The sequence below is a fragment of the Trachurus japonicus genome, chromosome 5 (assembly GCF_045865225.1).
Source record: "Trachurus japonicus isolate A0001 chromosome 5, Traja_1.0".
NCBI lineage: Eukaryota > Metazoa > Chordata > Actinopteri > Carangiformes > Carangidae > Trachurus > Trachurus japonicus.
Genome location: NC_140911.1, coordinates 8,976,118 through 9,086,976, shown reverse-complemented (window position 1 = coordinate 9,086,976; position 110,859 = coordinate 8,976,118). Strand labels below are relative to the sequence as shown.

The 110,859-nt window shown below is 41.8% G+C and overlaps 5 protein-coding genes and 1 long non-coding RNA gene across 10 annotated transcripts; 3 read left to right on the top strand and 3 right to left on the bottom strand.

Moving 5' to 3' along the window:
* Positions 1–1,366: 1,366 nt before the first annotated feature.
* Positions 1,367–27,616, bottom strand: tacc1 (transforming, acidic coiled-coil containing protein 1). 3 transcript variants are annotated; one of them, XM_085776003.1, is made up of 14 exons: positions 13,999–14,456; positions 12,298–12,407; positions 8,782–10,189; positions 8,256–8,291; positions 7,500–7,563; positions 6,634–6,823; positions 5,935–5,999; positions 5,380–5,511; positions 5,193–5,269; positions 5,011–5,054; positions 4,200–4,363; positions 3,997–4,103; positions 3,770–3,890; positions 1,367–3,116 (listed from the first exon to the last, which is right to left on the bottom strand). In XM_085776003.1, the coding sequence occupies exons 1-14, from the start codon at positions 14,175–14,177 to the stop codon at positions 3,051–3,053; spliced, it is 2,763 nt and encodes a 920-aa protein (XP_085632129.1). In that variant the 5' UTR covers positions 14,178–14,456; the 3' UTR covers positions 1,367–3,050. The 3 variants fall into 3 exon arrangements, with proteins under 3 accessions (XP_085632129.1, XP_085632131.1, XP_085632130.1); XM_085776005.1 differs by lacking the exons at positions 8,256–8,291; positions 13,999–14,456 and adding an exon at positions 27,282–27,616; XM_085776004.1 differs by lacking the exon at positions 8,256–8,291 and having other exon boundaries at positions 13,999–14,546.
* On the top strand, positions 19,593–26,538 carry aggf1 (angiogenic factor with G patch and FHA domains 1). 3 transcript variants are annotated; one of them, XM_085776007.1, is made up of 16 exons: positions 19,609–19,694; positions 19,789–19,853; positions 20,039–20,241; positions 20,846–20,945; positions 21,033–21,268; positions 21,531–21,662; positions 21,767–21,967; positions 22,782–23,226; positions 23,631–23,739; positions 23,943–23,994; positions 24,572–24,673; positions 24,767–24,932; positions 25,019–25,098; positions 25,190–25,317; positions 25,407–25,506; positions 25,632–26,538. In XM_085776007.1, the coding sequence occupies exons 3-16, from the start codon at positions 20,050–20,052 to the stop codon at positions 25,863–25,865; spliced, it is 2,277 nt and encodes a 758-aa protein (XP_085632133.1). In that variant the 5' UTR covers positions 19,609–19,694; positions 19,789–19,853; positions 20,039–20,049; the 3' UTR covers positions 25,866–26,538. The 3 variants fall into 3 exon arrangements, with proteins under 3 accessions (XP_085632132.1, XP_085632133.1, XP_085632134.1); XM_085776008.1 differs by lacking the exon at positions 22,782–23,226 and adding an exon at positions 22,147–22,222 and having other exon boundaries at positions 19,611–19,694; XM_085776006.1 differs by having other exon boundaries at positions 19,593–19,853.
* Positions 27,617–36,127: 8,511 nt separating the features above from the next.
* LOC146987040 (neuronal vesicle trafficking-associated protein 1-like) lies at positions 36,128–41,368 on the top strand. Its single transcript, XM_085776002.1, has 5 exons — positions 36,128–36,400; positions 36,733–36,890; positions 37,162–37,278; positions 38,850–38,960; positions 39,975–41,368. Exons 2-5 carry the CDS (start codon positions 36,762–36,764, stop codon positions 40,173–40,175), a joined length of 558 nt encoding a protein of 185 aa, XP_085632128.1. The 5' UTR covers positions 36,128–36,400; positions 36,733–36,761; the 3' UTR covers positions 40,176–41,368.
* stx18 (syntaxin 18) lies at positions 40,704–58,405 on the bottom strand. The gene is made up of 11 exons (XM_085775999.1): positions 58,227–58,405; positions 48,349–48,416; positions 46,714–46,829; positions 46,151–46,228; positions 45,935–46,001; positions 45,511–45,602; positions 44,399–44,493; positions 43,328–43,386; positions 42,766–42,835; positions 42,564–42,644; positions 40,704–42,457 (listed from the first exon to the last, which is right to left on the bottom strand). Exons 1-11 carry the CDS (start codon positions 58,377–58,379, stop codon positions 42,362–42,364), a joined length of 975 nt encoding a protein of 324 aa, XP_085632125.1. The 5' UTR covers positions 58,380–58,405; the 3' UTR covers positions 40,704–42,361.
* A 70-nt stretch (positions 58,406–58,475) lies between these two features.
* Positions 58,476–60,329, top strand: LOC146987038 (uncharacterized). The gene is made up of 4 exons (XM_085776000.1): positions 58,476–58,609; positions 58,835–59,138; positions 59,332–59,464; positions 59,670–60,329. The coding sequence occupies exons 2-4, from the start codon at positions 58,841–58,843 to the stop codon at positions 60,043–60,045; spliced, it is 807 nt and encodes a 268-aa protein (XP_085632126.1). The 5' UTR covers positions 58,476–58,609; positions 58,835–58,840; the 3' UTR covers positions 60,046–60,329.
* Positions 60,330–83,822: 23,493 nt separating this feature from the next.
* Positions 83,823–98,667, bottom strand: LOC146987037 (uncharacterized). The gene is made up of 4 exons (XR_015035913.1): positions 98,494–98,667; positions 87,858–88,035; positions 85,441–85,713; positions 83,823–83,847 (listed from the first exon to the last, which is right to left on the bottom strand). It is a non-coding gene; the product is annotated as an uncharacterized LOC146987037 (long non-coding RNA).
* Between the last annotated feature and the right edge of the window lie 12,192 nt (positions 98,668–110,859).

The following is a 110,859-nucleotide window of genomic DNA, read 5'->3' as shown; positions in this document are numbered from 1 at the left end:
TGTGGCACAATAAATGATCAAATGGACATAGGCAGCATCAGACACATAATGCAAACCAGAACTTAAACATTTGCATGTGTATAAAATAAAATAAAAAATAGATTAAATATAAAGAAAATTACTTTACTTTTCTTCTGACTGTAGTTTTCTTTCTCGTCTCTTTCTTCCCAATCATCATCTGAACCTCACATTCACCTTTCTCTGCTTCCTGATGTTTCTGTGCTGATAAAAATCTTGAATGTCCGCAGATTTCCAACTTGTTGCGGCGTGTCAGACAAAGAATCATCAACCGATAAAGAGTCACAATATTACACTGGAGTTTCTTCTTTCTTTATTTGTTAACATTTTACAATTGTCGAGTGTTGACTGAGCTCGGCCGTTTGACTGGTAAGTGTCTTTCACTGCTTTTCAGAAACGGCTGCCTACCTGGTTTAACTGAAGCCAGTGTGACTCACTTCATTATAGCCAAACAATCAGTAATTTACACATTGTTTAACACTGAGGTGTTTGTAGTGCCACAGTGTGGCTACAACAATCAAGCTTAATGACCACATTTGCTACAGGAAGAGTGTTTTAGGGAGGCTGTTGTGATTTAATGAGGAAGACCACTTGTTCCGTCTAAGTAAACATCATTAAGTCGCATCAGGAAAATAATGAGACAGGAAGAAGGAGCAGCACTCTAACAACTCTGCTCTCATGCTGAACTCATAGCCTATAGAGAAAAAAACCCCCAAAACAGCCATGGTCAGACAGTCAGCTAACAACTTTGAATAAGAAAGAGTCACTTATCTTTTCTTTTGTCACATTTAGCTTCAAAATATGACCAATAGTTGTGCTTTAGCCCCTGGGGGACAACAGGAGGGAGGTGGTGTTTGCAGTCAAGTTGCAACACAACAGGGGAATGCTTAAGAAGAGAGAGCAACTTGGAAACACACAGGAGTCAGGGCAAATGTAATAATTTTGAGTATTTTCCTTTAAATTTCAATGCGATGACATCTAAATGTGTTTGAAGGTGGTTGATGAATGAGCAGCTCCTGACAAATTACTAGGTCACGCTGTCTGGGCTAAGATAGACACTTCTGTTGATATTATATATTATATATTTACAGCTCTATTGTTGAAATTTCTATATCTGACTGATGGAAATTACAGGCTCATGATTCAAAAAGAAAAAAAGTACTAATGACATGTTTGTTTATAGTAACAATACACTGATTGTAAATGTGGCCTCTGGCTCCTCTGTGGGAATAAGACAGTGACAGTAGCTGTTTGCTACTGCAGTGATCGCAGCGGACTCTACACATATGTTTCTGTTTTGTTGTGCAGAGCTGAAGTGATTCCAGCAAAAGAGGACACTGACGTAATATTAAATCTTAACCATTTATTCAGGAATGCACAAAATATAGCAGTTAACATACAATCTGAGTATACTCAATTCTTCAATTTTACAAATATTAGGAACAAAATTCTCAATACTCTTTTCATAAAGTATAAAATTTACACATATTGAACTGTAATGATGGATTTGCATTGAAAAGCACCTTCAGACTACTGTAACATCACTACAACAGGACACACTCACACACCAGAAACCGTCTCATTTTTACACCGACATTTGGCAATTGATTGTGCTGACGTAAAAGAAGGCTTCCGTACAAAAATCTGTCCTTTAAATGTGATGCATGTCTTGACTGAAAATGCACTTTCATGCTCCTTCAAGTTCAGTCAGACCATAAAATGATGATTGGACTCATTACTGCATAATGCATAATAAGACTCAATGTCGTTCATCAGGTGCACACGTTGCTCACTGATGTGTTACTGCAGGTAAAGCAATAAAACTGCAAACCTATTATAACTCAAGATATTTGTTGTTCAAGATATTTTCATCATACAAGAAATATACTGTTTACAGTACACTTTGGCAACAGAGTTTGCAAACAACTGCATGAAGGAACTAAAAGCCAAAACCTTTTCTGTTTTTCTATTCTTTCTTCTTTTTTTCTTTTTTTACATAGTAGACAAAGTAAAGGCACACCAGCAACACATGGGCTCACAGATAAAATATGGATACAATCCAATAATATCTACATGGCAGCGACAGAATGTGCTTTTTTCCATACTCAAATGCAGAGAGAGAGAGAGAAAATGTAACATGGCACATGGTTTAATATTGCAGTATAATAAGAGCAACGTTTTTACTACACTAAACTTTCACCTCCACCCGTCACTGTCAAACTCCCATCAAACAAAGATAGTAAATAGCTGTGTATAACTCGTGATTCTCATAAGTGCTCTTTATATTTAACAATCCCAGAGATGTGTGGCGGCATAATGTAGTACAAGATGTTAAAACTCTGTGCTTTAATTTCAAAATGTGCATAACTGAGTTACTGTATCACGCACTGCATATGTCACCCTGTGAAACAAGAAAAACAAACAAAGCTAAACGCAGCGCCAGGAATGCTGGATGATATTAATTATAGCTCATTTTTCTGATTATTGACGATAATCAGCAGAACTAAACTCTGTGTCACAAAAGAAATGCAGGCAAGGAATATTAAAACGCCTGAAAAGGAATATATTATGCTGAGTTTAGGCACTCTATGAAGTGATTTGTCCTTTCTGAAAGCTGTATCTGTGTGTGTCTGTTACACTGTGGACTTGCTGTGGTAAAATATATGTCCACATTTAATTTCCCTTAAGTCTCCGTGTTATTTCCTGCAGCTTTGTGTGAAACGTGTTGTATAAAATGGTGATGGAAATACTCTTAAATCCTTTACTAGAGATCAATAAATCATGGCTGGAATATTGTCACAATGCTTTTCCGTCAAAATAATTAAAATATACCTCATGATCACTTTTGTGCTTCTTGATTTACACAATGAGATTATTGTTCTGGTTTTGTATTTCAGTCTGTAAATAATATGAGCAAGTGCAACCAATCTGTATTTCAATATTATATATTTATGAAAAAAAAAAAAAAAGTTGAGATGTGCTGAATTGTGTTCATGTACAGAATTTACATTGCATGCTTCATTACTGGCCCCTTAGTCTGTTCCTAGTTTGGCAATCAGTTCATCGCAGATCTTGGTGAGCTCCTCGATCTCTTGGTTCTGTGAGAGACAGAGATGGGAAGAATTTAAAAAAAATTGATGGAGCTGAAACATGTGTCTGTAAAGGGACAATAAGTCTGTAAATAGAACAACCTCTCTAGTAAGTTAAACACTGCCCCCTAGTGTTCAGCTATATGTTGGTAAAACGTGCAGTTTAAGTAATTACAACCTCTATGACCGTTATGTTTAAGTTTCCACCCATGTCTGTTGATTTGTTGAAATGATTTACATTGGTGGGAGGATGTTGCATCGGCCAGGGAAAAAAAACATTAAAATTTGGATGAGATCTAGAGTGTTGACTATAAATTTTAATTTATTTATCTCTGAAGTCTGGTGTATGTTGTTGATTGGCCTTGGCAGAAGTCAGTGCTCAGTGCCTGCACATGATGAAGGACTCCCAAGGCAGGAGGGTTGCCGGTGTCAAACTGAGAGCACTGACAGATTATTAACATCATTGTCATTTGTAATATATTTACTCTGTTCAGCACCTTTTACAAGGCTTTACTTGTAAGTATAAGTACGGCCAAGGTTGAAAAGTTAATGCAAATCTCTCCCAGTGAGGGGGTTCTGGTTTCTCAGACAGTGTACCCTTCCCGTCACCCACACAGTTAAACACAGTGACTACACTGTAATCATGATTTCAGTCGTCCTACCTTCTGAACGACAGCTCTTTCGAGCGACTCCACCCTCATCTGCTCCTTCCTCAGGCTGGCGTTCAGTGCGACTCCCTCAGCGTTGGCTTTGGCACGTACCTGGGCAATCTCTTCATTAGCCCTGTGGGAGCGGAGGAGACAGAAGGAAGAGGACAAGACGGTCAGATGGCCAGCTTTGACCTCCTGTTGTTTTTCTAAAACATAATACAGAATCTTATGACACCCACTTGTCCAGTTTCTCCTCAGCGTGCACTTTGAGCGTTTGGTATCGTTGCTCCTCCTGCTTGATCCGCATCAGATAGTCCTGTGCACACTTCTTCAGCACCTCCTCGTTCTGCAGAGATACATGCAGAGACTCGATCTAGTGGTCTGCCAATAACTTGAAGGTGAACCACACTGACTGCATGATGGGATTTGTCGCTCTACTCACCTTCTTGAAGCCCTCCAGAACTCCCTTCATGTTTTCATACCTCCTGAAGAGGTCGGCGAAGGAGCGCTCCACGGAGTTGAGGTCGGCCATGGCCTGATCCCTCTCCAGGGTCAACTGTCTGACCGACTTACTGCAGGACAGGGTCTTCTGCTGCTGCTCGTCCTCTGCAACCAACAAAGGAGTCAAAAATAAGAAAGGGGCTCCATGCATACTACTTCAACTTCCTTACACTTTAACTGTGTAACAGTTACCTCCACAGTGCAGCCACAAAGATTTAGGGCAGTGTGTTTTTATTGTGTTGGCTCCACACACTGCTCTGGAACACTGGCTTTAAAATAAACCAGTAACAGTATGACCAGTCCAACTCTCAGCTTTATGAGTATTTACATCCAAACTCAGTGTGGGACTCCTTTTTTACTGGCCAATACTGGAATATAAACAACTGGCCAAATCATTAAACTGACCGCAGCATCACTGATCACATGTTTCCTATCCTGAAGATTAGATTTACGGTAAAAACCCCCAAAGTTACTGAAAAAAGGAATGAAGACAGGCGGGAACCGGCCTGGCAAGCTTTACTACTTGACTTGTCTGCTGATGTCTTTAGGGCATTAACACACTGACTACTGAAGATCTGCCACTAAATATTAAAAACTGTGACTTATTTTACGTTCAAGGGAACTGTCACTCACTTTCTGTCCCCTGAGAAATGAAGCACACATGTTACTTACAGTATAAACCAAGAGGCGCTGTGTCTGTTAATCAAAGTAAACCATGTAGAAACTCCCCCCACCAGGTGGCAGCAACTCACCAATCATCTGTGCAACTGTCTTCTCATATTCTGCAACAATTTTCCTGTTGAGAGAAGGGCAGACAGCAGTCCTTTGTCAACTTAACTTGTCTCAATCATTCCCATTTCTCTGCATTTCTGCCTAGAAATGCTCTTTAAACAGGAGGCAAAGAGTCGTAGAACCAGTGAAGCTTCATTCATACCTCATCTCAAAAACCTCCGCTCTGCACTCCTCATACTTTCTCTTCCACTCATTGACCTCGATCTCTTTAGTGATGATCTGATTAGAAGATGAGGCATAAAGAGAAAATGATATAAGCGCATTAGGATCTAATAAGGCTATCTACATCATAATTAATAGAGTGGGTTTGCGGATGTGATATACTGCACCTCCTCTCTGATCAGGGTGAGCACTGCAGCCTTGTCCATCTCACTCAGGGGCACGTTGTCCTGGGTCAGGGCTGCTGTGCCTGTGGCGTCACCGTTGTCTACCTTCGTTATTTGGTTCATGGATAACTCACACTGTGGAGCACGCAGAAAAACACACACCATGTGCTCAGTCTGACAAGATCTGGCATAAACATTCATGACCCTCATATGATGTGAGCAGATCCCCCGGTCCAGAATCAGTCTCAGACATTAGCACTCAGCGTCACATGATGTCTTTGCAGAGAGTGGACTAGAAAAACACTTGACACGTGTGTTGACTCTTAGTCATTCAACATTTGCATTTGCAGTTTTCTTGGATAAATATTATGAAAGTGAAAACGATTTGATTTCCGTGCCAATGTTTGTCTCAGCATGACAAAATAAAGATGTAGGGCTTCAGTAATAGCTGAATTATCCAATTCCCAATTGAAATGAAGACCACATGGTGCAAAACAAGCTGGTCATGTTTAAATATTAATCACTGCTAACCCTGCCTCTGGTTCCTATTGTACTCACTATATCATCTTTCAGACTGCAGGTGTTCTTCTCCTCCTGGTGATCTGTAATCTTGACCTCAGGACCTTTAAGGAGGAAAAGAAAACACTTGATTCAGTGACAAATGACAAATACAAATTGTATTGTAATTGTAATTTACCTCAATCTAAATTACAAAAGTAAGCAAACCAAAACAGAGCACAGAAACATGTACTTGGAGTTGGAGACTAAGCATTTGGGAGCTGTTTGTTCAGGTTTCATTAGATTGTGTTGAGAGTGATACTTCCACCACTGACAGAGACTGATTTTACAACTGTAGGAAGCAGTTGTTCCCCAGTGTAATATTTATAACTTTCTTCTATCCAGGACAGGGGTTAGCGCTGAGCACGCACGTCCCATTTTTCTTCTGCTTGTTCTTAATGTCTGACACATTCTTGGGGCGTTGCGGTCTTGCAGACTCCAACGGTAGTTGTTGAGAAAAAAATGATGTAACTTTATCTCTCTCCTGGTTCACATTGGCCAATTTATCCTACACCTCTCTGGGGATGCCGACTTCTCCGATACCCTGCAGCATGCATACTCTGATCTGAAATCACCTTAGATGCATCTGCTACAAAACATCATAAACTGAATAGGACACAAGGGAATGTATAAAGGTTGACGGTGGATAAAATAATTCAGTCTAACAGTACACAACGGAGACAATCTAGATCTACGTACCGTCCATCAGTGATATATCATCAACTGTGTGTTTTTGCACAGCTGCTTTGATGCACTCAGGCTCTCCTCTCTCCTCCTGGTTGTCTGTGGTCTGGCCCATGATGCCGGTGGAGGCCAACTTCTCCTCATCGGTGGCGTGATGAACCCGCTGAGTGATCTCTGGGGTCTGAACCACTACTTCATCTTCCTCCTGAAGACAAGGGAACAAGATAAAACCCACATTCACAGAGGGTTTTATTTCATACTTAGACATAATTCCATAAAATAATAACTCATTACATAATATAAAGACATTTCATTTGCAGCTTAAAGATAAAAACACATCCATTGTGTGCCAAGGAAGTTGCACTGAAGGCTTTGACAAATTGTGTTGGTATCTCGGGTGCTGTAAGAGCCATATACAATATCTTGATAATGCGGTATCTCCTCCGAATGAAGGAGGCGATAATGCGAGGGCATGTGGGAGCAGCAGACTGCGGAGCGATAAGTCACAGATCTGCCACTGTGCCAAGCCAACACTGCAGAGCTGGAGACGCTGCTGATGCTCCTGTCAGCAGTGGGTGCCTGTGTGTGTGACAGTGTGTGACGGTGCGTTTGTGTGTGTGTGTGTGTTTAAAGGTGAGGCCAAGGGGTTGGACAGCTTTTGAGTAATGGCCAATGCAGTGTCACTGCAGTAAAGTGAAACATTTCAGCTGACACAAACAAACAGACAGACAGACAGACAGACAGACAGACAGACAGACAGACAGACAGACAGACAGACAGACAGACAGACAGACAGACAGACAGACAGACAGACACACACACACAGACACACAGACACACACACAGACACACAGACAGATACGGTCAAATACACACATTACCTGATTACACACGTCAAGCACCAAGGACTGGCTTTCGTCATATTTCTGTAGTTTACAGGAATTCCTACAAAGCAAGCACATGATGATGACACAACAGTTACAATGCATGTAGTTGATGCTTAAAAATCATATTCGGTAACACTTTACAATAAGGGTCCCTTAATTAATGTTAGTTAGTGCATTATTAAGCATTAATGAACTGTTTACAGATATATTGACAATCATTATCATGTATTACTTAGGATTAGGAAACACATTAATTAATGTAGCCTATTAGTAAGCAGTTAATTAATGTTTACTACTCAAAGTTAGTTAATAAATGATTAAGTAATAATAAAAGTTGAATAATGTAATTAGTTTATATATTAATGCTTAGTAATGTACTAACTAACGTTAATTAAGGGACCCTTATTGTGAAAGTGTTACCTCATATTCTAGTTTCATTGTTTCTATAATGACTAAGCTGCAAATATTTCTGTGCCATGTTGCATTGTCCTACATCAGATGAGGTGCAGCAACATATAGGCTACCCATGCCAGTAACAGCATCACAAGACAGGACAAAATTAAAGTGCTAACGTGTGAGGGGGGGGTGACCTTATGAGTTGAGGTGTAAACTGAGGAAGACATTCATTTCTCTCACATGCTCCTTTAAAAGTCAGTTCAGACATAGCACATGCCGTGATGGGAATAAAATGGGAAACAAGCGTGCATGAGAGAGAAAGCGAGAGCGCGCGTCGATAGTGAGAGTACTTACAACAGAAAACAGAGAAGCTTGACTTGTTCAGATGTCCTGAGGCCAAGCGAAGTAGACGAAAGCAGAGATTGGGGGTGGTTGCGCAACAGACACGAAAGAGGAGGGATGAAGGATGGAGGGGAAAAGAGCGATGGGGATGGGGAGGGTTTTACAATAAGGGAGCGAAGAACAGGGGGAAGGAGACAAAGGAGAGCGAGTGAGTGACTGGAGGCGGTCAGCTCAGCATGTTAGACACTCAGCAGGTCAGTTCAAAGTTTGAGCATTGACACAAGATGCCGACAGCCGTCGAAAAAGCTGAAACTGGTGTGAGTGCTGCAGCTGTAAGCACTTTTCACAGCCTATATATAACCTGTTGAGGAATGGCTTCTGTAGAGAGTGTGCAGTGTTAAATGTTTGGTTTCCTCAAAGACACAATCAGCTCAAAACTTCACTCTGAATTGTGTTGCGTGTGTAGAGTTGCTAACATCTGTGATGACAAAGGAAGATTGCAAACACATGGACAGATATGTGAACTCTGTAGACTTACGTGGCTGTCCTTTCTTTGCCTTTCTTGGGAATCTGCCTCACTTTCTTCTCACCAGGCGGGTGCCCTGCTTTCTGTTTGGCTCCATCTTTTACTTTTTTAGGCTCCGGCTGAGCGGTGCTACTGGACGAGTCCTCTGTGCTCAGGCCTTTGGAGGGTTTAAAAGGGTCCACAGAGTCGTCAAAATTGTCTGGGTCGAATTTGTAGCCGCCCCTAGGGAGCTCTGGGGAGCTGCTCGTCTTGTTATTGCTACCGAACGGGTTGAAGTCGGGGTCATCCCACTGACTGGGATCAAAGTTATATGCTCCTGTCTTAGGAATAGGAATAGGAAGGTCGTCAAGGTTCACGGGTGCAGAAGAGTCTGAAACTGGCAAAGAAGTTTCTGGGAGAGGATCAGAAACTGGTTCTGATATTGATTCAGAAACTGGTTCTGGTACTGGTTCAGAAACTGGTTCTGGTGCTGGTTCAGAAACTGGTTCTGACACAGTGGGTTCTGGTGCAGGTTTGCAGGGAGCCCCTGATGCTTTGGGCCTCTGCTTCTTAGCTGCAAGTTTGCTGATTGTCTTTTTTCCACCTAGTTTCCTCGGAGGTGGTTTACTGACTGTCCCCTCGTCCAGACTGAACTCCAGCAGCACAGGTTTCACGTCTGACGAGGACTCTGTCAACTCTGTGTCTGCTGGAGCTGCTGGAGCTGCTGAGCTGGTCTCAGAGACGGGAAATGAGCAACCAATGGGCTCCAGTCTGGGTGCAGAGTTTGAGCCGAAAGGCGGGGGAGAGTTTTGGATTTTTGATCCACCGCTGGTAAAGGGGTTAAAACTGGCGTCCAGCTGGTCCGGGTCAAAGTTGTACGCGGCCTGGGGAACAGGAAGTTCCTCTTCCTCGTTTGTCTGTGCAGGCTCGTCCACTGCGACCTTCATTTTCAGAGACGGCGGTTTAGATTTGCTGGTTTTGGTCTTGCGGGTGGGTTGTGCCTGGTCGGGGAGTTCATTTTGCTCTGGTTCTGAGACTGCAATAAGTTTTTCCTCAGGAGGCTCCAGAGCCTCATGGGCTGGTGCAGGTTCACTGCTCTGTGCTATTGGTTCTGGCTCTGGGGTTGGAGCAGCAGCCGGGGCTTCCTCCTGGACTGGGTCCGCGACTGGGATGGGGGCTGGTGGTGGTGGTGACGGCTCAGGGGATGGTGGTGTGCATTTGGACACTTCAGGGGTTTCATTCACTGAGGATAAATCAGGGACAGGGACAGGAACCGAGCCCAAAGCTTCGGGAAGATTCTCCTCTTGCTCTGTGTGCATGTTTATCTCCAGCGGGCCTCCCATGTGGACAGCGGGTTCATCCTGACCCATGTCGTGGCTGAGCAAAATATCCTGATCCCTGACCGGAGCAGTCACTATCAGGTGCTCCTCCTGATCCACGTCTGCAGAGGAAATAAACAGAAAAACAACAGAATTAACCTTTAAAAAAAAAAATCACATTACAAAGTGCAACAGTTGAAATTGAACACTCAATTCTGCTTCAATCTTGAGTATCTCTCCAATCAAATCTAATCTGATCTCTGATTGGCTCTCTCTCTGAGAGCAGGTTACTGGGGCAGCCAACTGTTCTCTTTGCTGCTGTTGCCATGGTGATACCTTACTATAAGAGCCATTGCATTTAAATGAAGACATTAGATAAATAAGCATAGAAATGCACTTTACGGGGCTTTAGTTGTGTTTTGTGAAAAACAGTGATGGCGGCTGCTGTGCTGTGTGGAGTTATTATTGCCTCCGGCTCCCCGATTGACACATCAACATATTTCAGTAAGCCTGTCATACCCGCCATATTCATGTAATATTATGTTGCTAGGAGACTAGCACAGCCTGCTGTGTTGCTACCTGCTCCCATTCACATTAGTATGTCGCCTGAGAGTGTCATTTTCAAAGTGCTGCTGCTGCTGCCACCCAACATGCCCATGCACACATCCCCATCCACGCAGACATGCATATTCAGTACCATGTTTTGCTATGAGGCTCTTTTTGTTTGCTCTCACTCCTGTTTTCATAAAGGCACAACATGTCAAAGCAGAGATAAAAGTCATCCAGCTGCAGTGTCTGGTTCCAATACGAACCCTGTTTGTAATTTGATTAATAAGATGAACTCTTTTGCATCTGTTTACAATTTTGTGTGATTTATTTATGAGCAAAGAGACTCCCCAGATACAGTATCTGTGCATGGTTGTTGTTATTGTTGGATTTCCTGTTTCTTTGAAAACCCAAGAAAAAGTGAGTGTCTAGCTTTTAATGCAATCAACAATTTATTATATGTATTAAATAAAGCATCATATTGTATGAGGCCTAATGGAGACGCTGGGTGGGCACAGACGCACACAGCCAACATGTTTACATTTAGAGACGTTTCTAGGGGCTCCTGTCTGCCAGGATTCAAACTTCCTCCTCCAACAGCTGCGGGAAGGGAAGGGGCTGTTTGTGGTTCAAACAAAAAAGTGAACTCCCTCCTCGCTTCGTTCTAAAATGTCATCTGCAACGTACACTTGGCACATAAAACACTGGTGGAGGTGTTTTTTTCCTGAAGCTTTTAATCCTACCAAAGTAACAGCAACTTCATGTCAATACATGGTCCTCCCCTACAAGACAGAGCTGCATGATGATTAGTCACTCCCCTCACTGCGACCTCCACCAGTGAGTGACCAACACAAAACAAGGCGAACCGGCGCTTTTGTTGAACCTGTTGAATTCCAGGGCAAAGGCCATTCCCACACTCTGCCATAGACTCCTCCTCTTAGTTTTCAAATGACAATGACACTTCCTCCGCCATCGTTGAAACCAAAATCCCTGCACTCAGTGTGCAAACCAGCTTTACATACCAAGCATGCAAAGAGTGCTTAAGTGTCAGGTAAAAGGACCGGTAATGAATCACGGCTTTGTGCAATTAATCTGAAGTGTGCCATGATACGCCCAGTTAAAAAATAGGCATGCAGGTAAATTCTTATTGAAAGCTGAGAGGCAAGAAGGTGGGCACATTCCTGAGACAAAGGACTGCATATGTATCCAATTACTCTGGCGTGGTGAACCTGATACACCACGCACACATGCGGTTCAGACGCAGTAGTGGAATTTCTATGTGCCCAAAAGTGCCATTAAGAATAATTATCTTAACAACGAGACTTTTTAGCTGAAATATTTTAGACGTGTGTTTTATTTTCATTGACCATGAAGACAAACAGACCCGCAGACACGTGATGTCTGTGCATGTGTGCAACATCAAAAGACTTGTTTCCATGGTAACTTCAAGGAAGGACACTATCTGTTTGGCTTTACAGTGTAGGAAAGGCTTTTTCTTCTGTTCTTTATTTGTAATGTTATCCCAGGGTGTTACTGTAGCATCATGTTTACGTCTGGGAGAACTTATCCTTCCACCTCCAGGACCTCGTCTCTCTCTCTCTCTCTCTCTCTCTCTCTCTCTCTCTCTCTCTCTCTCTCTCTCTCTCTCTCCGTCTGTTTGCTATTTGTTCAGCAGTGGTCTCACCTGTTTTGTCTGCATCAATGTTGTTGTTCTCCAGCTCTCCTGGGAAGGGCGGAGGGGTGCGGACAGGAGTTGCTTCTTCAGGAGTGCCAAAATGACCCTCTGAGTCAGAACTGTGGTAGCCAGATAGAGAGACACAGAAAGAGAGAGATGGAGAGGGAGAGAGGGATGGAGAGGGAGAGATAAGCACCATGAACTTTCCAAACATTCAAAAGCTGAGAGAAGAGAACAGAAAAATCCTTACGTAACTGAGGAGAGGTCATATTACAAACACTCAGAGCTCAGGGATATGAAAACTAATGAAGCAAAAAAAGCAAAAGGATGAATTTTGTGATTTGAACAGAAAACAGGACGAGCTAAAATGCAATACAACGTGAAATATGTATCCATATATGGACACATCATGTAGTTCTTTATTTCTAGTCTATCACAAATATCTTGAATCTATTAAATCATACAATGATCTGACCCTGTAAGATTCATTACAGTGACGCCTGTCAAATATAAATGCATGTGTGTCCTTTCTTACACTGTTTCAGTATTACATCAGTATTACATCAATAAAAACCCAGAATCACATCAATGAATTTATGTCCACAGAATTTTCTCACCAACCTCCCAGACTGGTTAACATTGATCAAAGATTTGGTGCAATATAGTCAATATAGACATGTTTTTGCACGTAAATCTGAATTGTATTGAATGTAATCATGCACACAATTTAATATGTTAAGTTTTATGTGTCATGTGCAATTTATATTGCACCAATACTGTGTGATTTTTTTGCCCGTGGCAGGGAGAGAGAGTAAACGACAGATAACGTAAAAGACATATGGAGGAAGAGGAAGTAGGGCAACTCACTATTTCCTGTCACACAGCACAGTCTGAGTTATAAGACAGTAACTGACAAAAGTATTTTGTGTATTTGTGTTAAATAAAGATGCGAAAACTGGACTTGAATACAGTTTACAATATAAAAGATATGTTTTTCTTCTCCCTTTCAATACCAGTGTGTGATTCCACTCCAGCTTTGTAATGTGACGGCATTCGATTTGATCAGCTCACTTCAGGAAGCTACATCACATGTTAGCACATATTGACATTACTCTTGGGAAATAATTACTGATCTGCCGCGAGAGTGAACAACTAATCAAATAAAGCGCGGATTCTGGCATTTAATGACTCAACACCTCCAGGGTTTAGTGATAAAAGCACCTCGGTCAATAAAATGTTTAAGAAGCTGTGAATCTTTGTGTCCGCTGAGAACAATGACCGAGATGACAATCTTATCAGAGCAGACGTGAGGGGCAGAGGCACAAATTCCTGGAGTGTGTGTGGCGTCTTTGTGAGTTTGTGGTAATTACATCATTAAACTAAAGTGTACCTGACTGCAGAGCAGGAATGTGTTTTTTCTTTCTGTAAAGCCACAGAAACAAAGACATAAAGTGGAGTTGAGGAAAAAAAAAAACACTGTCACAGTCTAAACCACAGGCACACCAGGAACTGTGTCACACCAAAATAATCTATGCAAACTGTATGTAAACAACTAAATGAGCATACAGATGAGAGATATATATGTTTTTCTCATCTCTTCCTCTGCATTTCATCAAATACAAACATCAGTATGAATGCCCTCTCCTCCAGTACAGACAGTGTGAATCACAGTGTCTGTAGTCTCCAGGCTCCATGCAGCACAACACTTGCCTGCAGCCTTGAGATCTCTCCTCCTCCTCCTCCTCTTCCTCCCCTCTCTCTCCACGTTGCTCCCTCTCCTCGTTGGCCCGCCGCCCCTCTTCTTCTTCATCCTCCTCCTCTTCTCCCTCAGCCCCTCGCACCGCCGTCCACGTCCATTTGGCCCATGACACAGGTGACAGCCAAGACATCCCTCCTCCTCTGTCCACGGGTTTTCTAATAAAAAACCCTCTGTTGAATCGTTGAGGCTGATCCTTTCTCTGTGCTGTTTCTTCCTCAGATTTCCACCCTGCCAACAGCTCTCACATCTCTCCACTGAGCTTCTCTCTTCACATGAGTTCCCAGCCTCTCATGGAAGGAGGGAGGCATTTCTTTCCAGCTCTTCTATTTGTATTTTCTCCACCTTAAAAATCACCAACACTTCTTCTTCGTCTTCCTCTTCTCTTCTCTTTTTTCCAGTCACGCACGCTCGCTCGCTCTCCCCTCTGCCTCTCTATGGCAGAATACCACAGCTCTGATCAGCTGGTTTCCAAAATGCTGTTCTCACTCTCTCCTCCTCTGAACCCCCTCCAACCTCTCCCCCTCTCCACATCAGGCCCTGCCCACTGACGGAAAACGCAGAGGGGTGGAAGGCAGGAAGCTCGAATGCAGCTTTTCTGTGCTCAGCTAAATGAGTTCCCCTGTGGTCGCAGAATGGTACGTCCCTGTCAGGCTGCTCTTCCACTCTGAGGCAGAAGGAGGGAGTCAGAAAACAAACACACAGAGGGAGGAGGAGGAGGAGGAGGAGGAGGTGGAGGAGGAGCTGAACTGTTGGGGCTCCACATTTTATAGCCCAGAGAGAGGTTTAGGAATGTGGGGCTGGATCTCAGAGCCTCCGTTGCTCCCCCAGGCTGCTCAATAGTTAACCGTCCCCCTTATCCAGTGACTGGCATGCATGACCAGGGGAACCGGTTCTGTAGCCTCAGGTTTTCCACCTGGCTGGATTCAGTGTGTCTGAGGTCCATGGTCCTTCAATTCACTCATTAAAGACTGGTAAAACCCCCATTGTAGCGTCTGACAACAGGTACATTGTTTGTGTCATCAAGTCCATTGTAGGGGAATTTAGGCATGGTATAAGTCATGATGTGCGTCTGACACACCTCAGCAGCATGAGAGACTCATCTTGCTAAAAAAAAACAAAAGCCGCCCAGCAGTGTCAACAGAAGACTCTACGTAAACAAAGAGACACTTGACACATAAAAGGAAAAAAAAACACCTGAAGCAGCACAAATACAACCACCTTTAAAACACTGCTGCAAAACACAAAGGTGGTTTGCAGCAGCAGCAGCATCTACCAACATCCTATTTATTATGTGAGTTTTTTCAAAGTCAAAATGAATGTAAGAATGACCACTAATACGGCAATGACATGATACACAGGCAGGTTTGAGGTATGTCACAGTAGATGAGGCCTTTTATTCACCCATCTTCATAAGAGGCATACAATCATCAGACCAGCAACACCCATGTTGTTAAAATTGTGCTTTTTATACCGTGTTCCAGCTAATGACCCAGGGATCCACTGCCTACCAACATCTTTAACACACAATTTTTATTTCTATATCAGTGACCTATGTACACATCCCATTTACTTCAACTTCCAATCCAGTCCTTTACATTTACTATGATAAAATACACACATATACCATCTCACACTAATTTACACTTGGTTGTTTAACAGTCAAAAGTGCATGGTGCCAAATTTACAAAGCCAGACAAAGCACTCGCCGTCACAATGAAGCACATGAAAGCTCCAAAGTGGACACAGCTTTGGTGCCAAATGAAAAGATTCACCACCTTTATCCTATCTTAAAGTATAGCCTACCCATGCATACACTGAGAGAGATATTGATCACAATAATCCCTCCTCCTGTCCATACCGGCTCTAAAGATATCCCTGATAATGCTGATCCACTGTAAAAGATCAATAGTCCGACAATCATATACTCTACTGGGCTAAACTGCAATCCCAAGATTAACCAAAGCAAACACAACACCTCAGCGGCTTCAGTCCGTCAATGAGCATCTTAAAAGGTTACACTCTTATTAGAGCTAAATTACCTTTTTTCGTTTACTGTGGCCTCTGCAGCTTAGGAAGGACGCACTATGCAGAGACACAAAAGGAGGGTATTTCACTGATATTAGGTCAGTGCAGATATAGATGTGTCCGACAAGTTATAAGAAACTGCATCACAAAAGCACCAAACTAGGTCACAGGTCAGTTAGAAAAAGTTTCTGCACTACCAGAGAGCAAAAAGATGATTTTTATACTTTGAAATGTCCCACTGTGTAGGTACAGTACCATTTTACTATTTACTATTTTTATAAACTAAAATATATTGATATGAGTATCAGTATCAGTATCACTATCCATTATTGACAGGTTGTCTTCATAGTCAGTATTTAAAGAATTTCATATTACATTACACTGAATAATTGATGACCGTGAATGTGACATTGAAGATTTCATATATATAGAAAAAATGTTGAATTTATTCTATAATTTGCAGGCAAGACCAGTGATAAAGAATTATTTATCATGAATCTCTCATAATTAATGAGACTCATTAATTATGACATGGAACAAAACCCCACTGAAAACAATTTATGAGTTGAAATTTACCAAGATTTAAGAGTTTAACGTTAAGATGTAACGTACATCATCTGTGCAGCTCCACTGCCAACTCCACTACTCAGAGTTTAGCTTGGCCACACAGCAGCAGCTACAGTATAAACTCCTCCCAAATTCCCATCCAGGAGTAGAGACACACACGTGCCTCAGTCGGTCTCAGAGTTTCCACATTTGACCAGAAAGGGTGGAGTTTGTTCTCTGCCCACTTATTTACCGTCTGGGTCTGCTGGAGCTTGTGGAGCTGGGTTGTGGGGGCGCTTAGTACGATCCTAGTACTACGCATTGATTATGTGAAGGTCGTAGTAAAGGGGTGAACAAAGAGATTATCACTGGAGCGTGATCATTAATCTGTGCCTTTATTCTGAGCAGTTAGATTTTTCTTTCTTGTCTATAAAATGTTTGCTCACTCAAGTAGCAGGCGTTTTTGTTTTTGAAGTTATTGAACCAGACGGTACAACTTTTATAGGGATAAAAGAGTACTGCCTTCCCAACAATTCTTGATTAACAGCTGTGTGATTAACACATAAAACAAATAGCAGTGGGGAAAACTTTGAGGGGAAAATTATGTGTTTTCTACATCCGTTAAGTTCTGAGAATGGAAAAAGCATTAAAGTCTTTGTTACCATGGTCTCACTGTTTACTTCAAACGACTCTCTATACCACTGATGGGGCACCAGTCCAAACGCTAAGGATTGGTAGGTTACATAAGAAATAAGCATTCCTATTACTATCACTAACATGAAATCATAGACCCAAAATTAAGCTCAAAATAACTAAATGTCATTGTTTATACTTGTCCTAAACTGCCAGCCGTACTCACTGGGGGTTGGAGCTTTTCTAGTCTAAATATGGCATCAATAAACATCAGTAGGTAGCGTGAGGCAGCTGCGTGTGTCTCCAGATAAAAGACCAACCCCATTCTTAAAGGCTGCTCCACCACCACCACCACCACAGTTAAACCAGGACTGCTGCCAAGAAGTCTCACACTCCACCAAAATCCAAACACAACTCAAAAGGACTCGGATTTCAAATGCAGTGGGAGGAACCTGGACGGCATCTTTTGAGAAAGTCCCTAAAACTAGAAGATAAAACAAATTGCCTTCCTCAACTTATTATGGGAGTTTTTTTTTCCACAGTTCACAGAGCAATTCAAATTCTGTTGGCCTCAGTACAAATGTAACTAATGAGACATTTATGTTAACTCTTAATGTGGTTGTGTGTCTCAACTTCCAGCGACAATATTTTTCCCAAAAGGCTGCTCTAACTTCACCGCAAGGATAAAATGTGATCATACTCAAATAGTATGTTTATATTGGGACTGCGGTACGATGCTGTATAATACGCTCTTTCCATAAATAGACCATGTGTTTTAATTTTAGAGGACAATAGTGGAGCCACAGTGTTACATAACAGCCCTTCCTATTGGGCCTGAAATAAGAGCAGACACACACACACACAGAGATGGACCGCTCTTGGCAAGTGTCAGCAAGCTATCTGAATGCATCAGTCGTTCCCGGAAATTAATGAATGTAAAAAGAATTAGGGAGAGGTTGATGACACAAGAGGATGAGGAGGAGGAAGAGGAAGTGAGTCCAAATGTGACCAGAAGAACAGTTTTGTGTTTGAGGAACAGTGAAAAACAAGAGGAGCGAAGGTCATCGACAGAAACTATGTGAGGAAAAACTGGCCTAATAGCTGTACGGTATTAGTCCTCACTAATGCCTTATTAAGACAATGAGGGAATCCAACATGTCAGACCCCAAACAGCACATTTTGGGCAGCTGTAAATAACTAACCACACTAACCTTGAATAACAATGATCTGAGACACACATTCATCAACCAGTAGCAAAAACTACAGCTAGCATAAACTGTTATGTTATGAGTTTTGACTGCATCATCACAGAAATGAATGTAACCAACATCTCCTCTCAAAATTACTGTAAAGGCAAAAGTGCTCCTGGAGTTTGAACTGAAGCTGTGTCAGATGACACAATCCATGGGCTGCTATGACATCTAGTGGTCACAGACGATAATAACACCTGGACACTGTACCTTAATAAGAAATAACCAACATAAGATGCAATTTACCTGTTCTGATATCATTTAACACTATTAAATGTGTAAACCTAGATAAAGATATAAAGATACAGCATCTATTAGGCTATGTATCACACCTGTGTGTGAGCCACATTCATATTCAACATTTTCACTATTGCACACCATAATGCATCAATACATATTCGTATTTATATAAGTCAGACCTTATTCATAACCCACACACTACTGCTCACTGATATGCTGCACATATAAGTCAATTGTAAATACAGGGCCTATGTAATGTGACTCACTTCCAGTGTATTTAGAGAATAACCCAGTTAATAATGTGTTGTCTATTGTCTAATTGTGTCTTTTTATGCCTCACCTTCGTACAGTAGCTTGTGGTCTGTGCAATTCTGTGTATTTTATAATTTTTATGTTATGTGTAGAGACTACAGATGGAAATTAGCTGTGAGCTAAATCTGGTGCAACCATGTTTCATTTTTTCCTGCAAACGATGAATGTAATTGCACACTGTCCCTTATTAAAATAATAAACTAAACTAATACATAATTTAATTAATTTTTTTTTGAATAATCAGTAGTTGTTCTATGTATAGATATTTACGTACAAAAATAAAGCAGTGGGAAGCTGTAAAAAATAACAGCAGACAGCATAAGGTTTAAGTTGTTTTTATAGCACTTCCCAGGCTCTGCTGAAAATGATTTACCGGTAACCTAAAGAAAGATAATAGTGGATGGAATCTATCTGGTTTGTTGTTATTATTTTAAAGAAAGAAAGAAAGAAAGAAAGAAAGAAAGAAAGAAAGAAAGAAAGAAAAAACGTTATTCGCCAGTAGGTGGCAGTGAAGTTCTTTAGTCCGCCAAGCCCGAAGAAGAAGAACTACTTCCGCTGTGTCGTGCTAATGCTAATGCTAACGCGTAGCTTTTTTAGTAAATGGCGGTCGTGAAACAGGGTGGACTGTAAACGTTTCCACGGTTATAACTCTAACTGTCCAAATATCTCAAAAACATGTTCTCGACTGTGTCGGAAATGCAGGCTGGTTACAAGATGTCTATTTTCAACTTTCAGGTTGATTCATGTGGCGAGCGGACAGGAAAGATTTTACAGCCGAAGAGGAGAAAGCGAAACAAACGGTGAGAAGAACCGCAGAGCAATGAGATGTGATGATGGCTCAGTGTTGGTAAACATGTGTAGCTGTGGATATCTAATCACTGTTTCATATTTCTAAAGCAGCGAAACAGGTGTGCACGCTGTCAGACAGACGTGGTTGTGTTGTATGTGTTTTTGTAACGTTAATCATTAATCTTAACGTGTTCAGTTGAACCGATCATGGAGCAGGAAGATGGAGACGTGGATGTGGATGCGGAGTCTGAAGTAGCCGAGCTGCGTCTGAAAGTGGACACACTGAAGCAGGAGCTGAAAACCTGCAGAGCCGAGCTGGTCAAGTTACAGAAGCAGCTGAGCCAGTCGGAGAGACTGCAGAAGAGCACGGAGAGCTACAACGAAGACCTGAGGAAGCAGGTGAGTCATTCCCATGCACACAGACACACACAGGATGTCTGTCTTATGTCTGTCAACACATCAGGTTGTGTATTTATACCAAAAAGTCTTATTTTGGTCTAATATGAGCAGCTTAACATTACTTTGAATGGGTCTGTCAAAATTCTTCTTTCAAAATATAAAGTTTTAATCTGTTTATAACGTTTGAAAATAAAAATACTGATACTGAGAATATTTGTATGTATTGTTTATCATGAATAGCAATCTAATGAGTTATATAATTCATTGAACAGTAAAGTGAGACTGTCACATTATCCTGAAAATCAAGGGAAACACATCCTTGAAATATTTAATTTACAGCAGCAAATCCTCACATTAAAGAAGGTATAACCAGATAATTTTTGCTTCATAAAATAACATAAACATATATAAGATTAGTTGAGATTTTCTGTCAGAGTGGACTAACTGATTAATTAAATGATTATTACAAATCGAATCCTCATTTTTTTGGGTGGCTCACACCAAGAAAATGCAGAAATTACCCTGACATCAAAGCATGCTATTGTGGTCGGTGGTCCAAAAGTCTTGTCTGTCAGTTGTATTTATCCTAATTGTATTGTTTCAGGTCGATCAACTGAGTGCAGAGATTCATGAACGGAAGAAGAAAGATAAAGAGAAAGTCGACGGTGAAACTCAGACTGAAGAGCAAGTATGGACAGAAACTGGTGCGTACATTTATTACTACTTACTGATGACCATCTCTATCAGAAAGTTTGAAAACATTCTTTTGCTAATTAAATATTCCCTTCCAGATTACTACAACTACTACTATGGAAGCTACTATCAGAACCCAGAGGCAGCCGACGCTCAGGACGACCCGAACGCCGCCGCCGCAGCCGCAGCAGCAGCAGCAGCAGCAGCCGCAGCACCAGCGGCAGTGGACGGAGCTGATGGCAACGAGGCAGCAGAGATTTCAACACCAAATGAACCAGCAGCTGCTGCTGATGAGTCCGGTCAACCTGACAGCAGTGTTACAGTCACAACAGAGGTCAGCTTGATTAAAACGTTAATCATCAGTTAGCTATTTAGACATTACAAGAAACTGATGAGCAATTTGGTATTTTCACATATGAATGACTCAAATTAATGAGAATTGGATTTGATAGTTCAATACAATAGTCAATGGGTTAATTATATATTTGTCATGAGCAAATACTGAAATAAGGCCATGCTGCTTCGGTTGTGTAAACATTGAGTTGTTACATTTCAGTTTGCAATATGAGTTAATAATAATACATTGTTTCTTCCAGGAGGGTGATGCAGGATCCATAGCTGATATGTTGAGGGCCACAGCTGAGGAGGCGATGACACAGACTGGGTTTGTCTTCGATGAGACGACAGGGATGTACTACGATCACAGCACGGGCTTCTACTACGACTCGGTTCGTCTGCCGTAGTGCATTTAATTTCAGCGGCAATTCAAGTTTTTCTTTTTAACACACACATTATCACTTGATCTTATATATGTTTTTTTTCTATTCTACAGGCCAGTCAATTGTACTATGACAACAACACAGGCATTTACTACTACTACGACGCAGAGAGTGGACGATACCAGTTTCACTCCAGGATTGAGGTGCCTGCTGCACAGACCGGTGCAGAGTCCCACACGGACAAAAACACTACTGAAAAGAAAGATAGGAAGCTCAAGAAAGGGATCAAGAAAACATCACACAAGGATGACAAGGTATGTGACCATGAGATCTTTAATTGATGTGTGTCATCGAATCATTTTGTTCTTTGTGGCTGACAGCTGGCTTTGCACTTCGTGGCTCCCCTTAAATCTTGGTCTCAGTCTTCAAACACTTGCTTTTTTTTGGTATTGATTTAAGACTAGTTCCCTAAAAGACTATTCCTCTGCTCTAGGTGCAAGAGGTGACTAGCTCATTGGCTAAAATGAAGATTTCCTCACGGAAATACTGGAACACTGCTTCCTACAGAGGTACACTTTTCATACCAACATGCAAAACACATGAAACATATTTGTAGTTATTTTTAACCTCAGACTTCTAAATAATGTCTGCCATCACAAAGGGCCCTTTTATAACTTCCTTTAACAAAACATATCACTTGCACGGTAGCACCTGTCATTCATTCATTCATTCATTCATTCATTCATTCATTCAAACTACTCTTTTCATAGTATTAATAGTGATATGATCATTTACACTCCATTACCAGCGCCTATTCTGTCAGAAAGCAGAAGCCTCAGGTCTGCAGACAGGTTAGACACGTTTTTTTTTTAGTAAACATACTGTGGAGTTACAATGTTGTCTGTATAAATCTTGGAGGCAAACTACTGTTTGGATCACTGAGGATGTTCCTGTCAAACATGCAGTAACTTGTTGGAGCTCTGTGGTGAAATAGTCTTTGATGACTGAGACCATAAGAACAATTTGTCAAAATACACGGGATGAGCAGCACAAAAACAACAAAGCCAGCCAGCCTGCTGTCAGTAATCACTGGAAGTGGTAATGACACCGTTGTCTGTCTGATGCCAGGAACTAATATCTGATGAAATAAAGTTGGAAGAGGAAGAAATTGAATGGGTTGAAGTACAAACGTCTAAGAGGAGCACAGAATCGCAAAAACTGAAACGGAGGTCTCGCAGTCCACGTCGGGAGGAGAGGGACAAATCTTCATCAAAGAGGAAGAAGCAGAGAAACGGTTCGCACCACGACGATAAGGGAAGATCGAAGAAGAAGAAGAAGAAGAAAAAATCCAAATCCGCAAAGCCGAAGAAGACGACGAAGAAGAAGAGCCCGACGCGGAAGGACGACTCGGAGGGGAACAGTGAACCGGAAGAGGGTGAAATCACAGAGTCGGATAAAGAGGAGTGGGAGTCTACTCCCTCGTTCTCATCGTCGTCTTCTAGCTCCCCGTCCAGAGAAAACCCAGAGTCGGAGATGGAGTCAGAATCTGAGATGGAGACTCAGAGTCAGGAAGGTGAGAGGAAAAACAGGCCAAACTCAGCACCGGGCCTCGGCACACATCACCCGGTGTTTACACTTTGGGAGTTTTGTTTCAGCTGGTAGCTTGTTTATTATTTCACTAGTGTTGTTTCAAAAGTGTTGGAGCTTCTTAAAAACTGACGATCACTGCCGTTTCTCATTCAAGCCGATCAATCCGTTACTTAGCAACAGTATCATTCTTTTGTAGCAACTAATGTCTAAACGCTACACTGGCGGAAGACAACACAACACATTCTTATTTCAAAATAAAAGCATTTGTTATTGTAACCTATTATCCTATTTGTCAGAGAAAAATATTTACAACAACTAGTTCCTAACTCTCTCTCTGAGGTCTTCATGTCCTGATGATTTTATTTTGTGGTGTTTTCTTTTCTGCAGCCAAAGACATCTGGCCACCCTGTGTGAGAGTGACGGTGGTCAGGTCTCCGGTGCTGCAGGTCGGCACTTTGTTCATCATCACGGCCGACTCTCCAGCCACCATTGGCAGGTTAGTGTGTCCATCGAGTCGAGTTAGTAAGCTGAACTGTTAACGATGAAGCTACAACACAGCAATTAAATTACAAAAGACCTTTTCTTTCGGAGCATGACATGTGGTAGTTTCACTGTGAAAATATCAGTAATCGATCTCCCTGTGTTATGAAAACTGCTCAGAATGATCCTTGATGCCAAAACGTTATATTTCTGTTGCAGAGAAAAAGATATGGATCATGCAATCCGAATACCAGAGATGGGAGTCAGCAAGGTAACTCTTCACACTTAAAGGACAATTCCGGGCAAATTCAACTCGGGGGTGTATTTTCCTAACATTTTAGGTCTAAAAGAAGGAATCTGAAGATTTTCAGTTTAATTGCTCCTGTTTTGCGGTTGTTGTGTCTGTCCCCGCATCGCCACGGCAGCAATGAATGGGAGCTGATGCAGGTTCCGCGGCTTAGGCTGTTTACATCCCTCAAAGCTGCAATTTTTTTCCACAGACAGCGTCAGATGGCTACTCAAACATGCACCGAGAAGTTTATTTACTTCAAGCAAGCCGACATGTTTGTAAAATTGCGGCTTTGAGGGATGTAAACCGTCTAAGCAGCGGAACTTGCATCCACTCCCATTCATCGCTGCCGTGGCGATGTAGGGACAGACACAACTACCGCAAAACAGGAGCAATTAAACTGAAAATCTTCAGATTCCTTCTTTTAGACTGAAATGTTAGGAAAATACACCCTCGAGTTGAATTTGCCCGGAATTGTCCTTTAAATATTTCTCCACAAATCCCTATTGTGTAATCTAGGGTTATGTGACATGTCTAACTATAAACTGTGTGGTTGTAGTTCCATGCAGAGGTGTACTTTGACCAGGAGCAGCAGAGCTACATGTTGGTGGACCAGGGAAGCCAGAACGGGACAGTTATCAACGGAAACCGAATCTTACAGGTGAAGGTTTTGTCTCAGTTTGCCGCTTCTAAACAAAACTGCAAAACTTCATTCGTTAGCAGTGACTTTAATCCGTGAATATCTCCTCTGCAGCCCAAAGCCAAATGTGACCCACATGCACTGATGCACGGCGATGAGGTGAAGATGGGAGAGACCGTGCTCTCCTTCCACATCCACTCAGGTACCGATACCTGTGATGGGTGTGAACCTGGTCAGGTGATGGCTCATCTGAGCAAGTACAAGAGAGAGGAGAACACAGGTGAGCAGCCACAGAAAAACATGGTATAGATTCATAAAAAAAAGCTGTGGTATACTTGGCTTTACTCTCACTGTTTTCCCTCAAAGGTCCTACTCTCTCCAAAGAGGATAAAGAAGCCCTAAGACAGAAGGAGCTGAAGCAGATGAAGGCCAAATATGGTCTCCAGGTAAGTGTTGTCACTAGCAGCAGACCGTTTAAGTCTCAACTCACTTCTTCTCTTGACACAGACGCTCACCTCTGTGCTTTTCTGTAAACAGAGCACCGAATACGAGGAGGGCAAAACACTGAGGAACCCCAAATACAAAGACCGAGCCGAGTCTCGACGGCAGAATGTGGGCAGCGAGGGGGTTTTCCAACGAGACGACGCTCCTGCTTCTGTTCATGTGTAAGTCTTTGTTTTTGACTGTTGTTTAAGAGTGGAAAATGGTAGGTGCAAGTCGAGTGATAATCACATATTGTGTTTTCCTCACAAAGGGAGATCAGCGAAGTCAATAAAGGACGGAAGATGTTGGAAAAGATGGGCTGGAAGAAAGGAGAGGGACTGGGCAAAGAGGGAACCGGCATGAAGAACCCGGTAAGACGGCTTCACAGGCTGGAGATAATCTTATTGGCACTTTGGTTTATATACTGTACATAGTTGTACTATAAAGCAACAGAAAAATAAGATTTCCTTTATTTCTCTCGTTCCTTTCCTCACAGATTGAACTGAAAATCAGAAAGTCCCAGTCGGGTTTGGGGGCCGGCGCTGCCCTGTCTGTAGACAGCGCCTCTATCACTAGAACCAAGTCTCAGAAGAACTGGGAGAAAGCCCGAGAGAGATTTGCAGACTCGTGCCAGCCTGACGCGCTGGCACAGAAGACACAGACCAAGTCACCCAAATCCTGGGTCAAAGCCGAAGAGACTGAAACCACAAATGCACAAACGGACAGTTAGTGTCAGTCAGGGATAAGTGCTGCTGGATATATTTATTATGGTTATTAGGAGCTGACTCTTGTTGTTACTCAGTTCGCTCTTTGATGTGTTGGCTGAAGCTCCCAGCGACAAATTACATCTAATCTAATCTTCTCTTATTACCACTTTGTCCTCAGAGGGAACGGACGCTGACCATAGTGTTAATCTTGGCACCTGAGTTTGATTTAGTCTTTTTAATTAAATTTTTTTTTAAATTCCAAAACATTTGACTTGTTTGAACTAAAGACGTTTTAGTCTGGTTATCATCATGGCCTCGGTCTCATTTGTCATGCATGTTTCATTTTTATGTCATCTAAGAACGGACTACAGCTGTTTGCATCTTTGTGTACAGTTACCATGGTTTCAGGTGAAAATCATCTTGTAAACAAGGTGTGTCTTGCACAGTAGAGGAAATTTTTGCTATTCAGGTGCTACAGTGTGTAAATCCAGTTCTTGTTTTCAACATTAACTTATTTAGTTTTAAGTCTGAATTTGTATTTTTTTTTAAATTTAATTTTAATTTTTGTCTTGATTAATTTACAGCGATGATCACAAGTGTTGACCATGTCCACCATGATTTTAACATGCAACAAGTGAATAAAGTCAGACGTTTACTGTCGGAAAGATGAAACATTAAACTGAGTGTTTCATAGTCTATGTCTCTGTAGTTTAACCCACAGAGGGCACATCTCATCTGCCACCGTGCCTCCCACAGCAGAGAGGACATGGATCGCCTCAAGCAAATATTGACACAGTGAAGCTATATTTCTCACAATGAGCAGCTCATACAGTGATGAGGCAACAGCAGATCAGTGCAGACAACCCCATAAACTGATCATGTTAAACCAGTCACAGCTATTCACTCACTGTAACTGTCCTGGGCCACACCCCCACTTTTGTAAGAAAAAAAAAAAAGTTGTATCAAGTTCAACTTTAAATACATTCAACATTTTCAGATCCACTGCTCCTCATGTTAGATCAGATCCTGTTTTATTTTCAGTGCTGTGTTTGCTCTATAGTCCACAGACATACGCACATACACTTGTGTAAAGCCAGTGAGCCAAGATATGTCACAGTCCATCTGTTTGCAGTGTTATCTGTGAGCTCATTTTTAGGGTGTGTGAATATTTGCATGTGTGTGCAAGTGTACCGTTGAACAGAGGCCAGTCTCACACTAAAACGGAAAAGGAATGCGTAGCGTAGTAGGCACAGGTCCATTATTGTAGTTTTTGTCATGCACAACTAACACTAATACTGACCTGAAATGTAGTAAAGTTAAATTTACTTGTTTTGTTATTAGTAAAGCTGCAGGCAACAAATGACATAGTGACAGCAGATTTTCTCTAATGCACTGCAGCAGCGCCTGAATCAAACAGGTGAGTGGACTGACTGACTCACATGACACTGTTGCTGTGACTCCTTGCGCTGGCTCGCCTGCTCCCGCTCTTCTTCTGACTCTGATTGCCACCCATTTTGGTCTTCCTCCAGTACCTCTGCCAGTACAAAGTCCGTTTTTCCCTCAGCGAGTTGGCATACTCCTCCTTCTGAGACTGTTGAGTGGGAAGCAGAGGTTCTCTCCCCCGCTGTCAAGATTTCTTCCGTCTCGACAGGTATGTCCTCTTGTCCCCTCCCTTCTCCAAGTCTCCTCCCTCAACCAACTGTCAAACACCCAGCAGCTGATACAGGAGCGTTATAAAAACTGGGAGCAATCAGCTTGTTTCCTCTCTCTCTCTCTATCTAACTGTTGCGTTGGGTAGAAAGTCTCAGCCATAAACAGTATGATGCTGTGAGTCATGAGATAAAGTGTGAATTCATTCTTGTATGAGGATGTGGCTCAGGGCAGATCTGGCTTGACAAGTTCCTGACGCTGCAGGAAGATTCAGAAAACACTGGCCTACTGTACTGTTCTTCCAAGTGCATTCATAATGTTATTTTTTTTTTAAGAAGTTGTGCAAAATCTGTTTCTTAGTGCTGTAGGACAAAATCAGCTGATTTGACTTCTAGGAATTTCCTGTTGCGTGACAAAAATAATACGCCAGTAAGTGAATCTCTTATGTTCTGCAGGTTTGCGTGTTGAGGTGCATTTTTTTTTTTTTTTTACAAATATTACGATGAACAGCAGGGCGTACTGAAATTGTGTAAAATGTACAATATAAGCAGTGTAAGTGTGTGTTGGTGTTACATTTTCACTTCTCTCAAGGTCTTTCCTTGGAGTCGTGTCTCACAGGCAAGTGGTAACAAGTTCTCTTCAAGTCTTAGTCAGAAGCTGAAACAGTGTTAAGTGACAGATGTGAAAGAGTTTTCATGTTCATTTTAGGAATTCAGAAAGAGGTGACTTTGTTATTATACCACATCTACTATATTTCCATGTATACTGGAAAATGGAGGTGTGAGGCCAGAGAGGCAGCTGATGGTTTAACTAAAGAGAATTAAGGTAACGACAGAGAAAGATGCACCCAACTGAAACATTTATACAGTTGTTAATAGGCTACTTGCTAATGCAGTGTTTGACTCTCTTAAAGACACCTGGTTTTCCACCCTGTTTGGCTCTGAACTAAATGCAAGGTCAAAGGTCAAGCAGCAAGAAGAGGTCATCCTCCCTCTCATACCAGACATACGTAACCCTTACCACACAGACATGTGACAAAAACAATGACGTGTGCTGCATTTTCTGATAAGATCAGACGAAAAAAAAAGACAGTAGCTATCTCACATCTGCTGATATTAGAGGTGTGTCAGATAGTCAAGATGTGTCAGAGGTAAATGATAAAAGAAAGAAATGACAGGACCAACAACTGGACATCTTGTCACAACAGTAAGATAGTAGATGTCAATTAACATATAAAGTATATTTCTATTTAGATTTAGGTATTTTCTTATGAAATGTTGAACACTGAAAGCCAACGAGGTCAACAGTTGGTACATTCAACCTCAGCTGGGTGCAACTGTGGGACATTAATTTACTCACTCATTAAAATAATACTATTACATTAGATGAAAAAAAGTAATGTACATTAATTTTGAACACCCCCCCCCCCCAATTCAGAAAACAAATTATTCACAAAATGTATATGAATTAAATTAAAGTGCACAAACTTTAATTATATTGAATAAAAGGTTAATTAAATAATATATTAAACAGATGTATGCAAATTATATGTACGATAAAATTAAACATTTTATTTAATAAATTTCATACAGTTCGACATCACCAGTCAGATCCTGAACTCTACCAGAGTCTGTGTTGTGTTTCGCCGCTGTGTGTCAGAGCAACCACGTAGTATAATAGTAAGATCTACTCCATCATAATGATCATGCATAGTTTCCCTAAATGGGACAGGACGTCATTCATTACTATGGCTTTCCATTATGGTCAAGGGCTGGGCTGCAGGCATCGGTCAACGGAGTCTGTAATTTTGGAAAATATACCTCAGGAGAACGGTTCGGTCAAAAATACGTCACGACGGTTTCACTATTTAAAAGAGTATTGCGTTTCTCAGAGCTCACTGCAACTTGTTGTACTTTTAAAGGTCAGCAACAGTGTGTTTACCGGCACAAGTCCTTGCTCAATGTATGGTGCACACATGAACGTCCATGGAGTCACGCGTGTCATCACAGCCGCAAGAAATGAAAGAAAATAGGAGAAGCCTCTTTGCTCTGCAGCCAAGTCGACTTCCACAGTGTGGTGCAGAGATGACGGGATGTATAGAGAAACACACAGCACACAGTATGAAAACAATCAGGATAGATGACGTTCCAAATGCCGCTCACCACAAAAGCATGTTTTTGATTGTAAGGACGCAGTGTGTTTTGGGCCAAACTTTGATCTTTGTGCTCTTTAACATGTTACATCTAACTTGATGTTATATACTGTACGTTCTATGTTCCTCTGTGGTCACTCTCTCTAAAGGGCCTTTAACGTTTGTGACGTCTTGCTCGGGTTACATTTGATTCCTCTTCTCTTTGATCCAAGAAGCACAGGCAGAAAAAACCAACCCTTCCTCCCTCTCTGCCGGCTCAACTCATTCTCACTTCCAGTTTAGCCAGACCTCATCCGTCTGCCGTCATCTCCAACTCTGTGTTTTCGCAATCTCAGCCTGTGCCTGTCATTTCATTGAGAGGCAAGAGACCAGAAGCAACACAAGGCAGAGAAACAGTCCTGTGTTGACTCAACAACCCCCCACTGTACACACACACACATACACACACACACACACACACACACACACACACACACACACACACACACACACACACACACACACACACACACACACACACACACACACACACACACACACACACTTCACTTCCGGCTCAGTTAACCCTCCCAGCCACGTCCGTCTAGACTCAATCTGAGCCTCCGCAAACCAAAGCAGTGCTCTCTGGCTGAAAAACACAAGATTGGACTATTTAAAAAACTTGACTGTGATCCTTGGAAAACAGTCAGAAGAGATTCCAGCTCAGAAAAAAAATACACTTGTTGGATGTGAATGTGGAGAGGAGAGGAGGGATCAGGAAGTGGGGGGGTTCAAACGCTTCAAAAATGTTCCCAGGTCATCCAACTTGATCCTTTTGGCTGAGGGGAAATGATCCTCATTCTTTCTCATTTTTACGTAATAAAGCTGGCTCTTTAAAAAATACTCTTTTTATTGTTGACAAAAAGGAATTTTTATGTTGGAAAACGAAATCCCTTGCAAGGCTGATTAAGTGAAAATGAAGCAGATCATATAAAAGCTATAAATTCATCACAAGTTGTTTTTTTTCTTTGAAGTGCATATGAAAACATTCTCCAGATTGTATGTTTAAGAACATTTTAAATGTGTTTTTCCTTTGCTGTTTTATTTGTGTACATGAAAAGATGCTTGGCAACACTGTGTGCCTCATAATAAAAATATTTGAAACATCTTTGTATCAGTCCCACTTCCAGACCGAAATTCCTCTCCTCCAAACTCAATGGAAATTCCAACAACAAGAGCTTCCTCCCTGGCAGCTGACTCATTCAGAGCCACTGTTGAATGTCTTCCACCCCTTGGCCTTTCCTGCTCGGGGCCTCAAACCTCTGGGTGTGTCTCCCTGTGACCTCATCTTCCCAGAAAATCCTCCAGAAAACCTCAGCAGCAGCACAATCGCTCACATGATGCAGCCTCCATGCAAGCTGTCCACAACAACAACAACAAAACCCGGTCAGTTTTGTAGAGAAACATCGCTTTGCTTATCACATCAACAGCACTGATGGCGGTGGTGCCTCTGCCCCCAGTCTGTTCATTCAGCCTGAGCGAGTGTGTGCAGACTAAGGCATCCTGTTTATGCAGCCTGGTCACTGCTGCCGTGAGAACTTTAATATCTAGCTCAGTCTGCCCCAACAAACCCTCAGATTTTCAAGCTCAACCTCGCTGCTCTTGCCAAAATGTTATAATTATTCAAATCTTGGCTAATTCGTCCTTCAAGGCAAATAAATCTCATCTGGGCAAACTTTCAGCAAACCAGCCTTACCTACTGTAAGTCTTCACGAGAGCAGCTTTAATGAACAGAGGTGCTTTTACACATCCACACACATCACACCCACCACAAACTGCTGGGTCAACGAGTGAGGGGAGTTATATAGATTCATGAAAAGAGGCTTTGTGTTCATGCAAAAGACAATAGCTCCTGCATGGCAGGCAGGCAGCAGGACGTTTACACCAGACACAGCACATTCAATGAGTCATCTGACACAGTGTCCAAAAGTCGGTCTGAACAACGTGTCAGGAGAAGTTGATACAAGACAACTAACAGTTCACTACAGCTGTAAATGTCAGTCTACTCAAAGCAGTATTGACATAATGATTATACTAATAACAGTGCACCTGAGTGACAGACAGCTGTCACATTTTGAGATTCAGAGTGTAAATCATACCTGGACTCCTCTGATGATTGACAAGCTGCGGCCAGTTCTGCTCTGATGTTCTCCACAAGTCCTTTGGAAAAGTCTTCGGTCAGCGCCTGAGGTCCTGCCGGGTGTCGGTGTCCAGACTGCTGTTGGAGTTGCCGCTCTCTGAGTGAAAATAGTTGTTCTCTCTGCGTGACGGAGCTTAGCCCATGTGGCTGGATGGGAAATGGGAAATGAACTTTCTGGGCAAAGAGCCAAGAGCAGTGGGTTTTAAAGACACAGCAGTTTCAGTGCTATATAAGGTTCGTTTGGCCACACTTTATATGATGTAAGTTACAAGTAAAGACGTTTAAACTGCTCCATTTATCAAATAAAAACAATTCTATTGTGTCCACTGTTACCTAATAGCCTACTATGAACAGTTTTACTTCACACAGCCATGATACTTTTAGTGGCTGAGATCTATATTACTTGACTTTAATGCATCACAAACACCAACAAAATGTCTCTCTTTCAGTGGGGCAGCGTAAAAGTATACATTTCTTACACACTGTAATTGATTTTCATTTTCTGCCACTTACTTTACTACACTATTGTACTTCATGACCCAAAAGGAGTTATTTGACAACTTTACTGGTTACTTCACACATCTGAAGCAATGATAGAAAACAGAACCAACAAATAAAACACGTGTTATTAATATACATTGAGATAAAACTATATTGATCTTACTGGGGACATTCACAAATGTACCAAGTTATAGTTTTTAATGTTACTTACTACCTTTGTAATTTTTGTAAAATTTGCTAAGCAAGGCTTGTAATGGGGCTGGACTTCTGCTCTGCCTATAGGTGATAGTGATGTAATGTTCACACTCATCAAAGAATCATTACACTATACAAAACCTTCACATGCACAACACATGCACTCGTGAGCTGTAAATTTGATCCGGTGTCTCCCTCTAGTGGTTTTTCCGGAGAAGTCAACTGCAGCAGAAAAATCCCTGCTACCAATCTCCTTGCTGCTGCTGCTGCTGATGCTGCTGCCAACAGAAACTCAATGCATCAAACACTGCACAGCTACAAACATAAAATAGAAATAAGCCATGGGGTTCCTCTATCATAAAAGATTATCACATCTTTATAAGACTTTGTTTTCAGTCTGTGGGTTTCTGGCAGGAGATTTAAAAAAAACAAGAACACACAGCAGCCTGCTGAGATCGTAGCTATACAGTCTCATGCAGGTATCGTGGCCAAGACAAGTTTGTTAATCTCTGCAGAGAACTGTCCTGCAGAGGCTGAACCCACTGCAGGAGCATTGAGAGCATTATAGTACATGTGAACTGCAACATGCACTGGAAAATGATAAAAGAAACAAGTAAAGCCGCTTGAAGAGTTCAACTGCATAATTAAAATCAATGGAAATCAATGACTTTTGGCATTCAGGCAGTATACTCACATTGCTTATTTAAATGAACAGTGTTTGGATATATTCAGCATTAATAAAATACTTACTTTAACGCAGCTCTGGTCCTGTTTCACATCTAAAAGAACAACAATGGCTAAGATATCAGGCTGTGTCACTGCACCGTCACTTCCTCACAACACTGTATTTGCTTTCAAGAAATACATGACTTCACCTCTTGGACCCCCGGGAGGTGAAATCTGATCACTAATGTCTTTGTACTTAAGATTCATCATTACATCCTCTGTAGCAGCCAGTCCAGTGATGAGCATCATCACCTGGAGTCACTGCAGCTGTCAAACAGCCACCAGACTAAAGTCACTGAAGTGTCTTTCTGTCTGTCTGTCTGTCTGTCTGTCTGTCTGTCTGTCTGTCTGTCTGTCTGTCTGTCTGTCTGTCTGTCTGTCTGTCTGTCTGTCTGTCTGTCTGTCTGTCTCTGTGTGTGTGTGTGTGTGTGTGTGTGTGTGTGTGTGTGTGTGGTGAGATCACTGTCATTTTCTCCTCTGCTGCTTCCTTGTCACTGTGGATTAAGAGAGTGGAGTTGATCATGTTATGCATCCTCTCCTAACCTCCTTCATTCACACGGTAGCCTGGCAACAGCTAGGCCACTGCATAATGTGCACAGCATCACGTCAACCTTTCTAGATGTATGGAGAGAAGGTGTTACATGGCTCAGACCATTTATAGTATTCTAGGAGGTGAGTGTGTTAATAGTTAAAGGTGATGATAATATAGGTATATAAATAGGGGAGTATACGAAGCTCTCAACAGAATATACTGTAAGCAGATTATAGTCACTGAAGCCCAATGGAAGAATAAAGGTCACTGAGCCATAATGGAGTCGTTCACTGTTAATTAAAGGTGCTGATAACTTGTTCTCACTATGAGCTGCTTAAATCAGTGATCAATGATCCTGTGAGGAATCCTACATGCACACAGGTTATAAAAGGTTTGCTTATTTCACATGAGAGATTTTCAATTGTCTGCTTTTCCATTCGCTCTTGTCAGTGGTTTGAAAAAGGGGCGGGACTCTTGCAGGAAAAGATGATGTCACCAAAATGTTTTTTTTTCACTCACATCTCAAGTGTCATTTTCAAACATGAAAAAAAGAGAACAATTAATTGCATGTGTGCCCATACTTAATGATGATTAATTGCACATTTAAAAAAAGAAAAAAAGGTCTTTGATAATGGAGAAATTTGCTCACTTTATATAAATGACTTTGGCTTAAAACAGCATGCTCAAAAATAGCCTTTATTTCCTGTAAACAGATCAATGATGTGCTTTTCCAAACAGCTCCAAATGACCTTTTCTCAAATCACGTTGCTTCAGTGCTCATTATAATGCAGGTAAATCATTTACCCAATCGGATCTCTGAATGAAGGGGACTGCACACAGAGGATTGGGCTGCAGCCATCCTGTTTTTTGGCATCCATTTCTTAAACTAACAACGGCGACGACTGTGCCATCATCTAATGTGTGGACAGTTTATAAACTCAGGTAGTTCTTCCCTGCACAACCCGTTTCTGAAATGTATTTTCCTTTTGCTGTTGCGTTACTCATATCTCTCTGGCAAAGCCTCAGCTGAGTCCGGGCCAAGAGATCTGACTGGTGGCCTGATCCAAGCCTGAAGTATCGCCTACACCACACGTGCCAGACTGGCTTTTGTTAATTCCCTGTTATGAGTTCTCCATGCTAATTCTTGAAGCCTGTTGTAGGATACAATGACAAATCGAGAGCTGTATGTTAGAGTCTGTACGTTCTAATTTATTTTGGGGGGCTTTTATTGTGGAGAGACAGTGAGAGATAGAGTAAATGGGAGAGAGTTGCAGTAGTTAGGATTAAGCCTTAATGGCATGCGTGCTGTACGAGGCGAGCCAACGAGGTGCTGCTGTTACAGTTGCTTTCTAAACTGATAAATTTCCACATGGAGGTACTCAACCGTGCAGAGAGTCCTCTGTTAATGGGTCTGTTAAAACCCAGATAAGAGTTAGCAAGAGGCATTACAGCTGTTTCCCTTAGTGTAAATTCATGTGATTTTGTTTGGATGAGATATGTTGTGTTTTCAATACCTGATTTTTTGCACAAGTAAGCAGAGACAAATGTGTTTCCTTTGCATACAAATGGGAGACAACATGGTATTTCCTATATTATTCAATGGCACTGACTGGTATCTACTTTTGTTGTGTATTAATTAAACAACAACAACAACAATAAAGTTATCTTTTATCCTATTTTCAGTTTTAACCATGAATCAGGACATCTGTCCACGATGAGTATTGATGATGAATCACCTAAATCTGTCTCAAATCCAAGATTATAAATCAAACATTGAGTTTAAATTCAAGAAAGATTCAATATTCACATTGTCTGCTACTGTGACTTAAAATAATAAGTTGGTAACAACAGAAAATTATGACAGTCTTATTTAAGATAGCAAAATGTTTGTGTTCAGCATGCATAATTTAAGTAATTTTGTGCAGTGTGAAGTGAACACATTTTTTTCAATTTCACAGCACAAGAAAGTGATTTCTTGTCAAATAAACACAAGACAACTGAGTAGATATCTTTACACTAATTTGTTAATGCTATTCTTACATTAAACAGGCAGCAACCATTGTTTGAGATGCATTAATTCATGTTTTACATTTAAATCCTTAAACCTTTTTCCTTGTTTGTTCTACCAAACATAATGAATCACAACACAGACACTGTAACTGGCTATTTGAGATTAACACACAGCTGCATTTACACATTTGCATGTTAAATCCCTTTTTTTATCTGTGCATGAAATCCCCTCATCAATGAACTGAATGGACATGTTGTAACCTACATTGTGGTTGTTTTGCTTAAATCTGAGACTGTGCTCTAAGATGCACTGCCACTGATGAGAGAGAGAGAGAGTGTGTGTGTGGATGGATGGATGTGATGAGGATGTTACATCACTTGCAGTGCAACCAGACGCCAGCAGCAGCATCCAGCTCGGAGGAAACGCGGCGCACAAACCCCAGCTGGCCATATTGTGCACCAGCTCTCCGCAAATCGGCTGCGTCACACCTAAAAACACACACACGCGCACAGACACACAGACACACACACACACACCGGCGCTGGAACAATAAAAGTCACCACATCAGGAAGAAATAACACCGCTTCAAAAACACGCGACTCTGCTGAGCTGGTAAGTGCTGGGATGCGGTAAATCGGTTTTTTTTTCTCCTTCTTCCTCCGCCACGGTGATGCATCAGTCTCATTATGTCGAAGCCTTGCGTGTCCTCTCCTCTCCTGCGTTTTTTTTTGTGGTTAACAGGCTTTTCTCGTGGCCCACAAAGCGTCTCACATCATGCACATCGTTTTTCTTAACGCGTACTGCTGTTTGCATGTGTAAAAAAACACGCACACAGAGAGACACACACGTGCTTATTTGAACGATCTATGCAATCACACAGGGGCAGAGGACAAAAGGTAATAGATTTCATTCAGGCGTAATAAGCGACTGTTTCCTCCCCTCAGGTTGGTGGTTCTTTTTTCGTGCTGGGAAAATGGTTAAACTGGGGAATAATTTCAGCGAGAAAAACAACGGGAAGGTGGTTTCTGAAGACGGATTTGACACCATCCCTCTTATAACACCATTAGATGCCAGTCAGCTGCAGTTTCCTCCACCAGATAAGGTAAGCATTTCTGATTTGATGTTTTTTTTTTTTTTTTTTCCTCCATTGATTTCAAGAGTCACTCTGAGGGGGGCCTGTGCTGTAGGCTATTTCCCACTGGCCTAATTAATCCAATTAGGGGAACAAAACCAATTTTTGGATCATCAGATGTGTGATTTTTATTCAAAGAAAAGCCAAAGACATCATTTTACCCACCCACCCCCGTTTCTGTGAACTCCCATGGATCTTCTCTCATGTGTGTGTATGTGTGTATGTGTTATGTTTCTTCCAGGTGGTGGTGAAGACAAAGGCAGACTATGATGGTGAAGGCAAGAAGGGGAAACTACGATCTCCTAAAATTGCTGAGTTCTCAATAAGCATCATCGAAGGCGTCTCTGAGCGGCTCAAAGTAAGAGTAATGTGGCTGCCATTGTCTGTCTCATGCATCATCTCCATCTCCATCTCCAGTATCTCTCACACCTCCGCACATGCATATGCCAGAGAGCAGACGGCTGTCTTCCCTGCAGCTCGGGGGGCATTTGTCACTGCCGTCATAATATTGCCTCTCCGATCCAGATCCAAGTAATACTCTACACCTCCGTGTCTTGTGTCCTAAGCTGCCTGTCATCTTGCCGGGGATGCACGCGGGTGGGGGGGAGATATAATGCACAATGATTCACTTAACCCCGCCCTGAAACTCTCATTAATTCAGCTGCTGCCATGGCGATGGCCTCCAAACGGCAGCATCTCTCCCACCTCCTTTAACGCCCCTCTGGCTGGCAGATGTATTTAGCTCTTCACACCATATAGAATGATTATTTAAACATATAGTTTTATAAAAAATAAAAAAAGGAGGCAAAAAAAGAAGAGGGAGAGAAAAAGAGACAACCCTGGCTCCAGCTCTGACAGGATGACAGAAAATATATTCCCTCGCATATTTTAAAATCCCACCAAACTACAGGTTTTGCATGCAGACTGCGCGCCTCGCTCCCTCCACGCTCAAAAAATCAACAGATGAAACTGTCAAGCTTCCCTTTAGTGATAGAGCTTTAATGCTCAAACATCTGAGAGGCGAAGAGGCACGGCACTTTCTGGGAGAACACAGCTCGTATCCTCACATTGGTAGCTTTGAAATGCTGCAGGCAGCTCTTTCATCGCGGAGAGTCTCTTTCATAAGCTCCTGTTGCTCTTGCTTTTATACATGCTGTACTGTCTGTTCGGCTTGCGAAACTGCAGGATTCACAGCAGACAGATAAAGAGAATATCCCTTTTACTCATATTGATACACGCTGTTAACAATCTTATCGAATCAGTGCCAAACATTCTGGGGGAACGGTACAAAGAGTCCTACTTGACTCGCTCCCTGTCTAAGAAATCCTCCGTCATCGCAGCGCTCAACGAAAATCAACATTGCTGCTGTTTAAACACAGTTTCTCTGACGTTGCCTGAAATTATCTCAGTTTCATATTGTAGCTTTAAATATAGATTAAAAAAAAGAGCATTCTCACACTGAGGGGGATCAACATGTTTGACAATAATGAGGCAAATTTCTCCCACACCTTGTCTCTCATCCCCCCTCCCACTTCCCAGAATCACCAGTAGCTTGTTACGTAACTCCCCTGAGAGGTGAGAGCTGGGCTGTACAGATGGTCACAAAAGCCTTTTCCCTCTAGAGTTACTATATGCAGAGTATCTGTAGTCCTAACTGCCGCTTAGTCACTGTTATATATACTGTACATTCACACATATATAGATATATACTGTGTACCTTAACGCCCATGGGTGTATTTTTATTCCTGTACACCAGGATTGAACTGCTGTTTGATAATCAGAACTGCAATCTGCTCACTCAGTCCCTCTCATTAGGACCGTTGGAGTGGATGTGTTGTGAGCACTGTCACACAGGTTTTGTGCTAATCATGGGAGCTGCTGTGTGTGTGTGTGTGTGTGTGTGTGTGTGTGTGTGTGTGTCTCCTTTAGGTGACCTTGTTGGTGATCTGTGCCCTGGCTTTCCTGGTGTGTGTGGTGTTCCTGGTCGTCTACAAGGTCTACCAGTACGAGCAGCCATGTCCTGACAGCTTTGTCTACACGGTAAAACACTTTGGAGCATCAGTGTTTGTGACCCTGTTGTGCTGTCGATCTGTTGATGTTCATTTCACCGTCGCTACCTTATTTGTTCTTTACCTTATAAAGCCTTTTAGTATCATATAGAAATAGGGTTTATTATATCATTAGTATGTTAGTGAACCGCATATAGACTCCTATGGTTAAAATGGTGTTCCTATCACATTGTGTTGCAGCCATTTTTCCAGAATTCACAGTAAAAAAGGAATCAAAGAGAGATTTACTTATTTACCTCAGACGTACCCTCTGAATATCTGACATTCCTGAGATTGTTCCCTGCTTTGAGGTATGAGCTTTAAAGGAATAATTCTCTCTTTGAAGGTGGCATTTTAATCTCCGCTGCCACATGTTTATCTGCTGTTGGTGCAAATCAATATTTTTTTTTTTCTAAAACCGACTCAAAGAGGGACCGTGTAAATTTGAGGGAAGCAATAACACAATATTCTGCACCATTGCACATTAAGCTCAGGGGATTTGCTGCTCTGGGGTGACCCCGAGCCAATGTTAGCTGACTTTGAATGAATCTTACTATAGATGTCATTGAGTTTGCTTGTTCTTACACTCTTTTCCTCTGTTTTTGTTCATGTTCAGGCTTAATACTCATATGATGCACTGTTCAGCCTAAGTCACAGTGTTTCTCTTTTATGTCTGTGGCGGTGGTTGAAGGTTACAGAGTATTGGCTCATTTTCTGAGAAAGCCTCGTCGATTTTGACATGCACCTGTGTAGGTTAGGTAATGACGCTTAGCTTGAATAGATTTTTTTTTATGGTCTGTTTCTCATTTGTGATCTTTTTTCTCAGCTGTTTGACATTACAGCTCCATTTTTTATCGCCGCTCTCTTCTTATGTTACTGTGAATCACAGTTTGTCTCACGGTGTCACTTTCCATAATCATATTTTATCACCTTGTAGCTTTTTTGGTGTTTTTTATTTTTTACTTTTTCTTGCTATTTTTAATCATGTTTCGTCTCTTTTGAGAAGCAAGGACGCTGCATGCCGGCCGGGATGTATGGCAACTACCCCCCTCAGGGCCCTGGGGGCCGCGGGCGCCTCTTTACCCTCATCAACCACTACAACATAGCCAAGCAGACCATCACTCGGTCAGTATCACCATGGATGACCATCATGTCTGAGGAGAAGGTCACCCAGCAGGAAACGGAGACCGCTCAGAAGCTGGCTTAACCGACTCGGGGTCAGGAGGTGGCGTCACCTGCTGCAGACAAAATAAATAATATGGTTGTGCCATTCAAGCAAACCTCAGAGTCCAGTGGCTTACTGTGGCTGAAATATCAACTTCTCTTTCCTAAGGTGCTATGCTGCCTTGTTGATGCAGTTTGTCCAGCTGATGTGCACTGTAGCAGGAAATGTGATGAAATTTATGAGCGTGTTTTCAGCAAAGCGAGGTTTACAGTTGGGTGGGTTCGTGGTTTGTTTGAATGGCATATGCCGTTATTTATTTACACTTCAAAAACAGAGTGGCCAACGTGTAGAAAAAACGCCACAGAAACACAAACACTGACACACAGACACACACACACACACACTCACTGTCTTTGTACATACACATATGTAAGAGAACTCACTTTAGTACTCAGATTGTGAAATGACTGTGAACCATCCTGTGTCTGCGTCGCTTGTTTAAACGCACATGCACGCACGACTCCAATAATAATAATAATAATAATACCAGTTTGCTTTGAACCTCTTTCCTTTCTGATACAGTATTGATAGCGCATGTCAGACCTCTTGAGTTCCAGCAAGTTTGCAGCATATTTACCGCTGAGGTCATATGTGTCAACATATTTTAAGGTCATAATGTTGTGAATAAATGAGGGTTGATCTGGAAGAAACCTTTTAACCAGCGAAAATAACTATTTTAACCGTGTTATTTTGATTTATTCCATATTGCTCTCTGCAAATAGTGTTGTTAAGGAGTTTTTAGTATTTGATGCATCAAGTCTTTTTAACCAGCATTAATGATTGTCTCCATTCATTTGATCTTTGTGACCACCATGTGCTTTTCCTTTGCTGGCTACACGAGACTTACTCATTGGTTTCTTTAGATGGCATACCTTTTATGCTACTCTCTTGAATGTTTTTGCATTGCTAGTGAAGACACTGTATTGTGCAATGCTTTGCATTGATTAATGTCACCATAGATGGCTGTCGGTGGCCATCGCAGACGCTAGACTTAGGTTGATGTAGTGGAACAATCTGACAGTAGTTGCTTGTCCTGTTGCTTTTTTCTGTAATTGTCATTTACACAAATTATGTACTTTTTTCAAAACGATGTAATGATTACCATTGAAGTGCATTTGCTACATGAAAAATGTTAAATGAAAAACTGAAAATAAAGTGCCCACATTTCACACCAACGTTCAAGTCTGTGTCTGTGTAAACTATGTAACTAGTTCAAGAGGAAATCTTGTCAGTAATGGTGAAACTCCCACAAGGCAGAAAATAAATACAGTTAACAGTTCATGTTCCCCAGAGTTGAGATCAAAGGAACGTTTTTTAAGTGCTGTACTGCTTTCACTAGAATATAGGTTAATCCTAATAAACAGATTAGCAGAAATATCATGGGGCCGTCGGAGTTCAAATCTCATGTCGACAGTCTCTTTTCTTTGGCTGAGACGGATCAAGACAGGCCATGACTTTGCCGTTCTGCTGCTCTTGATGTTATCTGAAGGTCTGACATAAATTTGAAATGTATTAACTCGTTTAAAATGATAGCCTGAGGTAAAGAAAGAACCAGAGTTTCATTAAGAATTTTGTTTAGTTTTACTAGACTGTGAGTGGTGTGTCAGTGACAGTTATGCTCCCATAGATATCAAATAAACGCCTGGAAAGCAAAACATTCTTGATGGTTTGACAGTGAAGTATAACATGTCACGTAGGATCATATGTTTAGAATATACTTAAATACATGAGACTGCAGAAAAAGTATGTCTACACAGTATCCTCTAGTGCATTAGTTTCCATGTTAGATCAACAAAGGTCAAAATAAGCTGCAGCCAATCAAACAATGATTCCTGTTAGTGGAAGAGAAAGACAGTGTCCAACCATTCACACACTTAAAGTGAGTACAGTGCTCCCGACAAAGCTCTCCCCGATAGAAGAGCTTTTAAATTCTGATGCTGCACTGGACAAAGATGAACTGATAGCTAAGACTGGGGAAGAACAAACTGTCAACTCCACTATATCCAGAATCTCCATGAAGAACAACTTGTCCGCTGCGGGGTCAGCATAGGAAGTGGTACATTCAGTGTCTGTGCTGCTGTTGTCACTTCTTTATCAGATAACCAATACGTGCCAGAGCCAGGAGGTTTCCTGTGTGTTGTGTACAGAGTCTGTGCAGGCCAGCTGTGTTAGCTGTCGTACCAGTCCAGAAACAGGAGAGAGAAAGAGCACATGACGAGGAAGAAGAGGATCCAGACCCGGAAGCCGGCGTTGTTTTTGATTGCCTTGTGACAGAAGGTAGAAGATAGAGTGTGTTTTTTTTTGTGATAAGACCCATTAAAACAAACCAAAGGAAAAGAGTGTTATTATTGTGTTGTTGTTTTGTGTTACCTCTCGTATATCCTCGTTTCCTTCTTTCACGTTCTCTGTTGCACCCACAACCAGCTGATGAATACTATCTATCTCCGTTTCCTGTCAGAGGAAGTTAGATGGACAATTAGATTAGTTCATGTTTGATCATGTTTTTTGATCAGTCAAAAAATACTGTGCACTTAAGCGACGGCGTGAAGGAAGGAAAATGATCTCAGCTCACTTGTTGTAGGACTTTCTCAGCAAAGATCTCCTGAAGTCGAGAGATCTCCACCACCTTCCCCTCGATTTGCCTGATGGGCACAAAAGCGAAGCGTGAAACATCCCGTGAAAACAGTGTGCCCGGCATGTTTAAGCCCTTCCAGATGGCATTAGTATTACCGGGGAAGGTCTGGTAATTTTCACCTCAGGACCTTTGGTATTTCGTTCCATCTGGAACAAACATGTCAGTGATTTTCTCTGACTACCACAGTAATAATTTCATCTGCAGACACCTATGTCCTTGGGTCATTTTAATCTTGTCTGGATCGACATCTGATATTTCATGTAAGTGTTGTCTTGCTCACCTGGCATTTCAATCACTCGGGGCATGTAATTTAGTGGGAGGGGAAGTGACACACAGTCACACAAGAGTCTCTCTGAATTACAGCAATTTCCTCCCAGTAAATAATTTTACCATTCACAACACTGATGTCTGAGCAGAATGAAATTATTGACCTCCCCTCCCTGTGAGTAATGCTGCTCAGAACATTGTTATTGACATGGAGGCAGGAACAGAGACTCACCTCACTTCATCTACCAGGTTGTTCATCTCGCTCACCAACCTCTGGTTCTCCTGCTCAAACTACACAGACACACACACACACACACTTCATCATCAGTGGAGCTCATTAACATGATGTTGATATAATGTGGAAAGAACTTTGAATAGACTGTGTTATCTGCACTTAAAGGGATAGTTCAACATTTTGGAAAATTGGCCCATTGTCATAATCCCTATAGTCATAGCAGTAGGTTCGTTACCTTTAATTGTCGTGCAAGCTATTTGTAGAACGGCGGAGCAGAGCCGCGAGCTGCTCAGAGCTACGCTACGGAGGCTAATGGGATTTCTTGGTTTCCCTCATCAAACTCATCAAATACACAATCCAACAACAGCAAAACGCTCTGGTGGACAAGTTGTGACCTGCACATTCACCACGCTATTAGATAATAACGGAACGTTACGACACAGATTTGTTAGGTAAATTCATGCAAACCGTTGATGTATGTTCCGGTCGGGGGCAGTTTTTCGGCAAGCAGTCTCTGCATTTGCCTCGAAAACAACTCTGTAATCTGTGTCTGTAGTCTTGTAATGTTCTGTTATTATCTCATAGCGTGATGAATGTGCAGGTCACAACTTGTCCACCAGAGCGTTTTGGAGTTCTTGGATTGTGTATTTGATGAGTTTGATGAGGGAAACCAAGAAATCCCATTAGCCTCCGTAGCGTAGCTCTGAGCAGCAATTAAAGGTAACAAACCTACTCCTAAAACTATAGGGATTATGGCAATGGGCCAATTTGCCAAAATGTTGAATTATCCCTTTAAAGCAACAAGGCTAAATCAATTTAAGTGTTTGTGTGTGTGAGAATACACTTGACTGTGTATTCTGTCTGTGTCTATTTTTGTAATGACAAATAACCATTGAGTTCAAATTAGTCTGTTATTTGGACCTTTACAAATTTAATTCTCCCTAAAAAACCTCCTAAGTATCAGTGTGTGTCCTATCGGGTCCATGTGCATTTAGATGCCATGACTCATACAAATCCACATCTACTGTACAACATGAATAATGGAGAACGTCGTCTGCGCTGCCGTACCATCTGGATCTCCTCAGGAGAGAGCTCGTCCTCCACTCGGCCCTCCTCCCACAGGTGCTCCACGGTGTTGTCCAGCACCTCTGACACACTTTTCTCTACAGGGAGGAAAACAGACAGAAATAACTCTTCATCTAACTAAAAAGATTTCCTCAGTCATTTGCCTGATTCATCTGAGTCGCCACCTTTAGTTGATGTTTCTCTCTTTGAACCATCCCTGAGCGGTGATGGCGTTACTTTGTAGTCACTTTGCATTTCACATTTCAGCCTGTTTGGGATGTTGTTGTTGTTTTTGTAGTGTTGTCAGGGAGGTTCAGTGACAAAGTGACAATATACAACAGAGCAATTACGCTGCGTTTGTGAAGACATGTAGAAGTCAATGTTTACTTTGCTTCCCCTCAAGTGTTTGTTAGGTTGACACAGAGATCATAATAGTAAGTTATGTGCAGCCGTGAACGAAAACTATTAGTTTCTGTTTCTTTTTAGTGTTGAAAGAAGACAGTTGCCATAGAAGCAGATTTCATGGTTCACATAATAATACCCTCACTGTGTGTTTCTTTTAAACATTTTTCATCATGTTTCATCATTTATCACAAGTATTAAAAACTATATACTTTGAATTTTAAAAATGTCCAACTGCTAAATTCAGCTTTAGTTTTGAGTGAGCAGTTGTTATCAGCTGAAGTGGATGGTCCCTCCTGAGGATATGACATGATATATCTATCTATCTATCTATCTATCTATCTATCTATCTATCTATCTATCTATCTATCTATCTATCTATCTATCTATCTATCTATCTATCTATCTATCTATCTATCTATCTATCTATCTAGATCCTGATGGTTTGTTTGGCAGGAACCAGTAGAAGTGCAAATTATTGGATGTGTGAATTTAAATGTCAACACACACATCTGTCCTGCTGCCTTCAGATGACTGAGAAGATGTGATTAATGAAGCGTAATACTTGCACACAGTGTTTGATGCTTTTCAGACATAAATACACAAACATCACGTAGAGAATAAAGCTGCAACGTGCAGCAGCAGGTCTGCTTGTGCGTGTCTGTGCTGCTGCAGAGATACAGTCAAGTGTCTCTGGGGATTCTCTGACTCACCAGAACTTTCTTCCTTGACAGTTTTCTCCTCCGTGGGCTCCACCTCTCGTGCTTTCTCCACCTGACTGTGGTGTTCGGGTGCCAGTCTGGACCTGAGACCATGTGGATCAAGAGCAACAAGATTATAATAGTTACTACAGCTCCTAACTGCACTGTAACATGATTCTGTTATTTTATATCCTTTTTTTACTATGTTTTAGTTGTTCTGTCTCCCTTTCTGTTTTACTTTATCTGTTTTAATTCTTTCTCTTGTCTGTTTTTAAATAATGTTTGCTTTTTATGTTCTTATTTTGCTAATATGTAAAGCACCTTGAGTTGTCTTGTTGCAATAATGTGCTATACAAATAAACTTGCTTTGCCTTGCCTAAAAGAAAAAAGAAACAAAAATGTGTGAAAGAAGAATTTGTTCTGTAGATATACTCACAGTCTCTTCTTGTCCACCATCCTCTTGACCCTGATCGCTCTCTGCTCAGAGTAGAGCTTACACACTCCTTAAAGAAAGAACAGAGCAGGGTTCACATCATCTCTTTCCGAGCCATTGAGTGCGCTTCAGATAGACAAATGGATGCATTCAAAAAAGTATTCAGAGGACTTGGTTGAAAAGTTGAAGTGTGAATTTCAATGAGCAGCATAAACTCACCTCTCAGATACATTTCAATGAGGTCCAGCACTGCCCCTCTGTGCTCTTTTATCTGGGCTGATGTCACCTTCTTCTCTGCTACATTGACAACAATAACACATTTATTCATTAAAAGATGAACTCGCTGATTTTGGGGACACTGCCCTAAAGTTAAGACACATCCATTTTTCCTCTCAGCTCACAGCTTTGCAAGTTAACACAGTTGAGAAGCTATCAGAACCAGCGAATCTGTACTGTCATTGCACGACTAAAACAAATCTGAGGTAGAGACTCTCCAATGTGGTGCTATTTAGAAAAGATATTAAAAAGACAACAACACATGAACAACAGTGAAAGACACAGCAGAGTAAAATAAAGATATTCACAATAGGCATATTTTACGCTAATAAAAAAAGTATTGTATTGCACAGAGTATTGGGGCATTTTAAAGTGATATGTTCAGTGCAATTACTGCTCTGGGGTAAAAGCAGAAAGGCAAGCGTGTGTGTGTGTGTGTGTGTGTGTGTGTGTGTGTGTGTGTGTGTTAATGAGTCCATTAGGTGTGCAGGAACACAAACACACACCTTCATTGCGTAGCTGCTTGATGGCTTCAGAACACGTCCTCATGAAGATCTGAGCATCCTGGTCGATCTGGTCTCGCTCACTGTCCGTCATACGGGTCAGATCTGACGAGATGAGGCTGCAACACAAACAGGACCAATCACAGTCAGTTTAAATACTTCATGGATGTGCAGCACAGCACAAGCTGAACATTTGACTGTCTGATATCCTAACATATTTATTGCAAGTGACCTCCTAGACCATGTCAGATGCCTTCCCTCCTACTTTTCCATCATGGGGGGCAGATTTTTCCAATTCACCTGAGCTCGTGTTTTATGACTATGAGAGGAAAACGAAACAATCTGAGAAAACTGAAACACATACAGAGCATGTGAATTCCACACAGGCAGAAGCATGACTGCAATCAGACCCAGGACCTTCCTGCTGTCAGGCCACAGTGTGCAGCTGAGACTTATAATGTCTCAGACCTCTACGACACATCAACACCCTTTAAATAAGATCACACAACAAAAAAGACTGGAGCATTGACAAAGCTCTGACTCTATTCATGCAGAAGCTGTTTGATTTTGCTCATTCCAGTTTCTCAAGTGTGACAATTTGCTCCTCCTCTGTTTCACATCTTTAGGTAATGCACACAAAAGCATCAGACATAACTACTGTTGCTACTGTTTTTGATGAAAATAATCACAAAGTGCACCATCTAAATTAAACAAATAAGAAATAATTAAGATGAACGCAAAACGCCTGTCGTTTGCCATGAAGAATGAAGAATTTTTAGTTTGTTTAAGCCACAGTCGTAGTATCTTACAATACATTTTCTGTCTCTATTCCAGAGTTCAATCAACGCGGCTTTTACTTTAATTATCCATTAATTAGCCACACTTGTCCTGAAATGGTGACCAGCTACACTAATTCACTCATAATCCACAGTCCATAATTATTCTGTCAGGCGAAGTCAAATGCAGAGGAGGAAGAAGGGAAAGATGATAAGAAAACTGGCAGACAGGAACGGGCTGATGACGGGGGCCGAACGCAGACGAGACTTGTGCACACACACATACCGGTGATGATGGCATCTTGATGGATTTTCCCACCGCTAAATACGACTGCGCTCCACCCATTGACATCTCTAATGTTTAGTTAATGTGCTCTGTTGAGACTTTATCAACAAACCTAACAAAACATGGGCTACTCCACACACACACACACACACACACACACACACACACACCCACACCTACAAAACACAGAGGGGGCCTTGAGCGGAGGAAGGTCTGGATTAGTCCCAGGGCATGATTTGTTCTCCACTTGGTTGCAGCTCAATTATTCCAGACAATTAGACTGGAGCCTGCCGCTACAGACCACCCTACTCGCTGCTGACCTTGTGCCAGCAGCAAGCCCCTGCAGCACACACACACACACACACACACACACACACACACACTGAAGACATACTTGAAAGTCCCATCAAATAACCCTGACTTCTGACCCCTCCTGAATCCTGTCAGAATCAAAGTGTTGGTCCCCTCCCCTGCAGCACTGTCTGGTGGGTTTTCCCGCTGCTGCTGCTGCTGCTGCTGCTGCTGTTGTTGATTGTGGTGGCTTACCGCAACCGTTTGGAGAGAGGGGAGGCTTACCTTCCGGCGCTCACATAATCTTTCCTGTGTTGCAGCAGAAAGTCTTTCAGCTTGGTGATGTTCGTGATCTGCCAAGATAAAGTGAGAGGAGAGGATTATTTGACTCCATTACCTTCATGTCAATGAGTCCCTTCAGATGCGACGCCTCAGTTGCTGCTTCAAATATGTCCACCATGTCAACACAGAGTTTTTTAAGACACGAACCAGGAAACTATTTTCTCCAAACTACATTTAGACAGACAGAGCCAGGGTAAATGTAAGACTTAGTATTTATTGGATGTGACAGGGGACCAATGTCTTGTCTATCTCTGTGAATTCTCAATATTTACTTTTGACAATTCATCAAGTCAGGGACATACAAAAATCAAACCTGCAATTTCCTTCTCAAACAACTCTCATAAATAAAACCAGGAGCCGCTGCATACAGAGCACTGACAGAGCGATCTCTAATAAGCTTTAAATTCATGATCTGTTACTATTTATCACCGAGAAAATGTCCAAGTGTGTGTGTGGGTGTGCTTAGGGAAACCAGAGGAAACTTGGTTCAATCCAATATTTGCTCCTGTAATTTCGGTCAAATATTAAAAAAAGGACCAAATTGCTTCCGCATCCACAGAGCTCCGCTGGCAGGGCAGCGCAAGTGGGTGTGAATATGCACACAAGCCGGCTCTGTGAGATCCAGAGGAAGACGGGACGGAGACAAGACCAGGATTGAAAAATGACACAATGAGTTTGACTGTGACAGCGAGCGACCTCAGAGCGTGGGAGATTATTTTGATAGCATAATGACGCTGTCTTCGGCCTTCAGCCTTTTCACTCTAACAACCTCAATTATCAAATTGCCTTGGCTGTAAAGAGTAACCTGGCACCAGCCGTCTAATAACGTCTCTAAACATTCATCCCCAGCGTCACGGTGACCTGAAGCGGCGTTTTATTTGAGCTGACGTTTTTTTTTTTTTAAATGACGAGTTTCTCCGACGCAGAGAGAAGGTGTCAAGGTAAACAGAGCCGAGCAATTTGTTAGAGACCAATGTTCTCCCTCTCTCCAGTTTAGACGGTAACTCAGTGACGCTGTGGGGCAACATGCTAATTCAGGTAAGCTGACCCTTGTAATAATACAATTATTAGAGGTCAAGAGTTAATTGTTGTTCAGAGCAGCAGAGATTACAGGGAGGGGGAGAAGAGAGCCTTTCTTATGGTTCAAAGTATTTCAAAACACTGGTGGTTGTGTCGTGTCTCTCCATGAATACAGACGACTTTGAAGCGAGCTCCTGTGAGTCTGAAACTACCAACAATTACAGGTCGAATTTTCCAGACCTGTAGCCACAAAAACCTCCAGCGAACAACCTCCTTTTTTTTTGAACATGTGTTTAGTGATGTTATAGGGTTGGAAAGAATGGGTTAGCTTGGAGTAAGCACACACACACACACACACACACACACACATTCACTCAAATACACAACTTAAAAGTGGTGACAAATGGCAAATGTACAGCTTTGATCTGATTAAGTTCATGTTAACACAACTAAATTTGTGCTTATTAACTTGTGGTTATTTTTAATAGAGCAAATCAAAGGAAGTGCCGATCTGCAGACTTGGACTTTTTTTAAAAACACAAGTTTGATAGAAGTGGAGCTGAAACTAGATGATTGATCGATTTCGTTTTTTATTGTATTAATTGCTTGATTGATGCTTTATGTTGTAAAAAATAAATATGAATATTTTCATTTTCTCAGTTTTCCAGGATGATAAACTGACAGGACATGCGACCAACCTGAGTTTCTTGGAAGTTGTGATCTTAAGAGACCATTCAACCCCTAATTACAAAGTAAAAATGTCTTTAATGGTAAAATTGGTATTTACAAACCAGGAAAACTGCTTTAAAAGCACCTAAAGGATAGTTTAAAAAGAAAATTATTAGACTTAAACAGCCTAAAAAGGGGAAAATAGAATTTCTCACATGACATGAGTTATTTTTCTTTTTCTATAAATTTATATTTTCTGGGATTCATCCTTTTATTTCTGTATGACCCATATTGAAATGCTCGCATGTTATTGCACCCTTTCCACCAGCAGGCAGGGCTAAAACCTCAGTATTGGGACACGCTGACTTAGAGAGAGGCTGCAAGAGTGTGCGCATGTGTGTGTATGTGTGTATGTGTGTGTGTTGTGGGGGAGCCGGGGAGTGTCAAGACTGCTGCTCTGGGGGTTGAGCTGTCTCCTGTGTGTATACATTGGAGCTCAGATTCCCAGCACAACCTCAAGGGTTTGCAGGGGGTCAGAGGGATCAATTGCTCTTGTAACTTAAGACCCTAAAGAGCAAGTAATTCCTCAACAATGAAGGAAGGGGGTGGCCTTGTGCATTACGGCTCACCGTATATGTGGAGGTATATGTGTAGTGTGTGTATTGCGTATACGTGTGGCCGCCATAGGTGTATGTGTGCGTGTGTGTGCATGCATGCATGTGTGTGTGAGGCAGGGCTCGTAGCGAAAAGGCAGGAGGAGACAGTCTGCCGGGCTACATCTAATCTCGTCATCATCAAAGACCCCCACTTTACCTCCTCACTTTCTCCTTCCCCCTGCTTCCCTCCAGCCCCGACTGAGCCCAAACAAACCATCAGGGGGGATTATTATGAGGAAGAAAAGAGAAAAGGCTTAGCTAGCAGATTTCTAAAGAGCCTGGATGGCTCTTTGTTTTGTTAAATCTAGGTAACTGACAGAATTTGATGATGACTATACCCTGCTTTGGTTTAAGTCCCTGTGTGTCCTGACCGAGGGCTATCCATACTGACGCCATGCTATGTTGTGTTTAGGTATGTGGGGCCTGATACAGAGAGGACGTTTCAGTGGGGAAGACGGTGCCGCATGTTGATTTTATTATCATGTTTATGTCTGAGTCTCTAATGGGTTCACTTTTGTCTTTTTTGTGTATTTGCAGTTTGGACGCTTGAGTCAACTAAATAAACAACAAAAACAAGCATCAAACAAAGCTTTTAAGATTATTTGTGACCGGGGTCCTTGATCTTTTTTTGATGTGCACTTAAGATGTAATAATGTATTTTGATCTCATGTAGGTCAACTCATGCCTGGACACAAAACGTCAACCACAATCACCACGCCGGTCATATTGTAATGATAAGGCAAGAGCGGATGATACATGAGTCAACACTATGTATGATTACTATTAACATTATCAAGCTACAATTACAGAAACGCTAGTGTGTCATAAATGTTCTTCAATACATTTAAAGTAGTTATTGAAGTGAGTCATCTCTGTCTGTTACCATCTATAAGTCCTGCTGTGTTGGTCACATGACCAGTGACTAATTTCTGCTGCATTTTGAAGCCATCACATCACATTTCAACGGTCAATTGCATAAGGAGCAGATGTATTGGCCGTGACCGTCACATTTAACTAACCAAAAAAAAAAAAAAGAATTGGACACCACAGTGGACAAAATAACTGAATAAACACATGGGAAACGTTGGCCGTGTGAAAGGCACCAGGTGACATCCCATGTCAGGATCAAATAGTTGTAGCAGTTATTCATAAAGTCAATAAAAAACATGTGTGTGTGTCCTGCAGTAAACTAACGTGATGATCAACCTCTGTCAATACTATGATATATACGTACTGTGATTCTTTCAGGTATGCGATTATGTAATACTGCAAAAGTGACGTTATATTATCTACCATAATATTAAGTCTGGATTACCATAATACAATAACTGAACTTCCTCAACAGTCCAACACGTATCATGTCTCATTTTGCTCATTAAATTGTAACACCACAAATAACACACACCTTGGATTTAACCTGGGAATGTGTTTCTCTAAACTTTTCTACACACACACACATATACACCTGGATTTTGATTTCTTTCTGGTAATTTGACCTGTGTGTGCCAGGTGCCTGAAGGTTTACACTTTTTTGATTATAATTAATATATATATATATATTTTACAAAAAAAGGAAATCATGATGGGAGTGTAAAAAAAATCTGTAAAATGCTCTTGATATTCCTATACTCCTACCGTGCTGAGTGTTAAATATTCCTATTAATGAAAATAAATGAGCATGCTAAATAAAAGTCACAGGAACATATCTAATAAAAAAAAGGCCAATTATCAAAAACAAACAAAGGTAAAACCAGGAAATGTTGAAGCCCATTATTCTCATATCACACTATGGAATCTAAAATGTGAAATGAAAGGAATTTAAAAAATGCCTTTGATATATAATGAAATTTAAATTCTCAAACTTTTGTTGTAATAAAAAGTTGGGAGACCAAAAGATGTCCGGCATCTGAAAATTTGCATAAAAGCATTTAAAGAATCTGGGGAATGGTAAAAGCAACTTAAGCAAACTAACTGTGTAGTTTCTAGAGAAAAAATAAAACAGACACTTAGACAAATTCTCAAAATGTTGCAACTCTCCAATCTTATTAAAAACAGAGACTGAAAACTGGGGCCAAGTTACACCTCTTAGCAACCAATCTAATTTCCTACTGACCTTAAACACACCCTCCGAATCTACTGTAATGAATGATAACCACAATTGGAGAGGAAAACAACACAGTATGTTTACTTCCTTTATACAACAGCGCCACTCGTCAATATGAGCTGACAATATATGATTAATCCTCCACGCCTTGTTCCACTTACAAGTTATATAAAAGCATGATAAAAGGCACACTGGAGTCTTTTAGAGCTGTCATCTGTTTAAGCAGATGAGGACACATCTGTTGCAGTTTCATGGTTCAGATTCTCTGTGTTTTTGAGTGTCAGGGTCAAGTATGCAGCCTCCTGTCATCTGTATTGGTCGTATTTCAATGACTGTAAATCCCAATAACTAAGATTAGTCCAACAACAGAGTCTTACAACATTCTTTAAAAAGTGTCCACAGCTGCTGCTCCAGTCCTACTCCATATTTCACTGTGTTTAAATTAAGCCTTTTGTCTATTGAGCTCAACATTACTTTTGTTCCACTTAAACAATTTAGCCTGCAGAGTATCTGGTGTCCATCTCCTGATTTACAGTTTGACATACATCTGTAAATCTGTGTTTCACCACCTTTTCCTCTTTTATTTTCATTTTCATGAATCATGAAGAAAAAACAAAGGAAAAAAAAAACAAACACTTTGTTGCACGCAGTGAAACAAAATCAAGATTGTGCTCAGGCCGCCGACAGCAGATGCCTCAAAATTCAATTTGCCCGGCTTTCATGGGAAAACAGAGAAGAGATTAGGCCAACTGGTAAAGAGACCATTTAGCAGCACATTCATCTCAGGGTGATCCCCGCAAATCACTTCCCCATGGCTAAAGTGCCGACTCAGTACAGACTGAGTTTGGACAGCTGTACGTCAGCAGAATTTTTTTTTTTTACCTGTGTGCCAACACAGTTTGTGACATGATGAGCAGAGACAGTGAAGAGGAAACTTAATTTCAGTGGCTCTACACTGGAGAGGTTATTCCACTTTGGTCCTGTTTTTATAAATTATTCAGTTAGACTTCACATTGTCTAATGAGGCACTGTCGTATAATAGTCAGGATTTATCCTCTACATCATTTGTTGGAGCTACGTACGTACCATTATTCTGTGAATAATCATGTGGCTCAATGCTAGCCACAGGCTCTGTGTTTCTGTCATAAATGTTTTTACTTTTTTTTGCTTGACTGGCATTAACTGAAATTTTAAGAAATAGTCTAGTAAGACATTCGGGGGAAAAAAAGGCACATTTCCAAACTTGTACCCTTCAGTCAGTAAATATTTGACATGAATGACAGCTCATAAATGTCTTTGCTGTCTAATATCTGTCCAACATGACCACTTAAATCCAAAAGATCTGCAAATATGCCCCAGTTTCATCTCAATCATCAACAGAATTGCAACAATTACCCGACAAACCATTTCTAAGTTTGGTCTCCTGAAATTTGTCCATCGCTGATTTAACATATCCCAGTGCGGGAAATTCCAAATGTTGGAAACTTGACGATCTCTAACAAAAATATCGAGTAAGCCGGGTTCTTGAAATTCAAATAACTATTTTGAGAATATATGGGCACACTGTTTCACTGTGAGCGCTTTCAGAGGGAAGAGCCCCCTCTCCAACGAACGACACAAAATACTTTCAAGTGCTGGCTGATGGCCAGACACTTTTCATGGCTTCTAAGAAAATACTGTGAGAAGGAGCCAATTTTGGAATACCAATACTAAAGGCACAGTGGGAAGTCGAGCGCTATTTTCTACACACAATTTAACAATTTTAGAGTGACCCCCTCCATTTAAACTCGAGAAGGGCAGCATGCTTTGGAGAGAGACGAGGTGAGCGGTGAAATGGAGATCACAGTGCCCCAAACCGACCCCTATGAGGTAAAAGATTCCCCTGACCAAACCCAACCCTGCAAACACAGGCCCTCTTATTAGTCAATCAAGCCTTTTTTGCATTGCCTTGAAAGACGCTACATTTCCTTTCTCATGGCGCTGCGTTTTGAGTGGAAAAAAGCCTCACAGGACCACTGTGTATTTGTCAACTTTGATGTTTTCTTTCTATTTTTGTGAAGCTTCAGTGGGAACTTGGAGAGTTATTCATGTCTAGAAGGGCACCCACATCTGTTGTGCATTTGGTGCCGGCCGTCAACATTGTTACTGGGGACCTAATTTAATATTTTCTCTGTTTTGATCTTCCACCTTTAATCACTGGCTCTTGGGAAGATCGGCTTTCCCCAAGAAATTGCTCGAGAGCCGAAAGAAAATGTTATTGCAGCATGTTTATGGAATCATACATGTAAAGAGGGGACTCGCATAAAAAAAAAAAAATGCTGCCTGTGTCAGGGCTGTACAGAGAGAAGAATGGATAGCTGAGCTGGGGGAGATGTGGGTGAAAACCGCGACATAACTGTAAGCAGTCAGGACATTCCTAACTCGCAATTTCAATTTCTACAAAAGCTGCTTCACCAAGATGGTTGGAGATGATATCTGCAGTGCAAGGGAGACAGCAGTGGGGAGGGAAGAGAGCAGAGGGCAGTCGCCACAGGATGGGCTTGGGTTTCTTTTGAATCAGCACCAGTGCTTTTATTAAACCACCATTTCTAATATCTATGTAACAGTACATAACAAAAACCTGGTTGTGCAGAGCTGCTGGGACCGGGCTCATGTTTGCCTTTAGACTGATGGCTGGAGACATCAGGTACAACTTAAAAGTCCTGACTCCCTGGGGGAAACGTCAAGTGGTTCTTCAAGGTGCCTTTGAAGAGGTTTGCATCCATGATATTCATGTTAGGCCAAGGACTTCTGGCTGTATGAGGAATATCCATGACATGAAGTGAAACATTTTAGTTGCTAATGACCCATCTCCCACTGCCAGCCATTGATGAAGTCTCTGTACTTCAGTGGGAGGATAAAATTTGAGATGTTTTGTGAAGTTTCCTGAACTAATTAAATGGCAGCGTTGCCTTTCCTGCCAAGATTTAAAAGGTCAGTGTCCCGTGACAAGAGTTTCAAAACAACTTGTTTTCACTAATATATTTAAGTTTATATGAAATTTCCTACAATTAAATCAAGATTATTAACCTTAGTTAAGTCTTTTAAATAAGGAACCGAAATCAAAATTTCCTCACGAAACCTCAACAAATTAAATACAGTACAAACAGGGGTTGAACATCTGACTGTCGGTGAATCACTATCTTTATTAGTTTAGGATATTATACAAAAACTTGGATTCTCGATAATGAAAATGAGGAGAAGACTCTTAACTATTTTTCTAAGTCATCTGGCTTACGAACGTCTTAAATCTAGATCACATGAGGCAATTTTCTGGGTCAGTTCTAAAAGCAGAGCCCAGGCCTGTCAGTGTTGGGGGAGGAGTGGCTGTCAGACTTGACAGTTGGCACAAACGTATTCTGGGCTCAAAAATGTTAAGTCTGGCCAGTTGGCCAATGTGATTTTTCTTTTTTCAAACAACATAGCTTTTGTCTGCCCAGATCTCAAGCAGAGCACTCATTTATACAGAATTGCCCACACTGGGCAGGATTTGAAAATTCCTGTAGTATGACCCGAGTTCAAGTCGACAAAAGTGGCATTTTTATGAGTGCTATTTATTTCAGTGATCTTTATTTCCCTGTGTAAATGACATTTGGAAAATCATATTAGTTGTTGTAATGTTCTTAGCAGCCTTTTGTCCAAATTCACTAATGTCTACTGGAAATTCAATTAAGTGCTTGCCACGATATGCTCGCATTTTGCTGGAATGTAATGGTCAAACAGAGTTGATACAATATTCAAGAATGACTATGTGGCTTTGTCTGAAATAAACTACAGAGTTTTCCCTCAATTAGACACTCAGAAACCTGTTGTTTAGTCTGAAAAATGCCACAGCAATGATGCTCCCGCCATGCTTTGGTAGCTGGGCCAGAGATGGGCTAGAGAGGCAGAGCTATATAACCTGTGACTAATGCATCGCGGGTCTTTTTTAACCAGCCAGCAGCACAACTCTAACAGAAAATGTCCAAATGGGTGTCAAAATGAAAGACCAAATGTCCTCTGTGAGTTTTTATATCTGTAGCAGTGACCCTGTTGCTAACTGATATTTATAACCTGACTCCAGATCAGTCATCACCCTACAAGACAAAGCAGGGTGTACCAAAAGGAGACATAATGTTCAAGCGCCACAACAACTATTGAAGTAACGGCTTCATGGAAAGCTACTTTGTTTAAATAAAAATAATGCAATTCTTTTAGAGGGTTGTAGATAACAAACACATTCAAAGGGAGAAAATAAAGCTTTGATTCACTGAGTAATATGATCATGACTTCTGGTTTTCATGAGTATAAACTAAATATAGTCAAGACCATAAGTTAAGTGTTTTTCTCATTTAAAACTCTTGAACTGTTTGTTGAACACAAATATGATTATATAAATCATATGAAGCTGACGTTCATGTGACGACAACAGGCTGGAATTAGTTTTACTACCTTTTTGACAGCCTCTTTGAATACCCTGGAGCCTTTTAAACCAGATAGTCTACGTGTTTACTGAATCAATTCAACCTCCTTCAAATGTGACCAGGCTGTGACCACCTTAATAGTTATAGTTCAAAATTATTATATCCTTGCAACTGTTGCCATTAGTGTAATAAGTGTATCAAGATACATTTTGCAATTGTATGTTGTCATTATTTTGAGTCTGAGGATTTATATCCTGTGTCAGATATATTTTCATTAAATTTTGCTAGTTTTCATTATCTGTTTTTAAAAGACAAACTTGTTTTGAACAGAAATGCACAAAAAGAAGAGGGGTAAAGTAAAATCTAGGAGAATCACTCTTGTTAGGTTTGGCCAATATCAAGACATGTGTATTTGTTACTGTCAGTGCTATACTGTTTCTGCCAAGTTAACAAGCATTTGATTATAACTGGGTGCTTTAGGAAATGAATAAGCATGACCATATTATGGCAATACTGGATTTGTTTTATATTGTTTTCGTGCGCAATTAGCTGAATTATTTATTCTATTCTTCTATTTATTCTAATTATTTGCACCACATTTCATATGCGTCACCAACTTAAAAAAAAAAACGAAATAGATAGCTTTCATTTAATCATGTGGCATCATGCAGCAGAGGCCCTGTTAGCAATGAACAGCTGGAGCACTTTTATAAACTTTAGCTCTGTCTTGTTTCGTTTGTAAACACCAAACATACCTAAGTGAACAGTTTTTTTTTAAGGCTTACTACTGTCTAAACTACACAGCATGAACAGCGTTTTATTCATACAGTCCATTTAATTAAGCAGCTGTCATCTGTTGTGAAGCACAGTTTGCATCGGTGTTAGCCACGTTAGCCAAAGTTAGCTCGGGGAGGAGAAACAAACACTCACCACTTCCTTCGCCTTCGGAGAGAAGCCGCTCTTGGGTCTGCTCCGCTTGAAAATCTCATCTTTGGTCGAGTCGAAGCCGATTCCTATCGCCTTGTTCCTGGTCTTCACTGTCTTCACGCTGGCTTTGAAGAGCAGAGTGATGTCCACAGCCATGTTCGTGCAGCTGCGGCGCTGTAAACAAACTGACACGTCACCGGGAGACGACGTCATCAGCCCTGCGACGCGGAGAGATTTTCCCTGAGACGGAGAGGAAAGCCTTACGTTTTACCTTAAGGTTTTTATTTGGGATTTCTTTATTATAGCGGCTTTTTGCTGCATATAAGTAACATCTCACAGGAGCCTGGACGAGAATTAAATCACTCGTCGCCTTGACTTCGATCCAGGTAATGACAGTTGTATAATAAAAACAAAATCTCTTAAATATAATAACTTAAGTTTAAAAACACTTAAGTGGAGGGCTTCACCTGATAGCCAGATGTCCATGTTGATGTGCACAGTTTTATTGAGTCATGCTGAAGTTTCTACACTGTATGTGTGAGCTTTTATGATTCAACAAGTACCAACTGTGCAGGAATGAATCAGATAATCTGTTTCTCTGTTTCCTTCAGAAAAAAATGCCCCAACAACTACTTGAGGGGATGTCCAGCAGGAAGCGAAGACCTAACTGGACAGACCAAGAGTGTCTCCTTCTTGCCCACTTGATGCAGGAGAGGAAAGAAATAATCAGAGGGAAATGCATCACTGGAGTGTCCATACAGGACAAAAGACAAGCCTGGGAGGAGATAGCTCAGGCCATCAATAACGCCTTCCCACAGATTCAGCGCACAGTTTCTGACTGCAACAAAAAGTGGGAAAATCTGATAGCAAAGTCGAGGGAGGAGATCAAACGACAGAAAAGGCAAGCGGGTACAGGTGAGGAAAATGGGCACTTTGCAAGCAATAACAAGTCTCATAATAATTAGTATTATTAAAACTGCATCCCTTGAGGAGATACACACACACATAGGCTACTGTACATTTGCATATATTTTGAGTTTTAAAATGTAAAGAAAATAAAAACTGTATTGTGTTTATTATTAAATTAAGCATGCTTTTTCACTCACAGATGAAGGACTTTCCCTTGATGAGTTCAGCACTGTGACCCAACTCGTGATTTCTGTGATGAACCTCTCAGACATGCTGCAACAAGATCGAGAAGACAGTTCAGTGTCAGAGACGGTAGAAACTCAACAAGACAGGTAGTACATGTTATTTATTTTTTGGCTTCTCGTGTGTTTACACTGCACCAAAATGAATTGTATTGTATCTTTAAACTTGGATTCATCAAAAATATCTCCATGGCTGGTCAAGTTTAAAATATTTTTATATTTATGTGTAAAGGTTGAAATGCAACTGCATGTTTGATGAATTCACAGACAAACTTTTATTTTTCTTCAATTTCAGCTGTGATAAAGATGGAAAAGCTGAAGAAAGATTAACAAACAAACGTCCACTAACGGAGCATGAGCTCCTCGCATATCCAGATCCATCCACCTCTCCAGGAGAACAAAAAATGATTTCTAATACCATTCCCAAATCACTCGCTGTACAATTCAGTAGTCCCTGTGCCGCCATCTTTACTGCCTCTGGAGAACACCTGGATACTCCCTGCTCCACTTCTCCAACGTCAATGCAATGCACGACTTTGCAAGAGCGAATGGATTTGGAAATGTCTGTGCTGAGGAGACAAGATGCTGTGCTCAAGCTGCAAGAGGAATATTACACACTTAAAATCAAGCTGATGAAAAAGAAAATGGAAGAGCCACCTCAAGACGACTAAAGTGGCTGTAGTTGCTGAGCTTGTTTGGGGCGTGCAGTGCAGTGCAGTTGCTGTCAAATTTGAGCAGCACAACTACTGTCATAATAATTATTACTTTTTTGCATAGTGTCAAACACTAAAATCATCACATTTATCGCACCTTCTGCCACTTGTCAAGCAGCTGACATTCTGACATTTTGATGGGGATGACTGAGATCTTTTGAATTCCATCAAAGCAACAAGCAGGTAAAACAAAAAGTTCAAGACGTGTTTTATGAAAGGTCAGACACTGTGTCACTCTAACTGTAAAACTCATAGCTTTACCACATGCATTCTGGCAGAGGATCTGTTCATCATTACAAACCAGACCTCACTGAAACTATTATTTTTTTCACGCCAGAAATATTATTGTAAACTGTAAATTTCTATTTAAAGTTCTAATAGAAATGTGAGCTATATTTTCAATTGTTGTCAAACCATTTTTTGTGTTATACTAATGTACATCAATGTGTAGAATAAGATGTAAGATTCATGGTAAGATACATTTCTGCTTTTTTTTTTCCTGACGGCGCATTTTATCTTCTATGACAGTTGAAATCAAAAGTTGTCATCATGTTTGTTGCCTCATCTCAAACTGAAAAATTGCTGCTGCAAAAACTGTGCTGAAGTGTGTTGCATTTGTTTTCAACTTTGTAATATGATATAATTATTAGTTATACATCCTACAGCTGTCCTTTATTGTTTATATGTACAAGATGACATATAAACACGTAATGAATTTGTCACATGCAGTAACTGGAATTTCAAACACCCAGTTTTGAAATTCCTAAAATTGATTTATATTCTGTTGGAAGTATAATTTGTTTTTCTGACAGGAAGGTCCAGTCCATATGTGAAGGTTTTACACTGTGAGAAATTTTGTTTATTTGCTGATTCATGCCATTTTCTTAAGTGCAAATCTGGAAGCTGTAAGTGTTTGACATATACCAATAAACATATTTATGAAAATTGAACTTGATCATGCCAGTGTAAGTAAAAAGTAAAATAATGTCCTGTCTAGACAAATGTAGTAATTTGTGCGTAATATTTCTCATAAATCCGTTTATTTGTAAATGACTGGGGCTGGCACTCACATGTAAGCAGTGAGGCCCAGGGTGTTGAATAAAAGTCTGTTATTTGCTGTGTGGTTTGCTCATTTCCTTTGTTAGTGTTGTGCCAGACTGTGTTACAGCTGAGTGCTGTGACTGTCTCTCCTTTTCTGCCGCCTCAGCATTAACTCCTCGTCATTTTTTTTTTCATTCACTTCTTTTCGCCTCGACTGTGGAGAGAGAGAGAGAGGACGCTTTTCAAGGACCAAGGTTATGGGCACAAACTAAAGCATGATTGCCGTTGTGATGCTTAATGTGTTGATGCGAGCAGTCTAACCGAGCATTAAAGTTTCCCAACTTTTATCTCACCACGGGATAAAACACACTAATTGAGCTTTCTGCCAGGCTGCACTGTACTGGGGCTAGAATGGGAAACTGCATAACGAGTTACTATTTCAACAACAGATTTTCATCTCCCCATGTTTCATACAGACGATGTTTACACACACATTAGTATCTCGGTTTTGACTCTGGTCCTGGTTTTGATTAGATTTAAGACATCGTGGCATTTACATGGAACACGAGAAACCTGGTTAATCATAACTTATTCATGGATAAAAAGTTATGCAAGTTTACAAAACCAAAATAACATATTTACATGTTGCATGTCTATGATACTGCAAAAATAAAATCTGATGGAGGACACCAGTGCCCATGTAAACACGCTCATTGTGTTTTCCATCAAATACTAAAGCCAACTTTTCTGAGATCACAGATCTTCAGTGATCAGTGGGTCTGCTGCACCATGGCTTCTTGTTCATTAACTGGATGTTTGTATCAATAATATTTTTTCCAATAATAACCAACTTTACAGCTATGTATTTGTTATTTTTTGCGAGCTACGTAGTCAGTTTTACCTTTGACTAACTGCTTAATTGCCAACTGTTTAGCTGTTTTCCCACTATTAACCGTTAGATCGGTGTGGGCGCTGTCACGGACGGCTGCCAGCTAGATCGCTCCACTCTGTCTCTGGAGCGGCCTGACCGAATAATTTTCTTCGGGATGAATAAAGTTCTATCTATCTATCTATCTATCTAGATATTTACTCTATTTATTCGCTCTTTAAAAAAGAGGAGAACTTTTTAGTTAGCCAGAAACCATCTGCCTTTCATCACTTTTTATCTGCGGATTAGTCGTTTAATTTAAAATGAAAATTTTGACATTTGTTTCAATATGCTGCTTAAGTTCTGTTGAGTTTTCCATTACACCCCCTGACATCCACAGGGATACCCATAGATATACAGCTTCCCCTTGTTGGAGTCTTGTTCTTATCCTTAATTCTTTTGTGACAGATTTGTTTCATTCCTCTGAATAAGAGTATCAGGTAAACATTTTTATGATTCTGATATGATAACCTAATGATAGTTGTGATAACCTAAAAACTTAACCATATCAGACCAAGCATTATAGGAATTCCTAGATTCTATCTGTCCCCAGTCGAAGCGTCAGTGATGGTATCCATTCCTCCCGTCTTTGACAGATGAGCCATGTTTTGGAGTATCCTCTGGGCAGTCCACTCAACTGCCTGAAAAGGAACCCCTTAATCTCCACTTTCTCTTTGTTTGGACTATTATCAGACCTGTCAGTCCGGGCCGCTTTATCTTCACAGGACTCATCTACTGGCTGTTTGACGTTGGCTTAATTCTATCAAAGGCCCTTATCTCTGCTTTGCCTGAGGATGCATCCTTCCTCTGACTCGCTAGAACGGTCCTGGCTCTGATAAGAGGATCACTTATTAGGATTAATAACACTGTGGTGGTGGTGTACGCCGCTGGCTCATCGGGCTTACGTTTACGTGTTGTATTTTACTTGGTTGAGCCCATCAGTGTGCTTTTTCTTTGTTTGTGTTGTATATTAGCGGGGTGTAGTCTGAAACCTGAGCTAATGACACAACGATATCCCATCAGCCACAACTGATCCAGATTGAAGATAGTCCCCTTTGATGGCAGTTAACTCTCTGTCTTTTGGCAGTAGTCACTTGAAACGGTCTGAAGGAATGTTATGCATCTTGATCTGATGAGGAGCAATTACATGGGAGGGAGCTGTTGCCTTTGAGGTGGAAGCTTACCTGCCACACCCTGCAGGCTTACAAATAAGCCTCTGGACACGTCCCAAATGTGTGAGAATGGTCCCTTTTATTCGTGTCCTTCTTCTTGTGACATGTGGTCTGACAGGATTTGACAGGTGGGGGCAGAGAGGGAAGCATTTGCCAAGGCTCTGAATTAACTCATCTGGTTTGCTTTGGTTGGCGTTATGTCAGCAAGACAAATAGAAGAAGCCTTTTCAGAGCCCAGAAGAAAAGATACTTGGAGTCGGTGCCAGAATAGAAGTTCAGGTTCTAATCAGCTGAAGTCCTTTCCTTGCCTTATGATCTCATGTTAATCAAATTAACAATCAGAATTAAGTCATACTGCCTCCATTAGTCAAACAAGTGCAGACTTAATAGATAACATGTTATGACTTTATTATAGACCAAATTATACTGTATTGGCTCTACGTGTACTTGCATGTGTGTGTGTGCTAGACTGTGGGAAAGAGACAGGGTTTCTGTGTGCTCACATACACACACAGTATCTCTGGGTTCTCCGAGCATGAGTTTGCATGTCTGAGAATATTTAGATGTTAATTCTTTTCTACCACCATAATAACCAGAACCCGGTTTTTGCATATGAATCATTAACATTGCATGCAAGGTCATGTACATGTAAGTTTCCTGGAAAACTAATCATGGAAAAGACATGCAGCTTAGCTGCTGGACCAACAAAGAGCTACCCATAGGTTAAGTAGAGATGGTGCAATCACAAATTGGATTTTCCATAATGCAGTCGCTGTTACAAACGCTTAACTTTATTTAGATTAGAAAGGGCATTGCCCATTACCAACAGGCTACAGGCACAATGTCTCTGCTCCAGGGATTAACCACAATTTATGCTTTTATTTAGCTGGCGTGGTGACAACCAAGAAAAGGAAACTTTCTAAAAAGGCACAGTTACAAGGCAAATTACCATTTACCCACTTATTTTATTTTGTCCTTCTCGTCACCACAAGCACAAACAAACGGTTATTTAAGAAACTAGTCTTTGCACACTGGGAAACTGGACTATGGCCATCAGTGTTATCATTGTGTCTTGTATTGTTTACCCTTGGCAAAACATTTTTCTTGGTTCTACATTTCCATCGTTTTGAAGGTTGTTTTACAGCGCCTGTGGATATGTGAGTTTCAAATATGATATAATCATAGCATGGCCACTCTAAGACAGTCCAGATTTAAGCTTTCTGGATATGCTTGACTTGATAATTTTCCACAATGGTCTTCAGAAATGGACAGCAATTGCCCCACCAATGAAAGGAGATCCTCTTTGTAATTAAAGCCAGTAGAAAATTGGATCATTTTTTGCCTGGACAGCTTTCACATTCCAACCTAATATGGCATTGGAAGCTTTTGAAGTTGCTGTCTTGGCAGTCCCAAATTATACCTTTCATCAGCCAATCATAAGAAAATGGCAACCTGACATTCCCAATCGCAACATGCTTTTGAGCTCGGGTCTATGTAATCAACGCGGAGTGCATGATACCCACTGACAAATCGACTGTGAATACTAGAATTACAAATTTTTTATCATAACTCGGGGAATGTTTTATTTCTAAGATCAAAGTGACATTTTAACTTGATCTGCCAAAGGTTAAATATATGTAATTATTTTTACTTCATTCTGACTCAAATGAATATTCATTCTGAATTTTATAATTGTCTAATGGTAAACTGTCAGATGTATCACTATAATATTATTAATAATTATAATTAGCTCCTGTGCAACTGCAGCCTCACAGGTTTAATTCCAGCAAGAGACTATTGTGACAGATAATAAATACAAAAATGCATATTTCCAAAATGACTTTGTTCGGGTTCACTTGAAATAAAACCAAATGCTTTGTCTTCTTTAACCAATGACAGTAACAGTAACAGTCTATGCTTTCACAATCATTTGCGCAACCAACAATTTGTTTTTTGTTTTTTTTATTTTCCAATGAGCCAAAGAGAAAAAAAAATGCTTAGGCTGGACTAAAAAGTCACATCCTGTAACTAGAGAAATGTGTGAGTCCAATATGAGTAGACACTGAGTAATATTAAGTCAGCGAGTTGTCCAGGTCGGAGTTAATCATCAACGTAATGGACAGTAACACTGCTTCGCCCTCTGAGCTCAAGTTGAACACGTTTGTCAGGGATTCAAAAAAAAATAAAAATGTGGTCATCGTGTTACTGATTCGCTTCGTGATACTACTGCACGGTCACCCAATTACGACTTGACAGAGCTGACACAGACAAGTACATTCACGCTGACACAATGGTCTTTGAGGGGTAAAAAAGCTCCATGGAAGCATTTACAGAGAAGGTCACTGGTCGCCCCATTGCCTCATCCTCACTGGACAGCTGCTGTGATGTTGAAAATGTAATGTTGTGTTTGAAAAAGACTTATGGGCGTTAGCCTGTAAGTCACTGGGTTCACTGAGAAAATCTATTTTACAGTGAGAGCGTTATGCTGCAGTACAATAGGTAACATACAGTGTGCTGCAATTTTCTCCTCCACCAACATAACAGTGTGTATAAATATGTGATAAACTCTTCCAGGACAACAACTGGCCAGTTGAGGTCAATTATACTTCTGCTTCTCTGTTGAGAGAACGTTGGCTGACCAGTGTGACTCCAAAACAATGACTACTATTATGCATCCTCAGGCATGTCTACTGTACAGGCACATACTTCTGCCCCCAAAAGAAACCAACCTCCTCAGAGACACTGAAATGAAACATGAACTAATTTGTGTCTTGATGGTTTCTCCCATTCTTAACCCCGGGCTCTGGCCGAGGCCAGACCGTCGCAAACGACTTCATGTATTTATAAATAGGCAAAGAGAAAAGGGGAAAAGAGAGAAAGGAGCCCAACAGATGACTGAAACCATATGGAAGTGGTAGAGAGAGTAACTCATCTTGTGACAACATAGCACGCAGTCCCCCCGTCGTCCCCCACACCCACCCACCCCAGAGTCCCATTCTGTCTCATGTCACAGCCGTTCACGAAAGACTGCAACTGGAGAAGGTCAGTCGGTGGCTGGGGCCAAGAACAAAGTGATCGTGATTTTCAAAAAGTACATGCGGGATCTCAGGAGGAAATGGTTTTGCCGCCAAACACTCAATTACACGTAATTACAATAATTCAACCTTGGAGGATGGTTTATTCCATTTTATTATGAGGTTCACCCTTTCATGTCCCATAGAAGGAGGAGGAGGCGGAGGAGGGGGGAGCGTCGTGAGGAGCGACAGGGACTATGTGAAACAGATACTAGTTCCTCATATGAATGTCCTGCAGTAGTTGAACACATGGACAATTATTTCTACTGAAGATTTAATAGGTCACTTTTCCCCACGTACCTGTCATGACCTCAATCTGCTGCAATACTGTCAACACTGAGGGATGCAGTGTATCCAGAAAATTAGCTGTATTTATTTAAACTGAATAACCTGGCCTTTGAAGAAATAAACAAGCAATTTGATGATGGCGCTGCTAAATTACACTTTATGCAAAACACTTGACAATTTGCCTCAATTTTGCTCATTCGCATAAACGCAAAGATACCATGCAAAGTGCTGCTCTGGCAATTTTGGAGCCCAGTGTCTGACCCTGTCTTGCCCAAGGACACTTCAATATGTGGACAGGAGGAGGCAAAACCCCAACTGAGATAACCCCCGTGACATCATCAGGGTTATTTTCTCAAACTTCGGAAAACTCCTCCAGGGTCACAGACTAATAACATACAGCTATGTTCACATGCTGAGTAGCGCTCCGCGTGATGAGTTAAGTCCATGTCATGTCGGAGGAGTACCCCTTTAAAATCCTGACCACGAAACAAAAAAAGAAGGAAAGAAAACAAAAGTGTATGCTAACAACAGCAATTTGCATAATGCTTGATACTGGACAGATAAAGGAGAAGAACTCATGTCTCTGTCTGTTGCTTATTGTCTTTATCTGATTCTGGATCACTTTCAGACTTAACTCGAAAAGCATCCTCTTCTGTGCAAAAGGCTCTGACTCACATCATGTTCATTTGATTTGGGGGCTTTTCATTCGACAGTGGGTGATTGTGCATTTCCACTGAAGCATCTTCACAGAGGACAAAGGCCTCCTCACTTCTGAAGCGACCGAGGCTCCGTGGCTTTTTGGCTTTTTTTTGTGTGCGCAAAATTTCCAAGTCTCGTTTTCAAATTCAACCATCGTCTATTACAAAAACACACTCACACACTCAAATATCAGCCCACTCAATGTCGCAGGGATAGACCGGCGTGGAGCGCCCAGGTCCACACAACACCACACCCCAAATGGAAGACTGAGAAACCCTGTGTGATTGATCGTCACTTTTAATTTTGCTTAAGGTTGTGTGTGTGTGTGTGTCTGTGCTGAAATACAGGCCCCGGAGCAGAGACGTGGGCAGAGAGGAGGCTTTGAAATGCGGCAACCCCTGAACCAGAAAATAATCAAGAGGACTTAGGCATGGCACTGCGGCCGGAAATTCACTGTGAATACTGGTTTCAACCATGACCATTTGAGAGCCCAACTTTTTGGCTTTTGCGATGATTTCGAGCCCCCTCAACCTCCCCCCCCACCACCACCACCACCATCCCCCCACCTTCTCCAGTCTCCCTCTTGGCTGGATGTCACACACTCAATTTGGGTTCCCTCTGACCTAAAAGTTGATGAGTAGCGTCTCTGTGTTTGGGGGCAGCTCTTGTCAGCAGAAAATGAACTGGTGCATGCCTTTGGTCCCTTTATGACACACACATACTGTAAATGTGCACATGTATGCCCCCCACCCACACACATACACATACACATACGCACACACATACAAATATACAGTAAGTCCCTTTTAGACCTGTGGCTTGCCTCCGTTCTTCACAGCACATCACAGGGATGGCTACTTTTCTGCTCGTCCAGCAAAAAAGTTCGCTCACCGTTTCCCCTTCTGTTATTCCTCCCCGTCTTCTTCCACTGCAGAGGAAGAAATTGCGGTTGAGAGTTTAGGCCAAGTCTCTCCACAGCTTGTCCTGATTACTAAGTAGACAAGTACCCTTGGTCTCTCCGGTCCTCGTTTCCCCTCCTTCATATTTCAGAGTGACTGTCTCTGAGGTTTCTGTGAAGGACAAGGGACCCCTTTGGATTGTGGATGGTCCTAAAATAAACTTGCGTTTAATCAGTCACCGCCGCAGTGGTCAATACGTGTTATGCAGACATTATAATTGTACGCAAAGTCATTGATAAAATGGGTCACGACCTCATACAGCATATGGGAATCCACACATTGTAATTTAGCTTTGAATAAACACAGTTCGACCGCATGTCACTGTCTGGCGTGTCCTTATGATCTTAATGTTCTCATCAGGCCTCAGAATGCCAACCAACCATGCATTTTTTTAATCTGCAGTTTCCACTCCTCTTTTCCTTTTTCCCCCCGTCTCCTCCTCTGATCACTGTTTTCCCTCTGAATTGTATCAGCAGCTCACTGCCTTCCAGCCAATTAGTAAAGGCAAACACAACAACAATCAGTCTCTTGGCTTAATGCACTCCACCGCTTCAGCAGTAAATACCAACTGATTCCTCAAAGTATTGTCATTCAGAAGGGCCCCGCTGGCTCTGGTCTTTGTCGAGAGGAGAGTGGGGGCCCCCCCTTTGAGATGGCAGGTCGTACCAAAACACAACTTGTTTCGGAGGGAGACAAAGGCGAAAAAGGGAGTATCGCAACGGCTGATGGAGCCTGATAAAGGCAGATTACAGTTAACTGGCTGACTCCTCACTCAGACGAGCAGGTTGTGTTTGGATGTTTTAAGAAGAGCGGGTCGTCGTGTCACAGGCCGCTGCAACAGTCCAGTCACTGATCTGAGTTCAAAGGGAAGGCCCGGCCGTCACCTTTTAAGTGCAAAGACTGAGAAACTGTTACACTTAACTCAAAACAGGTTTATATGAAATGAGCCCAGAGGTAACTTCAGTTCAGAGAAAATGGGAAAATTGGTTTCCTGCTTAACAAGTAGCAACATGAAGTAAAGAAGAATAACAAAGTGAACAGCAGAACTAATGGGAATACACAAAGAACAAAGCAAATGTGGATTTTAAGACATTACGTTTTTTTTTTTTTTACAATGAGCAAAAATTAAAATTGTTGACACTATGAAAATGGTAGTGAGTCTTAATCTTTCCAAATGTCTCCTTGTCTAGAAATGCAGTCACATAAGATCTTGTCTCAAAATTATTAAGACAAAATTGAGCCCTTTAACCATTAACCAAGACTCTTCTAACCCTCTAAAACACTATATGTCCATATTAGTAAGAAACACAAGAAAACTAACTTATAAAATGTAATGTATCTGTCAAGTTGTGATTTTCTGCAAAGGTGGAATTGACCGTCTACCCCTATTGTGTTAAACATAAGCACAATTAACATGTTATTTGTCTATATAGAATAGATATGAACTAATGAAGCTGATTTTGGCAGTTTTTGGTAAAACTGAAACGTTATTTCCAGCGACAATCAGGAAAAAATCGAAGCACAACTTGGGAAACATGTTTGAATCTTGTTTTTCTGATACAGCAACAGATTAAAAAAAAAATACTAATTGAGATGGTCTACAGAGTCAGAAATGTCTTTATCTTAACTTTATGGATTTGTGGGTATATTTGAGACACGGATGCAAAACCTTATGTAAAATCAAATGTCATGGCAACATATGTAAAGCAGAGTACATATGGGCCATACAAGATGAATTTGAAAACTTTCTGTCTTCATATTTTCACTAAAAGGATTTTCTCATGATTTTAAACAAAACCCAGAAGCTTGTGCATTTTTCCTCACTGAGACAATCAGAGAGAAGAAGTGAGCGTGTCTGTTGAAATGACAGAACTCCATCCAAAGCCGAGCAGGGACATAGTAAATGCATTTCTAAGGGGCAAACATAGCATCTGATGTTAATATTTAAGTTGGATATTGAATTATTTAATGTAATGCATTATTATTGTAAACAAACTTTCCTTTGACTGTCATTGCCTGTGCACTTATTTTATGCATCTTGAGCATCTGTGACCTACTCCATTCGTGCATATAAAGGTCTGTGAGCAATGCAGAGCAAATTGAGTTTATAGCCCGTAGACAAAGTCGGAGGTAAAGGATGAGAGCGCTTCATCACAATAACAAAGAAAAGGTAAGGGGAAAGTACAAAGGAGCATGACAAAGGGGGAGCTTGCAGTAAAAAGAAAATGCTTTGTATGTAAATCACTCCGAGTTTCCATGGTGTCATGTGAAAGTATGCAGGACAGTTCAAAGAATCCCTGGCATGTTGCTGGTATGGGAAGGCCCTGACGCCAGACCGAGTGGCAGTGCCATTGTCAGTTTGTCCATCAGAAACACAGAGGGGAAAGGTGGGGTGGGGGTTAGGATGGGTAGACAGACAGACGACAAAAAAAAGAATAAGAGGAAGGAGAGTATAATGTCAGTGGAGGAAAAGATGGAGAGAGAGAGGAGCTTCGTAACAAACAGGTGCCTGGAGGTTAAGCTGGAGACAGAGGGGTGAGGAAGAGGCGAGGACGGAAGATGGATGGAGCAGACTCCCCGCTGGGTGTCCGTCTCAGACTCCCGTCTCTGACTCCTCTTCGCTCCTCTGAGCACAGTGGGAGAGAAGGAAGAGGACAGTAACTCCCCCCGCACCCCCCCCCCCCTCCTCCTCTCCCTCGGGCACACACACACATCCTCTCTGATTCTACATTTCTCTTACATTTTATTCTCCTCCTTTCTTTCTCCCTCATAGAAAACAGGTTGATATCCAAATCTTCACACATACACATACACATTGCTATTGAGTATTGACCATGCATTCTCTCTCTGTGTGTCTTTGCTTTCTCTCTCTCTTTCTCTCTCCCTCTCTCTCGCTCATTAGGGGCCATTTTCACTTCAAAGCCCCTCCATTATCTGCCATCTCTCAGGGCAATTAGGAATGGGGTGACTTTGAGCGGCAGGCACGGCCACGGCATTATAACTACTCATCCCCTGTCATGACGGCCTTTGTGGGGGCTGCCGACATTGATGGAGAGGATACTGGGGGCCCCCGTAAACCCCCCCTCACCTCCACCACCACCACCCTTCCACATATACCCCCAGCCGGCCCCTCCTTTTGACTGGTAAACTGTGGAGTAAAACGGTGTGTAATTAAGTGGCAGTCAAAGCAGGTCCTGTTTGGGTGTGTGACGGCCGGGCCTGGCAGGGGGAGAGGCAGTTTGGATAGGCGGAGGGGAGTCACAAGGCTTGTGGGGGCAAAGGTGGGGGCAAGTTTGGGATGAATGAGAATGGTGGGAACACAATAGTGAGGCTGATGAAGGGGAAAAACCCACTTTGGATGAAATAATGTGTGTTTAGTCGCCTACAGTTTAGAGGGAGAGTTGTAAAAGTGACTCACTGCTTATCAAAACTAATGCAAACAAATATCAGTAACACATTTAACCAAGCCAGTGAAAGAGAAGTACTAACATATCCCAAACCATATCCATCCACCCCACACAGGCACCATTCTCAGAGTTATTGCCTCTAAAATGAAAGTAGCCCACTCTTCACGACTTCCATTTTGTCATTTATGGCATCTCTTTATATGAGTGTGAAACAGAGGCACAGTGAGTGAAGCTGTCACCAAATAAATGTCTCATTATATTCCTTTTCCTCTCCGCAACAACTTTTACCGCTGCACTCTGGTGGAAGTGTACATGCACAGGGCCCCTCAGTGTATGTGCTGAGTGGTATATGAGGGTTTCTTTCTTTTTTTTTTTTTTTTTGAAGGGTGGAGGTTTACTGTGTTACTGCTGCCAAAGTCATGAAAAGAGCCAACAGTAAAGTACAAAGTGAAGACAGCTGTATTGTTAGACACAGCATTGTTAAATTCAGATACATGCTCTACAAAATGTATCAACTGTTGGAGAAACTTTAGGAATAAAAAAAAAAAGAAAAATTGCAGGATGTAAATTCTTATCATAGCATAGACGTAGACATGCATCAATTAGAACAACACAGAGGTGAAGCGATATCTCATCTCGCATCTGATCTCAGACGTAAAAGATCTGATGTTCCCTGTTTGCATTCATCGTGTTATTTACTGCCCACTCATGGCGCCAGCGGGCTATTGTCTAGCTCGACTACGAGCCGTTAGCTTCAGTCGTTTTAGGAGCCGTGACCGTGTCCCAGTGACAAAGACTGGGGGGCGGCTTGTCAAGCTGAGTACGGAGTCGGAGGAGCATGTTTTGGACGCTTGTGCATGTGCATGAGGATAATCCTGGGATCTTTGATGGTGAGTATAGCAAAGAGACATTGAGGCCAAAAAAGTGGCTGATGGTGTGCCACAAGTGGTGCAGCGACTTATGCTGATCCCCCTCAGCGGCATATGTTGATCTCTAGTGGTGCACAGTTCGCGTACCACCAACATACCATGACCTAACAGCAGGTGGCAATTGAAGGTTTTTGGGCCACTGTCAGAAATGTATTAATTTGTCTCATCTGTTCTTTTGAAGCGGTTTGTGTGATGCGTTAGCTCTGATACTGAGCTAGTCTTAAGTTAGCCTGTAGCAATCGTAGCCAGAAAGCTGTTTTGAATTCATTTTTTGCGTGATGAATATTTCCCACAGATTCTGATCGCATCACACATTACATCATGTGAAACAAAATGAATGAGGAACCGCCCAGTCTCTATCTTCGTAGCATGAGCAGTTACATTGGGATGGAGGAGGGGGGGAAGCGTAGTTGGTTGTTTGTTCCCGCTTGACTAGTATCTATAAAAGACGCCACATGCCACTTTATCTTTGTACAATTTTTTTTTCCTCCATGAAATCTACAAAGCACACACACTCCCTTTCATATCTGCACCTTGGAGGAATGCAGTGACTGTGCCGCGGTGGAAGGGAGCTGATTTAGCCGTTCTTTGATGCTCCCACTAGTGAGCCGTCTCCCACTGAGCACTGACATCCTGTCAGCATGAAGCCTCTTCTCATCCCCCGGGTTAGTCACTACATGACCACAAAATGCTTGAGTGTGTGCGTGTGTAAGTAAGAGACAAACAGAATAAAGAGAGGGGTTACACATTTCCTGAATTCAGACTCACAGGTATAAAATAATTCTGGTTTATGGATGACGAAAGTGGAACCAAACTTGCAGTTTTGTCCAGCCTGGGAACATGAATCTATTCAACATTATATTGTGTAGTTTGCTGATTCTTGATAAGTTCACATAGTAACTTAAGTCCAACAATAACCTTTCTGTCTTTGATTGTATTTCCTATCAAAAATTAAACTGAAAGAAAGCAGATATTACAGTTAAAACACTATAAAAATATTTTATACGAAAATATTGAGGAAAACAAGTTACAGAGATGGATAAGTGAACACTTTATTACTATTTTTTACACATGCAAAGAAATAAACTAGTGGAAAAGCAGCTAGCTTTAGCTCTCTTTTTCTATTTGGGTCTAATTTTTGTAGTTTAAGCCATCATTCCTGTTGGTAACAATAAATCTGTGCTCATAAAGTTAATTGCTAGAGTCTGGGAATTAGCAGCATCCCTGAAATATGCCAATGGAGCAAGAAACACAAGTGGTTGATCAGACAGGTTTTAAAACAAAGGCCCATGTTCACCAAAGTTATTTAGAGGAGAAAATAACGCTGAAAGCGATAAAAGCTACTACCCAAACTATCCATTGTAAACATTCATTACCGTTTATAGACTGAACGACTCTTTTGGTTAATTTTTACCTACTTTTCTCATTGTTGTTGTGAATGCACCGTTTTCCAGGAATAAAAAAAGAAGCATTGTGGGTGATTTTAGGGGGTTAGAGACATCACGAGTAGAGATCTATTATCTATTATTACAGTAAACTCATTCACTCAGAGGTCACGGCCTTATAACTTATAATTTGTCATTTTAAATGTGAATTTTAAAACACCTCATCCCAGTGTTCCAGTATTCAGAGCTCTTTATAGGCAATCAGAGACTGAACACTTCAGCTTTCAGCTAAACACCTAACTTGTAATATCCCGGGGGCTGGGTGGAATTAGTTGCAATTACTTTTTCAGGTAATTATAAATCCTTTGCAATCCAATAAAGCCATTCACACGACCCTCAAGGGCCCTTGACGCTGTCATTTAAAGGTGGTATATGGAATTAGAGCGAGGCAAACCCAGGTCTCACACCACCTTAATTGTATGGTTGAAGCAGCCTGTGGGTGGTTGAGGTTTCAAATAGCTTTAATTGGTACTGAGGTAACAAACAGGTAACAGAATCGTTGGGAGAGTTCTGCCAGAGGGGGGTAACAATGAAAAATGGTGAAAGAGTGTCAGTGTCAGATCTTTGCTCACCAAAACAAGCCCTGAAAAGTATAAGCTCCAGACAATTCAGGCATGTTTGTGATTCACTGTTTTGTTCATTTAGAAAAATCCATGCCTCAACTTTAACCACGAGCATGTGGTGATTAAGATGTTGTCCTTTTTTTTTTTTCTGTCCCACGCATACTCAAAACACACTTTCTCCTGTGTCTTTGATGGGCAGAACTGCCTAAAAGCCCCCCCTCCACACACACACACACACTCCTCCTCTTTACCCCCACATCTCCAAACATCAAACTGTGAAGTCCTAATGAGTAATAATCTCTTTTCTCGCCCCAGCTAAAAAGGAGGAGAGTCAAGCGGCGTCACTGACCCTGGTTTTCGACAGCACGTTCCAAAGACTAAGCAAACACTGGTAATTGCCCCAGAGATCGGGTTCTGTTTTGACTGTTTGTCGTCCTCGCTGCCGCCTGATGTGTATTTGATCTGCAGTGGGATGGCAGCAGCTATGCTCCTCATTCACTCCACACATCTCAGCTCCATGCAGAGAGACAGCAAAACCACCAGGCGAGCAAGGGAGCACACACACACACACACACACACATACACACATACACACATGCAAACACTGGTAAAATGTGAATTAGCAGCCACTTACGGCGTGATGTGTGCATGCTGTTTCCTGTGGTCGTCTCTCTGAACAAGTCATAATGATGCCAGGATTTCATGAGTTTCTTGTTGAAAAGTGGCTGAAAATTCTGCACAAACAAACAAAACAAGAGTGTGCATGTGTGTTCGCATGCAAAGGGCACATAAACACATTCGATCAAAGTTAAATATTTACTCATACAGTGAAAACAACTGAATATATTCCTAATAAAGTGCAATTCGGTTTCATTATCTCATCCTGAGGTGATTTTGGAGTTCTCAGTGGAAAAAAGACATAAAATTTCATGCTTCCATTGTGGATAACATGGTCATTAAAAACAAACAATTCCTGCGCGCTTTTATTGGTGCAAACAAATCATGTCCAGACAGCCACAATAAGCACCGCTAACTAGTCACATTTCTTTGCTTAAATAAGTCACATGGTGTCGGTTAGGAAACAAATCCCAGAGAGCAAAAAATGTAAGAGATCAGACTGAGTAATTATGAATTACAGACAACATCCTGTGAAAAGTAAAAGTATTTCTAGTAAACAATAAATTAACTTGCTTAAAATGGAACATTTCTCAATATGCTCACAGTCTTTGCTGAGAAGAAAGAAAGAGGAAGATTATAAATTGTTCTCTACTTTAGCAACAACAACAAAAAATACATTGAAATGACATTTTCAGATTGAACTCATAATGATTTTCTGGACTCTTTTTTTTTTTTTCTCCCCCAGCCAAGCCTCATTTTAAGCAGCATGACATGCTGACAAATGACTGCATAGATGAGTCAGGAGTGCTTTGCAGTCAGTCATGGCAACCTCTCAGCCACAGTTACAGCTGACCTTGTCAACGGGCTCGGATCAAACCAGGCAGGAGCGCGACTGTTTCGGTAGCCGGGCCTGACCCGAGGAGATCAAACTCAGAGGTGGGGTTAATACCTGCAGGAGCAATCAATCTGCTTTTCATTTTCAACCTGCTGGATCATCTCAGCCTGTTCAAAAGGTCTCTGTCAGGGGAGAAAAAAAAGGTCAATTTTTGCAAGTAATTTTGACATGTCAATTATTGTGGATTTACTGTTATTAGGATGATTGCTCCAATGATTCAGCCCAGTGAGCTGCTTGGATTAAAGGAACATTTGACTTTTTCTTTTTCTTTTTTTTATGGGATATTTGACAGTGGGGGAAAGCGGCAAATATCTTTCAATGATTCCACTTTTTGTAAAAGAACATGTTCAGATAGTGAATCCCTAACAGTTATTTCATTATAACATATTCAGTAGCTTCTTTTAAAATTCACCTGATTGGATTAATTAGTATGTCTTCCTAAACTGGCTGCACTGATTTGATGGTTACCTCGGTAGTGGTTAGTTAACAATATTCTCAAATGGTTATGACTTGACAGACATGGGAAGGGTTTGAGCTCTAAATGAGGCATAATGACAGCCTGCAGGCAAAGCTAATACTAATAAAACTGCCTGACAACGCTACAGGAATGTTGCCACAATTAATGAAACCTACCGGCCTCTCTTCTGTCTGGTGCCAAAGCACATGTGGAACCTCTAAAAGCCTGTGTTTCTGGTGGAGTGAATTACCCCCTCAAACCAGTCACACCAGGATATCAGGATGCAGCGCTGACTGAAGTTAAAAGGCCCAACGCAGGGCCCAATCCCCTAAAAGCATTATTGTATACACGCAAGCTCACGGGGATGGCTTTGTGTACGTTTAAACACAAATACACAGACAGGAACTCGGTTTACTGGTGGATCAATGATAGAGTAAACAGTGAGTTATAAGGACAGAGATGGTTGAAACGGCCCGGTGATGATGATGATGGTGATGATGGTGGTGGTGGTGGTGGTGGTGGTGGACTCGGGGTTAACAGTTCTCGCTTAAATCTCCTGTGGAACTGCAAAGACTGCAATGTTTGGATGCGCGGTAAATAGGATTTTTGTGCGGAATATAATCTCATACTTTGTGTTCGGCATCAGTTATGTTTAAAGCAGAAGTAAGCTGAATATTTGTGTTAATATAAGTCTTAAATAGTTATATCTTCCGACGGCAATCACTTACATAGAGTGTTTGGCCTGAAACACGGGTCTGTCAGTCACTCTGCTCTGCTGTAAGCCGAGGAGAAAACTTTCCTTGTATCCTACAACCTTTATCCAATGGGGAGAGAGAATGGCATAAAGGGGCGGTCCTCTCTGTGTGTGCAGCCAAGGGATGCGCGTGAATGTGGTGACGTAGGGACGAGGGCGGGGACTGCTATCAATCAAAATCAAATCAAAATCAATATAAACTTTAATGTCCCCGGAGGGAAAATTGTCTTGGACAATCAATGCTGTACATCCTGCAAAACAGATTTTAAAACCATACACCATTTCACATACTCACACACACAACCAACAGAGATCACTTACAGACACTACGACTAAGTTCATAGTTCATACAACTCCATCGGCTGACAAGAAGTTAGCCAAAAAGACCGGATCGCTTACTTCTGCTTAAATGTCGACAGTCAGGAAAGTAAATGAAAGTTTTAAAAAAAAGGAATGTGAGAGGATGCAGCGACGTGGCAGACAGCAACAGCAGGATGCGGAAGAGCAGCAGAGGAAAGGAAGGAGGGAGGGAGGGAGGAAGAGAGAGGGATGAAGGGGGATCCTCCTGTAATTGCCGGAGCGACATGGGGGCCGATCCAAGGGCCTTGGGCTGATATTAAAGTGACCCGAGAGACTCCAGACACAACAGGCCTCTAAACAGTCCTGGCTCCAGTGTGGAATGAGCCTCCCACACCGGCCGGCCTACGACCCACCTCGCAAAACACCGAGCAGCACCGTCCTCCTGCCAGGTTGGCTCTTCAAAGTTCCTCCTGTGACTCATGCAGCATCCCAGGATCTGAGCCTGAGGGCTGAAGAGAGACAGACAAAAATAGTCAAGTCTTACATGGGAGCTGTGTGTGTGTGTGACTTGCTGAGTGTCAGCTTTTAAACTTGTTTAAGATCTTAACAGTCAGACTAATTCAGGTGGTTTGACTGCGGCACCAGAAAAACATCAGGTTTTTTTTCTTTTTCTTTTTTGATGAAACTAAAACTCCATGTAATGAGAAACGAGACAGCCTGCTGGCATGGCCACTGTGATGAGCAACCCAGCAATCACAATACACCATAATGAATTACAATATGCCTCAATGACAGTCATTAAGATGAATTCTAATTGAGCATAATTTCCACTTTTTGTATAAACAGGCAAGACTTCACTTGATTTATAATTAATGGGAGGTGAAGCATGCAGCTTTGGCCGCCGGCAATGACAGGAAAAACCAAAACGCTGTTTTTTCTTCTTCTCCTAGAATGTCATTATCTAAAATATGTCACCTTATTAACCTTGTGATATTCTTTAGTTTTGGCTTGTGTAACGCACACACATACACACAAAACATGCTGATTTTGACAGACCTGATTTGACCTAAATAGTCAAACTGACTTATTACAAGATGAGGGGTGTCAAACACGCGGCCTGTGGGCCAAAAGTGGCCCGGCAGGGAGTCCAATCTGGCCCTCAGAATCGATTTTTCCAAGTGCGAAAATTACATAGAAGGCAGAAGAGGCATACTATTGTTGAAATTGCACATGGATTTTTTTATCAAGAAATTTCAGATTGTTCATAATATGTTTTGTAAAAGAATAGTTCATTAACTGCAAACATCTTATAATACAATTATTTATTTATCTATAGCTTATCATGCTATTATTTTACTGGTCCGGCCCACTTGAGATCCAATTGTGCTGTTTGTGGCCCCTGAACTAAAATGAGTTTGACACCCCTGAACTATTTTGTCTTTTTTTGATAAAACTTGATCTGTAAAAGTAAAATATTATCTCCGATTTATAGCAGTATCATGGAAAGTGGCTTATTTTGTACTTGGGTGTAGGATGCTAACTCCAACCCTTCTTGAGGTCATGACACTCTCATAACCTTTACCTTATTCTTGGGATACGTGAGTCATCGAGGAGGGTTATCGGAAATTACTGTTTGGCAAAAGAACAGTGTGTGTCCTTAAAGTGAATCACTTGAACAGCTTGTGTGTGGCGGGTTCAAGTGTGCACATGTAGGAATAATAATAAGTCAGAGCCATTTCTGTCTCCAAGTCCTCCAACCTGAACGACCAACGTGGGTCGTTCCGTTCGCCGTGGCCACCCTCGGCTTCCACCCACAGCGTCGTCGTACCGGAGACTCACAGACTGGAGAAAAGGTTGAAACTTCACTTTTTTTGTGTGTGTCATCAACCTGCCTGTGTGTGTGTGTGTGTTTACTGCTGTGAGGTCCAGCGGTGGCTGAGTGATGCCTACCTTGGTCTAACACCATAGTTAACACAGTCGCTCTGGCTCCACAGTGGGTGGAGTCGCCAGACAGCATAACTGGGCCCTGCAGCCCACTGTAATTAGCCTTATTGAAGCTGTCAGTCAATGAGCCGCCCCAATCTGGTCCCAGAGCGGCGCGCTGCTGCTCTAACACTGAGGTGAAGGTGTTTGAGGGGGCGAGGGCCCGGAGCCGCTGGCCATGCGATGCTAAAGAAGTCTCAGCTATCTGTTACCGCTTTAATAACACTCCTGACAGTCCCCTCTGTGTTCGGCCATTCTTCCCCCTCCTCACTAGCTTTTCTCAGCCCCCTTTCTCTCCGAGCCTGGAGATGTGTTTTGACAAACTGATTGTTCGTTGGCATGACGTGATGTAACGAGGGACACATGTTGCCGGGGAAGAGGAAGAATATGAACGTAACATCAAAGAGAGGAAAATCAGATCTTAGTCAGGACCCAAATGTAGAGCGAAATAGGACTTTAAAATCTGTTTATGTATCTCAATGAAGATGTTTTCAATTGGGGGAAATGTAGAGCTCATATAATAAGCATATAAGGGCATGCTCGAGTGTGCGTTTGATAGAATAACACAATCCACATGAAATAAAACATGCTGTGTCTAATGGGCTCGTAGCTTTAGAGATTTCTTGCTGCTCCTCTTAAACTCACAAGTGGTTTTCCTCATCGTTACCGCGGCCCTGACATCTGCTTATTAATACTCCATGTCAGACAAATACAAAAATGCTCAGCAAGTTTCACAAACAAGCACATAACCCACACTTAACAGAGGGCAGTATACACACTCGCAAACTCACAAACACACCCTGGTTAGTTGAGATTTTCATAAATTCAGTTAAGTCACTGTTTTCACACGAGCGTCGAGGCCTGAGCGGTGAAGTTTTTTAACTGTGTCCAAACATCCTGAGGGTGATATGAGTGGTGCGGTAGCAATTTGTTGTCTTTGCAACCTCCTGATGTCCACCAGACATAGCAAACTGTGTTTATACTGCGATGAAAAGAAACTAAATAAAACGGATGAATTATCGTGGGCCACCTTAAGTGAATTTTTCGTTGCTGATGATTTCTTCGGGAAATAATTTGAGGTCCACTCATGGTTCATGAAATCTGTAAAATATACAAAATATTCGAGTTTCAATGCCTTTTTGAGTCCAAGCTTCAAAATTTCAATATGGCTGCTCACAATTCTTTTATATATTCTGCTCAGAAATACACGACACAAAAACAAATGAGGACAACTGTGTTTCCTACACTGTGACACAACCCCGCGGTGTAATGGAAGAACTCTATGAGCACAAATCTTCTGTTTATAGAGACTTAAATTCATTACAGTATCTAAATTAGCAATATTTCAGCGCTGACGACAAACAAACATCCAACAAGATACAGTGACATGCTGAACTGCACCTGAATGACTCCACAGTCATTCCCAGCCAAAACTTTTCTATTGACTTAGTGTTAAGCAAAGTACCCACATGCTGCTAAAGGCAGTAAAAACAGCTTTGTTACAAAAGCCGGGGGTATTTGTGGGCTTAATTACATTTCATTTTACTCTTGGCATTTTGATGGTAAAACACTTAGCTTTGGAATTTTCATTCCCTTTGTACACCATTGTAATGAACACAAACCCATAATTGTTTCTCACCCATAGGCACTAACTGGGCTTTTTAATTTTCCATCGCTCGCTCAGTAGCTGTGCCAAGTTCTCCAGGTAATGTTGAAACTCTGACTCACACGGTTGTGGGCTGGAAACCTGGGCCAGTTTTGAATGGGGGCTAAATATATACTATATTCATAAACGCTTCCTGGGATTTGTTATACAAGCTAACTCTGTCCGATGAACCTTTTGGAGGAGGGCACGACAGAATCATCATGTATTGCTTTTTTTTGTAATTAGTATTGCTATTTAATTATGTCTTTCTTAACAGAATCATTGTGCTTTGTTGAAGGAAAGCAATCACTCAAATGTAATTAAAGGCTGAAGTCGAACTCTGAAAGAGCCACATCCATCACAGCTGCACTTTAATGGTGAAAATACTGTGTTGGTCTCGTAATTATTGCTTTAGTATTGTCACAAAAGAAACACTGAGCAATATCTCATGTGGATTCTAACTAGAGGGAAAATTAGGCTCGGTGGCAGAGGGCTGGACAAAGGTTTAGAGAAAAAAAAAGAAGAAATCAAGAGCAAAGAAAGTGGCCTGTTGGCACGAAAGGAGCGTTATTACCTTGAAGCCTGATGCTGAGTCACTCTCTGGCAACTTAAACACATGTTCGACCACAAAAGCCATCATCACCGCAGGGTTTATCTAATCTCCTGTGGCAGTGATTACAAACAAATATGTCATTTTTCTGGTTCCATAATGAATTATTTGCCACTAATTTGGTCAGTTTTGTATTTTGGCTCAAATGAGTTATCCCAAAAAACAAAATCGCAGCTGCTCATTGAAAAAAAAACAAAAAAACCCCAACTCTTACAAAAAATGTAAATCACTGTTTTAGGCCTTGATTGATTTTATAGATTAGATTAGTTCAATGCTAAATTCAGCTCGCTCTGAAACTTGGAGCAAGATCTCAGCCGAGAGAGAAAAGTCCTTTTTGTTTCGCTGCCAAAGAAATTATACAAACTGTAGATTTTAGGAGGTACATTACTAAATATTGTGCACATTTTTCCCCCTCCAAGTTATTACTGTGTTTGCCAGATATTTAAATGCTTCATACAAACGATCATCATGCTGCTGGTGTGGCTGCTGCCATCATATCAACCAGCTGTTCAAACAGCTAAACGCTAGTCTTGCATGTAAAGTTTGTGCTGTGATTAAGTCAATCTCAACACTGATGAACACATGATAGAGTGTGGATGTGCGTTGCAGCGTGTGGGAGGAATTGAGGTTATACTGAGAGCTACCGAAGGCAGCGAGCTGGGACAGAGAGAGGGAGAGAGAGACGGGGCCTGCAGTCCCTTGGGTGAACACTGGGGAGAGCCCGTCTACTCAGTGTGAGGCCGGCTCAGTCTGCAGCGCCCCTCCCCTTTTAGATGCAACAGCAATCACTCTGCTCCATGCTGTGGTTTCACTTGTTTGTTTTGACAAGAGTATTAACTTACAATATCGCACTTTAAAAAGTGTGGGATCACTCTGGAAACAAACACAGACGGCATCATGAGACATTAATGCAGCAGCAGGATTCAGAGGACGATGTTGATAGATCTGTGAACCGTCCTGAACTCTTTGAATGTGAAAAGATAAAAACCACTTTGCTCAACCTATGAGGTGAATGTGACGCCTCAAGTTATTGATGATTGCTCTTCATCAGACTTTTTTTTGTTTGTTTTTTTGCAATATTTACAGTCCTTCTCAGACATGAAGAGCAAAACTAGGACCATGCAGGGAGAGAGCGTCAAACTGTCTGCCACATAACGAGCATCCCTTCTCTTATTTTACATGTGTGATTGCTCTGTTTGGGTGGTCCTGCCATCATACGCTCCTTTTTAGGTGTACAAACATGAGAAACGTTGGAAGATCTAATCAAGATGCATAGATAATGACGTGCTATGTACATAAACACGTGCTTTATACAGTAGACGTTCCCCCAAACACATTTCAAGTCTACTTTAAATCACGTACGGGTTCCCCGAGGCCCCGCGGGAATCATCATCATGACGAGCTGGATCCTCGGTGGACACTGTGATGGATTCAGATTGTGTCTGCTCTTGACAAATGGAAACAGATTGCACGGTAAGAACATACAACAACATGGACGGAAGAAAGACAGAAGCACTCGATCACACACAGGACAAGGACAGTACATGTGCTGCATGCAAACCTGCACACAAAAGCATGCGTGAGACACACACACACACACACACACACACACACACACACACACACACACACACACTGAAATCCACAACAACTGTTTAGTTTCTGAGTCACCACCATGCGAACAGTGTGACAGATTGCTCAGAGACAGGGTGGTGCAAATAAAACACTAATGACAATATAATGGCTCATTAGCTTATGATGTGGGCAGCATTGTGTGCATGCAGACATGTAAGTGTACGAGCATGTGTGTGCGTGTGTGTGTGTGTGTGTGAGAGAGAGAGAGAGAGGGCGTGCGTGAGAGAAAGAGAGAGAAAGAGGAAGAAATGCCTGTAGTATGAGTGTGTTCCCAGGCTAACCTGACTAGGTGAGACTCTCTGGCACCAGTGTCTCAATGCAGCCCTGGGGGGAGCCGTACAGTGCTGCAGCCTACGAACTGAGGTATGCACACACACACACACACACACACACACACACACACACACACACACACACACACACACACACACACAACACACATAACAAAAGGCAGAAGCTGTTCAGGCTGTACTTTCTTTCTTTGCTCTTGTCTTTGATTTAGCGTGGCTCCTTTGAAAGCAGTAAATACCAGTTAACACAATGAAGTAACAAGCTCCTAAATACACACGTCACATACTGCACATACCATATTGATATATAACATTCGCCCCTAAAACCTGTAGGAATTCTGCATCCTCGTGCTATTTATATTCCCATTACCACAGTGCGTTACACTTAACACTCAGGTAAAAGGGCAACCGACTGCTCGCTGTGGTGATGGGTGAGTTTTGGGGGTCAGGTCTCTTCATGTGTTTGACATTATTAGCAGAGCTACCATGTAATCCAGACTCAATCCTCAGGCCAATGAGACTTTATTGGGGGTAAAGGGTGATGGTTATGGAAGCTATTAGACAATAATGGAATAAACTCCCCTCCTTTAACTTATTCTGTCCCTGGAGGATTGTCCTTTTTCCACTGAAGTTCCTTATCGCTCAGTATTTAGACAGAATTGATGACATACTTTAAAAGGTTTGGAGAACTCTCATTTAAAAGCTAATCTCTGAGTCTGATAATCCCTGTTTTCAGTTATGATTTGAAGTAATGTAATCTCAGAGGGCGCTTTCCCAGGGTTAGAGCGGAGGGGGCGGGATGAGTCGGGGCAGATATGATCAGTAACTAAACTAAGAGGATGTTGGACATTAACTTTTCAATTTTCTCTTTTGGTTAAAAAATGTTTACGCTTCTCGGTTTTATTTAATCATATTGGCTGCGGGTTTGTGCGCTAATTTTAAGTACAAAGCGCTTTGTGACTCACTGCAAAGATGAACACAGGGCAATTAAAAGTGATGTGGCTCTAAGTCAACCATCACTGTTATAAACGACTTAAGAAGAACAAAAAGACAACACATCCCCTCTGAGTGTAAAGTCACATCACACATGCTTTAAAAGACCAGATTCGGGACGAGTCTCCTCTCTCTGTGTACCACTCTTATTATCCGTCATTAGCGTCTATTACACACCAAGTTGTTGCACTGATCATCGTCTTTGAAGAGGCCATAATTACAGGGGAGTTTGCCAGAAAAGGTTTCGAAACGTCTGAGACAATATGGTCTGACGAAGACAAATTTGCTACAGGTTGCCTCCACTCACTGGAGCCTGTCACTGGACTTTTTTTCTTTCTTTTTTTTTTTTTTTAAAGAAGACTGATGGTTCAAAATGCTTCAGCCAAGGCCAAACAGCTGCGTTTGCATTCACGAGCTCAGAGACTGTACACTTTATCTGTCACAACTCTGCTGCTTCTTTATTCTGCTTCAAAGTGGGATATGATGTTTATTTTCTGACACAAAACAACCGAAAAGAAAACCATTGGAATTTAAATTCTTACATTTATGAATCAGAAGAAGAAAAAAAAGAGTCACGTCAAACTGTCATTTCATTTCAGAATAAGATCCTATAGTTTATGTCTCATTCATCCCCAGACTGGAGGTAAAGCAGCAGCCCTCAGTCTAACCTGTGTGGGTCCCTGGGAGCCTGTGGTGGGGCGTTTGGCTCTGTGAGAACGTGGCGTGGAGGCTAAGCCCCCTGTTCCACTGGAACGTGTTTTCCTTTCCCCATGTTTGGACACACAGCAGACAAGTGGAGGTTAGGACAACACTCCACTAGGAGCCAAAAGACTTATCCGACAAGTAATTAGGAGCGGGGTCAAGTTGAGAGAACTAAGCCCCGTAATTCCCACTCCAATGCCACGGGTGAGGTAAGGCCTGAGTGGAGATCCTTTTTCCTCCTGAGAAGACTCCTCAAACAGACCTGAGAGAGCGAAAGAGGGAGAGAGAGAGAGATGGAGGAGTAAGTAAAACAGATGATTAGAAATTTTAACATGTCAATTTTTAGAGTTCCCCTTTAATTCATCTAGACCAAACCACTTTAAATAGTGTTATAAATCAATATTTTTCATTCATTCTGTTACTCTGATTTCCTTTTTGCATGGAAATATTGACAAGGTAAAAAAAAAAGAAAAGAAAGAAAAGTCAGTGCTATTGATCAGACTGAGTAAGATTTATGAACTGTTTCATATCTTTAAAGATTTCATTCATATTTTTTTGGCAGCATTTAAAACAGTTACACTGGGATTAATGCCCTGTAATATACTGTAGGCTACATTACCACGTCATCATATTTTCTAGTTTATGTTAAATAAATTTTACTTTTCTTTATTTTTCATTAAAGCCATTCTTTTTAACGAGAGCAAACAAAATGATTAAAGATAAATGTTCCTGCTCCCTAATGAAAATCTATATTCCATATATACGTACATTATGACTTGTCCAGTCTTACTACTTATCATACAGGCAAAATTTTACTTACTACACCTACAATGATCAGTTACCTTTATTTTACACATAAAACAAATAATGTAATGTTGTCAAAAAAAAAAGTTGTTTTAGCTTTGGGAGCTTCAAGAATAAAAATAACAGTTCAATAAAGTCCTTTGATTAACCGGTAAAAACCCAAACTACAAGATATCTTGCGATCAGCCTCTTCAGCATGTGAAAGGCACACGGTCCTCTCCTGGATTGTGTTTCTGCTTCAAGGTGCACGTGAAATTGCCTTGTGATGAAAAATCCTATTTACATTTTTGGGCGAACTCTCCTTTTGATGGTGGCACAGCAGAATGCGCGGTCTGTCCTTGAGCGCAGCGTGTTCGTGTGAGCCCTGGCGAGAAAACACCCGTGATATTTTCATAGCCACAGTGGGCCCGTGCTATTGACCTTCACCTCGGCTTTCATGTGGCTCAGGCCTAAAGTAAACCTCAGGACCCACAACATGTTCATAAATCAGTCGCTCTGGACAGATGCAGCAATAATCATTTTTAGTTTTGAAGTCACATAAAGAACAAAATGTGGCAAAAAAAAAAAAACATTCCTGAGGATGATTTACAATTTAAATCAGTTGCACTATAAACTGTTATTTCGGTGCCAGTATTTTCTCTGCTTTCTGCCTGAGGACTACAGATTTTTTTTTGTTGTTGTTGTTGAATACTACACTTAAATATCATTTTCAGAGGTGCTTTCATCTTCCAAGTTATCTGTTTAACTCTTCTGGCTTTGTTACAAATGCCCTCTCATCCCCTTATACAAATGCAGTTCCAAAAAACAAAACAAAAAAATAGACAAAACAGCTTCATGTCAGCAGATTGTCGGTAATTTGGCCCTTTGTTTATATATCAAATTAATACCAGAAGATTAAAGCAATGTGAAAATTATGGAAAATATGAAACGTTTCCTTTGAAACTCTTCTTGGAAAATAAAAGTAAAATGTTCTGTATTTTTATGTAACATGACAACAGGGGCCAACCTCGAGAGGTGTAGAGGAGCGTCTTATTGTCTCTACGTCCCACGTGTTGTCCTGCATGTTAGCGAGTCTGTATTTGGACATGTGTGCTTGGTGCTTGTTGTCTTCACTTTGCGGCGGTGGCGGAGGATGTTATGGAAGGACGGATCAGCCATCTCAGCGATGGATTAGATCAGACTTGGAGGCTACGCAGGGAAATACGGCCTTCATTAGAAAAATGGGAAATAGACCTCTGTTTCATAAAGAGCCATTAGCGTTTATTGATGAGACTAATGTGTGTGTTTAAAGTAAATTAGAAGGGGAGAGGCCATGCTTTAGGGGAGCTGGTGATGAAAGGCTTGCATTAATGTACATGGTGGAGGGACTGCTGTTTTCCATTTGAACTAACCGCTTCCCCTGAGCTCAGCACACCAAACCTCACATACATACACACACACGCACACACACATGCACACACACACAGTATCTACCTGCTTAGATATACTTTTTACTGTACATACTGACACACTCTCTCTCATTCTCTCTCTCTCTCACACACACAAACACACACACCACTCCTCCCTCTCAGCAGCCTACACATGTAAGTCATATACTAACCAGAGTAGGCCTGGCGCCCGGGGAGAGCAGCCTGGAATTGCCCCTAAGAAACCAAATCCACTTTATCAAACTGCCAGATGTCACAACCAATCCTCTTCCACTGGACGCTGCTCTCACCAGGCAGCAGCACGGAGACACGGAGCCTGCTGGAGCCAACCTGGTGACATGGACGCAGAGCAAAAACGACTGAGAAAGATATACATCTGCACAGTTTATACACGTTCATTACCTGTGGCTTTTACTTGCAACGATGCACTTAGGCATACTTTCAGAATAAAAGACTCTTACCAAACTCTGTTATACACCTGTACCCTTCATTTTGAAATCCTCACACTCACTTTTGCACCTCTTGATCACTTCATACAAAATATATATATATTTTTAAAAAAATCAGTTTAATTCAAACTACAATATATGTGTTGCATTTTTCTTTCTGATTATTACTTGTTCTGTCTATGTGAAAAAATATATTAAAATGTAATACAAGAATAAACTTTTCCCCTTCACTGGACTTTAAGTTCTTCTCAAAAGTAGCAGGTCGGCACAGTTGAAGTATACTTTTAATGTAAAGCCAGGAACATTAAACATTCTTCGACATTTTTTTCCCCCTGTCAAATCAGGAAGATCATTTCCTTCACCAAATCTCATAAGTGCCATTTCAATTTACCCGCTTACATTACTGGATCTGTTCCATGCACCATTGGGATGTTGCTGTTGTAAATAAGGCATGCACGAAAATGAACTTTCCAAAATGGTAAATTATTCTTCATTACAACAGGGTCACGGTTACCGGAGATGCCAAGCTAAGCAAACACTTTTCAAAGTCCAACAGCTCCCTTGACGGCTCAAGTGCCCGCTCAGATTGAACAGGAAGTGAGCGGTAATTTGCCGTGAGTTCTGTCCAGCCTCAGAACTCCCAGACATTGTGTCGTCCAATTAGAGCAGAGTCGCGTGGTTGCAGAGACACGGAGCCGACGGGTCACAAAGTTGAAATGGAGTCCGACCTTCTTTCCCCAGACGGTTGTTGATTGAGTTCCTGGTAACGTGTATGCTGAAATCACTCTTTCCCTATTGTCATTTTCAACTCAAGAGCTTTATGTGCATGTGTTTTACATAAATGAGTCGACCTCATGAATCTGAAAAATCAGCTGGAAACGGGGACGGCCAGAGAGAGAGAACGGTAAATATCTTTTGAAAACAAAATACAGTATTACGGGTGTTTTGAGGAATGGAAATGGGAAATGGGAACATGCAACGTGCACAATGTGGTTCGAATCAAGTCAACCTTATTTTGCCATGATTATGTAACTAATTACATTTCAGGCTTTTCCATTCAGTAAATGGATGTTGTCTTCAGTGGGAGAGAGACATTTTAACGCATTTCCATGCCATAATTAATTAGTTCCACTTAATAGCTTGGAAAAGGCCCCTGATTGTACTAACAACATGCTATCTTTTCCCCATCGTATCCAGACACAATCAATTATTGATTGGTCTTCAGAGGAGAAATAGTGGTCTTGGGGGAGGAGGGAAACAATCGACCTGAAAGTAATTTTTGTGTTTTCAAAATGCTGGTTTTGTAAATTCGAAAAGACAAATGATTTTATTCATGTTTTCCCAATTTGATTTCTTTATCTGATACTGAATTTCAAAAAAAAAAAAAGAAAGAAAGAAAGAAAAAAATCTCTCATCTGGGTTTATTATTAAGTTCCACTTTGAAACAAATATTTCTAACTGGAACGAAACGGATCACAGCATTTCTTCTCATTTGGTTTGTACAAATAGACAAAATGTTCCTCAGTGCAACAGAGCAAAGTCTCTGGCCCGTCTGACGTTCACAACAAAGCAGGCTCTCACCAGTTACTGCAGGATACAAATGTACGAGGTATATGACTTTTCTGCTTACTGTATATCTATGTAGGCCTATTTAACAGATGGTTATACATTGTGGGTTAATGTGCCGCTAATTAGCTTAGCACAAAGACTACCAGGAAATGGAGGGAAACAGCTAGCCTTGCTCTGTCGAGTCTGTAAAAAATGTTTGTGTGTCATTGTTGTGGGGTGGCCGAGCAGCCAAGAAGTAATCCAGCACATCATTCCCAGCCACAACATGTTGTTTTCACACTTTGGTTATCTGACTCACAAGCTTAGAGACGCATATCAATAATTTAGAGGCGTAGGTGGATTTTAGTAACTTTAGACAGAATCTGAGTAGCTGTTTCCAGTCTTTATGCTAAGCTAAACTAGGCTAAGCTAGGCTAATTTACTGCTGGATGTAACTTCGTCACACACACATGCCATCAATTACCTCATCCAAGTCTTAAAAAGATCGTAAAGATTTACGTATCCCAAAATGTCGGCTTTAAAGACAAGCTCATCTGTCTGCACGAAGCAGAACCCTGGGTAAATTCATGCACTTACTTATCCCCATATATTTTCACAAACACACACACACACACACACACACACACACACACACACACACACACACACAGTGCTCAGTCTGTCCAGACAGCAATGGTGAACTTATGCAATTTTCCCATCATACACAGGAAGTGGTTTCTCCACCATCACCATCCCCATCCCCAAGTTGCCATGGGTAACATGCCGTTCCCTCACCACCTCTTCACCGTCTTCGTCTTTCTCCCCTTGCTCCCCCTTGTTTGTTTGTTTCCCTGATGTTTTTATTTAAGGCATCAAAAGACACCTCCCCTCCCACCCGCTCCCTCCCTCGCGACGTCTCCCCCAGGCCCCAGAGCAGTCAGGATGATTTGTAAACTTCAAACGACTAAGAGCCCCAGCCTGGTCTCCTCTGCTCATTTAGGTAATTCAATAAGCCAGGGGGGACAAGCACAGCGGCGCACTGCTTCCCCCTCCTGCCCTCTGCGCCCTCTCTCTTCCGACTGAAGCCTCTGTGGACTATCTGCAGCGAAATGTCAGTCTGTGGCGGAGTGGAGGGAGCTTCCGCTAAGGGAGGATCCAGTGTTCAGAAGTGCTTCATTTTGATATTTTTAACCACAAGCATATTGTTGTTCTTTAAAAAAAATTAGCTTTCTGTTCATTCATATTTGTGATAAGGATTGTCCCCGTGCTGACCCTTATAGCTGTGATGAACTTGAACCTCTCTCTATCTTTTGCCCTTGTATCATGACCCTCTCAATGCAAATGAAGCCTTGTATGTTCCATGTCTGTGTTTGATCCGATAACCTTAGAAAGAGATGAGGGCACCCTGGGGAAATCCTCTCTCTGCAGCGGCAAGAGAGGCCTTATCAGCGAGGTCACTGTATGCATGTGACAGTTCCTCGAGCCAACAGTCTGTCAGGGTTTGTTCCCCAGTTGGCATGATGGGGAGGAGTGTTGGGGGTGGGGGGGTTGATAGAGTGGGAAAAGGTGGGGTAAAAGAGGGAAGGGAGCAGTTAATGATATCCGCCTCCCTCCCAGCTTGTCGAGACGGAGGTGGCGGCAGGTCTAAGTAGGCATCGCCACAATGTCCCAGACCCATAAACGTTGGAAGAGCATAAATCTCTATCTTTATCAAAACCACACAGAGACATTGGTGACCACTCCCCGCTGTGGCTGCCTGCACCCACCGAATCTGCATCTGATAACCCCCCCACCACCACCACTCCCTCTCCCCCCCTCTCTGCTGCCTCACATCAGACACAGCTAATAATGCCATACAAAATCTGGTATAGGAGAGTAAAGAGGCTGCTTACACTGGCACCGCAGTCCACAGAAAATCATTTGACATTGCATGACTTGTTGCAACTCATGTCGAAACATAAATCAGCGAGTCTTTATATTCCCACGAACCATTATTTTAAATACAAATAGCAATTAAAGACAAGGTGGTGCAGTCCCCATGCTGCTATTACTGTGGCATTTGTGTGTTATTAACTTGCCTTTTCTCACTCTGGACAAAAAAAAAAAAAATTAAATATCAAAGAGACAATTCCCAGCACTTGAGACAAAGTAAAAAATTACAATCTGACCTTTAAAAACACTGAGAAACAGAGAAACTGAGCATCCTGTTCCCCAGGCCTGCAGCGTCTCCCTCTCCCTCCCTGAGCCCACCCCCAAAGGAGGCAGTAAATGGTCCATTTTATCTCTTTTCTGTCAACCATGACTGCAAGAGCACCAGATAGTAATCTGGAAGAAAAAAAAAAGAGCAAAAACAATTTAAGTGCCCCCGCAAATTTTTCTTTTTTTTTTTTTAACAGTCCTCCAAAAACCTTTCAAAGCAAACTATGATTGGGATGAAATTGCAGAGCCTCTTCCGCAGGAAGGAAAAGCTGACTAATCACCTCGTCATTAATGCTGAGGCTCATCAGGGCTCTGCTGTCTGCTGGCACTGCCCACACGGCCACGCTGACTGCCACTGTCAGAGCGAGGTTGGCGGATGATTTGCTCTGAAGCGAAAACAGCTCACAGAGAATATTTGGATTGTGCTGTTCAAATATTTGGAGCAGGCTGACACGGCTGCCGCCATCCAGAGCTGGCAAGGCAGAGACTGCCTGTAATTGATTTAATTATCAGTAATTACCCAACTGTTTTTTGTGTACTCTCTGTAGTCCTGGGTTAGGGAGGAGAACGGAGGGAACACGAAGAGAGAGGGAAGGGGGGTGGGAGGTCTGAGTTAATGATGTGTTTCCATCTTAATTAATGCTGTGGTCCAGTCGAGTTAGAATGCAGCCATACAGACACATGTAGATGTAATTTTGTGGAGACTGACACAGATGGACGCCGAGGGTGGCAGTCTGACACGAGATGAAATGAGTGAAAGGAGAATTAATCCGCAGAGCTGCAGAGAAATGAAATACGAGGTGTTACACCAGGGTTCACAGCACTTTCAACCTTTCTCTTGCAGATCGGCTGCTATTTCCAAAACATCAAACAATAAATCGCTCATAAAAAATGCAGTGATTTTGCAGAGTTACAACAGATCCATTTTATGTGTATGTGTATGTGTGTGTACTGTTTGAATGCACGTGAGTGCCTGCAATTTGTGTCTGAGAGCGAGGGAGGGGGGAGCTGTTAAAAGTCTTGAGTTCTAGCCTGTAAATGTCATGTTTGGTCGAAGATTTCCGTTTTTGCCTTCTAATTGGTGTCGGGGGACTTTGGTTTTTAAAAGGGAGGGTGAAGAGAGAAAAAAAGCGGGTGAGGAAAGCACGGAGGGGGAAAAATAAGCCCACAGATCTGCCGAGTTCCACTGAACCCAAACTGGGTTTTAATGGTTCCTACTCCGGGGGAGCTATAGCCTGGGTCATTAAGACGGGAAAATGGGGTCGTGCTAGAATAATAATCCCCTGCTTTTATTTGACAGCACAAGAAAAATATTGTGTCAACACATAAAAGAGGTTACTGGTGATCATAAACTACACTCAACTGTTCAAAAAACTGTGGACTGGGACTGAGAAGTTGCCGGAGCTGCAGGTTTTTTTTAGCAGGAGGTGTGATCTTGAAGCGACTTCATCTTGAGTTTGTGAGTGGGAAGAGTCGAGAAAAGAAGAATTCTTCACCAGGACGTTTTTTTTTTTAAACTCACAGAGGTACCTGTGCTGGTGGAGCTTCAAAGGAGTCGGTAAACTCTTGTCATCATCGCTGCTTATAAATCTGAAGGCACACTCTATGTTTCATCCACAGCCACCCCCCTCCAGCCCTCCAACACCCCCATGTCTCCTCTCTCTCTCCCCCAACTGGTCCTGGTCTCGACAGTGAGTGGGTTACTCTACTGTTTACAATATTTCAAATTCCCTCTCAAGTGTTTGGCTTGGCAGATTGTCCGGCCTTTTCCCTCGCAATTACAGGCTTGCGGGGTTTCTCAAATGGGGCTTTTGAAGAAATAACACTTTTCTCCCCGAGCTCAAGGGAAAAAATTGAGACATTTGGCCAGCAACTCATACAGTCAATCACACAGACTCAGCTCAAGCTCTGTCTGACGCACTTGGCTACTAAAATATCCTCATACCTTGTGTGTATGTGGAGGCAACACATACACACACTTTTAGATGCTGAGTTTAGAGTCGGTCAGAAACTTACAGTGAGTAATGTACTGTAAAGGAATGAGCAGATTTGATGCAAAACTGCCAATTGTTTTGATTTAGTGAGCTAGCACAAAGCTTGTCCTGGTGCGGACATGGATGTCTGCACCACATCTCGCTGAAATCCATCCAGTGGTTGAGATATTTCAGTTTGGACTAAAGAAGCTAAAATACGAACTTTCCCTTCTTTTTTTTTTAGGATACAGAAATAGCAGTATTTTCAAAACCACATATCAATAGCTTGATTCAAATCAAGCTCATGTCTGAGGCTTCACAGCTTCTGTTCTAACAAAGTACAAGTGGCAGGAGGGAGGGAGGGAGGGGGGAGATGAGGGCTCAGAGATTGATGCTGATTGTTTATTTGCCCATAATTGGCTCAGATCAACATCCTCGGGTTCTGCTTTATCTCCTCTAAGTGCACAACAAAATGATACACAACATGTGAGGCTGTCAATGAGGGAGGAAGAGGACGGTGGAGAGACGGACACAGAGAGAGACACAGAGAGGGAGCTTGTTTGGTGGTGGTGCTGCACGAGCGTGCGCGAGAGAGCTAGTGTGCGCGTGCAGATGAGAGCACACAACAGAGAACATCTTAAGGACATAAGTCATTGCCGCTTCTCATTCTGGTAATTACAATAAACGTAATTGCACAATTGCTCCACTAAACTTTCTCTGTGAAGATTATGATGCCGAGTTCAGATGAAAGGCCAAATAACATCAACATAGCTGGCCTTGCATTGTCACAGGGCGGGGGAGAGAGAGGCTGGAGGGAAGAGGAGGGGGGGGGGTTAAAAGGAGGAGCAGGAGTAGAGGTGGGGAGGAGGAGGGGAGGGGGGTCTTGAGTTCCTTACCCTGAGGCTAAGAATCTCCCCTCCCTCTGCTCCTCCACCTCCCCTCGCTCTTCCACCCACACAAGGGAGTTAAAAATCCCATTTACTCTGACTGGAGCCAGGAGTTGGCTTGAAAAGGCCGGGGACAAAAAGCGATTTTCCACGGAACAAAACCATTACAATGGTCCGGCTTTGATCTGGGCCCCCCTCCCTCTCCACTCCTACCAGTGCCAATTGAACTTTGTCACCATGCAACTGTCATCCCGCAAAGGGAAAGCCCTCATACTCTGAATGAAGCGGTCCACAGCAATTTACTCCAGACAGCGCTTTGAAGTGTCAGCGAGAAGTCCGGCTCCTAGACTGCATGCACTTTTTTTTTGGAACTGCTCCTCACCCTCTTCTCCTCCTTCCTTCCCTCGCTCGCTCTCTTTCTTTCTTTCTTTCTTTCTTTCTTTCTTTCCTTCCCCTTGCCAATTTCAAATGGCCAGCAGGACAGCATGGACAGTCCAGCGGGGCAGCGAAAGACGAGAGAGAACATTAAACGTCCAGCATCTTTGCTTTCTCCCCTCTTCCCCTCCCTCCCTCTCGTCTAAGTAACAGAGGCATGCAGCGCTGGCATGTGGATAATCAGCCATGGGGCCCCGCGACATCAAAAGCTTGGAGAGCCCCTAAGAATACAAATGTGAGGCCTAATGGTACACTTCATTAATGTCCTCCCCATCAAAGGCCACTTTACTGACTTGGGAGATTGACTAATTTACACATTGTGGGAAATTGCTCCCAGCCATGCGTAAAACTGCCAAGCATTTATATAGAGAGAGTCAGAGAGAGAGCTGGGGGGAGGTAAGTGGAAGGGACAGCCTCTGTTCTCTTCTCGAGTGCTTTCTTTAACTGTTGGAAGTGGCTGAAGGCCAAGCCACATTATCACACATACGAACACTGGGGAGTGCACGCCTTTGTGTCTCATAAGGATTATTACTTTAGGCATTTTGATGTGCTCTATCGCTTTTCCTTCCCTTCCCTTCCTCTCTTTCTCATCCTCTCCTCCTCCTCCCTCTGTGCTGGATCCACTTCTTCTTTTTTTTTTGTTCACCTAAGTTTCCTCTAGGATAGTTTGACATTTTGGGAAATATGCTTTCCCGGAGTGCGATGAGAAGGTCGATATCAATCTTGAGTGTGTTTTAAGTACAAAGCTGCAGGGAAAATGAGGTTAGCTTAGCTTAGCATAATGATAGGAGGCAAGAAGGCGAGCTGCACTCTGTCCAAGTGAACACTACACTTGTTTGTTTAAACCATGTATGAATAAAAAATGTTAAGAGAAAAAAAAGTGACAATGGTGTGCTTGGTGAGCAATGTCTGGACAAATGACTGCACAGATTTTGCTCTTTGATTTCAAGAAAAAATACTGGATGACTTTGCACCTCACAATTTACACCCAATGCCAATGTTAATTGCTGAAGCAGGAAGCAGCGGGCCCTTTATGTAGCTGGCTGTAAAGTAAGGGTGGAGGTCACCGTCGACCAGAGGACCAGAGTTTGGGGTTTGTCACAGACCTGCAGTTAATGATTGTGTTTTTGCAACTACAGCCATGTTTTGCCCCTGTCCAGGTTTTAAGGATTTTTACCTTAAACCAGACCTGAACCAGTGCAGGTTTGGTAAAATCATGATCTACCTGACAGGTAAAAGTCTTTTGATCTTAATATTTTAATACTTTTTTGTCAATTTTTTCACATAAAAAGTTTGATTTCCTAGTTTCCTAGGTCCACCCCCACTCACTTACCGAAAACTTAAGAGTCTATGCATTTCATTTCATTTTATTTTTTGTTTGAATTTTCCACTTTCATGGGAACATTCTCTCTCAGTGTGCGGACAATAGTGTAAGTTTCCACATCACACTTCTGTAAGTTGCACATCAGACCAATTTAGCTGTCAACAAATCATGATGATGCGTACACACCTTAAACGCAGATTTAAGGTGAGCGAAACTCGCCTCCTTCAGCAGTTGAAGTGAAAACAATGGGTTGTTGATTGACGCATTTTCTGTACTTTTGACGAGGCCAGGCTAGCTGCTATACCCCACTTTTTGCCTTCTGTCTCTATGCTAAGCTAAGATAACTACGACCTGACTCCAGCTCCGCGCTTTAATCCACTTGACATGAGGGTTGATTCTGATCTTGGTGCCTCACTTTTGGAGAGAAAGCAAAAATGTTCAGTTCCTTTTAAACACAGACAAATCAACTAATCCCAAGCAATCCAAGTCTTTATCTTCCTCTTCGCTGTGACACGTTTATATACATATTTCACAATCACACATTATCCACTCTTACTTACACACACTCATACACACACACACGCACCCACACAAACTCATATTGCTGTCATCACCAGTTATTACAGGCTGCAGCCGCGTGCAGGCCGGCATGTTTTACAACCACGTTAACCGTGCTATGGGGACTTAAGTGACTGCTTGCGATATTTTTTGTTGCCGTCTTACGTACATGTTAGTGTGAGCATGGAGCGTATGCGTGAATGTGTATGTTAGGGGGGCTGGAGAGAGTTAACGCCTGCTCCGGGCCCTGACACCTGCGATACAGAGCAAGTCTTTCAGCAGGCAAATTATATGGCTTTAATTTGTCTTCTTGAAACAGTGTAGCCGGCCGCAGACACTGATGCCAAGTGCCGCTCGACTGTAGCGCTGAGGAAAATGTTAAAAGTGTGTTGAGTGTCTGTACATGTAAGCATAGCCTTGACATAAGTAAATACACTGGCTTGGGTGGAACACCTGTTTATGTTGGAGACTGGGGGAGCTGACAGATATTATAAAGGAGTTTTCAATGTTTTCCGTGTAGCCAGAAAGTAGCAATGAAACTTTTTCAAGGAGCTGCACTGGCAAAAAAGTGCAGTGCCACTGGACTGGGGTTTTCTGGCAGGAAGGGGAAGCCTAATGTGTCTTGTTTGCAATCTGGACACAGTTTTATGGTTGGCCCAGCCTGCAGTAGTACACACTTCAGTCATTGGCTGGTCAACAGAGGCGATTTGAATATCGTGACTAATTCGACCAATTAAACTGTCACAGGCCTTTTTTTTTTTCAATGGGGCTTTTTTTTCTCGCAAGCTGCTCATCCATAATGCTCTCCTCTGTTACCCCAGGCTTTGACTTTAACTCTCTCTATTCACAGCAAAGTGGCGCAATGAGCTAGATCACAGAGTATGTAAAAGCATAGCCAGAGGCACAACTGGGCCAAGCCACAGATGAGGAGGAATCTTTACAAATTGAACAATGAGGTCAGTATAAACAGTTTGAGACACTGAGAAGTGGTTGGGGTGGTCAAAACACAATTTACTGGAACTGTATGGAAGTCGTAAAATACAATTTCCTACTCGTAGGAATGAAGAGAAAGTAATAGCATCTCTAACGTGGTAGCTGTGCTTTTACTAGTCCCCAGTGTTTATACATAGTATATGACTATTTCTTACTCATTTCATTTAAATGGGACTAATTTTGTTTTGACTCGGTTACACACACACCACACCACAGATAGACAGCCAGATAGACATAGTGGATTTTTCTCAGCAGCACCCGTAGTCCACAATCCTGCTACAGCACTGATGCTAACTAACTGGTAGCCTGATATAGGTTGTTTTATTCAGGTGGTTACAGCTATTTCAGTCTATTAAGATAGCAGCAGTGCAGATGTGAATGTTTTAAGGTTTGACTGTGATTTTAGGCAAAAGTGTGCATACCTTTTCTTTTCTTCAGGGTTGGTTAAAAGTTTGTTGTCACAGGGAAGAACCGATCTTCAGGCAGCAAACACTTTCAGAAGATCCCTCATTAAATGCATTCAAGGTGTTTGTACTCCGCTATACACATGAAAAGAGACAGAAAAGGCTATGTTAACAGTGAGACCAAAACAGCTGGAGAGTGAAGATCAAATCTTGAGTGTTTCTCACCTCTGCACACCTGACCGACCCCTACGTGTCAGCTCCAGGAGAAAACAATCACCAAAATTGCCCTAAATCCCAACATCAGACAGTGGTGTATTGGGGACAGAGAAGATGATCTGACAGCAGCTCAGCGGAAACAAACAGAGGCCTCAGGCCAGGATCAGGCAGAACGTCACACTCTGTGTGAGAAATGTGGCCTGTTTACTCACCTCAATACGGCTGCAAAAAGAGCCGTCACACAGCTGCAAAGGTAAATTTGAATTGAATTTTATAGCAAACTCAGCTCTGTAATGCAATGACAAATCACTATCCTCAACGTATTACTTAAATATGTGAATATTTAACTGCTGATCATTGCAATAAAATATAAAAATAAATGTGACTGTGGTAACATACCCGGGATTTGAACTCCTCCCAATCCCAGTGTCATGTTTCGGATTCTGAGTCATTGATCTTTTAATCAGAGCAATTTGGATCACATTTTAATGTCTTACTGGTTCCACGAGCCTGACTGACAGTTATATCTTTGAAGGCTTCTGGCTTGTTTTCAGCAACTTTTGGAGTGACATCAGAGTTAAGTGTTAAATTGTTTAGATTCTAAATTGAAAATGCAGCTCAAAGATGGCAAAACTTCAATCACCACAGACTAAGAAACGTGATAAATGTATTTATAATCTTAAATTAGCTATTTTCTCCCTGTTGTTTTCTGTTTTGTTTGTTCTCTTCCATCCACCACATCATCTGGCATCTCTTAATGACGCTGTCATGGACAGTTTTGAACATAGATTTCTCAGTTTAGAATAGCAACAACATGGGGCTCTTTGTAAACACTGTAAAAATGTGTTTCATTTCTGCCTCTAAATTGCCCTGCAATTAAAATAATTGATTATTCATAACAAACAAACGCAGAATGCATGCAACCCAGAACAAAGCAGAAGGTGGTTATGACCAAGATCAAAGTGATAATGGTGGATAAATGTGGAAATTTTGCACATTCAGTTAAAGTGACACGATGCGGATATGAGTCGCTCTTTATCGATACGACTTGACTTTGCTCTAGATGACTTGAAGTACCACCAAACTGTTACAAAAGGTTGTACCGAGACACAGCGGTGATGCCGGACCAATGGAGACATTTTGGGAGACTGAGGGGAGACTTGGCATCAATAGACTAGAGTCAGGTCTCGTGAACCTCAAAGGGAGCGCTTGAATTCACCTTTTGTCCGTCCCTAAACGAGACGCAGGGGAGACCGTGCCAATCTAGTCCACAGATCTCAAAGAGAGGGAGAGCCACGCTTGGATTTAAGTAATGCGGTGCTCCTTGTTGAACAAATTCACCATTGTGACTCGTTAGCCTGATACTATCCACATACCTGCTTTTGGGGAATGCATGTGAAAAGGCGGTCTGGAGTCTCTGCCAACAGGAGGGATGGAGTGGTGAGGAAAGAGGAGGGGCTCTACTTAATGGGTCACAAATTCACATTGAGAGGAGCCACATCTGCATTTTATCAGCAAGGCCCAGATAGTGTTACAGGGGACGATTGTCTGCAGATTGGCCATTGGGCCTTTTAAAGTGGTAAATTGTTGAGCAAAAGCAGAGCTGCACACAGGATGACGTAGCACGGCGAGGCCTTGCCACTCACAGAAGCTGTCGGCCTAACACCGCCGAAAAGGTCCTGATGAGTCTGGAGGTTAGAAAAAGAAAAAATCTAATCAATGGACCTCTCATCTCATCTGCATACAGTGTGTTTTTGTGCGGGGCTGTTTGCGTTTGTGTGAGCGAGAATGTCTGTCCGGTTACTTCGGGGGCACATAGGCATCGGAGTGACTCAGATTTCAAGTCAGATTCAGACCATTTCATTAGTTTATGGTCCTTGTTGCTAATTCTGTTTTTATTTACACTCCCCAACATCAAAGGTAACAGTGGTAACTTGGCAGAAAGCCGATATCTGCTCAGACATGGTCTCTTCCCATGGCTGACCCAGAACATCCTCTGACACATCTTCTCCGTGGGGAGTTGTGGACGTGGGGGCCAGCGTGGTCTGACAGCGAAACAAGTCCCGCGAGGCATCGGAGTCCCTGCGGAGATTTCTTGTCTCTTCCCTCTGCTTCATTACCATCTTCCCCTTTCTTTCTACCCTTTCATCTGCAGTCTATCGCTGGCTCCGAGCCACTGCATCCGGGAATATGGTGAATAAGGGGTGGGAAGCTACAGACGGAATGGGAGCGGATATGGGAAAAAGCAGAATAAACATTACAAAGAAAGGGGATTTTCATTTCGGCTTTAAAGTCGTTGTTTAACAATGAAAAAGGACAAAAAGAGGCAAAGTTTGGCCACGGGATTAAAAGATTTCTTTTCGCTGTTGCAGCCCAGGTGGTTTTAAACAACACAGTGATTATATTTCTGTTCATATTCAGTGTTCTCTGCCAGTGACAGGGTCAGCTGGAAACTGGACTTCATCTGTAAAAGAACATGTAATTAAACATGACAGGCCAATAGATTTTTAGTGGAATAAATGAAGTGCAGAAATAGAAAAAAAGACACATTATAAACAGGGATAAAAGCATAAAAAGGCTAAATATCACACCAGGTCCAATGCACTTCAGTGTGGATGCTTCTGGGGTTGATTTCCAGGTCTCCCAGGTTCCTGATGATTATTTATTGCTCATTATAACTTCTGCACTTGCATAAAATGTTAGCCATTGATCTTGTTTTTACTGGCGCCATTTATCTTCATCTCTGAAAAAGAGTTTTTGATAATTCCCCATATGACAACAAAAACCCAGGGAGCGAATAAATCAGCGGGCCACATTGCACAGCTCAGCAGAATCAGCTGCACGAGAGCGACAAGGGAAAGTTATTCCATTTGTCTTCAAAGCAACAGAGGCCAATAAAGATGTTCGGCTGAATCTCCTCACTTTATCTTAATTGTCTGAGTAAATGGGAGAGGGAGAGTCACTCCAGTTTATGATCACCTATTTGCCCTCTAATGATGTTTATGAAAAAGATGGGAATAAACAAATTAGGCCAGATGGACAGGATAACACACACACACAAACAGAGAGAGGGGGAGAGAGATAGAGAAAGAGGGAGAGAGGAGGGTGAATGCACACAGCCCGGGCAGAGTTCAACAGTATTGCTTAACTTTGGATTTGAATAATGCTCACTTTATGTGAAAGGATTTATACGAACTGTAACCAACAAACTAAAGTGCTTTGCAGACATTAAAACCCTTTTGGACACATTTGTGGAAACATATTAAAACTAGTTTTTCCCATGTTAGCTGTTCACTGACGTTTTAAGACCTGTAGTTCAACCTCTGTGCTGTGCTAACCAAGTTGAGTCAGTGTGTCAAAGGTTTAGCTTATGAACATTGATACGAGATGTTTTTGTCTGTTTTTCATCAAGGTTGCTACATTAGCACTCAGAACGTTATACTTCATTTGGAAAAGTGCAGCTGAGCCAATGACAGCCAGCTGATTTAGTGCTATGTTCAGATTGGATTATAGACAGAAAGAGGGTGTAGCTAGCATTTAGCAGTCTCTATATAATGGTCCTTGGTGAGCTGATGAGAAATTATTAGACTCAAAATTCACTGCAAGATACCAACATGTGATTTTAAACATCTGTCTTCTTTCATACAACATGTGACATCTACGAGGACCCATTGTGTTGATGCTTTATATTTGACTTCATGCACTTGTCCATTTGCTCTCTATACACTGCTTGATACAACAGTTGATTACCTTTAGACATTACTTAGATCATTCAATTTGTCATATGACCATTGCATTAAAGGGACTATGAGGAGTTTCGGAAAGCGAAGTGTTTACTTTTCACACTACATTTCCCATGAGCCTCCGGGCGCACGGTGAAATTCTTGGACCGGCACAAGACGGACGAAAGCGAAAGCATTTGCCAAGAATGTTTTCATCAATCAAGAACGAAAGCCGGAGGTTCGAAGACGATCAGATACCGTCGTAGTTCTGACAGTAAAAGATGCCAACTAGCGAGCCGGCGGCATTGTTCCCATGACCCGCCGGGCAGTGTACGGGAAACCGAAACTAGGAAATGCTGTGTGAGTCGACTGCTAAATAATAATAACAAAACAACTATAAAGACAAAACAATATATTTATCGAAAATGGGCCCATTAACAAGTGTGGTTATGTAGATTCATCCACATTAATATGAGACTCTTTTATAACCAAAAGCAAACTCCTCTGGGTCTCTTTAAAAAAAAAAAGCATGCAATTTTTTTTTAGGGGCCATATAGCTCGCTGCAGCCGGCCCTGGTTCGAATCCCGAATCTGGTGGCCCTTTGCTGCATGTCATCCCCCTCTCTCTCAACTATCCTATCAATTAAAGGCAAAAAAAAGCCCCCAAAAATACTTATATATATACTAAAAACATACAATGTTCATGTATTATGTGTATTTTGATTTGTGTGAAGAGTCTTTATTTTTCTCAGTACTTAGTGTCCAATCCTGCTGCTCAGGCCTTGAGGAGTATTATGATGTACAGTTTTCAAATAAATTTGAACATCACTACAAAAACGGCTGATTTATTACTGGACCGACTGATTGGGCCCTGGAGACTGCAGCTATAGCTAACATGAAGTTGATCCTGCACTTACTGTGTGGCCTTTAGAAATGAAGTGATATAACAAACTATTTTCATGTCGGCACCAATAAAGTTTCCATTACTGATATTATTATCAGAGCCAAAAATGTAGCTACATCCCCTGGAGAGCACTAACAGGGGTTGCCATGATAACATTTATATCTCTCTTATTTTTGAAATCTCAATTGTGACCCAAGTATGTACACAAGCCAAGACAAACACCACTGGTTTGGATTGACAGGAAAAAATCTAAACGTTGTGCACATCCTCCTAAGCACCAGTTTTTTGTTTCGGGAAGATATTACAGAAGCAATAGAATAAATGTTATGTCCCATTATGAAGCAGGAGTCTGTTTTTAAAGTGTCATAAAACTGTGATAACAAGGTGATCTTCAACGGTATATTTCAGAATTATTTTATTGGCAATAAAAAAAAGAGAGAGGGTTCACTGGCCAGAGATATGAAACCAATCCAACAGTTTCATCGGACAGACGTCAGGTAACTGAGGTCAATTTACTGCTCTCTCATTCATTGGGGGCGGGCGGCTAGGAAACACATTTTCCCATGACTCTGCTCTTTGATTTCTCTGACCCCTGACAGACACACACCTTCCCTAAATGCACACATAAATCTACTCACACACACAAACATATACACACACACTCTTACCTTCGTTTGTGTGTTCATTTCTTCTCTCTCTCACACACACACACACACACACACACACACACACACACATAAGCTCCCTACAAGTGGCCTTATCGCCAGACTCTCATGCGCCCCCAGACTCCACTAATCAAGACAAACTCCAGCCATGCCCCTCACACCCCAAAGCCCACCCCATCATATCCTTCTCTCATTCCGGCTCAGACCCCTCCTCCCCCCCACCCCGTCCTCCCTCATCCCCTCCCACTTGGCCCTCGTGTCCGTTGGGCCGCACAGGGTCTCACTGTTATTGGTTTAGACATAATTTACTGCCCACTTGGTAATGTAGCATTTCAGCATCTGATAAAAATCATATCAAGTCACAGCAATGGGCGCTACGGCTTGAAAGGAACTCATTGTGATCATTTAGATACCAGAGGAGGTTCCTGCTCTCTCTCTCGCTCTCTCTCTGCTTCCCTCTCTTTTCTCCCCCAGTCTCTGTAGTCCTGTTTCTCTGAAGAAAGACTAAAATATAAACCGATTTACTGTATTTTACACGTACGTGTAAAACTCCCTGTTGGCTTTTTCTTCTTTCCTTCTCCACTATACTTTTTTTTCTTTTTTACTAGAGGCCATTTTCAAGGGTCAAGACAAAGCACTGTACCCATTATTGTTCAAAAACGTGGCTGCAGTTACCCGCTTGACTGTTTCACATAGTAATATTCCTGTTTCCCCCTTTTTCTTGTGAAAGGAGAGAGCCAAGGGGGAGAGACAGCGCAGCCAAAGAGGGCAGAGAGGAGACCGAGGAGAAAATCTGTCTCCGAAATAAAAGTAAAGCAAGGAAATCCAAGTGCTGTGACAGTGAATTGATGAAAGTTGTAATTATCATAATTAACTTAGTTTGGGGGCTTCGTATGGAATTGCAGGAAGCGCAGCTGTTTTTTCTCTCTCTCTGTACTTTCAGTGAGCCATAAATTGAGCCTTGGGGTGATTCTGTTGCCACATTTGTTTCCACACCATCTCTGCTGAGCTACTGTTGCACTGTGGTTAAGACATGGTGTTAAACTGCGCTAGAACAGATGTCAATAGGAAATGTGACGTTGCTGGCACTATAACTGCAGATTACATTATTTTTGACTGAAAAAAGTTGATTACACCAGAAACTATGAATAAACAAAGGCTGCAATACTTTTTTAAAATGCAATAAAATGTGAATAAGAACTGTAGTGAATTATCAATGCTGCAATTAACATTTATGGTACATAAATAAGGAGTCTTGCACTAATTCAATAGATCGTTGCAAATCCAGTATAGTGAGTTTGGATTGAGTGTTGGCCATACTCCTCAAGTTTAAAGGCCCTATATGACCGGATATTGAGATAATTGGTCTGATGCATAGGGATATGAACTTTGGGTTCAATTGCGTGTGAAAGGACTTTTCTTCCAGACCTATGAGAGCGGAAAAGGGGCTTATGAACCAGCTAATCCAATGATAACACTTATTACCCCTTAGCTTGCAGATTTTGGTCTTGAAGTATGTATATGTACACTGGACAATGTTCAAGCCCATATATGTAGCATTGAAATACAGATGATGTGGAATTCAGCAAAACGTTTGGTAATTTTTCCTCTCAGACGATTAAAATCTATAGATTAGATGACAATATATGTTTATAGTGCACTTATTCCGTAAAGAAACAAATTAAATTTAAGATTTGAAAAAAAAAAAGATCAAATCCTCCACCCACACAGCTGAAACAGTAAAAAAAAAAAAAAAAACTGACCTCACTTGGCAGTGGTATTTGAGATGGAAATTTAGTGGACCCTATTACCAGGTCCTGGAGCAGATAGCTATAAGCACACAATTTGCCTTGTACTTTATGAGCGGCACTAAATCTGGGTTTTATCAGTGCGGGGGGAAAGTCCTGATATGCTCTTTGGGTTTCACTGACATTCACCACAAACTGACATTCGCCGCCAAAGTCCAGCCGCCTCTTTCCCTCTCTCTCTCTCTTTCTCTCTCTTCAAGGCTCATCTGCTCCATGCTTGACCACACAAAGGAAGAAGCCACATGGATAACAAAGGGCACTATCTAAACACTAAACAGAGGCCTCGTGTGTAGAGCAGTCCAGATAAGTCGACAGGCGATCGGCCCGTGATCAAAGACGCAACGTTACTTCCAAAGGGATTCTTTCCTTTAAAACAACATAGCTGATTGTGCTAATTATCGACTGTCTTCTCCCATTCAACAAGATAAGAACGCACGGCCCCCATCTGTATATAATGTCTCTGAGTGGTGTTGGAACTTCATCAGATGTTTTACCATCTTAAAATGATAGCAATGACTGTTTCTTCGTGCACACTAAACATATGGTTCAAAGTCAGCGTGCAATTACGATAAAACACTATGACAGTGCCAGTATGTGGAATATACTTTAGGATCAAATCTAGAAAAAAACAGAAAGTGGACATCACCATAATTATATCGATATTTTCAGCTGATCCAAACTCAGCCATGAATGTTTTAAATTCTTTGTATTTTGCAAAGAAAAACAATGTGACTGCAAAGTTAATTGTGAAAGATGGATCATTGATGTTATCACCAGGTGAAACTGATGCAGGGAGACACAGACTTACATCAGTATGATCACTGGATCTTAGCTGACTCATCGTTTTTTTCTTTCCACAGCCTTTGAAATAAGATTATTATTCCTTCATGTCACTCTATATGCCACGAGTAACCTTAGTACTAATTGAGAAACAGGTTTTGTATTATATTTTGTTTGCTGGTTTGTTCATTTTTTTCTCGTTTTAACCATTTAAAAACATATGAGGTTTCTCTAAAGACTGTAATAAGATAGTTTAATGTCTTTGCACAGCAGGTTTTTGCCAAGATCCATGTTGAGAGTGACCACAAACCACCGCTAGAGCTTGCCGACCCACCGTTGGGAAGTTAGTGTTAGGCCTGGTTGGAGTTTGAGTGGCCGCCGATGGTACTAAACAGTGGGATGGAACAAGTGGAGGCCTTTGTGCAAAGAGCCAAACCCAGCGTTCGTCTGAGGTTATAACTGACTCGTCTGAGCGCCGTTCGCTCGCAGCAAAAAGGAGGCCGTCACTACGCTGCAAATCTCACACGCCGCAGTTCCGCTCTCCAAGGGAGAACCATTAGTATTCATTGTTAAGTGAGTCACTGAAGTGCTCGCCAAATTAAAGGCAGACTTATATCTTCCAAGAAGTAAATAGGTGGTTTTCCTGATCGCTCCAAAGTAAATAAGTTAGAAAACTGTTTCCATCCACTCACGGCTCAATCGTCTGGGTCCTATTTACACCACCAGCTATTCTGCCATCTTGCACTAGAACATCCATGACCATATGCACAGCTGAAAGGTATTGTACACTTAGAGGAAAAAACCTTGAGAGAGGCCAAATCTTGTCGAGTTGAAATAACAGAGAGAGGATTGACAATGTGTGTGGCTATGCGGTTAAATGCCCAACCTCTGACTTGATAGTTTTAACAACTTAATAATATGTACAAAAGGGCAAAAACGAGGCTCCAATTATGGTGGGACTGGAGAAAAATACAATCTGTTCACAGGGATTGCTTTAGGACTGGAAACCATTTCAGAAACCAAACAGCAAGTTAAGTGTTTTATATTGGTTCGGTTCGTTTAACAGAGCCCTTAGAAATCAGATCAGGTGTCACTGGAGGACAGAGTAATTGCATATTAATCCCATCTAATATGTCTCAAAACTGTGTAATGAAACAATTAATTCACAACAGCACCTCTTACCTCCCACGCCTGCAGTCACTGGAACATTGTCAGGCTTTCATAATCCCCTCAGCCCAAATGAAACTGCACAAAGAGGTGAAACCTTATATCATTCTGCACTGTGGTCCTGACATCATCATTTCACTGGTGAGCAGAGTCTCACCGGGTGCGCTCTTCATACAAGAGAGTGTGCACTTCATGAGACTTACAGGCCACTTAAGAAGCTTTTTAGAGGTTTTCAAGGCCCTGTCAGGAGTCAAGTGCAACCCCTTGGCTTTGTCCGACTCCCACCAAAACTCCTCTCAATGAGTCAATCACGAACGGCTCCAAAAAAACCAAGGAGCACGCCTCACGCACCCGCCAAAACTCACTCCAGTGTCAGGCCATGGAGGATTAACTTCAGACCAATAACATGCAATTAGATTTATTTTCCTCTCTTAAGCCTATTAGGCTGCAGCCGAGCAGTCAGTGGTCTTGCTTTAGCTGAATTTAATTGTGTTTCTTAATGCCCAATGAGCTGTGTGCTGCGGGGGGTGGAGGAGTGGTGAAGGCCCCCCCATGTCAGCCTCAAAAAAAAAGAAAAAGCCACGCCTGAAAGGTTCACGAGCAGCTGAGGCGATCTCAGCTCCGGGGGCAGAGCTCCGCTGAGCTTCCTCGCCCGGAAGGGGGAAAGCGCGGGGGAACTCTTCAAACTGTAAAGTGAAACTGACACCGCCCGTAATCATGTCACTTTGTCTGCTGTCCCCTTTCATGGGCTGGCTAATCCTGTTACGCTAAAATAAAGACATGACCACGTCTCCCACTCTGAGGCCTTCCGCTGTTCATTTACAGGCCTTTTTGTGCCTTTTGTGTACGTGTAGGTTTATCCACCATTGTTGCCTGAGTGGGTCCCCTGCTGCACGGAACAAGAAAGTAAAGACAGGCAAGCGCAGGCCGCTAGCTCACTTCCACGGTGAACGTAGCACATATGGCCAACAGAAAATAGCACTGTGTCTTTGAAAGTTAAAGCCTGTGGACAGACTGTGTAGTCCAGTCTCTGGAGCTCAACTTCTCTATAAATAAACTCTTCTATAACAGGTAAAGCTCTTGTGAAAAACCCCACTGGCTATCATGTATGAACACATGTCCAACCTGTTATTCTGGGATAATTTAAAGGTCATAAATCAACACTACAAATTGATAAAATACATAATTAAGCTTTTACATCACTTTTTGGGGCAAGTGCAAGTACCGTGCATGCACTGCTAATGATTTCAGGAGTGAGGAGGTCTGGCTGACAAAGAGAAGGATCTTATTCTGGCAGACAATAACCCTTAGTTCCTATTCTTCTGATCATATTCATCGTCAAACCAGAAGCTAAATCACCGTCAAATCCTCCCTCTGTACCTGCTTTCTCTTCTATTCCCCTGTCTTTTGCTCTCTGTTCAGGTTACATATGTGATGTCTAGCTCCTGCACAATTAAGGAATTTGACAAATGAGAGATCTATACGTCCTTGTCAGGTGGATGTAATACCTTTGCCAGCAAACTGAGTGAATCCATAAAAAGAGCACTTAATCACATCCTCGTCCATGTGGAAAGCGCAGCGGAGGCGCCTCAATGGAGACAATCAGGGGAGGAGAAAAGAGGAAGTTATCATCTGTGGCCGTGAGCAGGGACACACAAGGTAGAAGAAGGATGTTCACATGGCTCCTGAGGTTAATTCTTCCAAATAACAAAAAAAAAACCCCAGGATATACATTATATCACCAGGCCCGGCAAGTCACAAAACATGATAAGCTGTGTTACATTACAAGGGTCCAAAACTGTGTCTTTGCAATCCTGTATACAGTCCCTGACACCAACCCTGGTTATACCCAACAAATTGCTGCTATTAAAAGTAGATTGCTACACCCATAATGAGAGCAGCGAGCACCCCGAGACACATCAAGCCTCACGCAATCCAATCAGAACAAAAACAAACATCTGAAGCAGCAAACTCTCATTACACCATCATCCCGCCAGACCCACACTTCAGTTTGAAACACTTCTTGATGACTGAACAAACAAATCCCAACATTTTTAGTGTTTGGCTTTTGGGGGGCAGATTAGTAATCATATCTCTGTCCTGTTATTCTATGTCTGGGCAGAGAGAGGGGGGGTGGGGGGATGGTGAGGGGTTGGGAGTTGGTTGAAGCGGGGAGAGGGGTTGGTGGGTTTTTGCTGAAAACATAATTGGCATGGCCCCGGTGACACTGTCCATCAGATTGTGCTTTGCCTCTCTGTGTGTATTTGCAGGGCCCCTGCGATGTTTCATTAAACAAGGAGCAGGGGCCTCCGAGGAGAGATGTTTGTGCAGCCTCTGTGGCTCCACCACACAGTGAGGAGCGCGCCTCGCCATCACAGCCTGACACAAGTATAATTGGCTTTTACAAACCCTCATATACATAGGCTCAAGCCTTTTGTATGTCGGTGCATGTTTTGGAAAATAAAAAGTTAATCACCACCATGCATTCAGTGGATTTAGATTTGGTGATTACCTCTCTGTATACGCTGTATATCAACAATAAATATGCATACATGCATTTATAGAGTGTATATGATTGTTAGTGACTAAGTTATACACTGCCTACAGTTGCTTAAAGGACTCAAACAGCATATGCATGTAATCCAATATGCATTGTTTGTTGTGGTATTTTCTCATTGATATCAGCCACAAACTTTATCGTTGCTGCAAAATGCAAAACCAAACACATCCTTCTCAGTGATATCGAAAGAGTTTTACTGTCGAAAGATGGTATAGCTTTCATGAAGCAGTCGCAGGAAATACAACTAATGTCTCACGGGGGATCAGTTTTAGAAATTTCAGGGGGTAAAGGAGCAAGAAGGAGGGAGCAACAGTGAGCTGTTAGATGAAGAGTTGCAGGCGACAGGCTGAACATTTCCCAGCGTCTCTCTACGGTCCGCTTTCCCTGCCTCCGTGTCTAAAACTACCTGTGATGTGTGCAGCTTCACGTCAGACTGTGTTTCCTCACTGCATGATAGAAAAAGTCTGATTATTGATTTACATCCTCATCAATACAACATTAGTTTGTTTGGCTGCACTGTAAACAGACACTCTAGATGCTTGTGGTTTGTTTCCCATAGCAT

Coding starts and splice junctions, on each gene's coding strand:
- tacc1 (XM_085776003.1), bottom strand. CDS start 14,177: ATGTCTTGGCTGTCACCTGTGTCATGGGCCAAATGGACGTGGACGGCG. Junction 7,564..8,255: donor AAGCTTCTCTGTTTTCTGTT/GTAAGTACTCTC, acceptor CTTGCTTTGTAG/GAATTCCTGTAAACTACAGA. Junction 4,364..5,010: donor GACAGTTGCACAGATGATTG/GTGAGTTGCTGC, acceptor TGTTGGTTGCAG/AGGACGAGCAGCAGCAGAAG.
- aggf1 (XM_085776006.1), top strand. CDS start 20,050: ATGGAGCAGGAAGATGGAGACGTGGATGTGGATGCGGAGTCTGAAGTA. Junction 21,269..21,530: donor GTGTTACAGTCACAACAGAG/GTCAGCTTGATT, acceptor TGTTTCTTCCAG/GAGGGTGATGCAGGATCCAT. Junction 24,674..24,766: donor ACGGAAACCGAATCTTACAG/GTGAAGGTTTTG, acceptor TCTCCTCTGCAG/CCCAAAGCCAAATGTGACCC.
- LOC146987040 (XM_085776002.1), top strand. CDS start 36,762: ATGGTTAAACTGGGGAATAATTTCAGCGAGAAAAACAACGGGAAGGTG. Junction 37,279..38,849: donor GCGTCTCTGAGCGGCTCAAA/GTAAGAGTAATG, acceptor TGTCTCCTTTAG/GTGACCTTGTTGGTGATCTG. Junction 38,961..39,974: donor CTGACAGCTTTGTCTACACG/GTAAAACACTTT, acceptor TCTTTTGAGAAG/CAAGGACGCTGCATGCCGGC.
- stx18 (XM_085775999.1), bottom strand. CDS start 58,379: ATGGCTGTGGACATCACTCTGCTCTTCAAAGCCAGCGTGAAGACAGTG. Junction 43,387..44,398: donor CTCCTGAGGAGATCCAGATG/GTACGGCAGCGC, acceptor GTGTCTGTGTAG/TTTGAGCAGGAGAACCAGAG. Junction 42,458..42,563: donor GAAACGAGGATATACGAGAG/GTAACACAAAAC, acceptor TTCTGTCACAAG/GCAATCAAAAACAACGCCGG.
- LOC146987038 (XM_085776000.1), top strand. CDS start 58,841: ATGCCCCAACAACTACTTGAGGGGATGTCCAGCAGGAAGCGAAGACCT. Junction 59,139..59,331: donor GAAAAGGCAAGCGGGTACAG/GTGAGGAAAATG, acceptor TTTCACTCACAG/ATGAAGGACTTTCCCTTGAT. Junction 59,465..59,669: donor GTAGAAACTCAACAAGACAG/GTAGTACATGTT, acceptor CTTCAATTTCAG/CTGTGATAAAGATGGAAAAG.